Genomic DNA, 142,284 nt, shown 5'->3' with positions numbered 1-142,284 from the left:
TTGAACACAGGTTTTCTGTTAGTAAGCATAATTCCATAAATAAATCTATATTCTATAATTAATTATTTGACAATAAATAAAATAAAGAATCAGAATATATAAATGAAATGGTAAAATACGAAGATATTGAATTAAAAAAATAAAGTATTAATAATGGAAAAATTACTCAAAAAAAAATAAATAAATAATTTAGTGGAATAATAAGTGATTAAATTATAAAAGAAAAATGATTTTTCATAAAAATATTTAGAAATAACAAATACAATTAAATTAGAAAAGAAATTATATTTTGAAAAATTTATTTAAATGAATTTTTTTATATATATATAATCATAAAATAATTTTTATATTTTAGAATATATTTTTTTTTTTTTAATAAAAGATAAACATATAAATCGTTATTAACTATACAAAAATTTTTTTTTTTTAGAAACAATATAATTACTTTATATTTATTTATTTAAAAATAAATAATTAATAAAGTAATTTATTATTATGTGAATTTTTATAATTATTAAAATCAATTTTTTTTTAAAAAAAAAAGTAACATTAATCAATAAAGTAATAATAAAAAAATATCTTAACAATCAAAGTTTTCAAAACAAAAAAATAAACATAAATAAATATCATTTATTTAAATTTTACATAAAAATTCAATTAAAATATTTAATAATAAAGAAGACCTATTTTATTTATTTTTTCAATAAAGATAAACTCCATAAACAGTTGCTAAACAAAATAACTAATCATTTACATAATAATCACTTGCAAGATAATCAGTATCATAATCCCAAAAACATCTTGAACCAACCCTCAAACCTTAACCTTTTTGTTATCCAATAATTACAGAAACCAAAAATTTGTATCTTGGGTAATTTAAATCTTTTAATTTATATTTAATTGTATCAGCTATTTCTTTCGAGAGATTAGAAGTAGTAGTTACATCATATTATTAGGCATTTTTCAGCTTATCTTATAAAACTTCATTTATTATTTCTTTTGCTTTGCCAGGTTTGAACTTTTCTCTTTGTTTAGGCCTTATTTAATATTCTTAACTTGTAGCACCTGTTTATGCTTTTTTACTCATATTTATTTTATTAATTTTTAAAATTTTTTTTTTTTATAAAAATATATTTATTATATAAATTTAAAAATAGTTATACTTTTTTTATTTCTTTCATTATTTCAATTTTTTTATTTAAAAAAAAAATAAGAAATTAAAAGAATTATTGTTATTAAAAATATATTAATTAAAGAAAATTGAAAATTAATTATATAATTTTATAATAATATATATTTTGTTTATAACGAAATTATTTCTACACACTAAAAAAAAAATTAATTTTATCTAAATACAAAACTAAATTTAATAAAAGCAAATATAGATTAAATAAAAAATTATTTATTAAAAAAAAAAAAACTAAAAAAATGGGTAAAGATTTCACAAATAATAAAAGAACCTTTAGCAACACAACATTTTCTTAAAAATCATAATTTCCAGTAGAAAAAAAAACCAAGAATTTTAAACCCAAAGACCGTGAATGGATACCTGAAAGTGAAGATGAGTAGAATAAACCCAAGAACACCTAAAAAATAGAAGCTTAACACGATAAAGGAAACATGTAGAAATACATAAAAAATAAAAAAACAATAGACTTACTCAATAAAAGAAACATAACATATCTCTTTCCAATCTAAGAACATTGCTTTAAGGCTATATAAGCAGGAAAAGATGTAATAGGAAAAGACAGAACAGGATCAGGAAAGACCTTAGGCTATTCATTGCCTTTAATAGAAAAGCTAAGAGAAGATGGCTTTTTTGGAGTAATAAAGAGAAGATAAAGCCCTTATGTATTAATATTAGTACCAACAAGAGAATTATGCATATAAGTAGCTAATGAAATATCATCTTTAAAACATTCAGATAACGAATTCAGAGTTTTATAAATATATGGAGGGACTGATATTAGAGAATAAACAAACTAGTTAAGGGATGGATGTGAAATAGCTGTAGGAACCCCTGGTCGTATAATAGATTAATTCGATAGAGGAAATTTAATACTTTCAAATTTGAAAACTGTAATTCTTGATGAGGCTGATTAAATGTTAAATTTTGGATTTTAGGATGACATAGAAAAAATATTTAAAAATATTGTAGAAAGTAGAGAAAGTTTGGGACTACCAAGAACTTAAAACTTATTATTTTCTGCCACTGTACCAAGCTGGGTACATGAAATAAGTAGAAAATACTTATAGGAATAAAATATTGTAATGATAGATTTGGTAAGGAATAATGATAATAAAACAAGTTAAGGAGTAACTCATTTAGCCATAAATTGCCCATTTTATTAACGTACAGAAGCTATTGGAGACGTAATTTTGTGTTATGGAGGAGGAGCCCATTCTCGAGTAATTATATTTTGTGAAACAAAAAATGAGGCTAATGAAATTATGTTAAAAGCAAACATAAAGCAAGATTTATAAGTACTTCATGGTGATATACCATAAAAATAAAGAGAAATAACTTTTTAAGGTTTTAGAGAAGGTAAATTTAAATGCTTAGTAGCTACAAATGTAGCTTCAAGAGGTTTAGATATTCCCGAAGTAGATTTAATTGTCTAATTAGAACCCCCAAAAGAGCTCGATACATACATTCATAGAGCCGGAAGAACTGGAAGAGCAGGCAAAACAGGAGTTTGTATAACATTCTTTACAAAAAAACAAGTAGGTTTAATTGAAAGAATAGAAAAAAAATGTCATATAAAAATGAAAATAGTTGGTGCTCCGCAACCTGGAGATATAGTAAAAGCATCCTAAACTGATATAAAAAAAAATCTCAAAACTGTCAACTAGGAAGTTGTTTCCATGTTCTAATAAGTTAGTGAAGATCTAATTTAAGAATTTGGACCCTAAGAGGCTCTTTCAAGGGCACTAGCATATATTTCTGGATATATAGAGGGTGTCAAATAAAGAAGTTTATTATGTTGTTTAGAAGGATATTGTACTTATATTGTTAAAGCACCACATGAAATTAGAGGTTTAGGATATATTTGGAATTGGCTTAAAAGTAATTTCGATATTGAAGTTGTTGATAGAGTTAAAGGAATGAAAAAATGTGCGGATTCTTTGGGAGCTGTATTTGATGTTGCAGAATCAGATATAGTAAAATTTGAAGAATATATATAAAATATTGCTGATGGTGCAAAGAAAGGACTACTTTTAGAAAAAGCAACTGTCATGCCTAAATTAGAAGATGATATGGCTTAAGGCTTTGGAAATAACTCTAATTATAATAATGGTGGAAACAATACCGGATTTTAAGGATTCTCATAAAATGGAAATATAAGAATGGATTAACAAACAAAAAAAGAGTTGGAAATCTTTGTTGGAGGTTTACCTTTTGATATTTAAGAAAGAGAAGTAACATAATTCTTTAATAAAAATTTAGTTAGATTTACTTAATTAAGGCCACTTAATGGTAATTTTTTTAATATATTCCATTTAAATATATTTATTTTATTAGATAATGAAGGTAATTTTAAAGGTATAGTTTTTGCTATATGTGAAAATAAAAATTCAGTATAAAAAGCACTTGCATTAAACGGAGAAAAATTAAAAGGTAGATCTTTAAGAATTAATATGGCTGCTAAAAAATGAATTGTAATGAAACTTTAATTAGAATAATATATTTATAATTTAAAATTTATTTATAAATGTATAAACATATCTATATTAAAAAATGGACAAAAATAATTTTTTTTAAAAAATATATTATATTTTTTTTTTTAAATTAATTTAAAAATTATGCAAAAGTAGAATTTTTATTTTTAAGAAAAATTCATTAATGTTTTTCTATTAATTGCTTATATTATGAAAGTGTATTTTTTTATTATTTATATTTACTTATAATATGATTTTTATTATCTACATTTTCCACAAGAAAAGAAATTAATTTTCTTTTAAAGTCAGCTTTTTATATAAATTCATTGAAATTTAAATTTTAAATTTTCTTATGTTAAGCAAGTTAACCTAGTCTTCCGATATTAACGAGATTATTTACATCCTCTTCTAAATTATTTTATAATTAATGCATAGATCGTTTGATTGATTTACTATTTATTTCTTCTTAAGATTAAAGCAAATCACATTTTTTAATAAAGTTATTTAAAATATAATTTGTATAGGTAGAGTTTTAATGTTTACTAAAACTTTTTTATCTAGATTTAATAATAAAATTGTTTTATTTAAATTTACTATCTTTTTATTTCTCAGTAACCTTATCGAAAAAATTACTTTAATTAGATTTAAGCATGTTTTCATTTAAACTTTATATTTTATACGTTTCTTTTGTACTATTATTACGAATAATATTATAATCTTATAAATCATTACTATTTTAAAGTTCTTATTATTACGTTTAAATTTATAAAGAAAAAAAATCAAGATTCTTAGTCATTTTATAAGTAGAATTTTGAAATTTTTGAGGATTATAATGCAAATTGTTTTTTCTTTGGAAACGATTTTAATCTTTTTATTCTTTTAAAAAAATATTATAACTATAAATGAGATAATTTACCATTTTTTTTCAACTTATTTAGAAGTTAGTTTTTACAATTTTCCTAAAATTAATTTTAAAATTTTTAGTTTAATTCATTTTTAATTTTTATTTCGTGCATTTTTATTTTATTTTAATTATCAGTATTTTCTAATTTCGAATATTTAAAAAGCTTAATAGCGTTTCTTTATTATTCTTTTTCTTCATTTTCAATATATTAATTTAATATATCTAATGCTTTTGTTTCATTTGAATATTTAATTTCTTCCTTTTTATATTTGATTTCATCTATATTTATAAAAAAGTATATTTATTTAAATATTTATTCGAAAAAATAATAATATACCGTTATTAATTTATAAAATAACTGACATATCGTATTATTTGCTTTTACATAATTTTTATAAATAAGTTTTGCTTTTTAATTCATCTTTAAAAATGTTATCAATATTTTAATTTTTAATATTTTTTTAAATATTTGCCATATCAGAATTCTTATTTTTGAGTTCATTTATTCTATCTTTAAGCTATATATTTTTGAAATCCCTAAAAAGTTCATTTATTTTTTCTTATTAAATATTTTAGGAAAGTATAATATTCAAATTTTTTTAGGCACTAAATCTTTATTTTTTATTTTATTTCCACCTTAATTAGTTATCTATTGGAGACATTATTAAAAAATCATCTTAATATTTATTTTAATTCATTTTTTAGTGCATTTGTTTGAAAAATGGATCTTTTTCTTAATTTTTATATTCATTTTTTAATTTTTCTATACTTATAGTGTTTCTTTCTTATTTTGTATTATCTTTTTATTCGTTACTTTTTTATGTTTTTAGATTAATTCCATATTACAATTCTAAACTAGATTAAATATTACCGTCACTTTATTTTATATTTGATACTTTTTTACTAATATACTTTTCATTATTATTATTTAAAATAGTATTTTCTTTTTTTAATGAAAAAGGTTATATTGCCTTTCTTAATAAATATCCAATATAAAATTTATTAGATTTACTCATTAAAAATTATATTATTTTTCAAACTAATGAATTATATTTTTATTTTTTTTATTAAAAAGTATTATTATTTTATAACATTAAATATAAATTAAAAATTAATATTATAAATTAGTAAATTCTTTTCCTTTAATAATAATTAAATAAAATATTTTTTATTCCTTAATAAATATAAAATTAGATTTTAAAAATAATAATAATCATGCTTTCCATAATAATAATTATAGTTCGTTTATTTAGAAAAAACAATATTTTTTTGTCTAGTGGACTATATGTGATCCGAAATTTCTTCCAACAATACAATTCCATCCATATCCATCTTGTTTATCAAATACGGTTTTAATATAGTTTGCAATTTGCCTTTCTTATTTATAATCTTTTATTGCTTATAAAGATATCTCTTTAACTTTTTTAATCATATCTTCTTCCATATCAGCTGCTTTTATTTAAGGTTCTATATTCATATCCTTTTTGTACTATAAATTATAATTTATCTTATTATTATTTAATTTAAAAAAAATATATATAAATATTTATTTTTTGAAATAATAATAAAATGTTTTGAAAACTAAGTTTTTTTTTTTTTAAAAAAAATATAATCATAATATATAAATATATGAATTCATAATATTTATTTATTATTTGATTATTATTATTTGGAATTAACTAAACAAATATTTATAAGATTTTTATTTTTTATATTAAATAGTATTTATATTTAATTTTTAAATATTTAACAATATATATTAACTAAAATAAAATAAATAATCTGAAAAAAATAAAAAAATATGAAAATATTACATATTAAATCAAATTATTTTATTTTAAATATTATCAAATTTATCTTATTAATATATTATTTTATATTTTATATTTATAAAAATATATTTAATTATATATTTATTTTTATTATCAAATATAAGATTTTAAAATATTTATTTAAATGAAGTAAAGTATTTTTAAATTATTTATTATATTTATATAATTAAATTATATAAATATTTTTTATTTTTAAATATAAATTAAATACGTTTTGCTTTATTTCGTATTTTTTTTTTCAAAAGTTAATATTTGAAATAAAACAAATTAAGCTATAATATAAAATATAAATATTAATTTTTTTACAATAAATATTATTTTAATATATAATATTTATATTACCTTTTTAATTTCTTCATTTTTACTGTATTTTTTTTTTAAAAAAAAAAAACTTAATAAATAAAAAAAAGAGCGTAAAAAAATGATTTTTTTTTTTTTTTAAATATATAATAAAATATGAACAAGTAATATTTGTTTTGTTTTTTTTATATGCTAATTATTTTTCTTTAAATAAAATATTATTTTTCAAATTTAAACTTTATACATATGAAGAGATAATATAATTTTTTAGAATATTAATTATAATCTAAACTTATTTTTAAATATTGCTAATTCATAAAATTTAAGGCATATACATTAAAATAATATTTTTTATTAAAAATAAATAAGTGAGAGTTTAAGTATATTAATAATTTTTATTTTATTAAATAAATGTAAAAAAATAATATATATTCCGATATCGACATTTATTTATAAAAATATAATTTTATGCGCTCTTTAAAAATAATTTATTATAAATATAAATTTAATTTGACAACTTTTGGCAGCAAGATATACTTTGAAAAAATATTTAATATTTTTTTATTATTAAAAGAAAAAAATATATATAAAAATAAATATATAATAATTACATATAAAAATAAAAAATAATAATAATAAAAAATAATTATATAAATTTTAAAAAATTCCAATAAATGAATAACTCAATAGTAAAATATGATAAATAAAACATCGATATATCATAATAAAATAGTTTTATATTTAATAGGCCTTTTGTTTCTAAAGTTGATTCAGGAAATAGTAAATTTAATTTAACTGGTATATCAAAAAATGATATATTATTTATGAATTAGCCTTCTAATAGAAATGTATTTTAACAAGACTCAAACAATACATAACAGCAACAAATAAAATATACACCAGACTTTTATATGAGTCTAAGAAACGAATAAAATTTTATAAATAATAATAATTTTACACAAAATAGCTTATATAATAGTTGTACAGATTTAAAGAAAATACAATAACCTCCTAGTTAGCAATTAATTTAAATATTTTCTGATAATTTTACAAAGCCAAAAAATTTATATAATTGTGCAAATATAACTAATTTAAAAATTGAAAGTAGTAATAATTCAAATATTAATTTAATAAATAATCAAAAACTAAATAAAGATAATAATCTTAATATTTCAAATAAAATTTAGAATATCAATTTACTTTAAAAAAATAATAATTAAGATACATTTTTTTAAAATTAAACCAATATTTAATCTGAAGAGGAAGAATAACAATAATAACAAAAATTAGAATAAAAAAAAAGTTAAAACAAACAAAAAATAAAATTATAAAAAAAATAAAGAAGGTAAATAAAAAACCCAACATTTTATAACAATAAGAATAATAAGTATAAAACAATTAATAATTATAACAAATAATCTAAAACTAAATTAAAAAAGAATCTTACGACGAAGAAGAAGAACAAGAACAAGAAGAACAGGAGGAAGAGAATCAAACAAATCCAAATAAAAAAAGCAGATAATCATAACATAAAAACGTATATAAAAATTATGGTAAAGAACTTCTGAGATACATAAAAAGTTAATAGGAGTTTTGTTTAAAATATGTTTCTTAATATGATTATGATTATTTAATATTTAAATTGACAAATGGATTAAATGAGAAAGATACAAAATAGACATTACCTATATAGAAAAAATAATTCCTTTAATAATTATGGTCAGTAGAATAAAATAATAAAAGTAATCAAAGTAATCTTATTAAACAAGAAAATAATTAAAAAAATAATAATAGTTCCGATAAAGAAGAAATTTCCTCAGATGATGATCAATGCACTAGAATTACGAAAATTTTTAGAAAATTAAGTTGGTAGTTTTTTGATAAAAAGGCGTTCTTTTATGTAATTAGTTCTAGAAAATTAGATAAAAAGTTAATTCATTTAAAATGTATCCCTACTTTTTTAATTGGAATATTATTTCCTAAATCTCTTGATAATTTTAGGCCTTTAAGAGATTGAAAATATTTAAATAAAAATTAGAAATAAAAATACTATATAAACAAACAATTATGGAAAAAAAAAAATATTTAAAAAATTATTTAAAAATATATTTTAATTTTAATCATTTTATTAAAAATATAATAATTATATTTATGATATTTTAATTATTTTTTGAAAAAAAATAAAAAAACTTTATTTCTTTATTTCTATACTTATTATAGTAATATATAAATTAATTAATATTTTAAATTAATTTGTATATTAATTAAAATTTATAATATAAAAAATTTTTACTATATATTTTTTTAAAAATTATTTCTTTTTTTATTTTTTAACAAAATAAAAAATAAAACAAACAAAAAGCATAATATAATTTTTTATTTTGATATGTTATATAATATAATATTCATTTTCATAAGTTTCCGTCTTATTTTCTACAAAACTCTTCGAAATCTCTATATCTAACCCTAACGGATTTTACAGAGTTTTTGCTTTTATTAGACTTTTAACTAAAAAACTATAAAAATATAAATTAATTTATAAAAGTTAATAATAAAATGAAATAAATAAATAAAAATAATAGGAATTAATTATAATTCTAAAAATTTCATAATTTCTATGTTTATTAATTCCAGTTTAATTATTATATATTATAAATACTGAAAGTAAGCTTGAAGCTTTAGTATTATTTCCTTTTCTATCTTCTTAATTTTCAAATAAACTACAGAACATATTAAAATCAAGCTCATCGCTACTCTATTCTATTTTTTCCATAAATTAATCTAAGTCAAACGATAAATCGAATTCTTCCTTTATAATTTTTAAAATAGTTTTCTTTTAAATTCTTCCTGTTAAATCATTATTACCACCTAATGCAACAAAAGCATCAACTTTTTATATAAATTCTAGATATATTTTTAATTATAAATAAATACTAAATTCATTTGCATCACTTTCTTCAATTTCTTCTTATTATTTAGATTGCTTTTATCTTATAACACCTACAATTAAATAAACTGTATCTAAATTTATTTACTTTATTTATTTATCTTCCATTTCTTTAAATATTTACTTTTTAGTAACAATATCAACATTTAATTTAAGATCTTATATTTATTTTTTAATTTAAATAATAAGACATTTTATGAAAAAAAAAAAAAATGGTGCAAAAGCAAAAATTAATATAAAAATTTTATATTAAAAAATACTTTTTAAAATTTCAAGTAGTTAGTAAAATTATAAATATTCTTATTAATTTTACTAAATTTTTTTAAAGTTTGCATTTATCATATCTATATCTACTTTTGTTATACCATATTTTATTTATATTTTGACATTATAATCATCAAAATTAGGTTTAAATATTTAAGATTACCTTTTTACCATAACATTTCCTGTATTTCTCCTTTACTATTATTCTTAAATTGTCATAGATTTTCTTTAATTCATTTGCTTTAAAAAAAATTATAAATTAAATATATAAATAAATAATATTTTTTAATTGTTTAATATACTTACTTAAACTATATATTTTATTTATATATAAGATCCTATTTTTAATTGTAAATTAATAATAAATTATTATATGGAAATAAAATCAATAATATTTGATTATAAAATGAAATTATGATAAATAATATTTAATTTGATGCTATTATAAATTTTTCTTTATTTTTATTTAAAAAAAAAAAAAAACTAAATTAAATTAAATTAAATTAAGATATAAAAAAGGTCGTTATACATTTATTTTTGTTATTTTATATTTTTTAAAAAAAAAATATAGAAAAATTAAAAAAATAAATAGAATTAGGATTAATATATAATTATTTAGTAAATAAAAATTAATAAATCATTTAAATATTTTACTTTTATTCACAATTTTTGATTTTAATATTAATAAAAATCTTAAAATATAAGAATACAAATAATTTTATTGATAAATAAATTATATAAGTATTATTAATTTTTTTTAATATTTATTTAATTTAAAGTAAATATTATAAAAATCTATTTAAAATTGTTTGTTTATTTTATATGTTAATATTTAATAATTAATTTTAAAAAATAAAATTTATATTTATATAACAAATATGTTTTTACTTTTTAATTTTAATCTTCCTTTTTTTACTTAATTTTATTTTTTTAAATATTCATTTAATTTTCAAGATTATAAATTAATTTAATTTTAAATAATCTTGAAAAATTATTATTATTTATAACAATTAAACATTTAATTTACTTTGAAATTATTCAAATAATTATATGAATTATTTTTATAAAATTTAATATAATTTTATTTAATATGTTATTTATTTTTTTTATATATAATTTAAATTATATTATATATCCATTTATTTATTTTTAAAATTTTTTATGTTGTAAATCTTATATATTTTCTATTAAATATAAATATATAAAATTTCAATATTATATATAGTTTAAAAAAATAATATTTATATAAAAATATATTTCTTATCATTTATTAAATATATATATTTTTTTATTAATATTTATATTTTTTTCTATTAGTATTATTTAAATGAATAATCAATAAAAAAAAATATAAAATTAATAAAAAATAACTTTATATGTTTAATATATTCTTAAAGGGAATTAAAAAACTAATATTTTAAAAGGATTAAAACATATTTAAAATTTCAGAAAGAAAACCTTAATTAAAAGAAAATTTAAATACTTTATAAACAGATAATTCTATAATAATTTTGGGTTCATTTAAAAATTCAAAATAAATATAAAAACATATTATAATAAAGCAAAAGATGTAAAACAAACTTATAAATGTAGAATATGTCTAGATTAAGGGTATATTTTATAATAATATATTCAATTTAAAAAATAAAAAAGAGAAACACCAAATAGTTCTGTTTGTATGCCTTGTAAATGTAGTGGAAGTATGAAATATGTCCATGTGGATTGTTTAAAAGTATTTTAATAAATAAAAATAATTAAAAAATATATACATATTATAAAGACTTGGATTATATAAAAGAAATAAATAAAATGTGAAATATGTCATTAAAATTATTCAATTAAATGGATTAAATGGGCAACGTAAATGGATTTAGTAAAGTAATAATACAAATAAAAATTAAAAAAATAAATAAATAAAGCTTAAAAAAGTTAAGAAATTAAATAAATTAACAGCAAAATGTGATAAATAGAAATTAATAATTTAATTTTTAATAATCTCTTATAAACAATTTTATAAAAAAGAATTTGAGTATTTCAATAGCAATAAAAATAGCTTTTTTAATATATATATTAGGAATAATTCTAGTATTTTTTTTTCAAATAAAAATATAAAAATAAGTGATAAATCATTTCAAATACATCAAGGATTTTAAAATATTTGTTTAATAATAGTTACTTGTTTATCAATTAGTTACATAATATATTTTTGTTGGATGATGACACATTAAGGTTTCGAGTTTGTCTTTGATTCCAATTTATAGTATTTTAAATAAAATCTGCCATAAATATCAAATTAATAAATAAACAATTTATAAAATTAACTTCCTAATAATTTTATAAGAAACAATATAAATAATAATAATAGTAATATGGAATTTATTAATAATAATGAATAAATAGAAATATTATCCGAAACAAATAATTAAAATAATATTTCACATGTAAATAACCAACAAGCCGAACTTTAAGGCAACAATTAGTTAAATATATCACATTAAATTAATAATGAATAATTTGATTTCAATAATTTTCATGGCATGGAGAATACATATGAAAATAATAAATAAATCATAATTAAAAATTGTACAAAATAAATTTTAAAAACTCGAGTACTTGTTTAAAGTCATAATAATTTAGATAACAAAGTTAAAATAATAAGGTTTGATAATGATTTTAATATTAGTAAGAAATATAATTTAGATAATTTTGATTAAAATATATAAAATTAAAAATAATAATAATAATTATAATTATAATAAAATGAATAAATTATATAATAACAATAATAATAATTTATTACAAAAAACACTAAACATATTTAAAAATAAAATAGCTTAAAAATTAATAATTAATGGAATAAATATTTCAATAATGACGAAAATTGTGAAAGATAAAATTAAAATTAAAAATTTTAAAGCAAGATGATTTTTTTTCTTAATAAAATAATTTAGAAATGAATAAATATTAGAATTAAAAATAAACTTAGTTATAAAAAATGTAAAATATTCAATTTGAATTTAAAGGAAAGAATGAAATTTTATAAAAATTAGATTTTACTAAAAAATCGATATGTGAAGAGAATATTGAATATTCAAATAGTGAAAGAGATTAAAAATAAGTTATTAAAAATCTTGATAAAATTAAAATTAGTTAGATAGAAAAACAAAATGAAGATTGATAATAAAGAATTTATTTTTTTATTTAATTTAAAATAAATATAGGTAAAAATTAAAATAGATAAAATTAAAAAATATATATAATTTATTAAATTTGTTAAAATAATATTTTAGAAATAATATCTTTTATATATATTCTTTATTTTCAATTATTTTTATTTAAAAAAAAGTAATTAAATAATTAAAATAATTATTTATTTATCTTATAATACAATTTTTTTAGATAATTTTTATTATATATGAATTCGCTTTAAAAATATAATAAATTTAATGTATTTATATAATAAATAGTTTTTAATTAAAATTCTTTTATAATTTTTGCAATATTACGATAAATATATATAATAAACATTAAAATTATTTACAAACATTTTTTCTATAATATAAAAATATAATTATTAAACTATAAACACTATAATTTTTTCTAAATTTAAAGTATAAATATGGACTCAATTAAGGTCATTAGATTTCATTATTACAAAAATATATAAATATATAAATATTTATTATGAATATAAATATATATTATTTATCTCATAAAAAATACAAATAATAAATATATAATTATACAAATCTTTTATCAGAAATATAAATAAATATTTTAATCAAAAATTATATCTTTTTTATTTTGTAATTACTAATAGTTAATAAAAGTTATAAAAAATATGTAGGAGTATAATAATGCTGTGAAACTTTAACTTTAATAGAATATATTCATTGATCTGATTTTAATTTTTAAACCTATAATTACTCTTATTCTGTATAATAATGCTTATGCTTGACTAAGGATAAAACTATAACTAATTATGAAGATGGATTTTGCTGGAAAAAAAAAATTTTATAGAAAAATTGCATTAAATTGGAAAAATGCTCTAAAGATTGTCTTGATTTTGGGCTTACTTAAAATAATACCAATTAAAAATGCTCCGAACCTTTAGATTGTGAAACTAATTGTTAAAAAATAGCTTGTGTATGTTTTGATTATTATAAAATTAAAGGAAAATTGCTAAACCTCAATGCTATTTAGAAAAATTAAGATGCCACAATAACCATACTTTTTGTAAAAAATATGGATTTGATTAAGTCAAAAAGATGTCAGTTAATGTATTTGTCCTCCTGATATGTATTTAGATAACAGTTTTTGTAAATGGAATGATGAAAAAATACAATTATATTTTTTTATTTATATAATATTAATTATTCATATTGTTTTCTTTATTTTGTCTGATTTTTTTGTTTAAACAAAAAAAATCAAAAAAAAACGCATGAAGTTTATCGAGCTTTTTTTTTAAAAAAAAATACATACAAAAAAATTGAACAATTAATTTAAAAAAATTATTGAAATATTAGTCTAATAATTTTTATAATTTAATATTTAAAAAATAGGAATAATATTAAAACTCAACAATAAATTAGTTATTATTTTTAATAAAAATATTATTTATTTTTATTTAATTATAAATATTATAATTATTTATTATTTCTAATTAAAACAAAAAAATTTAAAAAGTTTTTTATATATATATTAACATTTAATTAAGTTTCACTTTTTTTCTTCATTTGTTTCTTATTCATTAATATTTTATTATTAATCTGTCTATCTAAAAGAAAAAAGATTTAGAATAATATTTTAATTTAAGGAATTTTATTTCTATTTAATTTATTATTAATTATTTTCTTGAGGCTAGTAAAATTAATTATTTTATAACTTCTTAAGCATTTCTTCATATTTTAATATTTATTCCTAGTTTTCATCTTAAAACTTATTAGTTTTTATTAATTATTATTTATTTTAATCAAAATAAAAATCATTAATTTTTTTATTTTAATTTTCCTTATTCTTTTAATTTTCATTTATATTTTAATTTTCTTCAGTTTTAAATATGTTATTATTGTTTGTTTTTAATTCAATAAAACTTTTAGATTTAAAAACTCCATCAAATTAGAAATTATTTTCAGTAAATTTACATTTTTGTTTTTAAATATAGTTGCTATCTTTATTATCTTTCACTTTGATAGTTTTTTTCATTAAAGTAGCAGAGTTATGCAAAAGTTCAATTTTTTTAGTATATTTTAATATTTCTTTGTGCTTTATCTCACTAATTTCAAACCATTAAGGTTCATTGATGAAATTATGCTAATCAAAAATATATTTCATGCTAAAAAATTCCTACAATTATTAAGTAAGTATAATGAGTTCTTAATATATTTGAAAATATTGCAAAGAGTCAATAGTAATAAGAAGAGGATAAGTATCCAATAAGCCTGTAATTTCTTTTCTAATAACATTATAGTAACAAATACAATCATGTAAAATTAAAACTGCAATATCTTAAACAAACAAATATTTTTTATAATTTTAAAAGGCTTTTTTAAAAATTTCATTAATTTTTATTATATAAGAAAAAATGTTTGAAAGTTTAAAAAGCCACATAAATTTTAATTTATAATCTAATTTAGTATCTTCTGATACAGGTAATATGCCTTCTTCTATACAAATTTTATAGATTGAATAATTATTTGATAACCTAAGTAAATAATTGTAATAATAAATAAGTATGCTTTGGCCTATAAAATCTTTATCATTTTTAATACTAATTAAATTTTATAAGCGATTTTCTAAAAACTCATACGTAAATAATTCTCCTAACTCTATTATGTATTTATGTATAGCTATTAAGAATTTTAAACGTATATATATTGGCATGTTATTGTTAGTTATAAAATTAAAAAATTATTATATTGCTTCAATTTATTAGTGTTCTTAATTTTCACTTTGTAAATATGTGCGTATGTTCAATAGATCTTAAGGATATAGTTTTTCAGTATTATTTATGTATATACTACTTTTTTTAATTAGATTTTCTAATATTTTATTTGATTTTATGTTTTAGGTCGCTTACGTGTTTGTAGTATTTGTATTATTGCTTCTTGTAAATAATTTTTTAAAAAACGTTGACATTATTTAATTAATCAACTTTATATTTTTTACAAAATATTTAATTTTAAATGTTAAAAACTATTATTTAAAAATAAAATGTAATGTTTATACTTAAAATAATATATTTAATATTTAAAAATTTAATTACATATTCAATTTAAATAAATAGGAAGAAAATAACTAATTATTTAAAAAAGTTTAAATTAAATTATAAATAAGATAAATATAAAACAACATATTTAAAAATAAAATACACAATTGAATTTTATTATACTATAAAATTAAAATAATTATAAATGAAATTTAAATGAATTATATAATGAATACATTTATATTTAAATAATATTATTTAAATATTATATTTATAACATTACTTTTGTAATATTAATATATATAAATTATTTTATCTATAATTTTATTAAATTATTCATATTATTATTATATTTTTTTAAATAATTTAGAAGTTTTTTAATTAACTATTGGTAATTTTGTACTTGTTAATCTCTTTGATTAATTTTATCAAAAATTCATTTATGTTTACAATCAATTTGTTTGACTTTTACTTTATTCTTTTGTTAAACATTTTTCCGAATTTAATATTAGCTTTATTAATAGAACTTTTTATAAAAAATATTAATTTTTGTAAACTACTGATTATTAAATTTAATTTTATTATTATCCTAATTATTCCTACTATATATTACTTATTTATAGATATGCTTTTTTAAAAAATACTCAATTAAAAATAAAAAAAATCAGTTATCTATTTTTATCTCCTTATTGTTGTTGTCTATTAAACAATTAATACGGTCATACTTATAATATGAAGAATGCTTTTAGAGTTAATTTTGAATTACAATTATTTGTTAATATCCAATAAATTTTATTTTTATTCTAAACTGATTTGCTAATAATTATTTATTATTTATAACTCTTATTTTATAATAATTTATTTTGCTGTATTAAAAATAAATATGACTTAAAATAATATTACTAATAAATTAAAAATAGAGGTGAAAAACTTCTAACTAATAGAATTGTTAATAGTTTCAAGTTTTAAAGTTTAATCATTTTTAAGTTCTAAATATTTTTATTAATAATTGCTTTAGTGAAAATTTTTAAAAAATATACACTATCCAATAAAAAATAACAAAAATATTTATATATAAATTGAAATTATTTATATCAAATTATGTTTCAAATAATATAACACCATAAATATTTATTTAATTTAATAAAATAATATATATTAAAAAAAACAGATAAATTTACTAATAATAATAATTTCAAAATAAGAAGTTAAAAATTATTATTTAATAGTTTTATAATTTTAATGGAACAACAATTTTTAACTATTATTCTTTTGAAATTTCTAATATTTTAATTTTTTTTTAGTAGTATATAAAATATTAGTTGAAATTAAAGAATAATAATATTTAATAGTCAAAATTTATTGAAATTTGACGTAAATTTATTATTTTTAAGAGCTTTTAAAAAAATAATATTTAAATTTCTGTTATTAAAAATTCTTAACTGTAATAATATAAAAAAAAATCGAGATTTTTAATGAATTCAAAGAAAAAAGATTTTTATTTTTTATTACAAATGTGCTTTAAAATATTATAATTTTTGATTATTTTAAAATAAATTGTTAAATATAAAAGGAATGAAATAAAATTGTTTTTTGAAATATATTAATATAATGAAAATTAAATTAAATATATAAAAAAGAAATATGAATTTAAATCTATAATTTTTTAAAAAAGTATGAATATTATATTTTTAATCAATATATTTTGTATTCATATTGATAATATTTAAATAATTTGGCAATTTATATATTTTTTTTATATTAAAAAAATAATTTTTTAATATTTTTTTTTAACTTTGTTAAATATGTATTTTTTTATTATTAAATAAATAAATTTTTAGATTTTTTTTTTTACTTAGTTAAAAAAATAAATATGTTTTTATAAATAAATAATAACATAAATTTTATTTTTATAAATATTAAACAAAAATTAAATAATATATAATTTATTTATATTAAAATAAAATAAATAATTTATTTAATTTTAATTTTATTATTAATAAATATATTATATATATAATTGTATAATTAATAATATAAAAAAATATTAATAATATATAATTTTCTTTTAATAAAATTTATATTTAATATATTATAATTCTTTAATATGTTTATGTTATTTTTAATTATTTCGTAATTTTTTTTATTTACTTTTTTTCTCTCATTTACTTTTTTTTTTAAAAAAAAAAAAAATCAAAATTAAATCTATAACTTTATTTTATATAAATTTGTGTAATTTTTTGGGTTATGATTATTTTTTATATTCAATTTTATTAATTTATTTAAAAACGCAACTAATAATTATGAAAAAATGCTATTTTCATATATATTTAATTTTCTATATATAATAAATCAATTAATATATCGTAAAATAATAAAAATAGAAATTAATAAAATCCACCTCATAAAAAATAAAAAAATAAAATGTAATCATAAAAGAAAATAGCCTAAATATGTAAAAAAATAGGTCCATATTAATTAATTCAAGAAATAGGATAAGGACAATTTGCTCGTGTTTATAGAGGTAAATCAGAATAATCGCAAGAAGATTATGCAATAAAGGTCATATCAAAATAATAAATATGTTCTGACAATTCCGAAATTATAGATAAAGAGATAAATATACTATTAAAATTAGACCATCCAAACATAATAAAATTAAAGGATTTTAAAAAAACAGCGAACAATTGGTATTTAATATTTGAATATTGTGAATTGGGGGATCTAGAGAATTATATGAAAAAATATCATAATGGTAAATTTACATTAGAAAATGTTTAGAAAATAATATTTTAATTATCGTCAGCTTTTAAAGAAATGCGAAAATTTAAAATTGTACACAGAGATTTAAAGTTAGCGAATATATTAGTTAATAAAATCATTAAATAAAACTAGGAGATTTTGGATTTGCAAAACATTTCGAAGATAATTGTTTACTTCAAAGTTATTGTGGAACTCCAATTACTATGGCTCCTGAAATTCTAAAAAGATTATAATATAATGAAAAGTGTGATATTTGGAGTATAGGAATCATAATATATTAAATGATTTATGGAAAAGTTCCTTTATATCCATAAAAAGGTTCACATATTTAAGATCTTATTAATATTATTGACAAAAACGAAATTAACTTTGACGAACAAATTAAAATATCAACAGAGGTAAAGTCTTTGATTATTTCTATGCTTTAAACTAATCCAAATAAAAGAATTGAATTCGAAGAATTCTTTAATCATCCATGGATTAAGAGCGCCGATATAAATTAAAGCTTTTAGTAACAAGAGGAATATAATTAAAATATATTTGCTTTATAAAAAGAAATATTAAATATTATTAAAGAGGATGCTTTAAATTTTATAAATTCAATATAAGAACTAATTAATTTTTTAAATGATTTATTTAATGATAAAATAAATATTCATGGTTAAAATTGTGCATGGTCTTGCATTTTGATTTTACTTGCGAAAACATATTAAACTTTATAAAATGAACTAGAAATCGTTTTTTTAAAAAAAAATAATTAAGAAAATGTTATTATTGTACCTTTTCCTTAGTATGTAAAAGCTTAATTAATAGAAATAAGTTAGATTTTATTAAAAAAACTATAATAGGAATATTTATTAGATAATTAAGAATTAGCAAAAAATAATGATGTTTATAATTTACTTTATTAAAGTATTTTATATTATGCAGATTTTATACTAGCAAATGAGTATTAATATTCTGTAGATATATAATAAAAACTATATTAAAGATGTGTTAAATTATGCGAATTTATTATGTAAATCAATTAAATGTATTTAGAAAAGTTTCAATAAATTACTTGATAACAATGTTTAATATTAATATATAGGATCTATAAAAATAACATAATGCGAAAATAAAAGTGACAATAATTTATTATAAATAAAAATATAAAAATTGAAAAATAAAATACAAAATACTATATTGAAGAATATAATAGAGATTAATTTAATGAGGATTTAAGAAGATAGTATGAAATTTACCTAGAAAGATATGAATAATGTATAAATAAATTAAATAAATGATAATTTTATTTACAAATAAATAAAATACAAAAAAAAATAGAATTATTTAAAATAATATATATATAAAAATATTTATATATAAAAATATACAATATATATATATATAAAATATATTAAATACATATATTTTGTATATTTTTAATAACTAAAAAAAATACGATTATATAAAAATTTTACTAATATATATTTTATATTAATATAAATTATGTAATTTTTACAAAATAAATTATAATATATATATATTTTTATTTTTTATTTAAATTTATTTAATTTATTATATTTATTTTTATAATTTGATTAATATAAATATATTTAATTCAAATAAAAAAAATAAAAAAAATATAAAAATGATTTAATAAATAAAATTCAATTATTTTTTTCTAAATGTTTTTAAATTAAAGGATTTAAGCTTTTAATTAAATTTGAATTTATTATCATCTTTTCATGATTTTAATATTTAGTTTAATTTTATTAATTTTTTTTGTTAGATGAATAACTAGATTAATACTATTTTTAATTATTTTTTTATTTTTATTTTTTTGGTAAATTTGATATAGTTTAATAATTTTATTAAACGTATAAAGGAAAATTTTATTAATAGTTTGACTACTAATTATTACTTTTATCAATTAAATTTATATAATTTGAATTGATTTAACTAATAATTTTATTATTAAAATTATTACTATTACTAATAAAATTTAAATTATAAGATTATTTTAAATAATTACTTGCCAATAAATATTTTTACGTTGAATTTATTAATTATACTTAATTTAAATTAATATAACTTTCATTTTATTAATAGTATTAATTAAAAATATTATTTTAATAATTTTAATTTGGTTCAAAATTATCATTTTTTATATATAATATAGTATTATTATAATTATTATTATAAATATTATTATTATTATTATTATTATTATTATTATTATTTTTATTAATATTATTATTATTATTATAATTATTATTTTTTATATTATTATAAATTATATATTTCATTATATATTTTATCTTATAAACTGTTGTATTTATTATTTTAATTATCAAAATTTTTAAAATTAATTTTTTATTATTTTTCAAGTTCTAATAAATTTGTTATGGTTTGCATTTTTTATTTCTATTAATTATTATTAATTTTTTAATTAGTCTACTTTTTGAAATTTCGATTTATTTATTATATATTTTTCGTTTTATTTATTAATATATTATTTATTTCTCCTTCATTTTTTTACATATTATAAATTATTTTTATATTCTTTTCTCTATTATTTTATTTATTATTTTCTCTATAATTTTAATCTTTCTTTTTTTGCCAAAATAAATTTATGTTTCTTTCTTATTCTACATATTATTATTCTAAATTTTTAAATTAAAAAGATTTCATTATTTTAATTAATTATATTGATTTTTTTATAAAATTTAAGATTAATAATTATTATCATCATTTTTTGTTCTATCTGCTATTTTTTATAAATCATCTATTGAACTTATATTTATTAAATATTGGCATTATATATTTAAAGGGCATTAAATCTTTTATAAATATATATTTATAAATATTAATATTATGTTTATACCTCGAAAAATGTTCTTATATTGATAAAGTTTTCTTAAAACTCAATAGCTTACAACAATTCTTATTAAATTTTTTTTCCTTTGAAGATAAATATTATTATGTAGAATTATTTAAAGATTTATCAATTATGTTTATTTCTTAATTATAAATATATTCTTTTTATAAAACATTTTAATTTTGAGCTTATAATTACGAGGTTTATATTTATTATTAATTATTTAAAGGTTATATTATATTTATTTAAAAAAATGAGGTATTAATTTTGGATGATTAAATAGAAACTTAATTTCTTTATTTTATATTTTATTTATTTCCCATTAAAAGATTTTTTTATAATCATAAAAATAAAAAATAATATAAATAAAATTATAATTTTTTATAAATAATATTTATAAAATTTTATTTATAATATATATAAGAAATATACATTGTTAATAAAAAACTTTACATTATAAACATATTTAATTTTAATAATATTAAATATTTTAATATAATCTTCACTATAATTTTTTTAAAAAAAAATCATTTTAGATATTAAATTAAAAAATACAAAATAATATCTATAATGATTATTCCATTTTTAAATATATAAATATTAAATATATTTTTTCGATTTTAATATTTTAAAAGAAAAATTAATATAAAATAATTAAGACTTGTTATTTATTTTTTATTTTAAATTTTTTATTTATATAATAAATAAACTTTTTTTAAAAAATAAATAAGAATCCTTCTCTTTACAAAAGTTCTATATATTTTTTTTTGTTAAGCTTGAATTTTATTAAATATAGTAATAGTTATTTAAATCTTTATAGTTATTTATTAAAAGTCTTTTTAAATAATAAATATTATTTAATAAATTATAAATATAAATTAATAAAAATTAACATTACATATTTTCAAATGAATATGTTTTTATAAAATAATTAAAATTCCAAAAATAAAAAATTTGAAAAAAACAATGAATAATACAAATAAAAAAACTTAATCATTTAATTGTACTTAACAATGTAATTATCGATGTTGCATAACAGAATTTTAATGCGGAACTAAAGAATTTTGTTAGGATAATATAGACTAATAATAAAAAAATGGATTAATTATATTATTATGTTTAATATTAATATCATTTTTCGTAATATTTATTTATAATTTTATATAAAGAATTAAAAATGATAAAAAAAAAAATTGTATAAATTAAAGACAAATACACAATTTTAATGATAATAGAGAAAGAAATAACTTAAATAACATAAATAATAACGCTAATATTATTACAAATAATAATAATATTAATAACACTAATAATGATAATATATAATAATTTATTTAAACAATACCTTATATATAAACAGTTTATATTGGGGAAAATAATTAATAAATAAATGATAATTATCCAACTTTCAGATGAAATGTAATATTAATTTTTGTTATATATAAAAATTAAATTAAAAATATTAGATTTTTTCTAATTTCTCATATTTTTGAATACACAAGCAAAAACAAATATCTCTCTGTCATTTATAATTATTTATTATATAAATTTATATATAAAAAATTAGTATATTAAATTTTTATAATTAATTAATAATTATTTATTTTACAATTTTTAAATCCTTAAATTTATAATATATTTTTTAATGTTTTTAAAAATATAATAAAATAAAAATTGTTTTAATAATAAATAAATAAATAAAACAAAATATGGGTATTTGTTCTTAATGTAGATATGGTGAATAACCTTAAAATAAATAAAAATTTCTAATTTGCTTTTAATAAAAGCTTTATAATTAAGTACTTTTTTAAGTTATAGAAGGAAAATTTTAACATTTTCTTTAATAGTAATAAATAGATGCTCTTATAAGTATAAAAAATCGTGAATCTACATTTTTAGTTTAATATAATATATTAATAAATGAAATCGAAGGAAGCAATAAAATATAAAATATAATAAATAACTTATTTGAGTAAACAACTAAAATTTAGATAAAATCAATTCTGATTATAATAGATGATTTTTAACATTTTACAAAAGAATAAAGATTACAATTAATATATGAAATAGTAAAATTTTATTAGGATTAAGATTAAAAATATTGCTTATAAAATATTTCTTTTATTTCTGAAAAACAAAATCTAGTTTTATAATGGAAAGATATTATTTAAAGAATATTAGAAATTGAAAAAAATTAAGAAGAAACATAAAGCCATTAATAAGAAATATAATTAAATTAAAATTATTCGAGTGATGTTTTATATGAATATTGAATTTTTTTCTTCATTTTCAATATTATTTAAAGCTTTAGCAATATTTAAATTTAATAAATATATTTATAATTATTTATAAAAGAATAGGTTCTTGTATATGTATTTTGAAAATAAATAAATAACATTTAATTAGAAAAATTATAACACAAAAATTATATAAAAAAAAATTAAAAACGGCAAACTAATTTTCATTTTTTAATGAAAAATTATAAATATATTTTAATTAATATTAATTATATTTTATATTAACTTGGTAAAAATGTTATTTATAATATTCAAATATATTTATTAATATATAATGTATTATTTTAAAATATATTTATATCTTTCTGATATTAATAAATATTGTTTCAGTAAAATTATAATTTTTTCAATATATATTAAATATTAAAAAATATTTATTAATTTTTAATAACTTTATTTTTTATGTAATTTTTTAAAAAATTCAATAATTAAAAAATAAAATAGAGAAATATAGATTGTTTCATTTATTTATTTTCTATTGAGTTTTTTTAAAGAAATACATAAAAAATTTCCAATACTAAAGAGAAATATTTTAAAAACGTGAAATATATTATAAATAAAAAATTAATAAATTAATAAAAATAATTAATATTTAATTAAAATAATTATTAAAACACTTAAAATTTTGATAAATATATATAAAAATATAATAACTAATTTTTTTTTGAGTTTAATTATAAATATATACTTTGCAAATTTCAAAATTTATTAAACAATATTTTTATTTATATTAATTTATATTTTATATTATAATTTACAATATATTAATTGTTTTAAAGTTGTTCTTTTTAAAAATATTCAATTTAAAAAAATAAAGTCTAGTAAAAACAGATAAATAATTTTGTTTTGTTGATTAAGTTTATTATAGAAAAAATTATAGAAGAAATAAAAAGCATCAAAACAATTAATAATATACATAGAATAAATAAAAAATAAAACAATGTTTACAATTAAAAATATAATAGAAGTTAATTCTTCAAAATTAAGTAAAATATAAATAAAATTAATTTGATATTGTAATTTTTTAAATTAATAGTCTAATAATATTTATATATTTAATTTTTTATTTATTAAATCATAGAAAAATATAATTATATGTTAATTAAAAATAATAGTAACCTAATTTGTAAAAATTTCTAAATAAAAATTTTTATTTAATATAATATTTTAAAATTAGTAAATAAAAATAAATTTAATAATTAGTAAAATATAATATTACTCATATATTTTTTATTGTAATTCTATAAATATCATATAATAAAATATTTAATTTTAAAATTAAAAAATTAGTATAAATATTTTTATTTATATTAATTTTTAAGGCAAATATATTATTATGCAATAATTAAATAACGAAAAAACAAATTAAATATGTAAGTATTTAAAAATTATAAGAAAATATATAAACTATATAAAATTTTTATTTTAAATAAAATAATTCTAAAAAAAAATTTAACATATTAAAATCCAATTCAAAATTAAAAAATAATATTTAATTAAAAATATATTCAAATTCAAATAATAAATATGATAGTATTAAATCTACAATGAATCTATAAATTAATTTAAATATAAAATATAACCAAATTTATAAAGTGTTTACATAAAATAAGATTCTCTTATAATAATCACATAGTAGATTTTCCTTTTTAAATATTTGTGAAAGATATATATTTAAATTTAATAAAAATTGACTGATTTAATAATTAGAATAAAAACTCAAATAGAATTAAATATATTTAAAAAAATCTAATAATAATAATAATAAATGCTATCTAACAAAAAAAAGTCAAGAAGCTATTTATCAAAAAAACATATTTTCAATCAAATTTTATATCATAAAATAAATAAAATAATAACTTAATAAATATTGATTATTATAATTAAATATGATTAAGAAAGAATATTATATAATAAATTAAAAATTCATATTTTTATTTTAATAATTTCAAATAATAGTATGCATTAAATAGTTAATCTAAATTTAATAATTTGATAAAATATCAATTAAAATTATTATATAAATAGATTTCATTTATCAATTATTAAAGAAAGTATAATTAGCAAAAATAAACAAAAACTATAATAAGTTAAATCGAACATTAAAAAATTAATTTTTTCCTTAAAGAGGAAATAAATTTTATTAGTTTAAAATTTAAATATAATTAAACATGCTACTTTAAAAAATATTAGACATATTAAAAAATATTTTTTTGTATTCATGTTTTTTAATTTATTATAATATTTTATCCATTTAAAATTATTTATAATATTAGTTTATAATATATTTTTAAATCATTATATATTAAAACTAATTATCTCTTCATATATCAAATAATTAATTTTCAAATAAAGTAATTAAAGTTTAATAATATTTTTGTTTTGTATATATATTAAAATTTCCATTATTTATATCAATATATATAATTGCTACATTTATTTAAATAATAATAAAATAAGTGTATAATTTTAACCCTTTATATTAAATAAAAAGATTTTTCTTATTTTCTTAAAAAATTAAATTTGTAAAAAATATTAATAATAAAATTAACAAATAATTGTAAAATACAAAAAAAGATAAAAATAAAATTTTTTATTTATAAAAATAAAAAAATGCGCCCTTAAAACGTTGGAATACATGGAATAGAAATATATTTCCCAAAAACATATATATCTCAATAAGAGTTAGGTAAAAAAAAATATATCAATTAAATATACAAAAAAAAAAAAAATTAAAAAGAATAATTCGATAAAGTTTCTGAAGGAAAATATACAATAGGCTTAGGATAATAAAATATGGCTTTTGTAGAGCCTTACGAAGATGTGAATTCTTTAGCATTAACAGGTATATATAATTATATTTTATTACTTTTAATAATAAAATATAAAAAAAGTTGTTTAAAATACTCTTGAAAAATACAACATAAGTCCAACTTAAATTGGTCGTTTAGAAGTAGGAACAGAAACTTTGTTAGACAAATCAAAATCCACAAAAACAGTTCTGATGTAATTATTTTCGTCTTATGGAAATCATGATATAGAAGGAGTAACTACAATAAATGCTTGTTATGGAGGAACAGCAGCTTTATTCAATACTTTAGCATGGGTTGAATCAAGTGCTTACGATGGAAAAAAGTATGGATTGGTAGTTTGTGTAGATATTGCTGTATATAAAAAAGGTCCGGCAAGACCAACAGGAGGAGCTGGAGCTATTTGTATATTAATAGGTCCTAATGCACCTATTTAAGTTGAAGAAATAAGAAGCACATTTATTGATCATGTTTATGATTTTTATAAGCCAGATGCTTGTAACTAAATTTACTATAGTTTTTTTTTTTAACAAAATAAAAAAATTTAATTTTTTTAGTTTCTGAATTTCCTACAGTTGATGGACATCTTTCTATAAAAACATATTTAAATGCAATAGACAATAATTATAAAAAAATGAATGAGAAATTAAAAGAAAGGCTCAATAAAAAATTCTCTTTAAATGATTTTTAATATGTATGTTTTCATGCTCCTTTTGCTAAAATGGTACAAAAAGCATTTAGTAGATTATATTTTAATGATGTATTAAGTTAAAATAATCCTTAAATTAATATAACCGAAGAAGAAAGAAATACACTTTTGAAAAAGAATATGACAGTAATGAAGTTTAAAAATTAATTAATAAGCTTGCTTTAAATGATTGGAATAAAAAAGTAAAACCAAGTCTTTTTTTTGGAGAACAATTAGGAAATATTTATACTGGATCACTTTATGCGGGACTTTGCTCACTTCTAGGTAATGAAAATATCCAAATTTAAAAAGGAGAAAGAGTTTTAATGTTTTCTTATGGATCAGGTTTAGCTTCTTCATTTTTCGTGCTTAATTTTAAATCTGACTACTCAAAAATGTAAAATAAATTGGATATGAAACAAAGATTAGCTTAAAGGATTAAAGTTCCAATAGAAGAGTTTGATAGAATTATGTAAGAAAGATAATAATAATACGGACTTTTGTAATAAAATATTAAGGTATATTTTATTTTAAAAATAGAAGAAAAAATATATATATATATACTTAAAGGTAAATTTAGATAAAATTGAAGTTGGTGCTTTTTATTTGAGTGATATTGATAAAAATTGGCGAAGAAAATATTTAAGAAAAATTGAAAATAAAGTAAAAATAAATTAAATTTCAAATAATAGTTAAGAAGATTATGATAATTAAAGATAGAAAGTTTCAGAACGGTTATCTGAATTAAAAAAACAAATTGTTAAAAATAGTTATTGATAAATTATTATTATATATATATATTTATATATATATATTATTTTCTTAGATGATTATTTATTTTTCTGTATTTTATTTTTAAAAAATTAATCAAAAAAATAAGGCTTTATCTATATTTTTGGGCCTTTTTTTGAGTTTTTAAAAGAAAATTAAAGTAAAAATAGAAAAACATCAAAAAGACAATTGTGTATTATTTATATTTTCATATTGTTTTTTTAATTTTTACTGGTATTTTTTATCAAAATCTCTATCAAAAATCAAAAGACAATTATCCATTTATTCTAGTCCTTTTTTTTTTTGGATAGAATTTTTAAAAATAAATTGTAGAAATAATATAAAAAAACAATATGCATATAAGTATATCTAAAAATCATTAAAAAATAAATTAATAAAAAACACAATTTTAATAACACTTAAATTCTAAAAATATATAAAATTTTCATAATAATACTTAAGCTTTTTATTTTAGTGTTCGAATACAATAACATAAAATAATTATATTTATTATAAAATTTAAAATTCGAATAATATATATATAATATTATCAGCAACAACTTAGCCTATCTGAATTTTTTACTCCCTTATTGACAACTCTTAAAATGGCTGGATTTTCAATAGCAGCCATAATTCTTTCTTTATCATTAATTTATTTATTTACTGCATATTCTTAGGAGTGAGCTCCTGGCGTAATATATACATCAATTTTAAAATATTTAGGGAGTGATCGAATTAATTTAACTTTTATCATTAAACCTATCATTTAAGCTAAACTGCAATGTGGTACAGTTGGTGTAAAAAATACATTTATATTATTTCCATTTATTTTTATATTATCAAGTTCTAATACATTTAATTATTCAAGGGTTAATGGATGTTCAGGGTCATCTATATGTCTTATTATATCAAATATTTCAAGTTCATCAATTTAATCATTAATATTATCATCCTCTTCTTATTTTTACCTTAATTTTTGTTAAAATTGTGAAAGATTCTATTTTGTTTAAAATATTGCTGGATTTGCATTGTCTAATTTGTTCATTTTTGTTTGTTTAAATTATATATTAAAAAATTTAATTTTAATTTTTTTCTTTCGAATAAATATATAAGTAAAAGAAATAATTATATATGTAAATATATTTTTTATAATTAATTATTAAATTAGATATATAGCATAGATACAATTTATTTTAATGATTTTAGATTATTTACAATGAACTATCTTTTAGAATAAAAATAAATATAAACTAGATTAATACATAATAATTTATAAATTAATTTTTAAAAAATAATATTAATTAATCTATAAAAAATATAAATAAAAATTTCTTTTATTAAATCAAATAAAAAAAATTATTTAATTAAAAAAAAAAAATTAAAAATAAAATTAAATAATAAAAAAAAATATAAAAAAAAAGATTATTAGTAAATATCATAATTATATTTATGAATACCATTTCTATTATAAGCTAAATTATAGGTTGGATTTACTGGTTTGCATGGTCATTTAGTTTTTACGGATAAATTTATGTCAATTATAAAAAGAAGAGGTTGATATTTATATATATTTATAATATTTTTATGTTAAAAAAGTGTATAAGGCTGTAAATTAGATTTCGTAATCTTAAATTTTACAGGATTTCTTTTTTATTCTATATATACAACAGTCGGTTATTTTACTGATAATCCTGAAAAAAGTGGAACAGGTGATGTTTCGATTCAAGATGTAGTATTTGCATATCACGCATGTATTTTGACGATAGTTACTTTATTATAAACATTTATTTATCCAGTAAAAAAAAAAAAACTTCAAATATCTTATTTTTTATTAATAAAGCGCGGAAATAATTAAGTAAATAACATAACAATATTTTCAATTGTATCAATATGGACATTTGCATTAACATATGGTTCATTAAATGGAGTATCAATAAAAAAATATATAATATTTATTTATATATTTTAATTAAAAAAATTAATTTAAAGACTGTGTTTTAAGCAAATGGAAAAGTTAGTTTAGTTAGCTTTTTAGGATATTTTAAAGTAGGTATTACTTTCTTTAAATATTGTCCTTAAGTTTATTGGAATTATGTAAGGAAATGTACAGAAGGTTGGAGTATTTTTAATATTCTAATGGATGCAACTGGAGCTATTTTTTCGTTTTTACAAAATGTGGTTGATGCAATAGGGTAAGGGAAAAATCCAATTAGTGGTGGAACATTAAATGTAGTTAAATATGCTCTTTCTTTAATTAGTTTTTTATTTGATATTATTTTTATAATATAGCATTATATATTATATCGTAAAAAAACAACATAAAATAATGAATAAATAAGTCTTTAACAATAGCTAAAGTAATAAGAAGTTGAAGATTGACTATAATATTATTAATTATGGTTTGTAATGCTATTTTCAAATTTATATTTGTAAATTAAAATATTTTTTTTTATTTTTATGTTTTTTGAAATGATAGACTTTTTTATATATATATTTTTTTTTAAAAATTATTAATTATAATTTAATAAAATAATGTATTTTTTTAATTTAATATATTTATTATTGAATAGACTTTAAGTTTAAAAGCATATTTAATAAAAGATTAAGAGCTTTATTTTGTAATTTAATTAAAATACTTTTAAACATATATATATATATTTTTTTTTAATTTTACTGTTAATTTTAAATTATTTAATAATTAATTACAAAACATAATAATTTATTTTTAATAAAAATTATTTTATTTATTTTATAATTATTATTTTAATTATTTAAATTATTTTTTTACAAAAATAAATCATGAAAGAAATGGTATAATTTTATTGGTAATAATTATAAATATTTTTTTTAAAAAAAATAATAAATTAAGTATTAAAACTCAAAAAAAGAACAATTTTAATAACTATAAAATGTAACACTTTTTTTTAAAAAAAATAGTAATTAATTCTTTTTAAAAATAAATAAAAATAGATTCCAATACCTCTAAATGAATATTTTAATTAAAGTTACGATTTAATAGAAGGTTAAATTTTTTATATTAATAAATAATATAAAAATAATTTAACTTTAGATGACTTAAGGAAAATAAAAATACAATAAGAACAGATTAATCAAAAAAAATATAAAAGTAAAACTAAATATCAGAAATCAAAGTTACTTTAAAAAAAAAATCAAAGAATATTTTATTTTTATTATAATTTAATAGAAATAAAATTAAATAATATAAGGAAAATTTAGCAATAAAAATATTACTTATGATTATAATGGTTAAATTATTATTCCTAAAAAAATTAATTCTGAAAATAATATTTAAAGTTTATACAATTAAGTTTAGTAATAATAATTAATTATAAAAATAATTTAAATGAAAAATATTATTATTAATTTTATATTTTTAATTATTATTAAATATAATAAAAAGATATTAAATTGGTTAAGGATAATAAATAATTAAATAAACAAATTAAGAATATATATATACCAAATAAACCTAAAATAATCAATAAATTATTTAAAAAGATTAAAAAGAACAACAAAAAATAAAGGATATATAAACACAATAAGAAACATAGTTTTAAAATAATTAATAAATATTTAATAATATTTAACCTTATTAAGGTTTTACCTCCAAAGGCTCTAATGGTAAAGTAAAAGAATTCAAATAAAAACTGAATGAAGATCTAAACATAAGAAATATATCTAAAAAATAATCTTAATAATATGAATAAAACTAATCTAAATTTACGTAAAAAAATAACGAAGATATAAAAGATAATATCAACATATCTATTTTGTAAAATAATAATTCCCTTGTTGACAAAATAAATCAAAGATTAATTAAAGATAATAAGAAAATAATTACTAATAATAATAATAATTATAGTTAATGTTAATTTAAAATTACTAAATATAATTTATTTAATTAAAAAAAGGATATATATCAATAAAAAATTTTTGGGTATAATATAGATTAGACTTATAAAAATAGTATTATTAAAAAAGATGATTTTACTTCAAAAAATAATAAATCTGATTAAAATAACAATAACTTTGATACATATAATAAAGCTGGAACAATTAAATTAAAATAAAAATTTGGTATTATTCAAATATAAGATTAATAAAAACTTCTTAGTATGTTGTAAGATTGATTTAAATATTTATTTAATATATATTGTTTTTAATTTAATATAAATTAAATTAATACATATATATATATATATATAATTATTTTTTTATATATATTTATTTTATAATTTTTCAATAATATATAAAAGAATATTTTTTAAAAAACATATTAAACTAAAATTATATTTATTACAATAATTCTTTTATTTGTAAATAATAAATATGGATAATTTTCAAAATCAATATAATTTAAGTTAAATACAATTGTAAAATCTTAACAATAATTTTGAAAAATAAAAAGAAAACTAATTAATTCCATTGTAAAACAATCAAATAAAAATTAATTATATATCTTCCTCAAATACAGCAAATTTTGAAACATAATAAGAACTACAAAACATAAGAAATTATTAAATATATGATAATAATTAGGAAAATTAATAATAATAAGAAAAAGAAACAAAAATTATATAAACATAAACTACTATTTAAGAAAAAGAATAAATTATGAAATATTATAAGATAATTATAATTGTAGAAAATGTTTATTTTATACATTCTTTATCCTGTATCTTTATTTGCATTGGATTTTTTTTTATTAATAAGGTTATTGTAATGAATTAAATTATTATAGATATTCGTTGCTGTAAAATTTAATATACATGTTTATTTTTATAAAAATAATAAAAGACGATTATTAGTTAAACGAAAAGATGCAAAAAATAGTTCGCTTATAAATTGAAAATAATAAAAATATTGATGAAAAATAATATAAAGACTTTTTTAAATTTGAACATGAAATTATAAAAAAAAAGCAAAATGCTAAAAATTCAGGAATTTAATTTTATAATGTATTGGAAAGTACAACTGAAAAAATAAACATTAAATATAAATTATTTATTATAATTTTAGCATTAACGACATAAATTTATAATGTTATATAATTAAAATCAGAATATGCTATTGAACAAGAGTTATATATTTTAATTTATCTAGGTTTTCCTGCTTATATATTAATGACGCCTTTTCATTTTTAAATTTTAACCTTTGCTGTTGGATTTTTCTTTTTATTGCTATATGTTGTTTTTATAGGTATTGATTTGTTTTGCACATATATTTAAAAAACTATAATCTTTATTTATTAATATGTTAAATTATATTTTTTTTATTAAGAGATTCAACTAAAATAGTTAATTAAAGTTGTTGTATTTGTCTTTGTTAATTTGAAAATTTAAAAGAGTAAATTTGCAAACTAGAATGTATTCATTTATTTCATCTTACTTGTATCAAATAATGGCTTTTTTATCGAAAAACTTATTGCCCTGTATGCAGGAAAATTATTTGAAAAAAATATAAAATATAATTATATTTTATTTATATAAAAAATATCATTTAGATATTTTTAATGAAAATAAATATTATATAAATATATATGTTAATTAAAAGTATTTATACAAGTATTTTTTTATAAATTAAAAATAATAAATTTAATTTTTTTGTTTATAAAAAAATTAAAAACATTATATATATAATACATTTTAAAAGAAAATAAATAATGAAAATTAAATTTATAAATTGCAATTATTTAATTATTTTTAATTTCCATATTTAATAAGAAGTTTACAACTTATATATATTCATATATATTTATTATTTTAATTTTTTAATCTTTAACAAAAAAAAATGTGAAAATAAACCTATGAGAAGAGCCTAATTAATTTTTTTAATAAATATAATCTGAAAATATATTTTTTTATAAATAAAAGATTTTTAACAAAATATATTTGTATTGAAATTATTTGATCATTTTAAAAAATCATATTTTGTAACAAATATTTTATTAAATTAATATATTTACATACAACTAATAATTTCTTATCAATATAAAAATAAATTTAATATTTCAAAGTTAAAATTATATAAATAAAAAATGATCAAAAATAAATAATTTAAAAAGAAAAATACTTAACTATAATAAGAACCAATTTAAAATAGTTTTTTTTAAAGTCTTTTAAAAAACTAGAAGTCTGTAATCCAAAAAAAGGATTTAAATGAACTAAACTTAGTTTAATGCACATAATTAGTAGAATAAATTTCTTAAGAAATAATAGCTAAACCAGAATAAAATGTTTATAACAAAAAATATTTTAAGATATATTTGTAAATTAAAATAATATATAAATATAGATTTAACATATGTAAACGTTATTCCATTTGCTTGAAAAAGATAATATATTGATTGTAAAAATAACAGCTTACTCACTGGTACAAATATTCAAAGACATAACACCATTGTAAATAACTTTTTTTTTTTTTTCTAGGTGAACATATATTACATTTTTTTAAAAAATAAAAATAGGTATAAAATTGATTATTAAGATTTATAAAAAAAATTGGCAACATAAATTACAAAAGAAGTAGCGAATTAATATTAAAATATTATTATATTTTTATAAATAAAAAAAGGAAAGGTCTGTTATATAAATGGAATGCAAACTTTATGAATTTTATGAAAAGTTTGTTAAAGTTATGGGATATTTTGCAAAATTAAAAAACAAATATGCTAAATAATAAGGTTAGGAAATAAGTGATAAACTTAAAGAATAATATAATGAATTAAGATTAATAGGATCGAAATCTCTTTTAAATTTACTTAAGCATTTATATCACTTTAATTTTTCTAAAGAAATAGCAGAGTTTGTAGTTCATAAGATATGTTCAATTGATTTGAAAGTAAAATTTAAAAAAAAATATTATTTAATTAATAAATAATTTTTTTAAAAGGTACAGGAGCCAGCCAAATCTACAATAAAAAAAATACTTTCAGATCCAACTCATTCTTTATGTATAATTATAAAAAATATTATAAATAATATAAAAAAATCACAAATAGATGAGATAAAAGTTGTTTTATTAAAAGAAATGGGGAAAATGCTTAATTAGACATCAGAAAAGGATCTTCCTGATGATTTTATTGAAATTATAAATAATGTTTCAATAGATTCTAAATACTTAAAAAAAGATTTAGACGAAGAAAAAAAGAAAAAAATATAAGATGTATAAAATAAAAAATTATTTATTTTATTTTATTTAAAAAAAAAAAAGTATAAAAAAGCAAAAAGTTAATTTTATAAAGATAAAGATACTGAAAAAGGAAATTTAAAAAACAATAAGAAAAGAAAATATCAAAATGCAATAGAAGAAAAAAAAATGAGGCTGATAAGGTTAAATAAATGAAAGGAGTAGACAAAAAAGAGTTAAAAAAAATGAAAAAAGAACTTAAAGAAGAATAATAAGAAGGAGAAGCTGATATAGATCCTAAACAAATAATAAAATATAATGCAGATATACTTGAGAAATTATATTATATATATTTTAAATTAATAAAAAGGCCTTCTCCAACAAAATTTTTTTCTTCTTTAATGGATGGAATAGTTAAGTAAAAAAAATTTATATATAAAATATAAATTATATAAACAAAAAAGATTTATACATATGATAAACGTTGATTTAATCTGGAATATAATGGGATGTTTGATATAATGCGCATAAAATTTAAGATAATACGCAATCAACAAACATGGTACTGATCCGAAAGCTCTACATAAAAGATTACATTGTATTTATACTATTGAAGTAATAATTAATGGACCTGGTTAAGTATTTGAAATAGATGACAAAGAAGCTTCTTTGAATTTCTTTCATGTTATTATTGATTTAAATAGAAGTTAATAGGTTTTTAATTTATTAAGTCCAGAAGAAGAGCTTTTGATTATTAAAATTGTAGAAATTATGTTTATTAAAAAAAGACAATTTTCTTACGAATGCATTGCTAGTTTTATTAAAGAATTTTCAATTCTTTTGCAAAAAATTCCAAATAGAAAATAATTTTAATATACTTTATTATTTATTATTAAGCTTTTAGTTTCTGTATTTTTTTATTTTTTTATTTATTCCATTATTTTTGTTAGAAACATTCGAAAATTAATAGAATGCTTGATGATGAAAATGATGGATTCGGATTAAATAGATATAATGAAAAAATTGAAGATCCTTAAACTACTAATGCTATCAATACTTCTATTAATGAAGATATATCTAAAATATCTAATGTATAATATATTAAATTATTTATTAATTTTTGTTAATTAACTTAAAGTAAACGAAATCAAATGAAATAAAGAATATAGTCAATAAAATATTAAAATAAGAGCCTTTACATCCTTCATTATCAAGTTTATCAGTAGTTTAATTTTACCAAAAATATTAAAATTTATGAATTTTGTTATTTTCATGAATATTTTTTATATATTTTTATACTAAAGTAAACCAAATGTAATAATATAAAGTTATATATATATATAAATCTATAAAAAGCAAAAAATTATAATTAAAATAATTCAAACAATATTAAAGAAAGGTTTAAGCTTATCTTTAATTAGAACCCATTCACTTTTACTAACATCATTTCTATAAAACTCTTTAAGAGCATCGATAGATTCCCTACTTAAAATTGAGACAAGTTTGCAATTAGTTGAAAAGTTATCACTTCCTTTAATTCTAATAGTAATATATCCGTTTTCTTTTCTAGCTTCTTTTACACTTTTCTTATTAACTTCTATATTTTCAACAATTCCTACTTTTATTTTTTCTTAATTATAAGTACACAATTGAGTTCCAACTTTAATAACTCCTTATTTAACTTCTCCATTTATCAAAAATGGGCTTGAATTACAAAGAATATTGTTTGGTTTAAAAATACATGGAAAAACGGCTAACTTTCCTTCTTCTTTTTTTCTAATAAGGATACATTCTTCTTAATATTTTTTAAAGGAATCAAATAATTAATAAATTATTTTTGCTGTGAAAACTTTTATATGATTTTCTTCTGCATATTTTGCTGCATCTGGTAAAACTTTAACATCAAAAGCTAAAATACAAGCAAATTCTTTTTATCCAACAATGCCTTACTTTAGGGCAATAGACACACATTCTTTGCATACAGAACCGACAGATGTATATGAAATAGGTATTTTTTGACTTTACAAAAATTCGCATAAAGCTTCTAAAGAACCTAAAGAGGAAGCCAAAACAACAACTCCTTATTCTTATAATTAAATTTTCTTTAATTCTAAATGATTATCTTTTAACATAGTCATTGCATAATCTTCATCTTCTTAGCAATTTATTATATGAAGTTCACTTCCTGCAATTGCTTTTTCAAGATCTGGAGCATATATTTTTATACCAATTGAACCTTCTATTTACTAATTTTTATAAAAATAATATTTATTTAAAAATTTATATTTGAAAAAATTAATTACTTAATGTTTTATATATTATCCTTTAATCCTCATTTCTTTCATAGGATGAGGTGTTAGAATAGCCTTAACTTTAGTTTTAATGATTCCATTGAACCCAACAAGCGCAATTTTATCATCTTTTTTAATTGACCCTTTTTTTAAAATTGCATCAACAGTGAATCCTAAACCTTCAACCTTCTTGACTTCCATTACTACACAAGAGAAAAACTCATCTTCATCCTAATAATTTTATAAAATCTAGTATTATTTCAATACAACGCTCAATAAATCAGGAATTCCTTCTCCACTAATTGCTGAAGTAGGGATAACTTATACAAATTCTTTTCTATTTAAAGATTCATCCCAGAAAAGAGTCACGTTAATTTCTTATTATTAAAACTAAGTAACGATTTCTTAAAATCTTTAATTGAAATCATTTATTGTATTTTTTTATTGATTTTTCAAAGCAAAAAAACTGGACCTGAACTCTTTTTTATTCCATCCGTAGCATTTATCTATTTTATTTAAAGCAATTATATATGGAATTTTTTATTTTTTGAACAAATTTATACACTCAATTGTTTAAGCTTCCAGTCCATGCATTAAATCCACTACTAAAATGGCCAAATCACACATTTTAGAGCCTCTTTTTCTTAAATTTTCAAAGCATTCATGTCCCGGAGTATCTATTATTAATAAGTTGTTGATTTCTTATTCTTTTAAGGGATAAAATTCTACACACTTTTCAATCTGTTGGATTATATTTTCTTTTGGAAAATATGTTGCGCCTATTTATTAAGTTATTCCTCCAGCTTCTCCTAGTTATACATTTGTATTTCTTAATTTATCAAGAAGCTTTGTTTTTCCTGTATCTACATGACCTAATATAGATACTATAGGACAACGACAATTATTTTTTTTACAAAAGTCAGAACTTTATGAAAATTTTAAAGGAGACATGGATTATAAATCTTCACTTTTTTCTTTTCTTTTTTATATATTTGGAATTTCTGTTGAATTTTTTAAAATATCTTCACTATCTTTTTTTAAAAAGGAAGCTAGAAATTATTATTTTTTAAATTCTTCAAGCTTTTATTTTGGATTTTTTAAAGTTTATTATAGAAGAAGTTTCTTTTATTTTTTTTCTTCTTATTTTTTTAATAGTTCTTCTTATTAAATTTTGCGTTCTTCTGCTTCTAGCCTTATTTTTTCTTCATGAATTCTTTGCTGTTCTTTTCTTTGTATTTCTATTTATTCTAATTTTTATTTTGCTAGTTTAGCTGCTAAAGGAATTTTTTTCTATTTTTATTATTTTAAGTTTTTTTCGTTACTATTTTATTCTTTTTCTTGTATTTTTTCTTCTTTTTTTTATAATTTTTTAGTTATTTCTTGAGAATTTTTTTAGTTGGTTATTGTTGGAATAGATTCATTGATAGTTTCTTTCCTTTTTTTTTATTTTTTTGAACTTTTTTGATGGATATTTTCTGAACTTTTCATGTTTTTTAGATTATCTACATCTTCCTTTTTTATGTTTTTTTATATTGTTTCTGGAGTTTGGATTTATTTAGGACTACTAGTTTCTTTATGATTTATTATTTTATCTTTGTTGTTAATAGATTTATTATTATCTTCTTCTTCCGAAGAAGATTCTGTTTAAGAATTATCTAAAAATTCAAAAAAATTTTTGTTTTATTTAACATGTAATATGATTTCCTCATATGATTTATTTTTATAAATTTTATTTGGATTTAAATTTGGATTTTCATCTTATGTTGATAATATCATTTTTGTATTATGTATTTTTTTATTATTTATTTAATATTTTTTTTATTTAATTATAATTTATTATTATATTTAAAATAAAAATATAATTATAATATTTATAATGTATTTTTTATTTATTCATTTTAGCGTAGTTTACTTTTATTACAAATAATATATAATAGAATTATAAATTTATAATTATTATAAAATTTCTAGAATTTTTTATTTAATGATACATAATTATTTATTTTTCAGTTTTTTTTTTTGTATTTTTTTTTTTTTTCGAATTTTAGTTTATTATTTAAATTTCTTTTATAACTATAATAGATGTATACTTAATTTTCATTTTTATTTAAATTTATTATAATTTTCATTTTTTTTTATATTTATTATGATTTTCATTTATTTATTTATTACTTTATTATACTAATTATTTTGACTTATTTTTACTATCATTATATTATAATTTCTTGTTAATTTATTAAAAAGCAATAAAATAAAATATATTTGTACATTAGATCGTTTTGAAAATTTTGAAATGTGAAATATATTTATTTTAGTAAATAATAGGCATTCAATACAAAAAATAATTATATTTAAATAATATTGTTTAAATAAAAAAAATAAAAATTAATACATATACAAAGCTTTTTTTTTAAAAAAAAAATATTCAAACAAAAAAAATGAAGTTTTCTGAATTTTTATTTTAATATAAAAAAAATATATTCCAAATCCAAATCATTAATAATATAAAAAATGTGTAAACAAAGATTATTATTATTTTTACTTTTACTATTTGATTTTTATATATATATAAAAGGAGAAAAAAAAAAAACTAAAATTAAATCATAACAGTTAAATAAAAATAAAATAAAATAATAATAAAAATATCAACTTTAGCTAACTTAATTAAGTTTAAGCTAAATTTTGTTCATCAACTGATCAGCTTCTAACTTATCATCTTCATCATAATACTATTTGAAATTGAATTATTCTTTATTATTATTATTTTCAAATTAAAATGTATTTTCAAGGTTTAAGCAATCAAGAATTCTATCAGCATGGATCATTAATTATTTAAAAGGTTCCAAATCTTTAACGTCTTTAGTTTTTTCAATAATATGACCAATTAACTCCTAAGAATATTCTTAAAGAATCTTTATAAGAACCTAATCAATATTTTAAGCTATATTATTAGAAATGGCAGATTTAATTTACGGATCATTACAATTAACAATATTAGGAGAGCCTTTTATTTTTTCCCACATTGAGTTAAAATATAATCGAAATACATCATGTTCTTTTTCAATATAGTCATAAATATCATTATAATCTTTAGAAGTGACAAATAAATCCCATAATTCAAGTTTGAAATAGTTTTCTTTTTTTTTCAATTTATTACATAATAAATCTACTTACTATAAGAGTTTCTTAACAAGCAAAAATCCAACCATTTCAAAACTTTTTAAATCAGTATTATTCATAGCATCTTCTGCAATAGAAGCCAAAAATACATAGATATTTCTTTCATGTAAAATACGATTTGCATTTTTTTTCTTTATTCTAATTTACATTTCACGAACTGACTCTTTTGTTTACATTTCATCTTCTTCATTGTTTTTATTTTCTTCTTATTAAGATTATTATGTCTATTGGCTATTTTAATAACTATTATCTTCATCATTATTTCTTTCTGTTTGTCTCTTTATCATTGCACCTTAATAATTCTATTATTAAACACTTCCTTTTGCAACATTAATAGCATAATTATTTAATTCTTGCTTTTTTTCAATTTCACTTGGATGATTTATAACTTTATTATTTTTTATATAAAACTTTGACATATTAACTGCTAATTATCCATCATCTTTTAATGTAGCTTCTAGATCATTCTTTATTTTGTCATCTAGCAAATGGTTTATTTAATGATTAAATACTTCATCCCATTCTATTCTTTTTTTAGGATCTACAACTAGCATTTTTTTTAATATATCTTCAGTTGCAGGAGATATTTTATTTATTTTTTTCGGAATATCTAATGGTTTTGTCTTTATGTTTTTAATTAAATCAATCATATTTGTAGCTGTAAAAGGAGATTTTCCAAATAATAGTTCATAAAAGACAGTTCCAATTGACCAAATATCAACTTTATTATTATACTCTTGCCCATCCAAAATTTCCGGAGCCATATTAAGAGGAGAGCCTAGCATAGTTTAAGCCATATTGTCGTTTCCTAAGAGTTTAGAAAATCCAAAATCCGCAACTTTTATGTTCCCATTATGTTTTAAGATATTTGCGAGCTTAAAATCTCTATGCATAATTTTACTTTTAACTAAAGTTTTAAATGCATTTAAAATTTAAATGAGAAATTCGATTGCTTCGTCTTCAGTTAAGTATTTTTTTTCTTTTTAGTATTATAATAAATCTCCTTCATTACAATATTCCAACATTAAATAAAAATTATTTGCAGTCTTCTTTATGTCATATAATTTTATTATGTTTTCATTATTACATGTTCTTAATACTTTAATTTCATTCTCAAGAAGTTCATTGAATTTACCTTTTAAAAGTTCGCGTTTTACTACTTTTATAGCAATGTCTTAATTATTTATTTTGTTATATCCTTTAAAAACGTCTCCGAATTAGCCTGAACCAATTTTTCGTTCTAATACGTAGTTGTCTACTATTTTTGGCATATTTTTTTTTTTTTTTTTGCTTTTATTTTTGTGGATTTTTTTGATTTATCAAAATTTTTTATTTATTTTATTTTATTTATAAAAAATTTATTTTGTTTTTTATATCAAAATTTTAAAAAGATTTATTTTATATATTTATCTGCATTTATAAAAAATATAATTTAAAATAAGTCTATTTTTATTGATTTTTTGTTAATTTGTAAGATAATCATTTATTAAAAAATATATTTTATTTTTTATAAATAAAACGAAAGAATTATTTAGATTCTGATAATGATACATTATCTAAATTATTTAAAGTTATATTTAATTAATATTAGGATAATTTATTATTAAAAAATAAAATGTAGATTTTTCTAAGGTTTTAAGGATTATTATAAATTTTAAAAAATAAATAATTTAAATAATTCTATTTTTGTAATTTATTTTTATAAATTAAAATTTAAAAAAAAAATTAATAAGTCTAATTTATATAATATATTTTTTATATATATTTACAAAATGTATAAAATAATTGTAAATTTAAAATTAACAAAATTTTTTAAATCTAATAAATAATAATAAAAATATAAAAAAAATTGAATTTTATAATATAAATAAAAAACTATATTAAATTATTTTTATATTTTATAATAATTTATATATTATAATTTTTAAAAACTTTTTTTATAAATAAAAATATAATTTAATAAAGATTTATAATATGCAAAAATATAAAAAACCTTATTTTTTAAATAAATATTCATTAGATTCTTATATTTTTAAATAATATATTAATTATATGCATATATATAATAAACTAATCATTTATCTATTATTTTTTATTTATACAATAATAATAACAAATAAATTGGTTGTTTGGTTAGTTATCTATATCACAAATATAAATTAATATAATATATTTTTTATATATTTAGCGTATCTACATACATAAATCTTTTAATATTATTTATTTATTATTTATCTTTATTTTCTATTTAAAACTCAATTAAAAAAAATGAAAACGCACAAAATTATTGACTTTAAAAAAACAATTGAAAAAAAAATATTTTCTTCTAAAAGTATTTTAATTGAATTTATGTATTATGTAAACTATTTTTTTTTTCAATTTCAATTTTTTTTTATCATAATAAATATTATTTTATTTTTTATCTAATAATGAGTTTTTCTTTTTATTTAAAAATTGCTTATTATTATTATTTTAAGACAGTTTTTACTTGGAATAAAATTTTCATAATTAGTTTGCTTATTTTCTTTTCTGTAAGATTTTTAATTTATTTTATACTTCTTTAACATATAATAATCTTTGAGCTGAACATTATTTTATTTTTTACTATAAATTCTGATATTTTCATATAAGTTAGATAATAATTACCATTTTAATATTTTTTGATTTTATAACAATTATTAGTCAAATTTATTAGCCTATTATTATATTTTTTAACAAAATTATATATTTTTAAAACTTTTAAAATTATATTAAATTTAAATGTTTATATAATTTAAAATTTTTATTTTAAAAACATAAATCAAAATAATTTTTATATTTATTTTAAATAAACTAAATATAAGTTTATAATCTTTGAACAAAATATAAATAATTATATAATCAAAATCAAAAAAGATTAAGATTTTATTATTGTAAAAACTTAAGTAAGATTTGTTTTTCCTATTCTTTTCCTTTAAAATTATTAATTTATTCAAACAACTTTTATCTGCTTTAATGAGCTCTGTTACAAAGGGTAGTTGATTATATTGAATCTTAATAAATTTTCATATTTTTTTCTTAAAAAAGCAAGTCGGAAGAATTACTATTTGTATTTTATTCATTATTATTTCCAAACTAATTAAAGTTTTTTTCTTTTATGTAAATACTTTTACTTAATGCATACATTCTTTCATCTAAAAGAATATTTTCTTAATTTAACTTATCAATGTTATTTCGAAAATTTTAAGAAAGTTTTTTTAATTTTTTGTTTTCATCTTTTAATTATTTATTAGTTTCATCATTTTATCCTATTTTATTTTATATTTCATTTATTTTTTATATATTTTCTTTTTCTATTTTTTATAATTCTTCTAATTAAGAGTTCAAAATTGCTATTTTTTCTTCTTTGATCATTACGTTATTAATTAAATTGAAGTTTTAATCTTATAAATCAATAAAATTTTTATTATTTTATTTTTTAATCAAACTTTAAATAAATTTTTTTAAATTTTCTACACTTTCTTCTTCATTTTTTTCATCATCGATTCCAAAAAAATTATAAACGAGTTTTAAATCTTTTTCTTTTTTATTTTTTTTTGATAATATATCTTTCAAAAAAATTTTTTATTGCTTTTCTTCCTAATATTTTTATTCAAATTCTTTTAAAATATTTTCTAAACCAAAATTTTTTTTTTCCAAATCTTCATTTTTCTATTTTGAAAAATTCTCTTCATTTCCTGTAAAAAAAATTTATTTAATTTTGTTGAAAAATTCTTAAACTATTAAATTAATATTTGTTTTATCTAAACTTTCAATTTCAAAAATGCTATTAATGATATTATTTTCGCTTTAATTATCATCCAAAAAACTAATCTTATTATAATCATCTAAACTTTATATTTTTAATTTTAAATCAACTAATAAGGTTTCAAACCCAATATCCTTTAAATACTATAAAATCCAAGATTTTATATCTTCATTGCTTTGATAATTACTAATATCAGTTTTATTATTATTATTATTATTATTATTATTATTATTATTATTATTATTATTATTATTATTAATACTACTATTGATATTATTGCTTTCTAATAATTATTTTTTCAATCTTCTAATTTCATTTTACAATCCTTCTAAACTTAAAGTAGAGTTGAATTCATTAGCCTGTACTATAAAATGAATTTTCCCAACTCTTTCAGCAAACTTAATAGTACTTAAAGTTTCTAAATAACATTCCAAAGCAGGACTAACAGCTGCAAACATAACTAGTTTAGAATTTCCTGAAAGTGAATCTTTAAGAATATGAGTTAATTTAGAGTTTCTATAACAAATATTCTATTGATTTTCGGATAATCCTCTCATTACAATACCTAATTATGTTAAACTTATATTTATTTTATTTGCTTCTTTTAATCTTTATCCTTCACAAAGCGTCTATTTTAATCTTTCTGATCCTGCTAGATCAACAAAATGAATCTTTGATTTTTTCTCTTTTGTAATATCGTGACTATTTTCAGAGTCTTGAACTTAAATTGTCCGTACTTAAATTGTAAATATAGAATGAGATCTTGAACTTTCTTTATTAATTCTGTTATTTTCTACATGTCTATTCTTTTATCCTTTAGTTATCAGCTCTATAGCTTATCCACAAGAAAAAATTTCTACTTATGTCAGATTTTCTACCCTAACACCATTCTAATCTTCTATAACTCGTATATTTTTTCCTTTAGGAGGTATAGGTTGATATAAATCTATTATTTCATCCATATAAATCTCCAAATATTAACTTTCTATGTGATATTCTTTACATTTTTAATTATTTAAACATTCAAATAAGTACTTCATCATTCTTTGTATTAATCCTTAATCCTTTTCCTCGCTTTTTCCTATCATTGTATATGTTTTTCCTGCTCCTGTTTAACCATAAGCAAATATACATATATTGTATCCTTATAAACATGATTTTATCATTTATTTGCCAATTAAATCAAATATATCATATTAGTTAGCTTAAGGGGATATTATTTTGTCAAATTAAAAAAATTAGTCTTAAATCTTTATAGTTGTTTCACTTTGTTTCCATACACATATTTCGTTGCCTTATTCTTTCTCTCGTTGATTTAGTTCCCTTATACGAATTAATACTTATACACTTTAATATTATTTTATTTCTTATTCTTGATTGCTCAATTTTTTATTTTTATAATCGTTTATGATTACTTTTTTTAATATATTTTTTAATTTTTTTGTTAATATTTTTATTTTTGCTTACTTGCTAAAATTTCAGTAAAAGTAATTATTTTATTATAAATGCAAAATATTTATAGATATTCATATTTAGAAGAGGAATATAATACAAATTTTAAATTTATTTTTATAATTAAATTATTTAATTGTTATGTTATATAAAATTTATTTAATATATGGAAAACAAAAACAATAAATATTAGTCATTTAATACTAAAATTATATAATAATTTATTTTAAATATTTACTTTTATTAAAAAAATTATATTAATTGACTATTTTGTTAAAAAATAAAAATATCGATATTTAAATAATAAATATGATATATAATAGTGATTACTAATTTCATGTAAAATATCCTTTTTATTTCTGAATTAATTATTATTCATATTAATACAGAATTATAAGCCATCAAACAATGATTTTAAAGATATAAAAAATAATTATGTACAAACAATAATTTTTTAATACTTTTAAATTAAATAAAAAAAGTAATTTGAATAATTTTGTGATTAAGATATTCCATATGAAGTATTAATTAAATTATTATAATAAATAATAAAATAATTTACTTTTTTATGAAAATTTAAATAGGAGTATAAATAAAATATGATGCATTTGAATGAGAAAAGCTAAAGTTAAGAAAATATATAACATAAATCTTTAGTAATAATTATTTTTTATTAATATTATCATTTAATCTAAAAATAAATTAAAAAAGTATATTAAAGAGTTAGAAGCAAAATGTGCTGAGCTATCAAGGTTAAGAAATAAAGCTGAAGAAAATCTACATAAATAGTTTTAATTTATTTTCTTTAAAATTATTATGTTAATATAAAATTTTATATTTAAATAGAAAATTATAATAATATCAAATGAAATTTGAATATGAATAATAATCTAATTAATCAAAGTAAAGTTTTATTTTATAAAATAACAAAATTTCTAAATAAAAAATGAAAGAATGTAAGTTGAGCCAAAATAATAAACAATACATTTATTTTAATAAGATTAAGATTAAAATAAGACTCAGATTTAAATATAATAATAGTGTTCTCCAAAAAAATAATCTCTTGATATTTCAGGAAAAAAGAAAACTAAAAAAAAAGGATTATAGTTATCAGATTGCATGCATATTTCATAGTTATTTTATTTTTATATCAGTTTTATTTTAAAATAATATAGATAACTTAAAAATTAAATAAAAGAAAACATAACTTAAAATAGCCAAACAAATTTTAATAAATAAAAATTGCAATTATAACTACAAGATAAGTAATTAGAAATAAGAGAACTAAAATAAAAAATAAGAGAATTAGAAAATAGGTTAAGTAATAAAAAAGAAGAATAAGTATAATTAGAAAAAAGAAATGATTTATTTGTCAAATAAGTTTAAAGTTTACCATTTGCATCAGAAATATATGAATTAAGAAAGGTTAATGCTTAATTTTTTTAAGAAAATAAAAACTTAAAATAATAATTATAAGAAAAACAAAAAATTTTAGATAAAACTTAAAGTGATAATAAAAGTTTGAAATATAAAATTAATGAATATATTGAAATTGAAAAGACTAGATTTTAATAAGAAAATAATCTTAGAAAATAATTTGAAGAATAAGTTAAAATTGTAAAAATTTCAGAAGATATTGGCTTAATAGAAGGAATAACTTAAATTATGGATTATTTAAGATAATCTTTATGTGAAATTTTTTTCGAATTATTTGTTAGAAGTGGAAATTTGGCTTATAATAAACAAAAGTTTATTAAAAATTTATAAATATTTTTTATAATAAAAAAAAAGTAACTCATTTAATATTTTTAAAGCTAATTTGTAAGAATTATTTGGGAAAGAATGTAAAGGATTATCTATTCCACTTTTCTTTTATTAAAAATTAAAATAAGTTACATAAATATATTAAATTGAATAAGAAAATGAAACTTAACCAATAATGTATTACTTTTAAAAATTATTTATTATATTATTTAAAAATATAATAAAAAAGGGATTAATTTAATATATTTTTTTAGCAATCACTTTAATAAATAAAAGCAAAAAGTTTATTATAAAAATAAAATCAGGATATCGTATTTATTAATTATTAATACTTATTTTTTATATTTTTTTTTATATAGAATGAGTTAGAGTTATTTAGATTATTGGCTTTGAAATATAGATAAGAGTATCCAACTTAAGTAAAAAAAATAGAATTGGATAAGAATTTAAATAGATAAATTGATGATTTTATTATTGAATCATGTATAAAGTAAATTTTTTATTGAAATCTAATTTTTAAATTTATTTGTTTTTTTTAAAGAATATATTTTTAATAAGAAATATAGAACAAATGAATATAAAAGAATACGATATATCATATTTATTTTATATAAATAAAATAATATTTATAATTAATAAATTATAAATTTTTGTAAATAAAATTATTAAAATATAAATTAATTTAATAAAAATAAATATTAATTTTTTTAAAAAATTATATAAATATTATATTGAAATTCTATACAAAATTTTTTAATTAAATAATAATTTTTTTTATATTTTATTAAAATTTTATTCTATGTATATTATTAATAATTATTATTTAAATTTTACTTTTATTAATTAATTTGTTATTTATAAAATGGAGGAGCAATTTTAAAATCCTAAACATCCGTTAGATTTGTCTATTCAAGACTTAAGCGAAATCAAATTATTATTTGATTAAGCAAAATTATAAGCATGTTCAAAAAATAATTATGACATAGGAGTTAGTCTTGATGTATGTAAAAATTTAAATTAATTAATTTAAAAATAATAATATTTATATATTTTATTGAATGGAAAGAAATTAAGTTAAGTATTATCTTAAAAACTAAAAATAAATCCAAAATTTATTAAAAAAACATTAGAACAAATATTATATTCAAATAAAGTATTGAAAATATCAAAATAGTTATATGTATATATTATTATTAATATTAAAAAAATTAGATAAACTGGAATCAATTTGAAGAAATATTAGTCAAAGAAAGTGATTTACGAGAAAATCTATATGATTGGTTTTATTCCAAAAATTAAATAAAAACTCTTTAAGAATAATAAAACATAAATTTAAAACCATAAAAAACTACTTAGATTAAAAACAAAAAAAATTATATAATTTAGTACTTTATTGAATTAAACTTAGAAGACTAACTATATTTTTTAGTTGTTTTTGATGATGGAATTCTTTCAATATTTGACTCTACAACATTTACTAATTGTTATGAATGCATATAATTTACCTAAACTAATATAGAAAGAAAAAAAAAATAACCAGAAAAGAAAAACAGTGAATAAAAACGAATAATTTAAAAATTAAATAAAACATCAACATTATCAACCCAAAACTCATCAAATTTTAATGTATAAATAAAATTTAAAATTAAAAAAAAAAAAATTAAAAGTAATTTAGTGATGAATTTAATTATAAAAATGTATTAAAATCATATTTATGTTCAACCTTCAATGAAAAAAAATCAATTTAAAGTCGATTTAATTCCTAAATAAAAACTTCATTTTAATCTAATTATATGCGTTAAGCTCCCAGACAGACTTTAAGTTTTGATTAATAATTTTCCTTTTACAAAACTTAGAATTAAAAATCTCCTAAAATAAGTACTTAAGAAATTAATCTGTTAGAATTTTCCCAAATCTAAAATGATAATAAAAATTATTATTCAGCAGAATTAGAAGCTTATTTATAAAATAATAAAGAATGTATGCATTAAATATGGAAGAAATTTGCTTAATTACCTGTTTAGTAAACTGGTGATTTTGTACAAGTAATGAATGAGTTAAAGAAAGATAAGGAACTAAACAAAATAAATATGAATCATTTAAAATAATTTGGTAATAAAAAAAATAATAAAAAAGTTCATTTATTTTCCTACATAAGAGAAAAGTAAAATAATATAGTAACTGATACTACTTTTTATGATAAAAAAAACTCTTTTAGATTTTCTGAGGCTTAAAAGTAGTTATTATATTTAAAAACATTGGATGAATAAATTAAAAAACCAAATATTTAATAATTAACAAATAGTATTTAATTAGAAAATAATTCCTCTCCTCCTTTTTCTCTATTAAAAAAATTCGAAAACTAAAAAATTTACATCTCAACTATCACCTACTGTGATAATTTAAACATATTAGCAAGAGCAACGTTAAATTGTATGTTAAAACTGGAAAAAATTATTAAAAAGAAAGGAAAAATATTTTTAAAATTCATTTATACACATTAATTTAATTAAATTTTATCAAAAGTGCATTTTTCATTAAATAAAATAACAAATAAATGGAATATTCTTTTACTTTTTGAAAGCTAACTTTTATTGAAAGTATTTGAATTCGATATTAATGAATAGAACAATTAAGAAATTTTCCAAAAATCATTTATTTAGATATATGAATATAATTTTCCAGAATATCAAAAAATAAACTCAAATAATCAAATATCTCTCTAACACATAAAATATTGTGAAAATGAAAGTTCAATTTTAATAACTAGCTATTCTTCTCAGTTTTTTATATTTTCAAATATATCTGAATTAGATAGAACTTATTTCCTTTAATAAAATAAAAAATTGGATCAAAATAATCATAAATATTCTATTTCGGCAGCACTATATTTCTCTTTTAAAGACCGAATTATAATTTTTGGAACTTCTTAAGGATAGATAATTTTTTATTGGCCTTTAAGTGAAAAAATGTAAATAATAAATAATAAAGAAAGGGATTTAATTTTTGATATTTTTTTTATAAAGAATAAGAATAAATAATTTCAATAAATACTAAAAGCTAAATTATTCTTTGGAATTTGAATAAATTAGAAAAAGTTCAAATCATAAGACCTAAAGATAATTTGAATGTTAGTATATGTCTTTTTTGTTCTATTTAAGAAAAGCTTTATATTTTTTCAGACAGAAAAAACTATATTTATGGAATGAAAGTTAATTCTTAGCTTCATATTAATAATTAAAAAATGTAAGAAATACATTTTTGGAGAAATAAAACTTTGTAAAAATAAATATAAAATACTTATTTATTAGAAAAATCAAATAATAATGAAAATTAATCAAATATTTATAAAAATTCAATTAATTTAAACTAATAAGAAAGTTTGAAATCTAAAGATTAGTTTTTTATAAAATAAATTATCTTTTTAAATGATATAATATGCTTATGGTTTAAAAATTATTATTTTAGAATATATTCATAATAAAAACAGTTTAAATTATTATATTCTTTTTTACTTTTTACAGAATAAAATGATAAAATACATCACGTTGGCATATATTAAAATAAAATTTTATCTTTGATTACAGATAAAGGAGATATTTATTTAAAGAACTTATTCGGAAACAACATAGTTTATTAAAAAATAAATAATTATGAAAATTATCCTTTGAAATTAAACAATTTAGTTTTCTTACCGGAAAAATGTTAAATGTTTTTCGCTGTTACATCTTTAGATGGTCATCTAATATTTTTTAATTCACATATAAAACAGTAAAATCTTTAAAAAAAAGTATTTCAATAAAAGCACATTCAAAAAAAATAATCTCCATTTAAAAAGATGGTCAAAATTTACTAGCATCCTTTTCAGAAGATTAATTAATAAATGTTTACTCATTAACTTCATTTAATAAATTATTTACTATTGAAAATTAAAACATAATACAAATATAATTTTTGAATTAAAAAAATTAGTATTTATACGCACTATAGGAAGAAGGAAATATAATTGAAATAGATTGTAAATAAGGAAAAATATCTGCAATATTAACAAATAACTTTAAAAATGTAAGCAATTTTTTATTTAATATAAAAGATAAAAACTTAATAACAATAAATTCTTTATTAAATATTTAAATTTATGAAAAATAAATTGATGCCACATAATAAAATATAAAAAGCTTTTAAATTAATAAAAAATATAATTCTTCATAGTAAGTAAAATTTATAGCAAAAGAATCTAATGAAAAATAAACTATAAATAATATTGAATTGACTTTTGGGAAACAAATGTGTTTTACACCTATTAAAAAAAGTAGAGATTAAAAAAGATTAAGAAAAATGTATAAATTCAATTTTCTTGATGATTAAAATTGGATAAAAATTGATGAATATTATCAAGAATTTTTTAAAGAAGAAAAGTAAAATAAAATGTTATTTAAAACACATTATATATATATACATAAAAAAATAAAATAAAATAAAATAAAATAAAAAAATTAAAATTAAAATAAAATAAAAAAATAATAATATAGATATAAATATAGATTATATATTTTTAGAAAAATAAATTAAAAAATATTAAAAGATATATATATAAATATATATTAATATATTTAATTCAATAAAAATATAAATATAGATATTTTTATATATATTTACTTATAAAATTTATTTAAAATGTTTATATAATAAATATATATATATATATATACATATATATTTTTTTTTTTATTTTTTATTTTTTATTTTTTATTTTTTATTTTTATTTTTATTTTTATTTATTTATTTTTATTTTTTATTATTTTTATTTATTTATTTTTATATCTAGATTTAAATTCTTGACCTTGAATGTGTAAATTTTTATTTTGATTGTGATAATTACTATGCATTTTTAAATTACAAAGGAATTATTATTATTAATTTTAATAATCATACCATATAATTTTTTAACTATTATACTTAGATTCTAAGTTAACCATAAAAAATTAATTAAAATAAAACTTCATTGTTTAATATAGAATCAATTAATTATGTATCAAGTTAGTATTTAAATTCATGATAAAAATATTATTTTTTATAATATAAATAAAAGTTAAATTTAATATATTTAATTTACATTATTAAAATATATACAATATAAATTTATATATTTTCTTAAAACCTTTTTTAATTTACTAATATATCCAGAATTTTTTAAATGATATTAATAATTTTTTTATTTATATATTATTTTAAATCATTTAAATGGTTTCCTATATTTATATATATTAACTTTAAATTAGTTTTTATCATTATCATAATTATTTAACATATAATCTATAAAAATTTTATCAATTTATATTATTTTGCAATTTTCTAAAATAAGGTCCCAATATTATTATTATTCAAATTTATAGTTATATTATGTCAGTATTTTTAATATTTCTCCTGCTTCCAAATCTAGTAATTAATCCTTATGATAAGTTAAAAACGCTAAAACTATTTTATAAAACATACACCATCCTTCTTTATAAATCTATTCATAAAAATAAATCTTTATTAATAAAATAAAATTGTATATATAAATAACGATAATTTTAAATATTACTAATCTTTAAGGGTTAAATATTATTGAAAATAAAGAAAATAACCAAGGCGAACAATAAAAATCTACTTTTATTTATTAAATACACTTTTATATATATATTTAAAATAATAATTAATAATCAATTAATTTTTTAATATTTATACATACTAAATGTTAATACAAATCAGGCAGATTTTTTAAAATCAATATATCAATTAATTATGTATGTTTAGATAATCCTGGTAAGTCTTTTTATTTCAAAAAAAAAAATTAAATTAAATAAAAATATATAAAAATTTTTTATACGTTATTTATAAATGTCTCTCATTTCTAATTTTTCAAAAATCATTTGGAAAATCCAAAAAGCAATATATTCTTCACAGTGAAAAAGAAGGCTTGCAGCAATCATATTCATTCCTTAAACATATCCTATTTTTATAACAAACAATAATTAAAATATATAACTATAAATATAAAAAAAATGATATATAAAATTTAAGCTATAATTAAATATTTACCGATATTAGGATCATACAAAGAAATATTTTCTAGTATTATTTTTAGTTTATTTATATATTATTATTATTGGAACATTTCGATTTAAGGTAATGTTCTTTAAATATCTTTTTCTATTTAAAAGAAATATTTTTCCATATTAGGAATATTACACAAACTTATTTTATTGTATGTTTCTTTTAAATAAGCTAACTCTTTTAATTAATATTTTAGAAGAAGAAAATTTATTGCTTTTGAACATGTTTCATTTTATTTTAAATTAATATCACAATTACAACCATATCTTTTGTTAGTTTAAAAAATCTATTAAGCTTTACAAAGAATGTTTTGTGAAAATTCTTTTAATTAACTTACAAAATTATTTTATTATTATTTTTCAATTATTTATTTTATGTTTTAGTCTTTCTTATTCACTATATTCTACTAAAGCTTACTAATCGATCTATCCTTTGTATTTTCAGAAAATTAAGATGATGATCTTTTTGATTTGAAAGAATTTCTATCGAAATAAGATGGTTATGGAAACTTAATTACTATTTAATTAGTTTTAGGTTATGGAATTTAGTTATGAGTTATTTTATTATAATTGTTTTTTTAATTATTATTTTATAATTTTATTTTTTAAGCGATTTCATTTATATTAACAAGCTAATTATTTTGTTTTAAAATACTTTTTTACTGATTATTCGTATTATTTTTTAATTATGAATTTCGAGGAGAGATAATTTTTATTTAATCAAGATTATAACAATAATTTGTTTTTAATTAATTACTTATTTATTTTGTTTAGTTTATTTATTATCTTTTTTCATTTAAATCATTAAATTGAATGTTTTCCTAACTTGTTTTTGATTCATTATTTTATTATATTTAATAATGATTATTTTATTTAGATTAATTCTGCAATTATTTATACATTTTTATATAATTAAGTTTATTTTAAAAATTAAAATAATATTTAAATCTTATATAACAAATAATAAAAAAACATATAAAAATATAAAAAAATTAAAAGAAAATAAATATTTAAAGACTTTATTAATTAATATATTATTTTCATTATTTTTTTCAAAATATTGATATATTTTGTAGCTAAATAAATTCAAACTTCAAAAAAACATTTTACATTGTAAAAATACAGTAGAATTTTATTATTTAATCATAAGTCATATATATAAAATCTAATTTTTTAAAAAAATATAAATTATTTTATCTATAAATAATAGGTATAAGTTACATAAGTAAAATAATAAGTCGTAATCGATTAAAAGCTTATTTATCGCCTTATAAATTTATGTTAGCTATAGGAATAAAGTAAGACGATTATATTACAAGACCATATTTTAAAGTAACATTAGAAAAAGAAAACATAACTTTATTAAAAAACGATATTGATATTTTTAATTTGTCATAAATAGAATTAGTTCCTTGCACTATACAACATTTTAATTAAATACCAGTTTTCAATTATGATTTGAATTAAAAATATAAATAATAAAATCTCTTAAGCTATTTATGTCTAGTCAGATTTAAATTTAAACTTTGATATTTTAAATTAAAATGATTAATCCTAATATATTTATTTCAATATAATAATTTATTAATGCTTAGTAATAAATTAGAAAATATCTGACAAAAATTTATTTTTATGATGAAGTTATACGATTTCCTTTAAAGAAAATTTATTTAACTATAATAATATTTTAAATACCGCAGATTTATATTTATTTTTAATAAGATAAAATAATAAATTAATATATATATTCTTAAGTGGTTATGTGTATAGAATTTTATGAAAGTTTACTTACTTTTAAAACATTAAAAATGAGAAATTTTACTTTCTATAAGCTTATAAGAAATCAATGACGCCTTTGTATATATTGTATATATTGCTATTTAAAAAAAAAAAAAAATGCATATATAATTTTAAACTTTATTTTTAAAGATAGATATAGTTATAGATATTTCTTTGATATTAACAAAAATATTATTATCAATAAAAGAAATATAGAATCATATAATTAAAATCAAAAATTTAATAAATATCCATATATAAATATTCAAAAAGAAGAATTCATAATTTAATAAAATTAATAAGTTTTCCATAAAAAAATTCTTTTTAATAAGAAACGAAAATAAGACCTTTTTAAAATGAAAATAAATATAAGGATAAAAATAGAATTAAAATATACAAATTTTAATTAATAAAACAATAATTTAAATTTAAATTAATAAAACAATAATTTTAATATGTTCTTATAGGTAAAAAATTTGTTGAGTTAATTAATATGAATTTGAGGGAAAGTTACAAACAATATTTAAAATAAAAATAAGAAAATAGCTAACCTATATAAACCAAATAAAATACTCACAATTTTACTAAACTTCTAAATATTTTATTAATCAATAGACTTTTGTCAAATTCTTTAATTCTAAAAAATATAAGTTAATTAAAAAAGCGCATAAAACAATAAAAACAATATTGACATTATATTTAGTAAAATAATTTTTAAAAAACTTCTTAAAATTTTTACTAAACTATCAATTAAAAAAAAATAGAAGAGTGAGTTGATTATTTATAAAAATAAAAATAAATTATAAATTAATTCATTATTTAGGAAAAAAAATTTAAAATAAAAATATTACAAATTTAAAAAAGATTATAAATTTATGAAGTAATTTTATTTTTAATTAAAAAATTAATAGTTAATAAACGTACTAATTAAAAAATTTTAAAAACCTGTTTAAATAAATTAAATTTAATAAATAAATAATTGGATATGTTTATGTATTTAATTATTTTGTATTAAATATTTATAGGATAATTAAATAATTTATATTTTTTAAATAAAATGCTTATATATTTATTCTAAATAAATATTATTTTATTTTTATAAAATTAAAATTTATTTATTAATATAGTCGTTTTCTAATTATTTTAGATTTTTTAAATATTTTATTTTAAATTAAATAAAAATATATTATAGATTTATGATATTTAAAATTTTATTTATTATATTTAGAAATTAAAATTAAAATATTTATAAAAAGATTAATTCCAATATTTGAAATTAACATTACTTTTAAATGTTAAGTATTTTTAACTTCGTTCTATTCAATTTAAAGAAAATTAATAAACTAATTTTATAATTACATATTTAATTTAATTTAAAGAATATTTCTTAATAAATTTATATTAAAATATCTTAAAATGAGTTAATTATAAAAATTAAATACATCAAAATATTTGATTAAAAATTAAAAATTTATTTTACTTTTAATTATACGTTCTATTTTTTTGAATTACCATTTTATTATTTTTATTTTTTTAAATTATTACTAAAATTCCTAATTTTTTTTAGTATATATAAAAATAAATTATATAATATTTTTTTTAATTATATAATATATAGTTGATAACTTATAATAATTTTTTATAACTTCAATATATCATCTTTATAATATATCCAAATTTTGTAAAAATATAGGAATTAAATATATTTAGTATTTGAAAGTTTAAAAATACCTAGATTTATTAAAAAAGGCGCCAACATAAATAACTTTAAAAAAAAACATTAATTAAATTAAAAAAATCATATATTTCTATACAAAGAAAAAAACAAAAATTATTAACAAAAAAAAACAAATATAAATAATTAAAGAAAATAAACATTTATATACATATAAATAAATTAAAAATAATTAATAAATAAATAAATAAATGTAGGATAATATAATAGAAAAAATGGATAGTACACTTTTTGAAGTAAATAAAATATTTATAAATTATTTTAGTATAAATTTATAAATAAAAATTTAAAAAGAAATATTGTTAAAAAAACTAAAAAACCTATTAAGATTTAGTCAAATCAATAAATTATTTAAAAAAAATAGATTTTTAAAATTTATTAAAATATTAATCGAAAGCCTCACCATGTAAAAATAAATAATTGGCTTTATAACAAAAAAAATATAAATAGTAAAACAGTTGACTCCTACAGTTTTATGGTTTATTTTTTGTTCTTAGTATTTTCCAAAAAACTTCACTTTTAATGATAAAGATCCAGAAAAAATATTTGATGAATTATTTGAAAAAGTACAAAAATAAAGCTTATAATAAATAATAAGAATATAGGATATGGTAACAAAATTAAATAAAAATATAAATAATATAAAAGTTATAATTTTTTATTAAAAAAAATAAAAAAAAATATTAAATAAAATATAAATATAAAATAAAAAAATAATAAAAATATAAAATTATTTTAAAAATAATACACTAATAAAATTTATATAAAAAAGTCTTGTAATAAACCTAAGTTAGAAATAGCAGATTAAAGTTTTTAAAAGCTAATAAACATAATTTAAGATATGGTTTTATAAAAATATCATAAAAATTAAAACGAATTCGTCAATAACCCAGTAAATTATAAATTAACAGCGTAATTAAAAGAAGATTATTCTTAAGAAGATGATATCTACATATTGCAAACTCGAAAAGAACTTTTTTCTTTATACGAAAAGTTTATAATGCCAAATATAGAAGTTTAAGAAGAGTAATATAAAAGTTAAGAATTAAAGTTATAGGCTATGAAAAAATAGAACATAGATACAATAATATCTTTATATCAATGCGATCTAGAATAAAATTAATAAGATTTGAATAATTTAAAAATGAAAATAAAAAAAATATGAGACAAGAAATAGCAAATGAAAAATAAATATATAAGAAATCAGATTTTAATTTTGATGATCCTTTAGTTGACATATATTGTTTTAATTAATTTGATAAGCAATATTTAAATTATTTACAAAAAAAGCAATAATATAATTTTACATTAAATATTAATAAAAGCAATAATAATATAAATAATACTAAAATAAATATTTCCATTAAACATGAAAATAGTTCGAAGACTAAACAAAATAATCCAGTCTTAAACGAAGATATTCCTTGTTAAATTTGCAATGATAAAGATTTTGCAGATGATGATCTTATTGTATTTTGTTCGAAATGTAATATTTCAGTACATTAAAGGTGTTATGGTATTTTGAAAATTCCAAACGATGATTGGATTTGTGAGTTATGTGTTAATTTTGGACCTTAAGGGTAATTAATGAGGTGTCCTTTGTGTCCTAAAAGAGGAGGAGCATTAAAACCGAGCAAAATTTAAATAAATTTAAATACATTTGAAAATATAAATCCATCATATCATTTATTTGCTTCTTAATGCACCTTTAATGAAGCTAATAAATATAAATATGAAAAAATCGAAACTGAAGACGATATAAATAAAGACGAAAATAATTTTTATCTTTATTAATAATAATAATAAAAGGATTATAAAGAAAAAGATGGACTTTATTATGACTTTACTATAACAAAAGATTAAGAAGTTAATTTAAACATTCTAAATAATGAACCAAAACCTAATTATGTTTGGTGTCATATTTCATGCACTTTATGGACTCCTGAATGCTATTTTGACGATAGAAACTATTATAATTTTGTTAAAGGAATTGAAAATATTGATAAGTCAAGATTTAAATTGTTATGTAAAGTTTGTAAGTTAAGAGGTAGTTTTTTTATATTTATTTTGTATTATAAAAATATAAAGATGCTGGATCTTGTATTAAATGTTCCAAAGGTAATTGTGAAGAAGCTTTTCATTCTGAATGTGCTAGAAGAGCTAATATTTGTTTAGAAGTTAAGAATAGTGAAAGGTTATAGTATTTACTTTATTGTGAATTACATACACCTTTGTAGATAATTAGATTTATAGAAAATAAAGAAAAAAAATATAAGGTTTATTTATTTATATATATCTATATTATATTTTAATAATATATTTATATTAGGAAGAAATTTTGAAATTTTGTAAAAGTGTTGAAAAGTTTAAAGAATTTAGATAGGATAATTAAAAGGAATTAAAAAAGAAAAAAAAATACTATTTACATAGAAAAAAATTAAGTAGATTTCTTTTAATAAAGAAGAGGAAAATGCCTTTATGAAATACATTTCAAATTTAATAATATAAAATTATGAGAACTAAAATATTCTTCATTTATAAAAAAACTTCAAGAAATAAAAAAAGTCAGTAAAAGAATAAGAAGACCATAAAAACAATTAAATAATTCCAGAAAATTATGAAAGCTCTGATTAAAATGAAATATATTATTCTGTTATGAAATAGCATAAAGTCGATATGCTTAATATGAGAAGGTAAATTAGAAAGGAGGATACTTTTTGGGATACAATGAACCATAAATATTATTCCAGATAATAAATTTATCAAAAATATAAAAATATTCTTAAAGATAAATAAAAAAAATAAGGCTTTTATTAAATATACTAATAATAATTAAATAAAATAAGAAATTAATATACTAAATAAGAAAAAGTAAACACAAGTATAAAAATAAAAAAATAAAATAAAATGATGACTTTGAAAATAAAGAATGCAGAAAAACCGAGATATAGAAAAAAATAAAAATTACTGTAATAATAATAACTTGAATTACAGTTACAAGAATAATAGGTATAACCTGATTTTATTTATGGTAAAAAATTTAAATAATTTTAAATATTTTTTTTTATTTTAAATATAGAACAACCAGATTAATTATATTGTATATGTCAAACTAAATATAATGAAGGTGATAAAATGATGGGTAAATAAAATTATTATCAGATTTTAAATTAATTAATATTTTTTTTTTTTTTTTTTCAATAAGCATGTGAAAGATGTGAAGAATGGTATCATTTTGACTGTGTAGGTTTTAAAGGAACTATAGATAAGGCCGAAACGTTAGAATATGTATGTAAAAAATGTAGTATCAAAGATCCTATAGAATTACAATAATAAAGATTTAAATAATATGAAAATTTATTTTTTAATTATGAAGGACAATATTATAGTAATTAGTTTGAAAGCTAAACAAAAAAAGAATATAATAATTAATTAAATGAATAATAAGAAGCAAAATAAGGTTCTAATTAAAAAAGTGAGAATTCTAATTCTTCAACAATATATATTTTATTGAAAAATTAAAATTTTATAGCTCCTTTACCAATCGTATAAAAGAAAATTTCAAAAAATAAAAAGAAAAAGAAATCTAAGTATTCAATCAAATAATATACAGAAAATAAATCATTAGATTAGAAAATTTTAAATTAAGAAAATTAAATAGAAAATAAACATGAAATAAAAAAAATAGATTAAATAATATATAGTAAAAATAATATTAGAAACACAGAAAATAATGAAAAAAATAATAATTAAGGAGATTTAAAAAATAATTTAATTTAAAACAAAATTTAGGAGAATAAATAAATATATGGAGAAAATATTAATTTTGAATAATAAAAAAATTAAAAATAAAATAAAACATTAATTGATTATTTCAAAAAAAATATCTGATTATGATCTAATTTTAAATTATTTACTTAAGTTTATCTAACTATAATTTTGTTTAAATATTAAAACTATAATTTATGAAATAAAAATTATTATAAAAATATAAAGTAAATTATGTTTCTTTTTTTCTATAAAAAAAAATAAAGCCATTATAATTTATATTTTTAGAAAATAAAAGCATTTAAACTTATTTATTATTTATTTAAAAAAATTATCAAATCTTGTTAAAATATAAAATAAATTAGTTCATCTTTCTTCCATAATTATTATATCTTATTTAAAAAAACAATATTTTTAATTTACATTAAATAGTTTATTTATTAATTTTTTTTATTTAGAAAATTAAATTATAATTAGAACTTATATTTTCTTTTAAAAATATTTATAATTTAAGAAAATTAATTTATATTTGGGGGAGTTTATAATATTCAAGCGATCTTCTTTTTATGAACTTTTATTTAAGATTGGTTTAAAAAATTTTAGGCTTAGCCGATACAATTAGTTTTACATTTATAATTTCAATTATAAAATAATAAATTTTTCTTTCAATTAGAAGATAGTGTCTATTTTTTTGGAATAAAAAATATAATTAAAATTTAGTATTTCTTAAATATTGTATCATATTCTAATATTAAAAATAAGGAGCATGTGTTTATTCTTCTTATTTTTATAAAAATTATAATGTCAATACAATTTTTTTTTTTAAAAAAAATGGATTCAATTGAATAAATTTTTTTTCTTCTTAATTAAACAAATGTATAGGCATTCAGCTGAATTAATTTTTCTTCTTCTTAATTCAATAGATGTATAGGAATTTCTTTTTACCTAGTCAGGTGGCGTTAATCTAATAAAATAATATTGGGCATAGGCTTGAATCGGAATGTCAAAAGAAATTATAAAATTTAATTAAATATTAATTAATGTTGAAAAATTAATTTTTAAAAATTAAAATCCTTTTAAATTCGATTTTAGAATTTCCTGCTAATTTATAAAAATGAAACTAGTTATATCAGTAAAATATTAGAAAGATTATAAAAAATTTGTAAATAAATAAATGCTTTTTAAAAATAGGGAAATTGCAATTTATAATTAAAAGATTTAGTGTAATTAAGCTTTTGCCAAAATTTTCTGCTATAGCATAAGTTAAAACTCTTTTTGGCTTCTGCATAAAAAATAATATTATAAATTTTTCATCTTCTGTTTCTATTTCAATAATTTTATTAAGCTGAATATCCATATTTAGCCCTTTGTATATTTTTTATTGTACTTCCATTAAAAATGAAATTCATTATTTTAGCCGCTTTATATAAATTTTTCAATTTAAGGATAGTATGTCTCATTAAATCACTAAACTCTTAAAAATAATTTTTGATATTTGGAAAAAAAATTGAATTAAATTAAAAATTTGATGGTTTAGTATATAAATGTATCCTTTTTTATATAAAATAAAAATTCTGTTTAATTTGTTTTTTTTTTTTATATAATTAAGATTTAAAATATTATATAATTAAATATATTTGATCACATAAATAAATATTTTAAATTATATAATTTATGCTTTAAAATTCAATTTTTTTTTTTTTTTTTTAAAGAAATTAAAAATATTTATTTTTAATTTTAAAAAAGAGAAAAATATAAATTAATAAAATATATGTTATAATAAAATCAGAATAAGTAAAATTATATATATATATATATATATATATATATATATATATATATATTTATATATATGCATTTATTAGATATAAAATAGGATATGCACTTATTATGATACTTTTTCAAATATTTTTTTTGTTTCGGTTCTCCAAAATGCAGGTATTATATCTATTTATTTTCTAAAAAAAAGAACTTTATTAATGAGCAAAAGATTTTTATCTTTTTCTATTATTTTATATTATTTCTATTTAAAAATAGAAATTATTAATTTTATTAAAAAAAATTATTTTTATGATATTATTGAAATGTTTTTGGATCATAAATAATTTTTTTTCAGATCGGCTTGAAAAATAATATAAACTTAATTTTTTTTTTAAAATAGAATTAAAAATTTTATATATATATATAAAAAAAAATTATCAAAAATTTAATTATTATAAATACTTATTTATAAACTTTATATATATTTTCAATAAATATTATCAATAATTTGAATTTATTCTTTTGTTTGTTCATCCAAATCTAAATCTTTTAATGTCTTAAAAACTTAATCAAATGTTTAAATTTGATAACTAGGTTTAAAGACACTAAAGTCAACATTACTCAAAGTTAGAAGAATATCTAAAGCTAATTTAAGTTCTTCAAGATCTTATTGTTTACTTTAGTTTTAAACTTAGAATTGAAATTGATCAGTATTCATATTTAAATTTTATATACACATAATTAACTAATCTTTATTTTAATTATTAAAATTATTGCTTTAATAAATTAAAATAATAATAAATTTAATAATGTTATCAATAAACTAAACCTAAAAAAATATATAAATAATTGTAATTACACAAATTTATTTTTTATTAAAAAAATACATCTTTATTGCAAACATTTTCTATATATTCGTTATTTTCATATTCAAACATACAATTTCTGAAAGCTTTTAAAATGGCAAGTCTTTTTTATCTATTTGGATGGAAAATCAACCTTAAGCACCTTTAACAAAATTCGTTTTCTTTTCTTATTAAATACTTTCTTCCTTCCACATCACTAGAAATGTTTGTGAGTACATTAGAAAAAAAAATAGTAAGATCTTATATACAATCCTTAAGATATATTTCATATAAAGTTCTAAAATTATATCCTTCCATATTTTCACTTCCTGCATTTAAAAAGTCTATTTTACCATCTTCATGCTGTGTAATATTGGAAAGTAATAAAAGACTGAGTTCACAAGTTAATTTATGCTTTCTTTCATATTAAAAATGTATTCCTTGCTCTTAATTTTTATCGGGATTTAGTTCTATAACCTCTTGTATTGTTTCTTTTATTAATTAAACAATTCTGTTTGTACTTTTGGAATCTATTAATTGTTTTTAATATATTTCATCTTATGTAAAGTTTATTAAATTGCTTAAAGATATAAGTGTTAAAACCCTTTTTTTTTATACATATTTTTATTGTTGTTGTATTTTACGGTTTCTGTCATGGTTTTAAGTAGAGATTTTATTAAATCTGTTTGTACAAAAAGTTATCTATTTTATTAAATAGCTGAACATTGTAAAATTAGAGATAGAGCTCCTTTTTTTACATCGTTTTTCTTGTCTTTTACTAATTCTGCTAAATCATTTGCTGTTTCTTGGTTTATTTCTTATTCTTTAGATTTTTAATCCTCCATTTTATAATTATTAATATTTATAGTTCTAGTTTTTATTTATTAGTTTTTTTTTTTTTATTAATCAAATGTATTAAATAAAATAGTATAAATTTATTATTTTTTATTTTTTATACTCTGTATTTTTTAATTTTTTTAATAATTATTAAATCTTCAATATTATTTATTGTTAGCATTAACAATAATAAATATTTATTAAAAATATTAAAAAAAATTATTTTCACATATCCTCTAATAATAAAAGTATTTCGATTTCTTAAAAAGACAGCGAAATTCGAATGTTTTGATTAACTTGATATAATTTTAGCCAATATAAATATTAGCTAGTTTATATTTACGTCAATACATAAAAAATTATTTTTCGAATAATTTTATTCTTATAATATTGTGATTTAATGATATATCGTATGAATTTAATTCTTTGAACATTTATTTATATTTGACTATTAAAATTAGCTAGCATATTTTTATATCAGAAAGTATTATATCAAGATCGTCATAGTAATATTCGAATTTCGATTTCTTCTAAGAAATCAAAATAATCTTAAAATGTATCTTAAATTTAATTATACTAAAAATATAAATTTTAAGTATATGCAACTAAGTTTAATTTTTTAATTTAATTAAATTAAGTTTTATTATTAAAATATATTAAATAAAATTTAAAATAAATAATTTATTTAAATTAGATTTAAAATAATTAATTAAAATTTTATATAAAATTAATTTATTTATAAATACTTTTATTTCATATATATATTAATTTATTTTCAATTATTATTATCATTTAACTTTTAATATGATATATTATGTTCATTTTCGGTTTTATTTTATATTTCACAATCATTTTATGGAAAAATTATTTAAGCCAATATTTAAATCGGTAAAATTATTAAAATTATATCTTTGCAAAAAAGAAATACAATCCTAAAATATATTTTTTTTTTATTAATTTAATATTTTTATATACATTTCGGATTCTTTATTTATGTAGTTTAAAAAAAAAGATTATTATTTAATTAAAAAATAAATTATTTCAATAAAAGCAAGAATTATCCTTTTCAATAATAATAAAACTAGTATATAATAAGATATAAAAAACTACATAATATATTTTTATATTTGTTTATTTTTTATTTACTTTTTGCTTATTAAAAGACATTCCAAGTTCAATTTCTACATTCCTTATTGTTTATTTTAATTTTTAGCAATAATAAAAAGAAATAAAAACATAAAACGAAAGTAATGTATAAACTATTAAATATAAAATCCTATCATATTTTAAATTATTTAAATAAATATTATTATAGTATGAGATATTTACATTTTTTCTTTATTTAAATCTTAAATTTATTCTATTATAGAATATATTATAATACTAATAAATAGATAAAATATAACTTGTATTTTAAATTTCTTAATCCACTTTTTAGAATTTTATAATGAATAAAAATATTACAGATATAGTTCATACCTTTTTATTTTTATAAAAATAATTATATTAAATAATATAAAATATAAATATCGTTAAAAAAGTTAACCATTTATAACTAACTAAAATTAAAACGCAAGTAATCAAAAAAATTTAAAAAGTGTCAATTAAGTTTAAAATTATGTTTTATTAATTTATTAAAGTAAAGCATTTAATAAACTAAACTATAAAAATATAAAATAGATATTATTATAAATATACAAATTTTAAAACTTATTGCCACTAATAATAGAATTTAATAAAAATAGGTAAAATATTTCTTTTTTTTTTCTTCTAAAACTGTACAAACTATTTTTTATTTATATATTTAAGCTAATATATTTTTTAAAAAACCCTTATACTAATAATATAGCAATACAAATATTAATGCAATGCTAAAAGGCAACTATATACTGTCGTTTATTGTTTTGCTTATTCATAGATTTTATTTTATATTAAAGTGTTTAAATTGCTCATTAATACAATAAATATTATTTTTCTTAATATTAGTTTTATTAAATAAAAACATATAAATAATTATTTAATATTTTCAATAAAATTCAATAAAATACTAATATCTGGATTTGATTTTTAATAATTATATAATATATATAAATTATAATCAAATTCATATAAAAATAAATTATAATAGTAAAAATATTTATTTAATTAATATAGAGGTTTAAGTAAATTTTTTTTAGAATTTCGATTGAATAATAGAAAAATGTTAAAATATAATATAATAATCTTATATTTTATATGAAATTATATTATATTCACATACATTTTTCTATTTTATTTTGAAATTGATTTTTTTTTATTTATTATACTTTTATTATTATAAATGATTAATATGTATTTTATTTTAACTATTATTTTTGTATTATTGCTGAAAAATTTTATTTTTTTAATACTTTTTGAATTAATATAAAGTTTTTTCAAAATAATTTTTTATTTGTTTAATATTTACATATTTAAAATAATCATTTATTTTGGGAAACATGCTTTCATTTTAATTATTACTTCTATCAAATATCTTTTTATATATTTGATTAAAAATAAAATAAAATTTAAAAAAGAAACAAAAATAAAAATAAAAAAAAAATTAATTTTTATTTAAAAATTAAAATGCTTTAAAATTAAAGAAAATAATAGTTAATATATTTTTTAATTAGATTTTTAAAATTAATTATTATTTTTATTTACATATTAAAAAAATATAATTATTAATAATGTATGTATTTATTATATAATAGTATTATATAATTTTGATTTTATATTATATTAAAAAAAAATTTTTACTATATGAATTTAAATTTATTTGTATTTTATTATTTTAAATTTGATTGTAAAAATTATTTATGCTTTCAGAAAAAAATAATAGTATAGATTGTCAAAAATTATGAAAATTAAAATTGAAAATTAATATATAATTTTTTTTAATATTTTGATAAAATTATTATTAAATAAAAAAATGTAAAATACTATAATTAATAATTTATTGTATATTTAATATATAAAATAAATAAAATAAAAATATTATATTCAATAAATTTTAATAAAATATACAATTTTAAATTTAATTAAAATAATATATGCTCAAAAAAGCGATAACTTAAAAAAAATTATCATTCATTTAGTACAATTTCATTTTTTATTTTATAATTTTTCATATAAGATTTATTAAAAAATTAGTTTTTCATTAGATTTTATATCGATTATATAATTTTCTCAATATTTGTTTTAAAATTTAATATATTTTATATAATTTAATTAAATATAAATATATTGTATAAAAATTCATATATAATATCTATATATTTTTTTTTAATATTTTATATATTTTATTCGATGTCAATATTTATTTAGGTTAAGTAGAAGTTTGGAAGAATAATTGTTTGAATTAATATAGTGGGATAATGTAAGTTTTATTATATATAAACTTAAAATAAAATATTTATTATTAAATGAAGTGTTATAATACTAATCTAGTTTATAATTCTTATATTTATTTGTTGAAAGGCAAGTTTTTGGTATAAGATATTATTATTTTTTTAAAAAGCAAAAATCAATAAATAAAACAATTACTATAGTTCAACTCTAAAGATTTAAGACAGTTTTAATTTTTACCAAAGTTTTAATAGAAAATCTTTTCTATATTCATATTATTTTAATTTAATATTAAAATATATATAATAAATATATTGTTTGTTTATATTATTTTTTTTAATTTATCTGCTTTTTTTTTTTTTAATAGACTTAATCAAAAAAAAAAAACTATTATCGAATTTTTCTTCACTTTTTTTTGTTATTAAAAATAAAAAACAATATGAACCGATAATAAATATATATTTCGTTAAATTATTCTGCTAATATTATTTAAAATGTATTTATTTTTTAATTTTAAGTGTTTAAAAATAATTAATTATATTTGTATTTTATATTTTAATTTTATATTGATTTTATTTTATTTTTTCATATTATAAAAAAAATATTATATAAAATAAAATCCCATATTTATTTAAAGAGTCCTAAAAATTTTAATATTATTTTAATTAGTTTACTTAAACAATCTATTCAATTGTATTCATACGATTATCTTAATTTTAAAAATTAGTTTTTATTAAAAAATATTAAATAAACTTTAATGTATCTAACATAAAAAGTATTTTACTTAAATCATCTCTAGATACTTAATATAAAAAGAATAAAAAAAATATAAAAATGTAATAATTGTATTAGTATAATATATTTTAAGTTTTATAATTTAAAAAAATATGTATTTTAAAATAATTGAAGAATTCAAATAATAAATTAATTTTATTTCTTATCTTAAATATAATAATAAATTATATTTTTCTTATTATATATTAAATATTTATTAATAATATAATAAATAATTAAAAGTTCCATATATAAATATACTTAATACAAAATATATTTTATTTTAAAAATAAATATATTATAATATAAAAATAATTTTAATAAATAAAATTTAAATATTTTTTTCTTAAATAATTGTTAACTATATATATTTATATCTTTAGAACTATTTAATATGTAATATATTATAAAATACAAAAGTTATAAAAATTTCTTATTAATATATATTTTTAATAATATTAATATAGACATTATCAATATATAATTAAAATATATATTATTTAATATTAAATTAATAATTTTAAGATATATTTTTAATAAAAAAATTACTAACAAAACATATATTTAAAATATTAATATAATATTTGTAAAAAAGAATTTAAAAAAGGAGACTTAATACAAAAATGAATTAAATTCAATAAGATTAGTAAATACAGGATTATAAAAAATATATAAATAAATAATATATAATACAAATAGTTAAAACAAAACTAATTTATAAATAAAAATTTATAAAATAGAATTTAATAATAAGATGATTAGAATAAAATACAATCAGATTTAAATTCTCAATAATTATAATATTAATAGTATTAAAAATATTTGTAGCAATTACAATAAGCTCAATAAAGTAATATATATATATAATAATATTTATATATATTTAATTAAAAAAGCTAATCCACTTGCATATTAAGCATATATGCAATAATATTAACAATAGTATTATTAATAGTAGCAATAATAGCCTTATTTATATAATTAATAGACAGCACAAGGAAACTATTTTAATTATTATTAAGCTTAACCAGGCGCTTATAACTAATAAGCATATATACCACAAGCATTAGCAACAATTCCTACTGCAATATAGCCAATACAATAATAAATATAAACTAAACAATAAATGACATAAGCAGCAGTATCATAAATATAGACAGGCACATTATAAAATACTGCAACATAAAATAATTAAAATTTTAATCTTACATATTAATAGTAGACAAGTATATTATTATTATTTTAAAAATATATATATATTTTTATAAATTAATTATAATAAATTAATTATAATAAAAAGGCGGTAATTTAATGCAAAATGATAACCATTATGATCCACTTTTAGAAGAAATTAAAAGAACTGTATTGTAAATCAAAAAAAATCAAAAAAAAAAAAAATTGTTTAATATTCTTTAGGAATGAATAAAAAATTAACAAAAGAACTAGATGGGATTAAGATATACTAATTCCTTCTGATATTTTTTAAAATTTTGAAAAAAATAGATTTGATACAAGAAAATTGAATTTAATTTTATGTATTTATTATGTGAAAAGCAAAGAGTTTAATTACAATAGTATATCTAAAAATCTTTTGAAAAATGTCAAAATGCTAAAGAATAATAATTAATGACTGGTATGCTTTAGACTAATTTGACAACATACATATTTACTAAAACATTTGAATCGAAAAATTGGGATCAATTATCTTTACCTATATTACCAAGAGAAAAATAAGGTGGATAAGGAACTAATGGAATGTATTAGTATTATTATATTTGAAAAACATTATTAATTTAATTTTTTTTTTTTAAAAAAAAAATTATTTTACAATAAATAATAAAATTATTTTTATAAATAATTATAGAAATAATTTTATTTTTTAAATTATTATTATTTTTTAGCCTATTTTTGTATATTTTTATTTTAACTTTTAAACTATTTTTTATTCAATTTAGGTAAAATAACTATTTTATATGAAAACACTGAATTAATATTTTCAAATAAAGTTTTAGTATTAAATTAATAAGAAAGTAAAATATATATGTTTATTAAATGAGATTTTCGTTCATTATTTTATTTTATTATTTATTATTTTTAAATATACCTATTTTTTTTTTTTTAAAAAAAAAAAAAAAAAAAAAAAAAACTATAAAAAAAAAAAAAAAATACGAGATAGATATTCTTTATGAAATATTATTTTAAATAATTTTTTTTATTTATTTAAATTAATTAATAGAATTTAAGTTTGCATCTTTTTATTTAGTTTTTACATTTCAAAACTAATTATATTTATAAATTCTTATATTATTACAGTAAATTTTAAGATTTCAATTTCAATTAAGGTTTTTTTAACTTTTTTTTTAAAATTTTTTAATTAAGACCATTTTAGTCATATATAAAATGATTTAAGGTTGGTTTTAATCAATGAAGATAAATAATCTTAAATTAAAAAAAAATACTAAAACTCAATTATTAAAAATTAAATAAATAAAGAAAAGATTTAGATTAAATAATAATATATTACGAAAATATACATATAAAAAAAATAGATAAAAGGAAAATTCAAAAGTAAAAAAAATTAAACTGAAAAAAATATATTAAACTAAAGGAAAATTCTTTAAAATTAAGTTTTATTCAATTTATATTTAATTCTGATTAAATATAATATTTTTTATTTACTTTTTATATATTTTTGTTGTTGTTGTTGTGATTAAGACCATTTTTTAAATTTATTTTTAAAAATATAATTAAGGATATTTAAGATTATTTCAAAATGTAAAAATAGGTCTTAATCAATTAGGATTTTTTGTATTGAAAATAATTTTTATATTTTGATAATTAAGTAAAAACAAATATAAAGAAAAATAACAAACTTATTTAAATTAAATTTTTTAATAAATATTATTAAAATATTTTTAATCCATATAATAATTAAAATTGTTTAAAATATCATGTAAAATTAATTGAAGGACAGAAATATTCTCTTTAAGAAATTCTTAACTCCAAATTTTCGTCTTATAAAAATTATTTAGGAAACTCTACAGCAAATCCTACAATTTAATTTTTTAATTAATCATATTTATCTAAATTTCTAGTCTTTTAAAAATCTTGGAAATCATTAGAAGTTTTAATATTATCATCAGGATAACATCTAAAGACTTCTCTATATATTTCTGTATTTCTCTAAAAAAATTAAAAAATAAAATAATAATAATAAAAATAAAATTAAAATAAATGCGAACTTTACAATTCTAACATATATTATTAAACATATCTTCACTTAAAGGATCAATTAATTATTAAAAGCTAAGTCCAAAATGCTCTTAGAAGAGTTTAATTCTTAAATTAAACGCAACTTTACTTGCCATATATTATTTTCCATTCATTTTACTTTCAATTAAATCTTAATCTTGAACAAACATCTAAGAAAAGAAAATGTAAAATAAATACAAAAAAATAAAAATAAACTGCAATTTCAGAATCTCTTGATCCTTTCATACTTCTATCATTAATATTAGCAGAACCAATGATTAAATTTTTATCATCCACAATCATTAACTTACTATGGACATATACAATCTCAGTTACAGGAATACATCCTTCTTTTTTCGCATGTGTCCTTAATCCATAAAAAGAAATATATTTTTCAGGATCAGAAATTCCTTCTCTTTATAAAGTTTCATAAATAGAATTTCCTCCTCTACAAATTGTTAAATATTCCCAATGTAGTTAAATTTTTAAAACTCCGGAGTTACTACCATCTATTTCTCCTTAAAATCCAGGAAGTAAAGGAAGAACAACAAAAACTCTAAACTTCTCATTTCTTAAAAATGCTTATTTTATTCTAGCAACCAAAGCCAAAGCAATGTTATTTGTGACAGGTTCTCCTGCTAAATTACTTATAAAAAATTAATTTTCAATATAAATAAAATGTTGAGCCTGTCCAATTAAATGAATATAAGCCATATGGATACTACATTCTGTATCTTTTATTCCACAAGACCAAATACTGCTAGATCTTAACATTTAACAATTATTTGTCCCCTTAGAAACTTTTCTACTATGTAAATTATTTAATAATATTTCATTTTGGTCTTCTTCACTAGACGATGATGAAGATTATGAAGATACATTTTTCTTTAATTTTAATGTTTACGTGTTCAAAATGTTTTGTTCCTATTAGGAACTTTTTTATTAATAAAAACCATTTTTTATGTCATCATCTTTATTTTCAACGGCTTCTTCTAATATTTTTATATATTGTTCATCCAATTAAGAATTTTAATATGATATGCATTCCGAATGAGATCCTATTTTTTTATTTTTTATATTTTTATTATTATTTATATTTTACTTTGCTTTCTAAGCTCTTCAATTTAATAATGTTATTAAGATTTTTATTAAAAGGAAATCTTAATTGGTGAAGGATATTAAGACTAAGCTCTAACTTTATTTTTTATTATATCACTTTTAGGTTTTCTTTCAGTATCAAAAAACATTTCTTCCTGGATTTCTGTTTTTATTTCTTAAGAATTAATTTCATCATTCAAGTATTATTTATTTAGATTATTATGGTAGTTTTTTTTAGGTTTTCTATATATAAAGTACTTACCTTTTACAATTAAAAAGCGTTTTGCTATTAATATCTACTATTTATTTAGTATTAAACAAGATTTTCGCTTAAATAATCTTTCTTTTAATTTTTTATTAAAACTATTTTTATTAAAACTATATTTATTTTTTTACTTCTTTATCATTTCTATTTAGTATGTTGTGCTTGAATTTTTCCCATTTATTTTTTACTTTATCAAAAAACTTATTTGTATTTTTCTATTCAGTCATATTCATACTTTGTTATCTTATTCTAAGTATTTAATATTATTCTTTTCCTTTTTAAGACTCTAAATCTTATTAAGCAAAATTCCAATATTAAATAAAATGTCTAGTCATATCAGTAACTACTTTTCCTTTTACTTTTATGGCGACGTCATGCCTTTATATTATTTAAAAATAAAATATATATAAAAATAAAAACCATGGCATTCTGTGGTCTTTTGATTTATCAATTTCAGGTTTATTATAAATTTTCACATCTTGAAAGTCTTTCATTCTAGAATTGCAATAATCAATTCCTTGAAAAATATTTAGTTTTGATAATGTTTTTTATATATATTATTTAATTTTTTTTTATTCTAATTAATTATATTTAACACGAAAAATTAAAAAATTGAGAAATACCTGGCCAAAAGGAATTTTTACCATTAATTTCATGATAATCATATAAAAAATGATTAGAATTATCCATTCTTCCATAACAGATATCTAAACCTCCCATAAATCCTATTTTTTAATCAATAATAACCATTTTTTCATGGTGAGACCACATGAAAGGGTATAAAGTACTAGGATGTCTTAATATTTTAATATTATTTTTTTATGCTGATGATGAATTAATTAAATTATATTTTGTAAATTAAGAATTTATTGTTAAAGCGATTTTAGGCTCTCTATAAACTATGATATATATTTTTATACCTTATCGAGATTTTTGACTTAAAATTAAATCAATTCTGGTTTAGTTATTTTCATTTTCTCCTACAGGTCTTACCAAATAAAATTAAGGAGAAAGCCACCAATCGGTAATAAATATCTCTCTCTCAGCTTTTTTTAAGCATTTATATAATTCCTTGAAATAATCTTCGCCATCAACATATGTTACGCAGTCATTTTTTTCCCTTTCCGGGGAATATGAAGCGAATCTATGAATACCTAAATAAGGACTTTGTTACATAGCCTATTTTAATGCAAAAAGAAAATCAAAAAACGAAAATAAGTCACAAGCTTCTAATAATAATCTCCTATTGCTAGAATTAATACTAATCCCTCTATTATATCCAGTGGAAAATTTACCATATTCAACCGAAAAATCATAATCGAACATAATAACTTCACGTATTTAACATTTTTCTTATATAACATCTTTATATTTATTCTTATATTTATGTTTTTAATATAAATTTAACCTTTAGATATAGATATTCCATCTGAAGTGATGCAAAAATATCTTTTATTCCATTTTCCCCAAAAAACTCCGCATCTAACACATCTATTTTCATTACTTCTTCCTCCGGCTTTCTTTTTCATGAATTATTCTTTATATTTTTAATGACCATAATGATTAATGCGAGATATTTCTAAAAAAAGCCTTACTGGATAACTTTCTGTTAATTTTTTATTTTTAAATATATATTAATTAAAATATTAATTGAAAAATATCAATAAGTTCTCAGCAGGAGCTTCATTTTCTTATTTAGGAAAGGTTGGTAGCTACAAATCATATATTTCTAATTCATTTATTTATTTTTAAACCTTTTTTTTAATAATTATAACTATTTTTTTTTTTACAAAAAATATAAGCTTACTTATTTGTCTAATTATAAAAAGTCTTAGTATCTTCTTCTAAGCCTTTTTTATATTTTAAATAATAAAATTATAATTCTTTTTATATTTTTATTTTTTATATATAAATTACTAATATATTTAGCCTTAATCATCTATAACTTCTATAAAAAATATATTTTATTTTAATTATGATAATTCTTATTTTTTAAAATAATCTTCGGGTTATCCAATCAATTATATTTATGTAATAAATTATTCATAAGAACAGTAATCCAACATTCTAATTTATATTGACTCAGAAAAACTATTTTTAGATGTATATTGGTTTGATGTGAAATTAATTGAGCATTACTGTAAATATTAGTTGAAGCTTTAATCAAAGCTTTTTTACTCTTCTATTATTTAATTCATATTTTTTATCTTGATTTTACAAAAAAAAAAAAAAATTATTATTATATAAAAATAAATATTATTTAATAATTTTTTAAAAAATATATATATTACACTCAAATTATTAAGACCAATTAATTTTTTTTAAGATAAAAAAATTCTAATAGATTTTGCAAAAGTTTATTAATATTTTTAATAAAAATTTATTAAATTTAATATAATAAAAAAAAAAAGAATAAGAAAGAATGATAAAAAATATTATATTTCGAATTAAATAAATTATCAAGAAATTTCAAAAATATGAAAATAGATATCTAAATAAAATTTAATATATAACAGAAATAATTAAAAAAAATATTTATTTTTTGATTTATATATTTAAAAAAATATATTATGTTTTTAATTAAATATATTACTATTTATCAAAAATAAATAAATAAAGATGTAACCAAAAATAATATATTTATTAAAATAATTTAAATGATTTTTTTTTTTTAACAAAAATAAATTTCTATATTTCTATGTAAAAATAATATATTATATAAAATTGAGATTTTTAAAATACTATAAAAAATATATAGATTATATTAATAAGAATATAATAAAAACTAATTTTAATAATATTTCTTAATATATAAATAAATAATAAATAAATAAAAAAATAATATTTAATTATTATTCTGTTTAAAAATATATAAATATATAATAAAATAATAATAATTATACGCATTATATTTATATAAAAAATAAAAATATTATTATAAAATTAATAAAAAATATAGTTAAAAAACTCATATTTATTTACACAAAAAAATAAAAAAAAATATAAAATTAAAAAAACTTTTATTTAAAATAAAACATATAATATATATTTTTAAAATAATAAATATTTAATATTATTAATAATAAAAATAATAATAATAATAATAATAATAATAATAATAATAATAATAATAATATTATTATAATAATTTTTAATATAATTTATACTTTAAATTTATAAATATTTCACTTAATATCATTTTTATAAATAGTTTTCATTCAATTAAACCATTTATCATATAGTATCTTTTTTTTAAAAATAAATAAATATTATTTTAATATTATTAAATTTTATTAAAATTAATAAAATATTTTTTAAATAATAATAAATATATAACCTCTTTCGCAGTTGGTCTTTCTAAAGGATTTTGTCTGAGTAATCTATTAATTAGAGATATAGCAGAGCTACTTACAAAATTAGGGAAGCTATATTCACCTTATTGAATTTTTTTGAATAATTAATTATCATCCTTACCTTTAAATGGGAACCTTCCACATACAAGTATGTATTAGAGTATACCTAAACTCCATATATCAGCCGGTTTTCCATAATATTCTTTTTTTCTAGTAATTTCAGGAGACATATAACTAGGAGTACCACAAAATATATTCAGTTTTTTATCTGGTTATACTCGAATAGCAAATCCAAAATCAATAAGTTTAATTTAATAATTTGAAGAATCAAGCATAACGTTTTCAAGTTTAATGTCTCTATGTATAACTTCAAAGTCATGACAATATTAGACAGCAAAAACTATTTATTTGAATACCATTTTTGCAATTTTTTCATCAAGAATTTTACCTTATTAATTTTTCATAAACTATCTTAGAGATAATTAAGATATATATTCCATTACAAGATTTACAGTTAATCTAGTATCTATAATTTGGTTTAACTTAATAATATTTACATGATCTAATTTTTTTAGTATTGTTATTTCTCTTTTTACATTGTTTAGTTTTTATGGATCTAAAAGTTTGTATTTATCATATATTTTTATAGCGACTTTTTTATCTGTTAATGTATCCCTTGCTAATTTTACAATTGCATAACTACCTTTTCCTATATTTTCTTTGATTTCATATCTATCCATATCTATTTTTTCTCCTACTATTTTCACATTAGATGTAATAGCTGTTATTGGCCTTTTTGAAATTCCTAAATGTGATTTTTTTAAAAAAATTGGATTGTTTTGTTCTATATTTGGTGTTATTAAATTATTTGGCATAAGAATAGGAATTGTTTTTTTGCTTTATTCAGTTATTACTTTATTTTAATATTATACATATGGAGATGGTTTTATAATACTTTTTTAACTTATTTATTTTTTTTGATAATGAATTTCTTATTATTACTATTAATAAAAATACGGAGTATTTATTTCCTAAGTTAATTTCTTTTAAAGCAAATTATTTGCAATTAAATGCAAATTGTAGTTTCCATCATTTTCTTCTTCATCTTCTTCTTCGTTTTAATCATTTTTCTATTTTTTTCTTTAAATACTTGAAGAGTTTTATGAAGATGATTCTATTTTTTTTACACTTTTAGGCCTTTAATATTTAAATTTTGTAATATTTAGTTTTTATTAAGTAGCTTAAGAAAATCTTTTAATACTGTTTTTTTCCTTTTGAATTTTATTAACAATATGTTCACAATCCTTAATTAAGTTTTCACAATAATCTTTATAGTTTTAATTATTACTATCTTCATTTATTATAATATTTTGGTTAATATTTTTCTTAATTGTACTTGAAATTTATATATTGTTTTTTGTTAAAGCAGTTTATGGTCTTATAGATTGATATAATTTCCTTTGTTTTTAAATATGAAGTTTATTCTGAGTTGTATTTTAGCTTTCAATATTTGTAGAAGTATTATTAATATTGTTTTCTTTTGAAATACTATTATTGTTCTCACATGATAGATTACTTAAAATATTATTATATCCACTTACATAATTTGTTTCTTTAGCACTTTATATGTTTTATATGTTAGTTTATTATTTTAGTATTTTATCAGTTGTTGCATTTCTTTATAATACATTTATTGGATTTTTTTACATTATTGTTAACAAATTTGATTAAGGAAATTATTAATTCTTATTTTAATTTATGTAATTTATTATCATTTCATCTAATTCATAATAATTATTTATTTACATTGGATTTTATTTTATTTAATATGCTTACATAATCTCAATTTTACTTTTTTTTTTATTATGGTAATCCTTTATATTTTTTTTTATTATCATTAAAATAATTATTTAACATTTTTTTAAATGTAATTTTTATTTTTATACAAAAATAAATTTTTTAATTATATTATTTTTTCAAATTATTTAAAAAAAATACATTTAAAAATAAATATACAAATTAAATATTATTTAAAATATTTTGTCTTTATTTTATTTAAGCAACAACCTCAATACATCTATTATCAATAATAAAATTAAAGTTTATATTCGAGTTACATCTATTTTCAAATTTCTCACTGAAAATTTTTTTCGAATTGTTTGTACAAATATAAAATTCATTTATTTATAAGTAGTAATATTAATTTTAAAAGTATTATAAATTACGTAATAATGATAGGAAATGGTTATATCTGGACACACTCAGTTTGCATTCTCAGAAATAGCAAGAACTGTTCCATTTTTTAAAAGATTATTATTATTAACCTTTTTAAAAATATATGAATTCACGGTCCAGAATTTTTAAATGTTTGTTAACGGTTTACAAAATATTAAATATTTAATACTAATTAAGAATATAATAATTTTTTTGGTTTATATTTTCTCAGTTAATTAATATTATTTTTATATTAATAAATTTTAAACTTAATTAATAATATGAGGAAAATATCATAATATTAATTTTCACACGAACATTTTTAATTTTCTATACTGATTTTTTATAATGCAAAATATATATTATATGATTAAAAATTTAATTTAATTGCCTATATAATACTATAAAAAATTAAATATATTATATATTTTCTAAATTTTTATAAAAAAATTGATTACTAAAATATGCTTATATTGTAATTAAAAGCTATCATATTCATACAAATTTATAGAAAAAGTATAAAGTCAATATTAAGGTAATAATTAAATATAATAAATATGAAAATTTAGAAATAAAGAAATCAGATATATAGAACAAAATAAATTTATTAAATGCGTACTATCGGACCTTAATTATTACTTATTACCTTTTTTGTTTTACTGATATTTTTTTATGAAAATAACTTAATATAAGAGTATCTTTATTTAAAAGTGTAGATATTTTACTAAGCAAATAATTTCAATAACACAAGTATCATAATAATATGAAAATTATAGTATTTACCTCTATAAGCATTCAATTCATAAGTTAATTTAACTACTAAATAGTTATAATTCCAAACAACTATTTGCAATTAGTTTTGTATTCTCTCTCTTATTATTATTTTATTAATTGACTATGATATTTTTGTATAAAAAATAAAATTCTAATTTTAATAATATCATGTTATTTCAGGTTTTATTTCACGTTAATTAAATAATAAACTTAAATACTAAATTTATTTCTTTATTAATTGAAATTAAATAGTATGTTAAATATACAATATCGTTAAATATTGTTATAAAATTATATTCAGAATAAAAATGCTCATAATAGTGATATTAATATATTAATTGGTAAAACGGCATAATATTTTTGTATTTTAAATATTGTTAGACTAATATATAATATATTATAAAAAATAAAAATATATAAAAAATCTCTAATTTATGAAATAATTAGATTATAAATAATACTAAAATAAGTATATTTATATTTCTAAAAAAATATATACATTTATTTATTAAATAAAATTTTTAAGTTATTTTAAATAAAACATGTAAACATAAAATTTTATATTATTACTTGTTCGGATGTTTTTTTGATTTTTCAGTATTTTTTTTTAAAAAAAATTTCAATTAATTAATGAATTAATAATATAAATGAGGTTATATTTATTATAGAATAATAAAAAAAAATGTTAGAAAAAATAATATTTATATTTTTTAAAAAACATATATATTATAGACTGATTATTTTATATATTTTTTATAAAATTTAAAAAATTAATATATAAAGTTTTTTAAAAAAAATTATAGAATTTTTTTTAATTTAAAGCCTTTTAATAAATATAATATTTCTACACTTTTAAAATAATTAATAAATGTAAATATTTTAATAATGATATTATTAATAAGTTCTTTTTAAAATTAAAAATTTTAAATTATTAAAGAAATTTAAAATCTTCAATCAATTTTTTTATATTTGTAAAAAATATATTAAAAAAGAATAAAATTAAATATAAAAATATAAAACTAGAATTAGATTAAATAAATAAAGATTTATTAAATGTCAAATTTTGTGATATAAGAATGACTATATAAACTGAAAACATAAATTGTAATTATCAAATATAATTTTTTTTTTTTCTTAAAAACTTCTGTAAATAACTGATTCAGAATCTGTTATTTTTATAATGCTGTGGTCAGTCAGATTCTAATTTCTAATCACTCATTAATAAAAACTAAATATTTATTTATATATATATATATATGGTAATTTTTAATTTTTTAATATTATTTAGTATTTGAAGCTGACAAGTTTATTATTTTAAAACTTGCTTCATTTATTATATTTTATTTAATTTTATTATTTACAAATGAATTAAAACACAAAAAAATTAATAATATTTTAAATCAATAATTATTATAACAAATTTATAAAAAGAAAAAATATTAATAAAAAGCGGCAACATAAAAAGCTTTTTAATTAAAATATTTGCTAAAAATTAATCAAATTATCTTAAAAATTATAATAGAATTTCGTGATATCAAATATATAATTCAGGTCGTTCAAATACATCTTTGAAGGCATTTTATCCACTTTTTGCTTAGCTTCCGTCCATAAATCTATGATCAATTGTAAAATTACAAGTTATAATTGGAGCTATTTCTATTTTCCCATTCTTTACAATAGGTTTTTCTTTAACTCTTCCTAAAGCTATTAACATAGGTACATTTGTGCTATTAACATAAGGTACGAAAGCATCATCAATACCGATTGATCCTACTGAAGTTACATGAGCGCCTCCAAAATGATTTTTTTAAAAACTAAATAAAGGAAAATCGATATTAAGATAATAGAGGATAAATTTAAGTATATCAGCTGCTAAAGAAATTAATAAAGGAGGTAAGAAACTGACTATTCTTGTTTATTTTTAATGTATTTTCCCCCCTTTATTATTTTTTATATCTTTAGATTTTTCATTTACTTCATTTTATATTGCAAGAACTCCTTTCTTATCTACGTTTCTTAATGAGAGTGCAGAAAGATCCTTTTATTTTATAATTTAATTTAATTTATTTAAAAAAATGCATTTTTCTTTTTACTTAAGCATTAATATCAACTAAGCAAGTAATATCAATTGTTGGAAAAGGAAAGAATTTGCCAAAAATAAATTTTCCGTTAATAATATGCCTAGAAGAATCTAAAAGCTATGCAGCAGCTTTAATACCGAAATGAGTTATTGTAATTTTAATTTAATTATTTTCTTATTATTTTTTTTAAATTAACTCTAAAACCTTTGTACAATCAATTTCTAATTTTGCGTATATTAAGCCTTCTTATGGTTCATTCCATGTGGCTTGATTTATTTTTCTTCGATTTGAATTACATTACTTATTTGTTGGAAGTAAAAAATGAATAGATACATGCAATATTATAAGAGTAAAATATATCTATAAAAAACGAAAGTCAGAATATAATAATGAATATATTATGTGGGAAAAGAGAATTGATTTATAAAAAACAGACATTTTTTCTTAATTTATAATTTCTTAGTTATTAATTTATTAATTTTGCTATTTATTTAATATATTTTTTAATTAATTAATAAAAAATATTTGATATGTTTTTTTTTTTTTTTATCAATATTAATTTAAATTTAAATTTAAATTTGAATTTAAATTATTTTTTCAAAAATTCATAGCATTTAAATGAAATGTACTAAAGCATTAATCTAATTTTTATACTTCTTAAATTCTAATATTTGTCAATTCTTATTTTATCTATATTTATATATATTATATTTACTTTTTTTTAAAAAAATATCTTACTTATTCTATGTGTAATCTTAAATCATTCTTTCTATTATCAACTTTACTTTATTTATTTAATGATTATTAAATTAAATCTGATTCTTATTATTGTTAAAATATTATTTGTTTTAATTCATTTATTTTTAATTCTAAAGTTTAATTTTCATTTTACTTTATTTTGACATTTTAAATACAATCATTCAAGTCCTATTATAAAATTTTATTTAATTCATTTATTTTAGTATTTTTTTGCTCATATTCTGTATTTCTTATTTTATAAATTTAATTTTCTTCTTCCAAAACTTAAATTTAATTTTCTAAAGAATGTATTTTTTTATCAATATCTCTTCTATTTTATTAATTTTAATCAAGTTTTTTCAATAAGCTGTCATTATAATCCTTCAAATCTTGATTTTCATTTAAATAATATTAATTTTTATCAATTTATAATTTTAAATTTATCTCAAAATTTATTTTATTTTCTTATATTTAATATTATAAATCAGATATATTTTTCTAAAATTTAAAGTTCTAATAAAAAATAAATAATAAATAAAAAGGAAAATATGATAAAAAAGTTTACATTTTCCTTTTCTTTTTCTAGATTATCTGTTAATTATTAATTAATATTTTTTAATTCATTTAATTAGTTTTGTAAGTCATTTATTTAAAAAGAATTTCTTTTATTTAACTCTAATTCACATTTAAGCTAATTGTTTTATTATTAAAGTTTTTCCAAATTATGTGATAATACTTTTATTTGTTCATTATGAGTTTACTTATTATCTTACATTTAAAGTTGACATTTCTTTAGTGTTTCTTCCATTTCTATTTACAAAGGCTATATTAAATTATTTTCTTTTTTTAGTTCTTAAATAAATTTATCTTTTTAAATATTTAATCTGCTTTTTTCATTTATTTCTTCTTTTAAATTATATATTTCTTATTCATCCCTTCTTATAATCTCTTATTACTAGTTTAATATTTTTTCCATACTTAATATGGATTGTTTTTGTTTTTCGTTTTCTAATTGTATTTCTAAATTATTATTAATTCAAAATTTTAATTATAAATTATTTTTTAAACCTTTTTGTTTTGATATCTCTGTTTCATAAAAAAACAATTATTAATCTTTTTTAAAATATTCCTACTTTAAAGAATCTAACTTTTTTTTTTTTTTAATTAATAATAATATTATGTATTTTTATACTTTTTGAGTCAAATCTTTTAATTTGTTTAAGAAGTATTCTTATATTTAAATTTAGTCAATATCATATTATAAATAGGTATCATTTTTATCTAATTTTATTTTAAATAATTAAAATAAAAAATATTTCTTATATATAAATTTATTTTTACCAATATCATTCTATATTTTATTAATTTAGTCGTAGAAAATAGATTTGTCCATTTGTTTTTATAAATTATAGGTATCTTAAGACTATATTAATTTTGAATTCAAATGACTATTATCTTATGTTTATATTTCTATTTCTAGGTTTTTATTTTAAATAAAATTTTTCATTTTTATATCTTAATAAATATAATAAAAATTAAATTTATTAAGTTGAAACGATTTTTTTTTAATTAGAAAATAATTATTTATTTTATCAAAAATTTTTAAAAGTAAATAAAATATTTTTTTGTTGGATATAAAATAAAATTAAAACTTAATAAATAAAATTTGTAAAAAATTAAAATATATAATTAATATATTTAAATATTAACATTTCTTTAATTATTTTTTGTTTTGTTTTCATAGTTCACCACATTCTTCAATTACAACAGGAACTTTAGGTTTATTGCTTTTTCCAATTGTAGGAGTATTTTCTATCTTACGTACAACTTATAAACTTGCTTAATCAATAACTTTTCCAAACACAACATGTTTATCATCAAGCCATTCGCATTTTGAACATGTAATAAAAAATTGACTTCCATTTGTATTTTTTCCTGAGTTAGCCTTTTTATTGTTGTTAAAAAAATAAAAAAAAAAGTGTGAAATAAAAAAAGGTGTAAATTTATACCATTGATAACAATCCAATATCATCATGCTTTAAGATGAAATTTTCATCGTCAAATTTTTCACCATATATGCTTATACTTCCTGTACCGTCATTCTAGAAATTATTTATATATTTTATATTATCTTATAACTAAATATAAAAATGTATTATACTTTTAAAAAATCTCCTCCTTAAATCATAAAATCTTTTATTATCCTATGAAAAGTACAATTTTTATACCCTGCTGGTTAATCAAATCTTTTAAATTCCCCAGTACACATTTATCTAAAGTTCTCTGCTGTTTTAGGGCATACATCTTTAAATAATTCCATTTTTATTCTTCCTGCTTTATGACCACCTTTTTTTTTTTTTTTAATTTTTGTTATAAGCTCTAATATTTTATAAAACCTATTGTTATATCAAAAAATACTACAGGATTATCTTTTGCTCTTAATACACCTGCCATTTGGTTTATAATATATTTTTCTTTATATTTATTTTTATAAAATGTTTATTTTTATATTAATTTGTGTCTAATTTATGATATTATAAATAATTATTTCTTGTATATATATAATATTTATTTTTTTAAATAATAAATTAATATTAAGTATATATGAATTGCATACTTATATGTTCATCTTTTTTTTATATAATATGATGTATTCAAATTTATATTACGTTTTTTAAAATATACATATATTTAAACTTTAAAATACTACTAAAAATACCATTAAAAAATATATTTGATTTATAATTACATACTATTTAATATATGCTGATTAAATATAACAACCATTTTTATTGATCTTTTAATAAATTTAAAAAAATTAATTATTTTGATTTTTTAATAATATTAAATGCAAATATATACAATTATAAATGTTTCGATTAGATTAAATAGATAACAAGCATAAATCTTTATAAGAATTTAAATTTTTTTAAAAAAACTAAATATTAAATAATCATATACAATATTTTATATATATTTTATGAATAATATATATAATTATATATATATATATATATATATATATATATTAAAGCGTGTATAAGTACATTTAACTTTTAGATAAATAATACTTTAATTTTAATAATTTTTACTAAAGAACATTTTAAAAAACTATTAAAAAAACTTAACTTATCAAATATATAAAATAATTTATTATTGAACTTATTATATAAATAAATCTAAATTAGGTTATTTATTTTTAATTTAAATTAAATATATATTTATTTTAATAATGTCAGCTTTTTAATTACTAAATATAAATATAGTTACATAAACTTGAAGATAAATAACAGTTTTAAATTTTCAATTTATTGTAAATATCAAAAACATTTAAGAAAAAAGTTATTTATTATCAATAATTTATTTTTTACTATAATAATTATTTTTAAAAAATACTTTGCTATTCTACAATATATTTTTTAAAAGAAAATTTTCAAGAACATAAAAATTAAAATAAATTATTTAAAATAATAAAATAAAAAAAAACTTTCTAAAATTTTATTGTATTGCTTTTCACAATAACTTCAGAGTTGTAATACCATTAATTTTCTAATTTTTTTTCATAACTAATAAAAAATTTATAATCAAATAATAATAAATATAGCTAAAAAACATTAATTTTAAATTATTAAATTTACTATTTATTTTTTATATTTTTTGATTTAATTTCTTGTTTTTTATTAAATTATTTACAAAAAGATAAATAATCAAGTTTAAATCAGCAATAAATAATAATAAATAGAATGAAGTAAAAGATTAAATTGTTATAAATTTATGCCTTGACGATGCTAAAATCTTTTTTATACGAATATAAAATAACATTATAACTCAGATAAACATTTTGTAAACTAAAAACTGTAAAATAATATAATACAAATATTAATTAAATTATTAATCAGTAAATTATCAATTTATGTAAAATATTTATTCAAAAACAAATTCAGAAAAGTTTAAGTTTAACAGGAAGTTAAATTTAAAGAAAAATTCAATAATTCTCAAAATTGAATAGATATTTAGTTTAAAAATAATGGATCAATAAAATATAAATGTGGAAATTAGATTTCTATAATAATAAGATTTTTATTATATGAATTTATAATAACAATTTTAATGAGAGAATATAATATAGTAAATAATAGGTTTTTTAATTTTAAAATAATTAATATTTTGGTTTTATTTATTAAAATATAACTTTTTAAAATAAAATATATAACAAATTTAAAAAAATTATTATTATATAATAATTATAATGAATTTAATATTTTTGAAAAATGTTAATTTTAATAAGTTATACTATAAAATATCAATTTAATAATAAATTAAAATAATTATATTATATTATATTGCTATTATATAAATTATATATCATTGATTTTTTTAAAAATATATTAAAGAAAGGTTTATAATTACTAGTTAAATAATACAAAATTAGGTATCATATTAGAAATAATAATAGAATAAGCAAATACTTAGTATTAATAAATATAAAATTAATGAATAAAATATTAAATAAAAATACAACAAAGAAGCATTTAAATTAAATTATTAAAAATTAAATTTATTAATATATATAAACTTATTTAAAATAGTTTAATTATTATAAATGTTTTAAAATATTAAAATTTAACATTTATTGAAACATTAAATTTAAAGAATTTAAATAAAAATATAATAATTTTAGTTTTTTTTCAATAATTGTTTTTAGTTAATGCATTATATAGATCTTCCCTTAAAATGTGTTTACCATCTAACGAGATTCTTTCGATTAAATCACTTAATTCAGCATCATTTAAATCTTCCCCAATTTCAGTTGCTATTTTTTAAAGGCTTTCTTTATTTAATCTATTTTCCTTACAAACATCAAATAAATTAAATATTTTATCAACTCCGTTTTTAGTTTATTTTTCTTTTATTTTTTATGATATAGCGTTCAAAAATTATTCTTTAGTTATTCCATCTGAATTATCCTTTTATTGTAAATCACATAAATCAATAAATATTTCATTCATTATTTAATTTTTAAAATGAAAATTACTGTCTTGGAGTATTTCTGTCTAAGTTATATACTAAATATTTTATTATTTTTTTTGTTTTTAACCTATTAATATTTAAGGTTAAATTCTATTTTTTCTATCTAAATCTAAAATTTCAAAAATTTCCAAAAAATCTTCAACATCTTAATCTTGTAGACCATAATAGGAATTATTTTTATATTATGATTTTCTATTCATTATTTTTTATATTATAAAAAAAAATGATTTTTAAAAATAGATGTAAAAATAATATTTATATATAATTAGATATTATATAAAAACAATAAGTTATATTAAAATATATTATATAATTAAAAATAAAGGATATTTTATTTAATAAAAGAAGATTTTGTTAGTATATTAAAAAAATTATATAATATTCTATAAATGAATTATGAATAAAACATAAATAATAATAATACTAATTCGTATAAAGTAATAATTAAAAAGTATCATTCAATATTAAAAAATTTTGTATAATCTTTTTGTAATTTTGAAAATTATAAAATAAAAAAGAGAATAAGTAAATATTTTTATTTATGATGCCATAATTATATTAAATTAATCAAAAGTATGATTAAAAGCTCATAATAATTATAGGAAAATCATAGTTAAATAATAAATTATTAAAGTAATAGTTAAAAAAAAAAAATTATATAGTATTTTTAACTTTTTAAATAATTTATAATTTAAATATTTTTTTTTAACATATATTAATAAAATTATATAATAAATATATTAAAATTTAATTATAATAATATAATAAATTTATATTTATATATATATATATTTATATGTAATATAATATTATATTTATTTTTATAAATTTATTTTTATAAAATTTTATTTAAAATTTTTTTATAATATATAATTGAAATCATTATAATAATATTTTTTATTATTACTATTTTTTTAATTAGAATTATAATATATGTAATATTTTAATTTTAATTTTAAAGAAAATAAAACAAAATTCAAATATATACAATTGTTATGTATACATTATATAATTAATATTAAATTATATTTTATATATTTATTTTTCAAAATCATTTATTCTTTTAAGATTTTTAATATTTATTTGTAATTACTTATAATTATATTTTTTTTCAATTCATTTATTAATAATTTTTATCTATTCTTAAAAATGAATTTTCTCAATTTATCTTTAATATTATAAAATTATTAAATTGTAATAATATACTATTAAATATTAATTTTACTTTTAAAATATTAAATTTTTAATTATATTATTAATAATATAATATTATTTTTTAAAATTTATTATTTAATAAAACTTTATTTCTTTTAATCATGTATACATTAAAATTAAATTTTATAACTTTGTTTTATATTTATAAAATAATTTAAAGATATCATTTATTCAAAAAATAATTATATTAAAGTTAAAAATTTAATCTCATATAATTTAATTTTTATAATAATATAGAATCATATGAAAATAAATTTTATATAATTCCAGCTTAAATTATTTTATAAATATTATAAATTCAAAAAAATTATTTTTAAATTTAAAATAATTTAATATAAATAATATCTTAAAATATAAACAAATAAATATTAAAAGTGAAAAAAAAATTTTTTTATTAATAGTTATATTTTAGAATAATAATTTAATAATATGTAAATTTATAATAAAAATTTGTATTTAAATATATATATATAAATCCAAGTTATAATAGTTTTAAAAATATTTTAATATTTATAAAAAATAGTAATTTTTGTTTAAGAACATAAACAAATTACTAAAATATTTTAATTAAAAATATGTATAATATTTTAAAATTTATATATAGTATATTTAAAAAAATTATATTTATATTATTTTACAATTAAATAAAATATATTAAAATGTAGAAAATTTGAAAATAATTTTTTAAAGTATGTATTTTAATTTTGTATAAAATCTTTTTTTAAAAAATTATATTTATTATAATTATTATCATTTATATTATTTTTATAATATATAATAATAAATTTATTTATTATTATTTTTATAAAATATAAATATTAATTTTATTATTATTATTATTATTATTATTATTATTATTATATTATTATTACTAATATTTATATTATTATTTTATTTTTTTGTATATATCTTTATTATTTATTATATCATTTTTACTTTTATTTTATTTTTTTTAAATAAATTTATATATTTTTATTTTATAAATTAATATTATTTATTTTTTAAAATATCATATATTTTTTTTATAACATTATTTTTTTATTTATTTGTTTTTTATATTATATTTTTAAGTTTACTTATTTTTTATATATATATTTATTTTATTTTTATTTATAATACTTATTCTTTAAAACTTTTTAATTAGTTATTAATCATTTTTTTTTTTATTAAATTTGTGAATTAATTTTGAATTTCTATTTTTCAACGAAAAATTCTTTTGTATATTTGTTATACAATTATTATATTTTATTATAAAATAAAAATATATAATTTATTATATTTTACATATCTATTTAAAGTAAAAGAAAATATTTTAATTTTTTTTAATTAAAATAACTATTTACATATTTAATATTATTTATATATTTTTTAATTTTTTTTATTTATAGAATATATTTATATTTTATTTTTTTAGTTTTAATCATTTATATCATTTATTTAAATAATGTATTTATTTATTAATTTTATGTATGAATAATTTTTTTAAAGTTTTATTTTTATAAAATATCTACAAATTAATCTCAATTTTAATTTAATTATAATAAATAAATAAACTTTAAATGTTTGTCTTTTTTAGTAATTTTTTTTTTTTTAATTGATAAAAAATTCTTTATTTTTATACCACCAAATGAGTGTTTTATTTATTAATAAGTTAAATAGAAAAATATATATTAAACTAATTAGAATATAAATCTTATAAACTTTTTTTAAATAGAAAAATAGAAATAGATAAATAAGAATATATTTATTCAAGAATATCCAACTTCCATTTCTAATTCAAAAATATCGACATCACATTTTGATTAATGATTAACAACAGCAAATCTAATTTGAATTTTTCCCGTAAATGAATTCTCAAAAGCAGATAAAATTTGAACTTTTTAATTTACATCCGCCCATTTAATGTTAGCAACTTCCACACTTTCACATAAAAGTTTAGCTTTAATCACATGTTTTCCAACATTATTAATAAAATCATCGACATTTTTTTCCCATAATTTTAAAGTTTCTCCAAACTGGCTTTTTAACTCAAAAAGCTTTATTCTATGTTAATATCCAAAAACAAGTAAAAGAGCCATCCTTTACTTAACTCTAGGCTCAATAATAACTATATCTTTAATAGCATTATTTTAGCCTCCATTCAGTACTGAAACAACTTACTCTTCGCACATTCTTATTGATTTTTATCCACCTCTAAGAATCCTTATGCAACCTTCTTTGTACTATTCCATATCTTCAAATTTAAAATCACCACAAATAATATGTTAAAAATTCAAATAACTTCCTTCTTAATTAAAAGCATTAGTTGGTAAAATACAGTTCATAGAGTTTGATCCTAAATATATAAATACAAAAATATCATAAATAAATATAAAAAACCTATATAGAATGTTGAAATATCTTATTCAATTCTTTCATGAGTAAGTAAATTAATAGTATGAAATCTAATTTTATCTAAAGTAGCTGTAATAAAGAATTTACCTTCTTCAACAACATATATATTATGAATTGGCTAATCAAATAAATTATTTACATTATTCAAAGCTATTGAGTTTTCTACACTATAGATGCTAATGCAACCAGAAGAAAAACCCGCAATAAAAAATTAATTTAAATAAAGTTGAGCTAAATATGAAACAGCAGCTTTTCTCAACTTCTCGAATTTCTTGTAAGTTTTTACACTTATATTAATGCTCTCTTTGCCTTCATATTTCTTCAAAATATCTATTTTATAGCTTATTATATTATCTTCTTCACTGTAAGTTCCTATTACTAAAATTGGCTACCATTATCCAATTTCATCTTGCTCCTTTCTCATTAAAATCATACATTTTATACCTTAATGCTATAATGTATCTATTTTAGTTATTATTTATTTATCAGAAAGCCTATAAAATTCTATAAAAGGTGAAAATTTTCCAGCTACAGCAACTAAATCCTAAGATATAACACAAATACAGGAAATGTTAACTTAAGATGTTTTTATTGTATTGACTTTTAATATTTGTGCATTTTATATAGTTTTAAAAGTTCGTCCTAAAATACATTTTTTTCTTGCATAATCAACATATGAAGGATATAAATCTTCTTATTTGACTATTTGATTAAGAGACTTTTTAAAAGAAGGCATTTGATTTTACATTAAAGAATCTACAGAATCTATGAACTTTTTATTTTTTATCTTTACTTAAGAATTATTATTATTCATAATAAATAAATTTGGTTTTAAATCTTCTGCTTGGTCTAAAAGTGATTTAATACCACCACTACCTTAGTATTTATTTTGAATATTTTCTTTCAAAATATTTTATTCATTTCCATTTATATTTTCAAAATTTTAAAAAATTCCTTCCAATTTATTTTAATATTAGTTTTTAAATTTCCTTTGTAAAGCTAAAGTTCCCATGTCAAAATCAATATAATTTATTCCTGTCCCTAAAGTTTTCAAATCCATTTTTTTTGTTAAAGAACTCAAATTTTCTTTAAGAAAATCTTTTGTTTATTTTGTAGCATGTATTATATTTTCTTAAAAATCTTTTATTTTTTCAAATGCTTTTTCATAATCTTTTAAAAGAAATTCACTTTTCTCTTTATTTCCTATATTCTCGATTATATTTTTTATGTATTTTCCGAATAAATCTCTTCTTATATGCTGTCTATGTAATATTTTATCGATTATTACATCTGAACGGATAATAAGATCTTCATATTCATTTAAAAAAACATTAAAATATTTATAGATTTAACTAATAAATAATGAAAAATGCTCTATTATATCTTCTACGAATTCTTTGCTTATATTCATTAATAAATCCTTATAGTTCTTACTTTTATCAAATTCTTTATTCAATATAGATTTCTTCTCAGATTAAGAATATATCAAATCGCTTATAAATGTATTCAAATTTATAATTTTTGAAATATGGTTTCCATGTTTTATATTTACACAGCGAGGACATGTTAATCCTTTATGCTAACAAATATCATCAATACAAACTTGGTCAAGAATCAATTCTTCATGACCAATTTCATCACATTTATAATATGGAAGAAACGAATCTAATTCATTTATTGTTATTTTCTTTGATACAAAATGAAAATGATCTCTTATATTATGTTCTTAATGCAATTTTGTTAAAGGATTTAATTATATTTCCATTTTTTTTATTATAATTATAGACAGTATTTAATTAACTTTTTTTAAAAAAAATTAGAGATGATTTAAAAAAAAAAATTATGTATATTTTAATAAAATATACAAATATTTTATAAATTAATAATACAAAATATAATGATTAATATATTATTTTTTAACAAATAAATCATAAAACTTAAATATTTAGCTGACTATAATTAAGTAAATCAGATTAATTTATTTTTATTTTTCCTAATTTTTTTAAGATTAATAAATCATAAAAAAGTTCAGCTTAATTCATATAAGATTTAAAGTTACCATAAATATCCTTAAAACTTCGAACTTCTTTTTAACAAAAATTCAACAGAGAAACAAAAAATTTTTCATATTTAAGAAATTGTTTATTTTCTTCTTCATTAAGAGTTTTATCCTTAATGGGTACAACTTCTTCTTCATTTTTTTAAAAAGGAAGAAAGTCTTCTTCTTAATCTTTTTTTTTGCGTTCTGATTAAATTTAAAGGTAAAAATCATCTTCTCCAAATTCAGGAAAAATACCATCTTCTTCAGCTTCAATTTTTTCTTTTCCGATTTTTTTAAGGGTTCCTTCTATTCCCAAAAGAAACTCTTAATTATCAAAATCTTGATTCATTTTTTCAAAATCACATATTACGACATCATTTAAAGAAAATAATTCTTTTAAAAATTCACTTGAATCTTATACAACTGGGGTAACATTAAAAGCATTAAAAGTAGCAGTAGTTTCTTAATTTTGTAAATAGAAAAAACTTTCGATTTTATTATCCATTACTTTAGTAAGATTTTCTTTGTTTAAATTAAAGTCTTCCATTATAAATGAAACTGCCTTTTTTTCAGCTTTATCCATTTTCTTTTCTTTTCTTACTTTTGTTGCTTTTAATATTGGCTATAGATTTCTTTCACTAATACTAATTTCATTTAACTCTTCTGTTACATTTAAACTTTTAATATCTTCTTAATATTCCATAATTTATTCGAATTTTTATTTCATTTCTTCTATTTTTTATAGCCCTAATTAATCACTAAACCCAGTATCTTAATCCACTTAAATATCTATATGATTTCCTACTAATCCAACTTCAGGAGATATAAGACCTTTTTCTTCTATATTAAGTCTTTCTTCACTCTACAAATGTCTTGGTTATTAAATTGAACTATTTGAGCGCTCTTCTACTGAACCTATGGATAAAGCTGCATCTCTAGCAAATTCTCTTACACGCTATTATATTTATTTTCTTGAAGATGCTTCTCTTGGTTTTCGCTCTTTTTCTTGTTGTTGCATTATTTAGTTTTTGAAACGCATATGGTAATCTCTTAGGTCTTAAAAAAGATTTTCGTAACTTATTTTGAGTAAATTGCTTACTGCGCGCACGAAATTTCCATATTACTTTAAGCTTAATATTTACATATTACTTTATATTTTTACTAATGCATCAGGAATATCTATTTATTTTATATGACTTTTTAATATCTTTTCCTCTAAACCTAATTAAATTATCTTCTAAATATTTTAGTCTTGCTTTTATATTCTATCTTCTTGATCTTTTGAATGTGTTGATATAGTTACTAATTCACTTGAACTTTATGATGGTAGCATTTCCTTTTAATAATTTTTTTATTATTTAATTTTTTAATATATTTTTCAAAATTTAAAAGTACCTTTTAAAAATAATTTTTTTTGCTTTATTTTCTTTATTTTGAATTTATTTATTTATTTTAAAAATATTTTTTTATAACTTTTTATCATTTATAAAAACTTAAAAGTCAAAAAATAGTTTTTTATCAAAAATAAATGAAAATTTAGCTAAAAAATTTGTTTTGTAAATAACTTGCTTATTATTTTTTGTCTTACTTATATATATTTAAAAATAATAATTGATTTAACAATAATAGTTACAAATTTTAAGTTAGAACAAAACGTCAATATCTTAAACTTTTTACATTGTTTTATTTAAAATTTTATTTTATACTTTAAATAAAATTAATAAACTATTTTTTTTTTAATTTTATTTTTAAAAATGTTTTCCAAATAAGTTTAGATAAAATATAGATTAAATAGTTTTATTAATTAATTAATATATTTTTTAGTAATATTTATATATATTTAATTAAATATAAAAAGCTTAAATTAACTTTTAGAACATATAAAATATATAGATTTAGGTATTTGATATAATTCTTACTTTTAAACAAAATTAAATTATTTTTAATATTCAAATTTTTTTATCAAAAAATTTAAAATTTCTATTTAAATATTTTCTAAAAATAAATTATTTTTATTTTATAAATAATTTTTAATGATTGAAAAATTTAAAACCAATTAATAAATTAAATAATTTTTATACAAAAAAATTAAAAATATAAATTCTAATATTAGTATCTTTATTATAAAAGTAATTTTAAATGTATAATATTGAAATTTATAAAAAAGATTTTATAATTTTAATTTATTATATTTACTTAGTTTCAATTTAAATGATATTATATAATTAGAACAAAATCTATAAAAATTGAAGATAATTTAAAAATAAACAAAAAATATATATTTATATACTATTTAATTTATAGTAAAATAATATAAAAAATAAAATTAATATAAAATTGAAAGTATTTTTATTATAAATTATATAATTAATTATAAAATTAATGATATTTTTAAAATTTCATAAAATACATATATATTTAATATATTTATAAATTAAAAACTTTAATTTTAGTAATTTATTATTTAAAATTAACATTAAATATTTTAATAAATTTGATAAAATCTTTTAATCATATTATTTTTATAACAAAAAATTAGAATATTTATACTTCTATAATAATTATTTTGATATTTAATATAAAAAAACTGATTCTAATTATTATTATTTTATATATATATATAAATTTTTGTAAGTTTTTTATTCAGAAATTAAAATTAGCTTAATAAAACAATCCTAAAAATTTAATATTTATAAAGAATTGATTTCAATAAATTATATTATTAATTTTAATTTATTTAAAGTAAAAATTAAATATAAATTTTGTTGTATACTTATAGAGAAATAATTTTATATATAAAAATCATAATTAATTTATATTTTATAAAATAAAAAATATAAAAATATTTATATATAAAAATAGTTGAAATATTTGTAACAAATATCAACTTATTATTAATAAATATTATAAAAGCTTAGAAAATTTAATATTATGATAATAAACAAATATTAAATATAAATTAAAAATATGATTATATATAAAATAATAAACAGTCTTAATAATATTTTAAAATATCAATATTAATTTATATATATTAATTAGAATAAAATAATATATTATTTTTTTAAATTAATGAATTTTTTAATTTTATTAAATATATGTATTTTTTTATATTAAATATTTATAAATTTTATTTTTCAAACGCTAAAAGAATTGTAATCTTTAAACATTCCAGTTAAGATTAAAATTTAAATGCCTGTAATAATTATCATAAATAACATTTTTACAATATTACACCACTTAACTTTGTTTTCAGTTGATACAATATCTATTGATATTATTTAATAAAAAGAAAAGAATTTATAATATGTAATAAATAATTAAAGTACAATTTTATTAAACTTCATGTCTTTTTAAAGAATGTCTAAGTCTACTATAAATATTATGCATATTTTCATAACATTTAATAGTCATATCATATGTTTATCTGAATGATTCTAAATATATATATATATAAATATATAAAAAAATATAAAAATAATATTAATATATATATATAAATATATATATATATATATATATATATATATATATTATATAATAAATAAATTAAGAAAATAATAATAATAATCAAAATAAATAATAATAATAATAATAATAATAATAATAATAATAATAATTATATTAATAATAATATTAAATATATTTTTTAATAAGTTTATTTATTTTTATTTTTATTTTTTAGTATTTGTATATTTTATTTTATCTATTTAATTCTTATTTTTATTACTATCATTTATATAATTATTATGCTTATTATTAATTAAATCCATTTCAAATTATAATACTTTTCCTTAATTATCCAAAGATTAGAAACAAAGTATATATTCTTATGATTTTTGACATTTTAAAAGATATTAACCGTTTCTCATTCTAGCTTATTAATGAAATGGTGAATATTTGTTTTCTTCATCGTATAACTTATTATAAATTCAATAAAAAAATTTATATATCTCAAATTAATTATTAATTTTACCTTAAATGAAACTTAATCAGGATTTCTACCACTTACTTCATATGTAATTAATAGTTCTTCTTCTGCATTTAGTTTTCTATAAAAACAATATGGTTCACCGTGATTCATGTTCATATCTAAAGTATATGAGACTTATAATACAACTAATATTAATAATGTTAATTTTATCATATTTTTTATTTTTGTTATATTTTTTGTTTATAAATAAAAAGATAAAATATATTTGTATTTTTAGATAAAATAAGTTTTTATTATAATTAAAATCGTGTATACATAAATTAGAATCTTTTTTTATATATAACTTATTAAAATTATAATTTAAATTATATTAATTTTTTAATTTTTTTTTTAGTAATATTTTAATTATAAACTCAATAAACGAAAAAAAAGAGTCTTTAATCCATTTATTTTTGCCTTTTTTTATAATTATTGAACTTTAAGAAAAAATTATTAATACTTAAGTTTTATAATAAATATTGATAATTTTTAATTAAAATTTAATAATATGCATTTTTTACTTTTATATTTTTATATATTTTAATATGAAAATGAAATAATCTAATATTTAAAATTAAATATTCATACTGATACTGATTTTTTAAGAAAAAAAGTTTTTATTTTTTTCGGAAGAGTCGTTTTTTTAATAATAATTCGACTTTTAGGCCTTTATATAATAAAAAATTTTAAATATAAAAATTATTAAAAAAATAAAGTATTAGTTAAAAAAATCATATTCAGAATAAAAATATTGAATATTTTTAAGCTTTTTTTTATTTTAAAAAATATATATATAAATATCCATATTTTTTTTTTTATGAAAAGAAAAATCCTATTAATTATTTTATGAAACATTATTGTTATCATTAATTAATATATATCTACACCCTATATTTTTTTAAAAAAATGTCATATTCAAATCTAAATATATAGAGATATTAGTATATGTGAATTTAAGTTATATTTTAAAACCAGTTAAGACATTATTCCAATTTTTTTAAAAAAGATAATATATTTAAATATTAGAATTTCAAAGGAATTTATTTAATGATAAATGATTTTAAATTTTTAAATTTACGTATTAAATTTTTTATTTTGTTTTTAAAAAACAATTAAAATATGAAATTTAATCCCAATTTTCAAAATTGGATGTAGAAAAGAAAAAAATATATATAAATTGTATTTTTATTTCTATATCAAAATGGAAAAAATCATAAATTTTATATTTTAGTATAAAATTAATTTAAAGCAACAATATTTATAATTATTTATATTAAAATAAATGTTAGAATATATATATTTCAAAGCAATATGATAAAAAATTAATCGATTAAAACATATAATTCAATTAAAAATGCATTATAATTATTTTATTTTTTTAGAATTAAAAAATAATTAATAAAAAGTCAATAAAATTTTCAATACAATTTATTTTTTTAGTTTATATTAACCTTTAAGTATATAAAAATATAGTTTTAATTTAATTAAAGTATAATTAATTAAATAATAAAACTGTAATTTAAAAATAGAATTTAAACAAGAAATAAACACATTAATTAATATGAATATCATTTTAAATTTTTTTTACAAATAAAAACTTAATAAATTTATATGAAATTATAAAATTAAATTTCTTTGTTAAACTTTTCAACCACCAAATCCGTAAAGAGTTCTTCCTTGTCTCTTGAGAGCATATACTACATCCATAGCAGTAACAGTTTTTCTTCTTGCATGTTCAGTATATGTAACAGCATCTCTAACTACATTTTCTAAGAAGGATTTTAATACTTATCTTGAATCATCATAAATGAAAGAAGAAATTCTTTTTACTCCTCCTCTTCTTGCTAATCTTCTGATAGCGGGTTTAGTAATTCCTTCAATTGATGCTTTATTAGATTTTCTGGAGTGTCTTTTAGCACCAACTTTACCCATACCTTTTCCTCCTTTTCCACCTTTTCCTACGGCCATTTTTTATTTGATTTTTTTTTTTTAGTTTTTTTTAATTTTAATTTTTTATTTATTTATTAGATTTTTTATTTTTTTTATGTTTAAAATTTTGAATTATCTGTTTAATGATAGATTTCGAATATGATTGGATAATTTAATTATTATGGAATTTTTGTACAAAATAATTATTTTTATTAATCCAATCTAAAAAAAAATAAAGAAATAAAATATTACTATCTTTGTTATTTTAAAATAATTACATTATTAATATTTAAAATTTATATTTTTTTTAAATAATATTACTTTAAATCTTTCTTTTAATTTATCTTTTGTTTCTTAATTTAAACAGTATTTATCACATAAATAAAAAAATAATTAATATATAATAATAAATAAATAAAAAATAAATAAAAAAAGAAAACAATTATAAAAAAAAAAATGGCTAGAACTAAATAAACTGCTAGAAAATCTACTGGTGCTAAAGCTCCTAGAAAATAACTTGCTTCCAAAGCTGCTAGAAAATCAGCACCTGCTACAGGAGGAATCAAGAAACCCCATAGATTCAGACCCGGAACAGTTGCTCTTAGAGAAATCAGAAAATATTAAAAATCAACTGATTTATTAATTAGAAAGCTTCCTTTCTAAAGATTAGTCAGAGATATTGCCCATGAATTCAAGGCTGAACTTAGATTCTAATCTTCAGCTATTCTTGCTTTATAAGAAGCTTCTGAAGCCTACTTAGTTGGATTATTTGAAGATACCAATTTATGTGCTATTCATGCAAGAAGAGTTACAATTATGACTAAGGATTTATAATTGGCTAGAAGAATCAGAGGTGAAAGATTTTGAATTAAAAATATACAATTTAAAAAATGTATTTCTTTTTAAAATAATTCATTATTGTGTTTTTAAATTTTAAATTTAATTAAATTTTATTTCAATTTTTTTCTTTTTATACACTTATTTTATATTTTAATTAAATGTGTTTAATGGATTTTAAAATTTAATAATTTAAACACAAATTTTATTTTAAATAATATAAATTTATAATATTTTACTGACTTATTAAATTTAATATTTATAAAAAAATAAAAAATGCATTAGAATTTAAACATAAATTTTATTTTCTAATAATTTAATAAAATTAGATTAATATTTTTATAATTTATAAGAAGTTAAATTTAATTTTTACATAAACTTGAAAATTTGGTTTTTTTTTTTTTTTAAAAAAAAGAGCTTATATTATATGATAAATGTTTATAATTAATTTCTAATGAATATTGTATAATTAAGTTAAATATAAAAACATTAATTTTATATTTAAATAAATATTTTATTTTTTATATCTTTTTCATATCCATATTATCATTTTAACGAAAAAAATTCTTCCAATTCTTAAAAATTAAAAAATATAGTAAAAACTTTTTAATTTAATTTATATATATTAATTACTTTTTAATTATTATGAAGTATATGATTTTTCTAATCTTACTTTATATTATATATACAAATCTCCATAAGTTTAAGATTATTAATGTAATGGCATACCCTCGCCTACTATTTTTTATATTTCTCCAGGTTAAGTAACTCCAACTTTATTAATTTTCACAAAATGATTATCTAAATGTTTAATTTTTTTTTTGAATCCAAAAATAGCTTCTCTTAATGTTAATTCTACTGAAACATGTAAATTATTTTTTTTTCTTTCAAAAACAGGGTGAGCCAATTCTTTTATTTCAAAAATTATATCAGAAGAACTCATATCAACATAATCATCACCTCCTCCTTCGAATTTCTAATATAAAAATAAATAATTATTTTATTATTTATAAAAAATAAAATACTATCGTTTATCCATCTTCAATCCCTCTTTCAATAAAAACTGACATTTCGTCATATCCTTGCATAGTCTTTTTATTATTATTTAATATAGAATTCATATAAAAATAAATATACTTTTTATCCTTAACAAACTTAGCATTTAGACCTTAAAATCTTTCCTTTTCCACTACATCTATCACATTAAGCTTAAAATTGCTAATAATAACCAGGTGCTATTTATTATTTTCTAATAATATATCCGCCTCCATTACAAGCAGGGCAAGTTTTAACATCATCTGGGTCATTTGCACCTGTACCTCTACAATGTGGGCATAAAACTTATTTTGTAATAAAAAAAGGAACTTCGTTTCCACTATAAATATCTTCTAAACTTGTATAGAGTTTTATTTTTAATTCAGGGCCTCTTTTTTCGACATTTCTTTTATTTCCTCCACTTTTATATATATATATATATATATATATATATATATATATATATATATATATATATATATTTAATTTACCCAAAAAAGTTTCCAAATATCCCTCCGAAAAAGTCCATGTCAGGACTATTACCTTACTATTTTTGAGCTTAATATCTTTTCACTCCTTCTTCTCCTTCTTAATCATATGCTCTTCTTAAATCTTTGTCTTTCAAAACTTCATATGCTTTAAATTATTTTAATATTTTTTAAAATAATATTTTGTGATATAATTAAATAATTTTATACCTGTATTTATTTATTAATATTTTTCAGTGGCTCCTGCGTCTTTATTTTTATCAGGATGATATTATACCGATAATCTTCTATAGGCTTTTTTTATTTCTTAATCACTAGCATTTGGATTTACTCCTAAAATTTAATAATATTTTCTGTATGCTGCGAATGTTAATTATATAAATATTAAAAGTATTATGATAAATGTTTTTTGCATATTCTGGATAATTTTTATATTATGATTATATATTTTTTTGTCTTTTAAACAATATCTATATTTTTATTTGTTATATTAATTTTTTTTTTTTTTCTTTATTTTTATTTTTTTTAATTTATATGTCTAAAAATCTAAACGTGTAATTTTAATATTAAACCAAATCTCTTAACATTTATAATTAATTAATTAAATTATGCAAATCAAAAAATATTTTTTTTATTTATTTATTACAAATGTTTATACTTATAAATAAGTTTAATAAGTTAAATATATGTAAGAAAATACTTTAAAATAATATTTATAATTAAAGAATTCTTAAAATTTATTTAACAATATTAAAAATATTTATTAATTATCTATTACATAATTATTTATAATATAAATATTTAATTAAAAAATTTGTTAAATTTTTATAAAATTAATAATAAAAAAATTTACTAAAACATTTTAAATTAAAATATTAAAATAATATCAACTCTAATTTTTAATATAAAATAGTAGTATATTTATACTATTTTTGATTAAAATTATTATCATTTTAATTCAATTTAAAATATTTTAAAAAAACAATAAAAATTTGTTACATAAAAAATATTAAAACTCTAAATTACTTATTAAATAAAAATATATATTAGAAAATAATAAATAAATAATAAAGAAAATAAAAAAAAAATATTCAATAAATATTTAATGAATAAATATTTATTTAAATAATTATAGAAAACAAATTATAATTTTAAAATTATATAAAAGTAGAAAATATTAAATAAGTATAAATTTAATAATGTAATAAATTTAAAAAATCAATTAAAAATTTGGAAATAATAATAAAAAAAAATATAATATTTATATATATATATATATATATATATAAATATATTAATATTTTTTTTTTTAATTATGAATTTTTAAATAACTTTGATCATAATTATTTTTTTAACATATTTTTTCTAAAAAATTTTAATTTCTTAAGTTTATATTAAAAAATTATTATATAATTTAAAATAATTATTAATATTTTTTTTTTTATTATATTTTTTTATTTTTTATTAAATAAAAAATGTTTAATTATTTTAAAATCTTATTTACAAAAGATTTTTAAATATTATAAAAATTAAATATAAATATAATAAAGTTTTTATTAACAAGAAAAATAATTACAAGTAAATTTATCTATATGTGTTTTGTTAATAATAAAAATTTTTATTTGAAATTAATATAAAAGCAAAATAATAGTATTATTTTACTATTATATTTTTTAAAATTAATAAAATAAAAATGAAATTGTAATTTAAAGATTATACAAAATTAAATATATTATAAAAAATAATTTGGTTTATAAATATAAAATTAAAAAATTAAATATGAAAAGATTAAGATTTAAAAATTTAAGAAATTAATAAATAATAGTAAAATCTTTTTTGCCTTATTAGAAATTAGCTAAATAATAAAAATTCAAAATGAATATATTTATTGTTTATATTTTAATATTTTATAAATTATATATTTTTGATAATATAATAAATAAAAAAAACAATTAATTTTTTTATTTTTATAAAAGAATACTTTATAAAAATAAAAAATTACTGCAAGTTTAAAAAAAAATTTAATAAATTAATATATAAATAAACTAAAGAATCCGATATAATTTATATAAAAAAGACTTTTGGTTATATAATATAGTAATTTATAATTAAAATCTATATAATTTTTGATAAATTTATTTATTCTATTGTTTTTTTAATAATTTTAAGATTTTAATTAAATTTACTAGATTGTATTAAATTAAATAAATACTATTATTTAAAATTATATAAAAAGATAAAAAAAAAAACTTTTGAAATATAATAAATATATTTATTTTTATAAATCAGTTTAATTAAAAAAACATGTACATCTAATTTTTAAAATTATAATCAAAATTTATAAATAAATTATTATTTATTATATTATAATTTTTTTTAATATTTTAAATTTCAATTATTTTTTTTTAAAAAATGATAATATAATTTTTAAAATGATAATGTATTTTTTAAAATGATAATGTTATTTTTATATGTTAAAAGAAATTAAATAATATTTATTATAGAAAAAAAAATTATTCACTAATTATATAATTATTATAACTACAAATATATATTTATAAAAATTCTAATATATATGTTAAAACTTTTTGTTTTATTTAATTTAGTAATAATTTTATATTGATTTTATAAACATAAATAATCTATATTATTATTATAGATTGTAATTATTTTAAATAAATTTATTAAATAAAATAATTATATCAACATCTAAAATTTTCTAAAATTTATTGACAGCTAGAAATTCCTATAGCAGTATAAGTAATACAATTTTCTTGAGATTTACAGCATGCTAAATATAAATTTCCTCCACAATTCATTCCACCTTATTATAAGCATCTTTCAATACAAGTGTTTTCGTTTGTACTATATCTTCCTTTTATAAACCATTTTTTATAATTTAAAAACTACTTTTTATGCAAGAATTTTTTATTTTAACTAGAAATTTTCTTATTAAGTATTATATTAATAATTAAGAAAATAAAAATAATTATTTTAAACATTTATATTTTTTATTTTTTTATTATTATATAAAATTATATATTATAATATTTTTATTAATAGAAGTAAATTATTAATTAATAAAATATATTATAAGTTATTTAATTATATAATTTATTTTAAATTTATTTCATTTTTTTCCCTTTTTATTAAATTTTTTTTCTGTGGTAAATTTTTTTATTTAAATACTTCTTATACTTCAAGTTATTTTGGAATAAAAAATTAAGAATTAGGAAATTCAAATATAAAATTATCAATTTATCCAAAATCTTTATATTTTTATGATATTAAAAACATAAAAATATCACAAATAAGTTAAAATTTTTATTCTAAAGAATCTTCTTGTGTAAAATCGTAATTAATCCTTTTTTATAAATCTTAATTTTCCATAATTTTATTTGAAATTTAGTTTAGGTTTTATTTAATAAAATTAAATTAAAACTCTTATAATGGAAAAACTAGTATTTTAGGTTAAGTTTTAGTTTTTAAATGATGAACATATAAATAAAATAATTTAAAATTTTTATCATTAACAATATTTTTAGTAAAAACAATTAAAATTTTACAGATATTATTAAAGTTTTAATAAAAAGGATTAAATAATAGAATGAAAAAGAAATAAGGAAGTGTTAATTAAATATTTTCTTATTAGAATATCTTTTTTAGAAAAATTTTAGAAAATAAAATCATATTTTCATCTACATCAACTTTTTCATATAAATAAAAATAGAAAATACAAGTAAATATTCTACTAATCTTTCTACATTATTTAATCATAAAATAAAAAAAAATCTTCTTATTTCTAAATCATTTAAATGGGCTATATATGAAAAATAAACTAATGTTAAGGGCAAGAATTATTCACAGTTAACTTTTGTGGAAATATTATTTAATAATTCTAAAGATTTAAAGCATAGAAATATTTCATCCGCTCTTTTAGAAGTAGGAGAATATTCTTTTGGAGAAATTATTAAAGTTATTAGTAATTTTATATAATTATAAATGCTATTTTCCTTTTAAGTATCTATTAATTTAAATAATGTTTTAAACAATATTATATTATAAACATTTTATTCACTTATTAAAATATAATTTCCCCATAAGATAGGCTGAGAAATATGGGCTTTTAAAACTGCAAAAACAGAATTAAATATTAAACTAGAATTATTATTTAATAATTATTATTGATTATTTTTCAATAATATAAATAATATAATACTGTTTTTTTTTCATATAAGTTTTTAATTGCATTTTCTTAGTAATTTTTTATGAATTTTTAGTTATTTAAATAATATATTATATAAAGAATATTTTTTGTATTTTGTAGTGAATTTTAAGAATTCATTAAATATTTATTTTCTAAAATTTCCAAAAGAGACTCTTTATTTTCATTAGAGAACATTAAAACAAATTTCTTGCATAATTTTTTGATTATTAAAAGAATAAACTTTTAAGGAATTTAACCATTTTATGTAAAAAAATAATCTGTATTAACAAGAAAAAAAGTAAAAAGTTTTTAATAAAAATGGGGAATAAATAGTTATTGAATATATTATGATTAAAAATCCAAAAGCAAATTAAAAAAATGAAGAACTGATTCTAAATAATAATTTCTTTCATTATTTTAAATTAAACTATTTTTGTTTATGGAAATATCAAATAATTCACATAAAATTTCTTAAGAAAAAAAACTTTTCATTATTATATTCAAAAAAGAATTTCCAGAAGCAATATGAGGACTTAATTTTGAAATAAATTGAAAAATTTTAACTTTTTGCATTTATTAAGAAGTGCTTTTTTTTTCTAAAAATAATTTTTAAATTTCAATTTAATTTTTTTATAATTCCTCAAAAAATTATTTAACTTAAAAAGGATTGTTCTTTGCATATTTTTCAATTTTTTTAATATATTTTTCCTCTATTTCTCCATTATTTAATATTCTTTCGAATATATATACACATTTTAGTATTATTTTTAACATTTTCTTTACTCCAATATGCATTAAATATGATTTACTTTAATCTTTGTACACTTTTGCGTAATTTTCATTCAGTAAATTAAATAGAAATTCATCTATATGTAACCCTTTTTATCCAAAATAGTTTTCATATGTAAATTAATAATACAAATTTAATATAAAGCCTAACAAAAAGTATAAATTATATTTATTCTCTTCATTTTTAATCATTATTTATAATAAAAAATCTGAAAAATCAAAAATTTCGGCTTTTTGTAAATTATTTATTTGATAAAAAAGAAGTAAATGTATTTATTCATTATAAAATGAGGCTATTTCTCTTTTTTATTATGTATAAAAAGTAAAATTTTAATTATTTTCCCATAAATTTAAGTTATTTTATTCATTGTAAATATCATTAAAAATAATATTATAAATTTATGATATTATTCCTTTACAGAATATAATTATAGGGTACATTTTTATGGTTTTAAGTTCATTTGAAAATAAAAATTTTAATAATTATTAATGAAATATTAAAGAAAAAAAGGCTTAATTTTCTTATATTTTTCCTTTTTATAAAAAAAAGAAAATTATTATATATTATTAAATATTTTACTAAAATCTATTCTAATGTAATTTTTTTAATTCATAATCTATGTTTTAATTTACAAAAACTAATTAAATTAATTCTGATTCTAATTAAATTATTGGATCTTTTTATTGATTTTATATATTTTAAATATTTTTCTTAGTTAAATTTTAATTATTTTAATTTATTCGAATATATTTTAATGAATAAAATAAAATTTTTTTAAAATGCTTTAATTTTTTCGATTATTTAAAATAAACCAAAAAGTAATTTAATAGTGTTTATTTAATTTCTTCATTTTTTAATTATAACTTTTTAGACGATAACAATTTTGCTAAAAAAACAAACTTATTTTAATTAAAAATATATTTTTATATTAAAATAATTTACTCTTTTTTCTTTTTATTTTTTATTAATAACATTCATAACTTATTATATAAAAAATGTAGAGTTTTTTAATAATTAAAGTAAAAAATATAAAATGTTATCTTCTTTAATTAAATAATGGTATTATTCTAGTAATTATAAAGATATATTAACTATTTTTTCATAAAATTATTTATTTTAAGTTATTTTTTCAGCAATAAGTTTAATTAATAAACACTTTTCTGTAAATAATTACCTTATTAAACTTTATATTTCATTTTAATTTTTAAAAAGCAAATCACAAATAATATTGGATATAATTTTAGCAATTTATAAATTTTATTTGCATTAAAGCAAACATTAAATAAATATTAATTTACAATCATTTTCCAATTATTCAAAAAAAGATGTTTTAGAACATATATCTTGTAATAATTCATAAAAATACAAATCACCATCTTTAATTAGATTTATTTATATTAAAGAAAAAAAATCATTCTTTTATTAAGATTTTATTTATATATTATGGTGCAAAATTATATAGATTTTTAATATTAATATGCAAATATTTAATTATTAATATTTCTTTTATTATACATTACTTATCAAATATTCAAATAACTCAAGAAGTTCATTTGTGTTTATACTTTTTGAATCTTCTTATTCACAAACTTTAATAATAATTTTATTTACATTATAGTTAAATTCTTTTTCGTTGATAATATTTTAATTGTTAAGATAGCTTATCATATATTTGTAGTTAATTTTATTGTTTTCGAATTAAATATATATTAGATTAAAAATTAAAATTTTGAAAATATTTTAAAATAAAAAAAAGGCGGTTCTATATATTATTTATATATAACAAAAAATATATTTATATTTAAAAAAATAAATAAAACACAAATTTATTTTAAAAAAAGATAAAAAAAATATCAACTTAGGCATTTATTGCATTATTAGATCTTCCAAAAAACATAAATATCAGAGATTTGAGTAAAAAAGCTAGTATTATCCTCTGAAATCATTAAATAAATAACATAATATTGTATCTATTTTAAGGTTTTTTAAATTAATGTTCTAAAGGTTAAAATTAATAGTAGAAATGTACTTGAAATTTTCCAAATTTAATAGGTTTTTCATTTATTTCTAAGTTGGAGTAGTAGTACCATTTTAACCTTGTATAATGTACATAAACTCTACATTCAATTTTAGGGATAAGCAAGTATAACCATTTTTTGTTAATAAATTTAGGAAAATTAGAATTAAATTTATCTATAAAAGTGTTATGTTTGCACTTCCTTCGAAAATACGAGAATACGAATTGTACATATTTTCCTTTTTTTTAAGCTAATATGTAAAAAATGATATTCTTTTTTCATAAAGCTAATTAATATTCTAAATAAGAGTATCACAATATATATATTCTTTTGTAAATATACTTTAATTTCTATAGTAGGATGGCTACGTGAGGATTAGGCGCATCCTCGTCATTAAATAAACCTAATGATATTTATAATGCCCGGAGGATTCTCAGTTAAAAGAAAGGAAATTCTAGAATTTTTCGTGATTAGCTATTTTGGGGGAAAACAAAAAATTATTATATTTTTTTATTTTTTGTTCCTCATTTGTTTTTGTATAATTGTTTTCTTTTTTATTTAATATATAGTATAAGCCTAATTATCGTATTTAGATTAAAATAGGTACAGTAGTTTGCTCTGATCCTTCAGAATCTTTTATACTTACATATGTTAATCTTTTTATATAATTATGAGTAAATAAATATTGATTTTTAATATAAATGTATGTTTTTAAATTTTTAAAAACTTTAATTGTAAAAAAAAAATGTTTCTTCAAACAAATAGCATTTAATTTAAGCAAATTTCCTTAATACTACTAAATTTAAAAGTCAAATAAATATTTATGTTCTTTTTTCAATAACTTATAAATATAAATTTATTAAAAAAGTATTATAAAAATTCGAAATAACCCCTCCCTATTGTATACACATCTCCTTATTAAATATTATATTTATTCTTTAATATTAATTTCAATTATATAATAATTTTAAATTATTATGTTTTTTTTTTTTAAAAAAAAAAATCTTAATCAACCTAAAAAAAAAGAGTGAAAAAGTTTTTGACACATGAATAAATCAGAAAGTTGTTGAAATAATAAACTTATATATAGTTTTTATAATTTTAATATAATAGCATCGCAACTCTTCCTATATATAAAAATATTTAAAGTAACGACTAAATATTTTAATCTTTGGGTATTAAACATATTTTTCTATCATTATAATTGAAATATAAATGAATTATATTTTATAACAATTAGATAAATATATTTTGTGTTTGATTCTATTTTTCGTGAGTAATTTTATAAAAAAGATTCAAAAATGAATTCTTAATTTATTAATATATCATATTATTAAGAGAAATCTAAAATATCAAAAATTAAAAAGAGAATTAAATTCTTTTATATAATAATTAAATAAAAATTTACTAAAAGATAAAGAAAATAACAAATTCAAAAAAAAAATTGAACATTGAAATCAAAGTGAACCCTAAATGTACCAAGAAATATTTATCGGTACAAAGATTTAAGTATATTATAAAAATCTGGATTTTAAAAACCTCAAACTATTATGAATATTTTACCAACATTATAAAAATATTAATTATTATATTAAAAAAAATTAAATATTTAAAATGATTTTGAGTTTAAAAATAAATCAAATAAATGGTCTTCATAAGTAATATTCTGAAATTACTTAAGAACTTAAGTAATAAATTTATATTACTTGAATCTTGAATGACATTCAGAATAATCTATGTATTTAATTTACTAGATTCACTATTAAAAAAGTTGGATAATAATGGGAAAGTTTATAAAAAGTTTGATTTCTAAAATTTTACTTTCTATTGTTTAAAACAAAATATTTTTTATAAAAAAATATTTGAAAAATACATCATTTATAAAAAATATATTTTTTAATAATGATTTTTTTTTTAACATACTAAATATAAAATATGTATTTTATATTCGCATTATTTTCATCTACAGGAAATAATGTAAATTTTATCTTTCATTTCAATAAATTTTTGTTTATTTTTATTTTTTTCATTATATTATAATATCAGTATTTTTAATATTTGTTATAATTTATTAATTTCATCATTAGAGATTTTTTTTAAAAAAAACCAATATTTCCTTTTTATTGTATTTATTATTTTTATAATTTCTACTTCTTTGTCTTTAAAATTTTCTATTATATGTTTTAGAATAAGACCTTTTACAGTATATATTTTTAAAATTATTTGGTTTAAATTGTTTGTTATTTATTTTATATTTAAAATAAAAGGATATAGTCTTTTAGGTCCATATATTTAATCGTATTTTTAAATTTTTTTGTTTACTTATATAAATTTTTGTTACTTGTAAATAGATTATATTTTTGTTCCCATTTTTTTATAATTAGATTAATCTTAAGTTGCTATTTTAAAGTTTGTAATTCTTCATCTATATTATGTTAATTGATTATATGTTTTGAATATTTAACTGTAAATTTATTCTAATTATTTAATTTCTAGGTCTTTCATTATTAATTCGCAATTTATATGTTTCTAATTCCAAAATTTTTTTGAATCAGGTTTATTTAATATAGATTTTCTAATTCTTATTTGAAAAATATTCTTTTATCTAAATCAATCAGCAAAGTAATTGCATAGTAAATTAGGATTAAATGAAGGTTTTGAAAATTCATATGTTAAGGTATTTGAATTAGTTAATTTATTAAAATTAAAATATTTGAAGTTCTTATTCCAATAATATTTTTTTTTATATATAGGTAACATCCTTCGCATTTTTTATAATTTAAAGATAATCGATATTTAGTAAAATATGTTATTAACGTTTTACAATATTTATTTATTTAATGTGTTAGGGATTGTATTATCAAATAAAGCTACAAGATATTCATTAAAGAAGAGATCTAAATACTCAATATTAATGTTTACTATAATAGATATATAAATAAAATTGGGGATAATATTGAGCATTATAAACATCCTTTTTTTATTTCAAAATTATTAACAGTTATTATTTTGTATAGCCATTAATTTATATTTATTAGATATTCGAGATATTCTTATTTTTTAAGTAATATATTAAACATTAGATATCAGTTAGGGGAGTAAAATGAAGATTTAATGAAAAATTGAAATCAAAGAAAATTAAAACTGGGTGGTTTTATTTTTCATTAAGTTGATTTTTTGCCTATATCATTAGTCTAAGCATTTAATTTTTTTTTTTTGCATATATCATGTTTAATTAGTTTTAATTTTGTATATACTTTATTGTTAAACTAATTATTTTATGTGAGTAAGTATAGATTTTTATATTATTTTTACAAAAAATAGGAGAATAGTTATAGGTCTGTATTCTTATAATTAAAGATAATTATATTTTTTACAATATATATTTGCCTATCTTTAAAATTTTTTTATGTGTTTATTGGCATTATTTAATATGTTTAATATTATTTCTATTACATTTTAAGTTATACTTTTTTATTTGTTATTAATTTCTGTATTATTTTTGAAATAATTTCGAAGGTTTAACTATTTTTTGTTTTAATAGATCATCTGTGTATGCTTTATTTTGTAAAAAATTTTAAATATTAACATTATCTACAATAATTTATATTTGAACATTCTTTAATTATTATATTTTAATTTAATTTATAGGACTATTAAAATAATTAGAAGTATAATTTTATTATTTCTTATTATTCAGTTAATTATATATTGGTTCGTTATTTTATATATATATTTCAGTCTGTTTAATGTATTATATTTTGTTAATACCTTAAATTTTAAATTCTATTTAGAGATTAATAATAATGCTTTGGATTTTCAGTGCTATAATTGATTAAATTTAAATATTCTACAGAATTACAGTATTTAATTTATTGTTTAAATTTTATTTTAGTGATTAAATTTAAATTTTAAACTTTTATTACAACAAATGTGTTTTAAAAATATTGTGTTTTTAATATTATGAATATTATTATTATTATTATTATTATTATTATTATTATTATTATTATTATTTTTATTAAAGTAACTTTAATTTTTAATATAGTTATAAATAAAGAAAAAAAAAAAATTATATAAAATTAGTATTAAATAAAATAAAAATAAGAAATTAAATATTATTATAAATATTAAAAAAGTAAACAAACAAAAAATATTTTTGTTTTTTACTCGTAATATTATAAAATAATAAGAATTATATAATATTTTATAAGTAAACTTTTATATAAATAATATGTAAAAATTAAATGAAAAAAAAAATATTTGTAATATATAAATAAATAATTAACATATTTATATATGGTAAGGGAAATAAATAAAATTTACTAAAAAAATACTAATAATAAAAAATAAAATTAAAAATAAATAAAATATGAAAAAATAAAAGAATATATTTATTTATATATAAAAATAATATAAAATAATATTAAAATAATATATATTAAATAATTTAAAATATATATAATAATAATATATTTTATAAATATATGTATATATATATATATATATTTATAAGTATTTATATTTTTGATTTTTTCATTATATGAATTTATGAATCATATATGTATTAATTTATGTATTTAAGAATTTATTATTTAATGTTTCTATAAAAATATCTCAATTATTTATAAATATATAATTTTTTTTTCTTTCATATTCCTAACAACAGAATATAAAAATTATATAAAATAAATATTTTATAATTTTTTTTTTTCCAAATTTGTAAATATGAATAATTCTAGAATATCCTTTGTTCTAGCTCAGAAACCTTCGGTTATTATCCATAACCACTACTTTTATTTATAGACGAGGAAAATCTTAATCCTAATATTTCCGGCTTACTATAGTATCACTATACTATAAGGAAAGAACTTTAGTAAAAGTCAACCAACACTTCTCTTATTCTTTACCCATGAAGCATCTCTCATTAATCCTTTATTTCTAACCATATACTTTGGTCTTGCTAGATTAAATTAAGTTATGCCAAATACAATTTTATTATTAACAAAAAAACACTAACATTTTTTTTTATTAACTTTCTTTTTTTAAATATAAAAAAATAATCAAATTTTTTAGTTTAAAAAATAAAAATATATTCAAATTAAAAAATGTATATATAATATATTAATAATATATTTAAGATATTAGATATAGAATTTTAATCATAATTTCTAAATATGTTATATAATATATATATATAAATTATTGTATTTTAATCCTCAAATTTAAAGTTATTAATATTATATTATAAATTTGATTTATATAACAATCGTATATATTTGATTATAATTATTGTATTTTTATTAGCTTTTAAGATTTCATCTACTACAGATTCATAAAAATTAAAAAACCTAAACTTGCTTTTATCTATTAGAATACCAATTATTACAGTTGAAGATAATTATATTTATAAGTAGCTTGAATTTAATCAGTCTAACAACAGTTATATTATTCGAATTATCCTTCCAAAATCAAAAATTCTATGAATTATGCAACAGCAAAAAGATTATTTATATTATATATTATTGATTTTTATTTTTAAATTGTCTTCTGTTTATGTATTTTTTATTATATATAATTTAGAATTCCCAAATGATATATAATTTAAGCTTTATTTGTAATTATTTTTTTATTTACTTAAATCTCTCATTAAGAATGCATAATATTAAAGAAAAGATTTAAAATCTATTGAAATTCCATTTTTTTCTTTAAATGAAAAATAAAAAGAAAATCTATTTTTTGAAAATTCAAACGAAAATTTTTGCCGTTTTATGCGTTGAATTATTTACATCCTCCTTTTAAATATTTTATATTTTATATATAATGACTCTATTTTGTTTAATATATATTAGTTTATATAAATTTTAAATGGCGAAAATTAACATCATATAAATAACTTTTGAGACCAGATTCTAAAAGAAAATGCAAATTTCATTAGTGTGGTCTTATTTGAGTTTATATAATTTATTTGAAAATCTCATAAATTCACATTTTATTAATTTATGTTATTTTTATGTAGATTGATAATAATATTTGATATTTTTTTTTAAAAATAGGTTTTATATTTAAAATTTTGATATTTGTTAATCATATTTTATTTATTTTTATTTTTTAATATAATTTTTAAAATTGGCTAGCAAAATATATTAGAAAATTTAAAATTTATTTTATTCATATTTTATTTTCTTTTGCATATTCTTGATATAAAGAATAAAAAGCCGATTTTTTATCATTTAATAAATTTTACGGTGTATCAAATTCCTAAACTTATCCTTTATTTAAAAACAAAATCCTATTACAATTAATAATAGTATTAACCCTATGAGCAATGGTAAGTACTGTGCAATCTTTGAAAACTTTCTGAATAACTTTTTATATCAGAAAGTCTGTTTAAATATCAATATTGGCAGTGGCTTCATCAATAAGTACAATTTTACTTCTCTTTTAAATAATTATAAATAATTATTATTATATGTAAATAAAATACTTTTAATAAAGCTCTAGCAATACAAATAAGTTATTTTTCTCCCATACTTAAATTATCTCCACCTTCATTAATAGGAGCATCTAAGCTATCATTTTTAATCAAATGATTAAGTTGACACTAATTTAAAGTTCTAATAATATCTGAATCGCTATACAAACTTTAAGGATCAATATTATGCCTAAGAGATCCATCAAAGAGCGAAGAATCTTGCATAATAATTGTAATTTTAGATCTTAATTCATCTAATCTAATCTTAGAAATATCTATTTTATCAATAATAATTTTTCCTTTAAAAGCTTCCAGAATTCTTAATAAAGCTAATGTAATAGTAGATTTTCCAGCTCCTGTTCTTCCCACAATGCCTATTTTTTCTCCTGGATTTATTATTACATTAATTCCTTTCAATACATAAGTAAGATTTTTTCTATATTTTAAGTAAAAGTCTTAAAATTCAATACTTCCTTATTAAGGCCATAGCAATAAAGGATCATCTTTGTAATTTTTTAATAAATTTCTCTAAACTCTTAAATTTTCACGATCTTTTAAATATTACAATTGTCCTTCTTCTGGAGTTATTCTTGTATATGAATAGCATCTTTCAAATGAAACGATTTTTTTTTCAAAACTACTGTAAGTCATGATTAAATTTTAAATCTACTAATCAATTGAAAATGCAAAAGTCAAAAGTAAACCAGTCATCGAAGGATCTGGATTAGGTGAAAATAACTATTTTTATATTTATAATATAAATATTTATATAAATATTTTTGTGAAATAAAAATATATACACAGAATGAAATAGCTGTAGTATTAACAAATAGGGACATAAAAGTAAGATTTTATTTAAACCAAGCTTCCATGGCAATAAAAGCAAGCTGATTTTTTTTATTATCATCAATATTGTTACAATGTTATTTCTAAAATCTTTCTTTTTATACAAAAGCTCTAATAATAGATAAACCTTAAAGTGTTTCTGCAAAAAAAGAAACGATTGGAGATCTTGAAATAGTTTCCATCCTAACTATTTCTCTTTAAGCTCTCATGTAATATCCCTATAATAATTTACAAGAAACAATAAATAAAACTGTAGGAATAATAACCCAATAACTACTTGCAAATATACATAAAATTGCATCACCTATAAATGAAAAAAAAGCTACCAAAAAACTTCCTAAAACAAAAGCCAGATCCTAATCGACTACTTACATATCTTTCGAAAGTCTATTTAATATTCTTCCAAAAGGAACTCTTTCGAAAAATTCATTTAAAGGTGCGAATATAAGCGATGTTATCATTCTTTTATGTATTATTCGACTAGCATTTATGGAACAATAAAAAGTTATAATTACTCTAAAAATAGCAAAAATACCATAAGATAATGATATTAATGAAAATATTGTCAAATAATATATATTTTTGTCTTCTTGATTATTTTTTGTCCATATAGCAATCCATATGTTTGAAAAGTTTTTCAATATTTGCCATATTAACATAGAAAAGAAAATTAAAATTATGAAGAGAAATCCTCCATAAAATTTGATAAATTTTCTTATTAAAGAAAATTAAATGGAACCTTTTTTACGATCTTCTAAAATTATTATTCCATTTTATTTATTTTTTTATTTTTAAAATGATGAAAAATTTATTTATTAAAATTCATCTTCTTGGCTATGTTATGATAATTATTATGAATTTTTTTTTTATAAAAAAGGAGTATTTAATTCTGAATTTGAACTTTGTTGAGAAATTACATCTTCATTTAAATTATTTTAAAATCGTTTATTTTAGTCTTCATACATTTATCAAAAATTTATTAAAAACATTAACTTTTGCACATTTCTTCATAAATACCTTATTATTTTATTTAACCATTTTCCATAAAATAAATATAATCCATATATTTCATATAATAAAGAGCATGAGTAGATAGCAATATAGTCTTATTTTAAGAATCTTTAATTTTTAAGCAATTATTTATAATACTTTTAGCCACATGAGCATCAACAGCACTAATTAATAATATATATAAATATATATAAATATATATAAATATATATAATTATATATTAATATATATATATATTTTATATTTTTTATAATAATAAATTTATAAACCTTAGAATATCGTCTAAAAGTAAAATTTCAGTATCATTATAAAGAGCTCTTGCTAAAGTAATACGTGCTTTTTATCCTCCGGATAAATTAGCACCTTTTTCTCCTATTAAAGTTTTATCTCCTTATTAAAAATTAGCAAAATCTTTAATTAGACAAGTTTAAAATATAACATTTTTGTATTTTTGTTCTGAAAACTGATTACCAAAAATTATATTATCTCTCACTGTTGCGTTTGTTATCCATGATTTCTGACTTACAAATGATATTTTTCCATCTACGTATATTTATGGTGAAAATCCACAACATTTATCATATCTCATTTCTCCTAATATACTATATAAGACGGATGATTTTCCACTTCCCACACTATTTGTAATTATTTAATTGTTTAATATTTTTTTATAAAAAATATTTACTCACCAATAATAGCAACTAATTTACCTTTAGGTATTTACATATTTATATTAATTAGTGTATAATAATTCTTATTGTTTTTATTTTTAGATGCTTGTGTATTTTATAAATCATCTTCATCGTCTTCACTCTAATTAGAATTACTATACTTTTTCTAAATATTGTTTTCAATAGTATTTTCATTATTTTAGTCCTCTTCTGAATCTTCCATTTCATCTGGGATTTGAGTATTTATTAATTTAGATTTATTAGAAACAAAAATAGATTCTTCTCCAGCTAGGTATTATTTTTAATTATCATAGCAACTATTAAATTTACATTTTTATTTTTTATAATTTTATTTATTATCATTACATAAATTGTGTCCTTGTTTTTGCCAAAAAAAGTATCCATTAATAATTCTAATAGCAAAATCTTTATTTTTTTGTTTAAAAATAATATCATCTTTTTTAACTTCCTCAAATTAGAAATATTTTTCAATTCTCTTTATACTAATATAAGCTTCAATTAAATAATTTATAACCATTGGAATAGAACGAATAGGTTCTTGTAAAATATAAAATAAAGAGATAATAGTGAAAGCCTTTTAAGGTGTAATAACATTATCAAGTAAAATATATCCAGCAAAAGTAGAATTAATAATAAGCATAGGAGTAATCCATAATGTGAAGATTGCAAGAGTACCCAAAATGAATTTTTTAGAAATTAATTCTAGTTCTTTCTCCCTCTTAACTTCCAGTTTATCATAAAAATGTTCCTCCCAAGCATTCGCTTTAATAACTTTTATTGAATTAAAAATTTCGCTTGAAATATTCATTCTTTTATCTTTTGCTATCATTAATTGCCTTTAATTAACGTATGAAAATCTCCCAATTATATAGTTAACAAATCCCATAAAAAACATGATACCAACTCCAAATAAAAAAGATATTCCGATTGCATCATACATTAAATATAGTGCAAAAATTATTTATAAAGGTAAGAAAGTCATAGTGGAAACATAATAGCATAATACTTACAATTTTTAGGTATCTACTTACAACATATTTATTAATATACCTGAATTATATTATTATTAATTTAATAGAGATATATTTAAAGATTTTTTAAATAAGGCTATTGATATTGCGTTTGTAAAATTATACCCTAATATATTAAAATTAAATGCTGAATGACATTCTGTTAAACAGTTTAATATTCTAGATAACATTATTAGTAATAATAATATTATTCCATAATCTAGATCGTGCTTTTAATCGCTTACATAATCTATTACTACTCTTATTAATATAGGGGTACACATTTCTAAACAACTATAGAAGAAAGAAAATGTATAACTTACAATTATTTACTCTTAATGTTTTTTTATTAAAAACGATATATTTTTATTTATATAAAATTACTTTTAAATTAATGAATTAATGTCCTTATTAGTGGCTATTTTGATCGTGTTTTATAATAATTAAAAGCTTATGCAAACACTTAATATTAATTTTCAGATTTATCTTATTCTCTCAAATCATCTAAACAGTATTACTCTAAGTAATATTTGTTTCCGAGCCTTATTAAAGGATGTATCCAATGAAAAAATATTCTACTGAAAATATTTGCATTCTATAAACTGTTTTGAGTTGTTTATGGATAAGGAGGAATTGTTGAAGGGTCTTAAATAAAATGCTCAGATAAGACTGAAGATGTTTATGACATATTTGTTATTTTATAAATATTTTTAATTAATATATAAATATTTTATGTAAAAAATATTATTATAAATTTAATCTATTAATTTAATTTAAATATAAATTATTTTAATATTTTTATATTTTTTTAAAAAAATAGAATAATCATAAATCACCTTTTTTCTTTATTGTAAAAATAAAATATATATAGTATTCCATTTTCTCCAGGTGAGAAATTTTTAGACAAAAAGTTAAAAAAAAAAAACTAAATATAAATATGCTTTATGTCAAGGATTGTGTGTTAATATTCGTTACAATAAATTTTAATTATCTCTAAATCTTAAATAAAATTGTTATTAAATATTTTTTTTAATTTTGACATTCGAATTTATATAAATTTTAAATAGGAAAATATATTTTTATAAAAATAAAATAAATATAATTAATTATAAAAATATCTTTATATTAATTTATTTATATTAAATAATTAATAATTACAAAATTTTAAATAAGAATTTTTAAATATAGGAAAATTAAAGACTAATAGGTAATAGAAAATATATCCATGAATTTAGATAACAAATTCTAAAAACAAAAATAGACATATCAAAAGATATAAATAAAAAAATTATTTAATTATAATATTTTAAGGAAACCCTCTGGATTCTACTAAGTCATGTGCGCGAAAGTGAAAAATTAATACAGAGCTAAGTCGGATAGATTAAAAGGAGGAGGACGACTAGGATTGAGCTCGTAGGGTCTGGTTTATGCAATTTCCATACCCAAGAGAAAGCGAGCCAAATGGTCTACGATGTCAATCCATGCTGCCTATATACGACGGACATCCTCTCACGTATAGACAACGACTTCAGCTGTATAAGAAAAAAAAAAAAAAAAATTAAAAATAAATAATAAATAATGCTTAATTAAAAAAAAAGAAATCATAAATTTATTAATTAAAAATTAAACTAATATCCATCAAAAATAATAATTCTTTTAAAAATTTTTTATTAATTTTATTTCTAAGCATCAAAAACATTTTGAAGCCAGAATAACTTTCCTCCATCAATAACAATATTATTATAAAAAACATCTTTAAAGGGCAGTTTCAAATATTCAATATTTTTAATTTAATAGAAGAACTAATCTTTACAGCTTTTGTAGAAATTAAAAACAAATATTTAATCACTTATAAAATTCTTATATTGTCCTCCAATAATTACAATTTCTTCTTTATTTATTTAAATAATTCCACAATTATACCAATTTTAAAATTTTCCAATTTATTTTTAATTTCGATTAGCTAAAAACCATTTATCATATTAAATATCATAAATTTCTACATTATTGTCTCCAATTTTTACCAAATATTCATCTTAAAATGCACAGACACTAGGTAATAAATCCGGAATTTTAAAAGTCGCAATTTCTTTCCATATATCTTTTTTTATATCATAAACCTCACAGTTTTGGATAGCTTACTAGCCTTCTTTATAACCTCCAACAACATAAATTTTCTCTTTTAAATAAATAGCAGAAAAAGAACTTCTTGCCTGGATCATATTTGATTTAGGAATAAATTATTATTTATTAAAACTCCATTAATAAACATTATTTACTTAAACTCCTTTAATAACACCTCCTAATAGGAATATTTATCCGCCTGGACAGACAACGATTTTATGGAATTCAGGTATATCTTGCCATATTTATATGTTTTAGTAAAGTTTTGGTTTTTCAATATCAAAAAGATACAGTTATTTACTAATAGAACTTAAAAAGGGTAAAAATTTATTGCTTTGAATGAAATAATTAGATTGAATAATAAATAAACCTTTTTCATTATTATTTATATTATTTTATGTTTTTTTGCTTTCTTCAGTATTGTTAATATTATTATTCCCCATATTATTATTATTAGTTGTACTTTTATTTACATCAATAGAGTTATTATTATTATTATTATTTTCGTCCAAAGACCTGTAAGAAAATTAAGTTTAAGTGAGTAAATTTCTAGAACATTCTAATAAATTATTTCCTATAACTTCTGAATATAAATTAAAATTGTTTTCTACATTTTCTTATAAATAATCGATTTCTTGATTTTAAGTTTATCCTAATTATATATATTTATTTAATTCCATTTTCACAAATTCCAATCTTTTTTTATCTATTATGATATCTATTTGGTTTATATTATGGTTTTTGTCAATTTCCTATATTTGATTTTCAAAAATCTTCATTTTAGTCTATAAATCAAAGTTCATTGTTTCTTAAATTCCTTTTATAAAATAAGGACTTTAAATATTTTAATAAATCTATTCTATTTCTCCACTAAAGCTTTTTATTTATTCTAAAATATTATTTATATCTGTATCACGTTTTGAAAAAGATCTTATTCTGCTCGAATATTCTTCTTCTATTTAATTAAAATATTTCTATATCATATTTATTAAATTCTCTCGAGCATTTTTTATTTGAATTAGACCCTCATCAAAAAAGTCATTTGCTAAAAGAGTGTTTTTACCATCTAAAAAATCTTAATATTATAATAATTTATCTTTACATAATTTCAAACGTTCCACACATTAACTCTTTAAGACTTTTAATGAAATTAAAATTGCATATGTATTTTGTTTTGAATGGTTTTTATTGTGATGGTCTATACATTCAGGACATAAAGGTTTTAAGCATTCCTATTTTGTACAAAAATTAGTATATATTTCATCTTGATGAATCTAACAATATAAAAAATTTATATTATTTGGATAAGTTATTAATCCGTCTTATAACATTTTTTTTTAATAAAAATGTTATATTTATGATTTTTTTTAAAAAAAAAAAGGGTTAAATAAATTGTTTTATTATATTTATGTTAAAATACATTATTATTTTATATATGTATATTTTTTTTTTCTTTATTTTCCTTTTGTTTCAATTTAATTAATTTTTAAAAATTTTGTATTATTTTTGAAAACTATATTCAATTAAATTGCTTTTTCAATTATTAGCAAGTCCATTTTTTATTTTAATTTTAATGTATATATTATATTAATTATCTGAAAATTATTATAATTTGAATATTAATTTTATTTAGGGATATTTGCAATATTTTTTTTTTTTTCTAATCCAATTTTATAAATAAAAAAACTCAAAAAGTATGATAATCAGTTACGAAAAATATTTTTTTTTCAAAAAAGTTCTATTTTATATGTTCCGAAATTTAGATGTAGAATAAAAATTAATTTTTTTAAAAAATAAAAGCTATATTATCTATTATTATTAATTTATTTTATATTTATTTAGTTAATTAATATATAAATTTATCGTTATATTATTAGTAATAATACTATTTTTTTTCAGATTGATAACAAATATATTTTATTCAAATCTAAATTTTAATCGCAACGAGAATCATATAATTTTTGTGTACACCTTTGGCTAGAAATGTTTGCTTTTTGAGCTTTCTGTGTATTTATTTAACTCGCTATATATAGTCGTTTCTTTTAGCTGAAAATATATACTCTAAAAAGTCATAATTTGAAATATTTTAAATTTGATTCCGAAAATGTTAACTAAAGAGCTAAATGAATGTATCGTATTTTTCTTTTGTAAAAATATATTTTAGTGAAAATTACTTTTATATTTATTGATAATAAAAATTTGCTATTATAAAAATGATTATTTACATAAATTAATAAATATTATTTATATAATTTTTGATTTTTTTTTATCAATATAATTTTTAATTATTATTATTTTTATCAAAGTAAAAAAAAACCAAACTTTATTATCCTTTCAAATTATTTATTATTTAATAAAATCATCAAAATTTTAATTAATTTATTCTAGGCTTTTTTAAAAATAATAATCATTTACTGAATAATCTTAATATAGATCATAATATAAACTGGAATACTTGATACTTAGAATTATTAAAAGTAATGCTAAAAAAATACTTATAGAGTTTTGGAGTTAATAAATAAATTTGTAAATCTTTTTTTGCAATTTGTTTTTTTATTATTTTTTATTCATTATTTTAGGAGTAATACTATGTAAAACATTTTCACTATTTAATTATGTCTAATTATTTTATTAATTAAAATAATAATATTATAAAGTATCATCAGAATTATCAGTTTATAATTAAATATTATCATTTAAAAAAATATTGTTTATTTAATGAAAATCAGATATAAAATTAGTTATTTAATTATCTGGTTAGTACATTATGTTGCTTCCTTCAAATATATTAATTTCTCTTTCAATTTAATTATATAATAATTAGGTAGGTGAAGTTGAATTAGTGCTACTTAAATTCATAAAGTAATAAAATTAATTTAATATTATGTATTTTTTGTAAATTATAAACTTTTTATTCTTTTAACAAAAATATTAATTTAAATTAAATTTTTACTTTCTTATTTTATAAAAATTTTTAATTTTTTTAGTATAATTTATATATTTTAATTAATGTTAAAGCACATAAAATTTATTTTTATATTATTTTAGTTAAAATTAAAAACAATTGAATAATTTATTAATAATATTCTATTGATTTTTTAAATTAATTTATTAAATTAAATAAACTAATAATTTTAAATATATTATTAAAAGATAAGAATTATAATTCATTTATCTTATTACTTATTTAATTTGTAGAATTTTTCAATAGGAAACCAATTAATATCTTATTTAATAATTTTTGAAAAAACATAAGATTCTGAACCATCAAAATCTTTGAAATTTTTTATCTTTAGATGAGTAATAAAATTTAAATATGACCAAATATTATGCTATTTGGTTTAATGTTTTTAAAAATTAATTCCTTCATTTTCAAATTTTTTTCTCTCAATATTACATATAAAACATCTATTTTTCCTATCTTAATCTTTAAATTTTCTTGCGTTTCTTAGTTCAGCAAAGGAATCAATAATAATACCAAAAATAATATTTAGCAAAATAATATTAATAAAAATAAAAAAGCTTAAATCGAAAAAAAACCTTGCAATATATTCACTTCCTCCATCATTATCTCTATTTGGTTAAAATAAAACATCACCAATTCCTCCCCCACTTCTAAGACCTAAATTAAGGAAAAAAACAAGACATTCTTTAGGATTATCGCAAACTGGAAAATTATAATCATCCCAAAAAATAAATGTTTTTTTCAATATTGGAAGAAAATATCCCATTGTAGAATATACATAAACAACTATAACACCTAGAAAGGCAGTCATTATCAATTAGAGTTGATTTTATGTTATAGATTTTATTACGTTTTGTAATACAACTGAACTTTCAATTATATTTAGTAAAAGAAAACTATAAAAAAGCTAGTTAACTATAAACCCTGTAATAGAAAATATTAAATTCGATAGTAAAAATAAAAATTATGTGTTAAAAGATATTTCTTATATTAAAAATAAAAATGTGCATATCTTTTTTTATAAAAAAAATGTTGTTTTCTTCAATATATCACAACCTTCAATTTTTTTCCTTCTAAAGCTTTATTAAAAATCTATATAACGCATTTTTGAAAATTTAAATTCCAAAGGCATCTGAAAAATCAACCACAAAATAAATACGCCTATACTCAAAATAAGATTTATTATTTATAAAAATTTCTTAAAATTTTATAAATTATTATTTTCTCCTTCATTATCATTAATCAAAATAATTAGATTTATAACAAATATAATAATTAAGTTGGATATTCGAATATTTTTTAGGTAAGTCAAATTAAAGTACAATCCTAAAGCATTTAATCTCATGAAATGATCCATTTCAGCCAAAAAATGCTTTTCTTATTAAATAAATCCTAAAAGTTTTTCAGTAGAACCATTTCGATTTACATTCTAAAGAAATTTGTCTTTTGTTATTTTAGATAAATATTTAGTAATAGGTGGCTTTCTAAAGTATATTTTTTAAAAATTATCTTTTTCATTAATAATTTCTATAGAGCAAGTGTTTTCTTCAAAGTAAGATAAAGCTTTTCTGATTTCAATTTTTTCAATTTATTTTTACAGCGTTTCATGATAATATTTTCTAAATTGTATATGTATATATTTTAAATTTTTCAAAAACTAATAAGTTTCAAATGCTTTTTATAATATAATAATAAAAAAAATATTAAATATACCTTCGTTAATAATTATATCAGCATTTTATAAACTAGACTAATTATTTTAAGAATATTCGTTTTAAATGATATCTTATAAGCTTCCAAAAAAATTATTATTATTATTATTATTATTATTATTATTATTATTATTATTATTATTATTATAATTATTATTATTATATATATTATTATCATTATTATCATTATTTAAATTAATTATATTTGAATCAAAAATATTATCATTATAAATACTATCTTACAAATCATTTTTTTTTTACTTTTAAGAATGCTCAAAAAGATATTTGTTATTACTATCATTATTAGACAGTTAAAATGTAATTTTTTTTATTTAATTTTTCAATTTCATATTCATATTTGAATCAGACTTATTATAATCTATATATTTTTCATAATTAAAGGCAATCCTATTTATCATTATATTTATATCTATATGCATTGCAACTTTATTTATAATAAAAATATCATTATTTCCATCAAAAAGACTTTTAAAAGTTAAAATAATTCTTTGATTTAAAACTGTTTTTAAATAAGATTAATCATAGATAATAAAATTATTTTTATTTATTTCATAATATAGGTCTTCAAGATATTCTAAGAAGTTATTTTAGCATAATGCTACCTAATTTTCTTAACAAGGACCTTAAATCCATTCTATTAAAGTATCTAAAATTTTAATTCCTAACTGTAAGTTGTTTTCATTAATTATTTTTGAATATTTTTCAAAGATGTCGCTTATTTTATTGATCATATTTATAGAGTTATTTTTTTATTCTTTCGTTTCGTTTATTTAAACCCTTAAGAAATTTTACATAAGCAAATAATGATTTTCAGTTGTTAATCTAAGCATTTCTAATATTTTAATACATACGTTCATTTTTTTTTCTACAATTTGTTATAGATGTTATTAATTATTTTGTTAAAATTAAAATGATTAACTTCTTATTTTTTTGACTTTTTTTTAAAAGCTTTTATATTAATTTAATAAAATGTTTGCTTAATAAATTTCGTCTTGCTATTATTATTCTCCATCATTATTATAAATGTTTTCTTAAATTCTTTTAATATTGTCACCTTTAGATTTTTCATATTCACGAAACTAAGTAAAGTTATCATTCAAAAAGTCATAAATTTTAATTAGAAATTTATTTTCTTTATCACCTACCAAATATTCATATATTGAATTTTATATATTTTAATTTGCCTCTTCCATCAAACCAGTTAATCCTTTTATATATTCAATTTTCATTTCAGGGTCTTTTTCTAAAACAATAGCTTCACATAAAAAAGATAAAAATCCCATTGAAATCAAATCTTATTAGATTTCTTAATAAAGTTATAGATTTTATTTATAATTTTATATTTTTCTTAATATTTGCATTGAATTCATCCTTGTCTCTATACCTACTTCTGTGCTTCTTAAAACAAAAATAAAGCTTTATAAAATATATTTAAATTCAATTCCTTCTTGTCTTTTTATTTCTATCAAAATTTCTATTAAGCGATCTAACTCGTTATTATGATATTAATTAATTAGTTTCGGTTGAAAAATAATTTAACATTTGGTAGCATTTTGGAAAGAAAATGTATTAAAATTATATTAGAATTCGTTATTTATTTATTTTTTATTATCAATTTCATTATTAATTCGTATTTTTTTTAATATGCTTTCAAAATCTTTTATAATTTAAAATTTTTGTACATGAGAAGAGAGTAAAGAGTTTTATTTAGAATACATTTTTTTGCGGATATTTTCTTATTGTTTTCTAATTAAGGATTCGTTAGGTTTAAATACAATATTAAAATCGCTTCAATTTTACTCTCCTCCGAAGTCATTAAAAAGCTTATTTGAGAAATATATATATAATTCATTAAAGATATTAATTAATTATTTAAAAAAATGCATTTGTGATTAAGTCAAATTTACAACTTCTAATTTTTATATATACTTTTCAATGAATAAAACAATACCATTTTATATATAATATTCATAAGCTTTAAAATATTCTACATTTATTAAATGAGTTTATGTACCAAAAAAATTTTCATGTTAAAACTCTTTGCTTTATTCATAAATATTTAATTAATAACTTTTACAAACATATTCAAAATATTCATTTATTTTTGTATCTTCATTATTTTTATTTTCTATTTTTTAATCAATATTTTTTTATTAAAGTTTTATTTAGCCTTATTAATTTTCCTCATATATATTTTAATTTGTCTATAATAAATTCTCATTAAGCTATTAATTGGCTTTGTTTCTTTTTATTTTTACGCAATTAAAGAATAAAAATATTTAAGATCCTAGTATACAATTTTCTCAATGATTTCAAACATCTAAGTGAATTCATTTACTTCAATAATCTTTACATCCAAATAAACAACAATAAGAAATTAGAAAAGTTAGTATTTTAAAGAAACTGCCCATTAATTATTTGTTAATAAATTAATAATATCCTAAATAGAAAAAAAAGTTCTGACATAAGTATTTATATGAATTGTTGATTTTCTAGCCAATTCTTTTAAAGTATTTAATAGTTATTAGAGAAAAACGGTTTCTAAATTTAAATAATAAACTTTATCTTTGGCTTTTTTGCGTGGATCTTCCATTTATAAGCAATTATTTATAGCACAACTGACAATATTTTATAGCTTTTAATTACAAACTAAACTTTGATTATTGAAAAGTTAAAAAACAAGGATTTAGTTTTAATGTATTAAATTTTAATTAATAAATAACAAGAACATGACAAATTGCAAAAAATACACACAAAATTCGCTTATAATACTTTCTTAAAATATATCAAAAAGTAACTCAAAAATCAGCTTTCCTTCGTTTTATAAATGGGTATGTAAATTAAGTAAAATTTAATGATTATCTTTATATAAATGAGATAATAAAATAAAACCCAGTTCACATTTAGTTTAAAAAATTTAGCTTTAAAAAAATGCTACTTTTATTATTTTACAAAATTTTTTATGTTTAAGGAATAAAATCTAATTTTCTTCATTCTTTAGAGTTAAGTAAATCAATATAAGCAAACAATTTTTAAGGACTAATTTTTCACATATCATGTTTTCTTATAATTTTAATAATATTTGAATAACTAAATCAATAAAGTTCATATTTGTAAGCAAAATTTGCATATTTTCTAAAAACTCCATATTTATGCTATACTAGTCTAATAAGAAATAATTTACTTCATATTTTTAATCAAAATTAATATTTAAACTATTTTTATTTAATGAACTTTTTGCTTGATTATAACTGATTTTTTCTTATATATTATTTTCACTTAAAGAATCATTAATTAAATTTATATCTGTTAAAGCTATTTTATAATCAGAAGGCTTTATATGAGGTTTTGAACCTTTATAAACTTTATTTACTTAATCATTTTCTGTAAGTTGTACTTGAGAATCATCTACATTATATAATTTGGATATTATTTCATTCAATGCTTCTTATATTTTATATATTTGGTCGTTACTTTTATAAAAAAATGAAATATCTGTGAGTGAGATGTTTAAAATGTAATAAGATTTTAATAGATCATAATATTTTTGGTAATTTTCTTCTTCAACAAAATATGTACGGTTTAAGCATTCACAAAATCTTTTTTTAATAGAATTTTATTTATGAATTAATTATACTACCCAACCTTTTAATTACAAATCTTATAAAAGTAACATTTTATAAAGTATAAATGCTTTCTCTATTGTTTAAAGTTATTACTCTTATTATGAATTATTGTTGTTAATTAAATTTTATAGAGCTTCATTACGGTTACTTATTAATTGTTAGTATTTATCTATGTCTGAATAATAAGAATTCTTTATTAATTATTCGTATTTTAATCCAAGCAAATTAGCATATTTTTAATCTTTAATTATGTTTTTGATTTCTTTATCAAGAGATTTATCTTCTATAAAAGAAAGTATTTATAGTACTAATTTTATCCAATATAACATATCCTATTTTTTATTTAATGTAAATAAATATTTTATTTATTTATTTTATAAAAAATACTTATGGAACGTTTAAAAGAGTTTTATTTTTACAAAATGCAAAGGCTTTTAAAAGTAGATCGTACATTTATTTTTGTAGTGAATTTATTTCAGATTAAGAATAACAGTTCCTTTATAAAATATATAATGAAAGTGAAAGCATAGAAACGGCTAATTAATTAGAGATTTTTTAAGTACTCTGAGTATCTTAAACAATAATGAAATCAGCAAAATTTTAAATAAATTAAAATACAATATTTTTTAAATTAAATGCATTACTGAAATAATTTTCATTAATTTTATTATAAAATTGTAAATAAATTTTATTAATTTCATCTTTTCCTTTAATTTTAATAAACTAAGGAAAATTTTATACAAATAAATATTTAAAATCCTATTTTAAATAAACTTCAATAAATAAATCCAAAAAATAAGCTCTATAAACTCCTTAAAAATTATCATTAGAAATAATTTTGGAACAAACATCGAACCTATAAAGATTAATAGCTTAATTAGCAAACAAATATTTTCCTTTTTCGCATAAAAGTCTAACAAAATTGATTATTTTTAAACTATAAAAATAAATATTTTCTTATTCTTAATTATCTTTTTAAGGAAACTCAATACTTATTTTCTACTTTTTATTTTCATTAATTAATAACCAAACTTAACCTTCCATATCCAATTCATATTTTCGAAAAATCTTTTCTTAATTATTTATTATTATATTTATCAAATCTATCAGATCTTTTTTTTTATGTGTAAATTGAAATAATGTATGCAAAAAATTTAAAGCATAAATATTCATATTTTCAAATTACAAAACTTCACATAATTAAAAAGTATCTGTTTAACAATAAAAAGGAGTCCAATTACTTAAACGAAGAATTTATTATATTAATTCGTCAATTTTTAATAATTCTTTTGTTAAGTTTTTCTCCAGTACTATTTCTTTGAATAATAAATACCATTACATTACATATGAAGCATTTTCGACATTATTTTGAGTTATTTCTAAAAGAAATTCAATAATGGTTTAAATAAGTAAATCATGAAAAATATACTAAGAAAACAAATATTTGTTTCTGAAAAATAAAATAAAAATTCTAATACTCATATCAATAACAGAAATTTCTCTCAAAAAATTCTATCTGTCTTTTGATGATGAGATTTCTTCGTTTTTTTCTTGTTAGCAATTTTCACGGATCCAATTGCTTATTTTTAATAAATTTTTTTATGTTTCCATTATTAATTGAATATCTAATAAATTTGATTGCTAACTTAAAATTATTAAAGGAGATATCAGAAAGTTCAGAAAATGGTATTCACATATAATTTTTTTTGGAATTATTTCGAAAAAGAAAAAATTGCCTTCCTCTTCTTTAAATTAAACAAAATACTTTTATTTTTAATCTTTTTGCTCTGTAAATATGTTTTTTTCGCAAAGAATAGTTTTTTTGAATTATTTTAATTGAATTTCTTTTTAATTATAATTTTAATTTTGTACTTAGATAATTGTTTTATTGTTTTAGTTTTGATTTTGTTATTAATCTTATTTTAATTTTATTTCTATACTAGTTTGTTTTTATATAAATTTTTATTATTTTTAGAAGTATTTACTATTTTTCTCAATTTAATTTTGACAATGGATTTACTTTTTGAAATTATTTTCATCATTAAACGATTTTTTAAAAAAATCATCTGTATTGTTTTATTTTCCAAAAAATTTTAACTATCAATATTATTTTACCTTTCAAAATTATTAATTTTTAATTAATTAATTTATTTTTATTAAATATTATAATTTTAATTATATTCCTTCTTTAAAACCATATTATTTCTTAGTTGATCATTTTTATTTTATTTAAAATCTTAATCGTTAAAATTAAAATTTTTAACCGATTATTCTTCTTATTCATTATAAATACATGCATACTCAAACTAATCTGAATTTCCTCTTATTAAAAATGTTACTTGGCTATATAAAAATTCTTCATCTTTACTACTTCGTTCAATTAAAACAAAAGGTTTTTTTAAATTAAATTTTGAATCTAAATTATATAACATTAAACATTTTTACCTATTTCCATCATCTTTATTTTATTATTCTTAAATTCCTAAAAACTTACCCGAAATAACATGCCTTAGAAACATTTGCACACAATCTTTTAACCCTTCCTAATCGGCGGAAAAAGAAATTTTTTTCCCCAATAAATCTTCGTTTTCAGGAACAATTTAAAAGAGACTTTCTAAACAATCTAAAGACTCAGAAAAAAAGCTAAAAATATTTCCTTATTAATCCATAATTTTAGAATTATTAATTTAACTTGTCAAAGATAAAACCTTATTTCCTAAAGAAATATTCAATTTTATGTAATCACCCCAAAATAGTGGAATTTTTTATGTATTTTTCATACATTTAATAATTTTTTTGCCCTAAACATTTTTTTATTATTAATTAAAACCAGAATATTTTATCAAAACAGCCTCAAACATATCTATATTAATATTTTTTTGTGATTATTATTACATTTTTTAATGCCCAAATTTATATTAAAAAAATTGTTTTTACATTTCTTATACTTACGGGTAAATTTGGTGGTCTTCTTTTATATCCCCATTTATAATGATGTTTTATTATTAAAATTACTTCCCTATCACTAAAACGCTTTAATATTTTACACTTTCGAAATATATTTATTCTACATAGGCTATTTTTTCTCCTTCTTTCTTGAAATTTAAATAAGGGTTTACTCTAATTATAAAATGAGTGGACCTTGATGGCTCTTAGTCAAGTTTTATATGAAAAATATTTGAGTTTTCATCGTTTTTTTCTTTAGAGGCTTTTAAAAAGCTCTTAGAATAAATATGATAAAGTAATATTTCGGAACCTATAGTGATTACTTAACCTTCTTTTTCTAAAATAATATTATTATTTATGTTTATTTCTGCTTCTTTTCTCTTTTTTAATATTTCTTACTTTCCCTCATCTTTTTCTTATTTTTTTAATGCCTTTTAAGCTTCATAATAATGTTTGGGATAAATCATAAATAATAATTCGCTTAAATTCGGGTAGTCTATGATTGCTTCATCTGTAGGATTAGCTTTTGATACTAAATTAATATTTTCTTATAAAATGCTTCTGACATTTAAATATTTTTTTGGCTTTTAGGATGTACGAATGTATATTTAATCTCCATAACGAAGATATTAATAATTTTCTTGCATTTTTCTTAATTTTTTATGTTTTATTTTTTTAAAAAAAAATAAATAAATAATAAAAAACATGTATTTTAATAAAATTATTATTTTAATTGTAATAAATAGATATTATATTAATATATTAATGTAAATATTATTTTTATAGTTATTATTATATAAATATAAATATTATTTTATTTTATTTTTTAAATATATTTTATTATGTTATATATTCTTTTATTATCAATATTAATAATAAACTCTAATGATTATAAATAAATAATATATATCATAATCAGTATTATATTTATAATTTTTGTATAAAAAATATAGATATTTCTTTATTATAAAAATTATTACATTATTAACATTATTATTCATATTTATTTTATTTTATTTATATATAAAATATAGTGAATATATGTATTTTATATAAACAGACTAGAATAATAAAATATAGAAATTGCTATATATAAAAAAATATAATCCTCTAGCTATATTCATATTATATCAATAGTTTAATTAACATTAATTTAAGTAAATAAATAATTAAATATTACTTTAATTTTAACTCTAGGATATCAAAATAAAATAAATTTAATTTTTTATAAAAAATTAGTATATATATATATATATATATATATATATATATATATATATATATATATATATATATATATAGTTATTTATTAAAAAAAATAAAGAAAAAATAATAAAAAACAATATTAACATATAAAATCTATAAAAAATAATTACCTTTGTATTAATTAATTAATATTTATTATATAATATATATAAATTTATAAAATTTTGCTTAACAATCTCATTTTGGTGATGCTTTTTTAAAATTAATATTTTTTTTTTTTTTTTTAGAAAATTTAATGGGAAAACAAATATTTTAATAGTAAGTATTTTTTTCTTCATTTTAAAATCTTGGGGATAAGGTAGAATAATTTTTTTCAAAATAAGATAATAAATAAGGATTTTTCCTTTCACTTTCTTCTTTTTTTTTCAAGACTTTTGATAAAATTTAACATGGATTTCCTTAGGTTGGAAAAAAGTTATTATTTTTATAAATTTATATTTAATTATTGTGAACAACCTTAATTTATGTATTATTTTAATCTAAAGAAAGTTTTTTATTATTAGGAAAATCACAAGACTTCTTCTTTTTCAAAATATATTTTTTATACCTCTACTATAATAATTATTATGATAAACTTTATTTATTCCTATTTTAGGAATATTCAAAAAAATTTCGATTTTTACTTTTAAACTGTTTTTATTGGAAAAAAAAAGACTATCCATTTTCTTCATGTAAAGATTTTTGTTCTGTTTCATATAAATCAGTCTTAAAATAAATATTCTTTTGATTTTCTTAAATTTATGTTTAAAGAGAATCATAATAATATACTATTTTTATTTTTAAAGTTTTTTTAATTACATTATATTAATTTTTTTGTTTGTTTACTATTTTTTATTTGTTCTTTTTTAATACTGAATTATTTTATTTCTTGTTCATTCAACATATATTCATTTTCATTATTTTTAACATCATTATTTTTTACGAAATTAAATAGACTCTTGGTTTTTTAATATTTGCAAACTTAATTTAAGTTTTATAATTTTTTTTTCTATTCTTAATTTTTTTCGTTTTAACTAAAAAAATATATTAATTTTATATTTCTTTTGAAAAAAAAAAAGTACAATAAATTTTAAAATTTTAATATAGGACTATCATTAGATTTAAAATTCGAATTAACTAAATATTATCCATATGAATTAAGAGATTTCTAAATATTTTTAAATCTTCTTGCGAAAAACTCCTATTTTTTTTACATCCTTTATTCAATAATTTATTTAGACAATTTATTACCATAAATATACTTGAAATAATTATCGCTTTCAATTGCAATAGCTTCTCCTTATAAAGAATTACAAATTACAGTAAATTATCTATTCTAATTCAAGAGGACATCTTCTTCACCAAAAAAATCTCCCACATTTAAATAACCAATCTTTTTTAAAAATAAAATAAAAAAATATAAGTTTTAAATTAATTAATAATTATAAAAATATTAAAAAAATTATAACAATAAATTATTTTGATGAAATTTTCTAATTTTTATTTATGTTAAGGTGTAAGTTTTATGTTTACTCTTCGTTTATTTAGCTTGAAAAGTTTTTATATATTTCAAAGCTTCCACTTTTTATAGCAAATACACACGTACTAGATTAATTTTCCGAAAAAACTATCTAATTTTTTCCAAAAGTAACACTAGTAAAATATTAAAGAATGTTTTTTAGCTCCTCATAATTCCAATCATATAAAATAGAAGTGGATTAAAGAAAATCATAATTTTTCCATTCTTTTTATTATTACAAAGGATATATTGTTTCTTAAATTACTTTATTAGAAATAATAGCTATTTAAGTAAAATCGATTGCTTTTAATTCAAAAAACTCATCTCCAAATTAAAGAGTTAAATCTTTTTCTATAAAATAATCTAAACTTCTATATGAACGCAATATATTTTTTCTTTTATCAAAAACTGCTAAATTTCCTTTTATTATAAGTACAATTTCACTTCTTTTAGATTCTTTTTATTTTTATTGTAAATTTTGTTTAAATAATATTTATAATTTTTTATTAATTTTATTATTTTATAATTAATTTTTATTATAATTTTTTTTGTTTATTTACTAGATGTAAATAAAGTTTTGTTTTGTTATAATTCCTAATATTCGAAATATCTAGCATATAATTATGCAAATTCATTAATTTGTTCCATTAATATGTCAACTGGTAGTTACATTAAATATTATAATTCATCAAAGGTTCGGTCTCTATAATATTTTTGTAATATGGAAATTATTTTCTTTTTTAAGTTAATAAATTTGATTTTAAGTCATTTAAATATATATAATTTTATATGTTTGTATATTTATTTTTTAATGTTTTTTATATAAATCATTAATTTTTTTACTCATTTATATATAAAAAGTTATGAAAGATATTTTTTTATCTATTTATATTATTATATTAATTTATTTGTAATTACATTATATGAAATATCAACTTTTTCTGGCTTTTATTATTAAAGCATTTTTGTAATTGGATTTATTTATTTACTAAAAATTATAATTTATTATATTTTTATTTTTTATATAAAAAATAAAATTAATTTTTTTTATAATTAAATTAATTATTTAAAATTATAATTATCTCATAAAAAAAACACATTATTTAAGAAGATGTAATCAACTAAAAAAAAAAGCATAATATATGAAAGTGATAATAACTTGGATATGGAAAAAACATATGTAGGAAATCCTATGCTTAAGCTTTCTACTGATTCAAATGGAATTAAATTAATAAAAACAGAATACCCATTATCATAAAAATCAGTTTAGGATTAGAATCCTTAAAATAATATGAATAATTAAGATTTATTGACATAAATTAATGTGAATAATCCACTTTTAGATATTCCAAATTTAGTATAATAACCAAATTAAATATATTATAATAGTTATAATTAATAATAGATGAATTAAAATGTATAATAATAGCCTTTCAGTTAACTAAATTAAAATTATGATTATTAAAATAACAATTTATATTATAATAATTAAAACTATTAATAATAATTTTAGTAATAACCATACTATAATAATTAGTTTTAATATGTTCCTCCAGTGAATAATTAGAATTGGTAAGGAACAAACCTTCAATATCCTATGAATCCTTTGGAAGCTGAAAATATTTAACCTACATAAGATAATTCTTAAGGATTTGTTTTATCTGAAGATTTTAAAAAGTTTCTTATTGGTTGTGCTTTTATTTTCTTTATTTTTTTCTTATATATGATTTTTAAATTTTGATAAACCTTATTTTTTTATATAAGTTATATTATTTATTATTAAAGTAAAAAATATTATTGTAATTGCTTATATAAATATTTTTACATATAAATCATTATTTTAATTTATAGCTTTAAAAATAAAATTTATCATTATATTATTCTATTTTTAAATTTATATTACCTCAAACATATCTAAAATTTTTTAAAGATAAGATTTTAATAAAAACATATCTTAATAAATATTAATTACAAATTTATTTTTATTATTTAAGAAAATAGAAAAAAAAAAAATATGTTTATTGTATTAATATTGCTGAATTTTAAAAAAATATTGTTTTTAAAAATTTAGAAATAATAATATAAATTTTTAATGCTAACAAATATAAAAAAGGATAAATTAATATACATATAAAATAAAAAAAAAAATATAAATCTAATAAAATTTTTAAAAAAGCAAGATGATAGGCAATTTTTAACTTAATAATATATGTGGTACTCTATACAAAGATGGAAACATATTATTTTCTCCTAAGAAGAATGTTCTTTTTACTGCAGTTTCAAATAGAATAAAAGTAATAGATTTAGATAAAAATTAAACCCAAACATTTGATATAGAAGCCCGTTCTGACATTAAAAAGCTTGCAATATCTCCAGATTCTAAAGTGTTGATAGCTGTAGATAAAGAAGGATTTGCAATAATAATAAATGTGATAACAGGACGAATAATAGCCCATTATAATTTTAAATAACAAGTAAATGACATAAAATTCTCTTCAAATAGTTTATTTTTGGCAGTATCAATAGGTATTACTTTCAGAATATTTGAATCACCTTCTTTATGGCGTTAATTTGAAAATTTATCTCTCGTAAAAAAGTTCAAAGGTTAACATAGTGATTTAATAACAAATATTGGTAAAAATAAAAACCATAAAATATATATAAGCATTTATAAAAAAAAAAAAAGAATGGTCACCTGATTCCAGATTCATAATAACTTCAAGTAAAGATAATACAGTAAAAATGCATAATTTACATAAGCTCAAACATTATTAGACAATAACATTTTCATCAAATAAACATGAAGTTATAAAGTCTTTTTTTCTTAAAATATGGATTATTTCTATACTATTGATAAAAGTGGTTTAATTGTGATTTGGAAATGGGTTGATGATTATCTTTCTGAATAATATAAACATTAAAAGAATTTCAACTAATTTAAAAAAGGTTAAAAAATAAATTTACAATTATAAGAAAATGAAGAAGAAGAATAAGAATGTGAATAAAATAGTAAATAATTTATAAATAAATATTGTCTTTTTTTATAAAAAAAATAATAAAAATTAATTAAGATATTAATGAATCATAATATTTAACTGAATTTGAAAATAAAGTTGAAAAGGGTCGTTTTATATAATAAAAGAAGGAAATATTTAAAGGAGGTCGTTTAAAATCATGTGAATATCATATATAAACTCAAACAATAATATTAGGTTTTAAAACAGGAAGTTATAGTTTATATCGTTTAGAAACACCAGAAAGCTTAACTGAAATATAAACTTTTGGAATTACGAATAGCCGAATAAATACATTAGCAGTGAACCCTTCAGGAAGTTGGATAGCAATGGGAATAAATAAAATAGGATAACTATTGGTTTGGGAATGGAGAAGTTAGACATATATATTAGACTAATAATGTCTATCTAATGATTGCAATGTAGTAACCTATTCCGAAGATTGCTTAACTATTGCTTCAGGAGGAATGGATGGAAAAGTAAGACTTTGGGATGCCAAAACGCACTTCTGTTTTTCAACTTTTAATGAACATGATTCCAAGGTTACTGGTATTACTTTCACAAGTAGAGCGAATACAGTAATTACAAGTAGTTTAGATGGAACATGTAGAGCTTTTGATACATTAAGATACAAGTAAAATATATATATATATATATATATAGCAATAAATAATTACTTAATCTTTTTTTTTATTTATTTTAGATGCTTCAGAGTTCTGAAACCAAATATTAATACATAATTAAACTGCGTAGCAGTAGATCAATCAGGAGAGTTAGTTTGCGCAGGAGCTATAGATCCATATAATATTTATTTATGGAATTTATAAACAGGAAATTTATTGGAAACTATTTCTGGACATGAAGCCCCTATTTCTTGTTTAAAGTTTTACGGTGAACGTTTATTTTCAGGTTCTTGGGATAAAAATTTACGTATGCATGAAATATATACAAGAAAGTTAAACTCAGAAGTACTTTCCCATAATGCTGAAATAACAGCTTTGGATATAAGAAGAGATGGAAAAGAATACTGTGTGGCGACTATAAAAGGAGAAATTTATTTATGGAATAGTGAAAATAACTCTGTTGTTGGTATTTTGGATTGCAAAAGAGATTTGGAATATGGAAGAAATGATAATGACAGAACTAAAAATACATATAAATATTTCAAAAGTATTTCCTATAGTATTGATGGAGATTATATTTTGGCTGGCGGAAATTCTAAATTTGTTTGCTTGTATGAATTAAGGCATAGAATTATGATTAGAAAGTTTTCTATTTCCAATAATAGGTCTTTAGATGGAGTTTTGAACAAACTTAATAGCAAATTTATTAAAGAGGGAGTAGATATATAAAATGAAATTGATGATTTTGATGATTCAGATTATGAATAAAGGAAAGATCATGTATTGCCTGGGGCTAAAAATTTCGATGTTTCAAAAAGAACAATGAAATAATAAGTAGAAAGTATTCATTTTTTATGTTAATATATTTTATATAATTTTTATTCTTTTTAGGTAGATGTATCTCTTTTTCACCTTCAGAAGATAATTGGGTATGTGCAACAAGTGAAGGAGTGCTAGTTTTTGGATAAGCTATTAATAAATATTTTAATCCTTATGAATTAGATGAAAATATTACGGTTGGAAATGTTATGAAAGCTTTTGAAGAAAAATAATATTCTAAAGGTATAATAATAGCACTTTAATTGAATAATAAAGAATTATTAGAATAGGCTTATCTTAATATCCCTTATAATAAATATTCTCTATCTGTAAAATTATTCCTCAAGTATATTTGGAAGATTTAATTTTACTTATAAGTAATTTATTAGAAAAAAATTAAGAAATTTAATATAATTTTATGTGGGCTGAATCTATTTTATTTATCCATGAATATTTTTTGAAGGAAAACCAAAAAGCCATGATTAAATATTTGCTTAAAAATATATAAATTAGATTTAAATAACTTAATGATGTTGTTTCATAAAACTCATATTCAATTGACTATATTTTAGCAAACATTAAACAAATAAAAAATAAAAATGTAATTTAATGATGTGAAAGTAGGAGATAAATATATATTTAATATTATGTATTTATAAAAACATTTTTTATAAAAAAAAAAATAGTAAATTTTAATTAAAAATTATTATAAGTTTTCATTATAAAAATTAATTTTAAACAGTTTTCTTATAAAGATTATAAATAGTATACTTATCTAACAATTATTTGAAAAAAAAAAAAAAAATCATATATTTAAATTAAAGTTAAAATAGATATTTTAAATTTAAAATAAATTTAATAGATAAGTAATAATTAATGCATTTTAAATTAGTATAAATAATATAAAGTAAATACTAATCTAAATAATCATAATCAAACGCATTCAATCAATATATTATAAACAGTAGTTAATTATGTCGTTTCGTCTTTAATACTATATAAATAATAACATTAATTACTACAGTTACAACTAGTCAGAATGTTTTCACCTAAAGTATTTTTATAACATTCTGCAGGTTATTGATCACAAATTTAAAGTTTTCTTTCTTAATATTTATTTAAATAATCATTAAAGTTAAAACTAATAGTAAATACTTTTAAATTTAATAATATTATTAATAATAAAAATAATATTAATAATTTCATTTTATTTTATTATTTTCTTATTTAATTATTTATAAATTTATAAATATTTTATCTTAAAAATTTTGAATATTTTACTTGTAAATTTAAGCTTATATTATTACTTAAAATAGATATATTTTTTTTTCCTTATTTAATGAATTTCAATTTTATTAAAATTAAAATTATTATAATTTTTTTTTTCTTTTTTTAAATTAAGAGGTATTCTATAAATAGCTAATTTTTATTCAATAAAAATATAATTTTATATTTTTTAAAAAAACTATTATTATTAATTTTTAAAATTTAATAAAATATTATCTCATATTTTTCTTTGTTTAATTTTATCAATATTATATATATATTTTATTTTTTATAAAAGATTTTGAATTTAATTAAAAATTCAATTTATTATTTTCTAAACTTATTTTAATTTGTAAAATATAAAAAATAATACTAATTTTTTATCTTTAAATTTATTTATTTAATATAGTCTTATCTTAATTTATTTATAATGTTTATTTTTGTTTTAATCTTTTTTTTTTTAAGATATTATGTTAATAATTATATTTATTTGTATATCGTGAAAATAAAGGCAGATATTTAGAAAAAAATAATAATAGTTTTTATAAATAAAAATATAAATTGGAAGTCAAAAAATTTAGTTAAAAAATACAAAAATATTAAATGATTATTCTATATTTAAATTAAAAACTAATCATTAAATTTATTCCAAAACTTCATTTATATCAGGATTTTCAATTAAGTTATTTTATTCTTTTTTACTTTAAAATTTGCTTGTTTCTATTTTTAAATCCGAATTAGTTGCAAATTTTGATGGATCTCTTAAATGTAATATTTAATAACATTAAAAGGCTAATTAAGGGACTCCTCGATCAGTTTCAAATAAAGCCAAGTCAGATAATGTTATATTATCAACTTTTTCTAGTTTATCATATTCTTCTAATATTCTGTCAACAGATAATTTCACATTTAGTTCTTTATTTAGACTATATAAAAGAAAAATTGTTACATTATCAAGCAACATAGGGCTTGCTAATCTATATGCTATTCTTTCTGGATAATTCGTCAAAGAAATAGCTAAAGCAACAAAAAAAGAACTAGCTATTATAATATTTATATATTAAAAATTTAAAAAATCATATATAGCCTAATTTTTTTATTTATACTAACAGTATAGAATATATTATATCTATATCTATAAGCTCGGTTAACATGTTAAAAATATTATATGTATCTAATTCTTTTTTTATTATTGTAATATATATGTTCATTTATTTATGTTGTAAAAAATTTATATACGTATTGATTATATCATCACAAAAAACATCATATTTTCTAATAAATATTGAATTGTTAATTTAACTTTTTAATTTTTAATAAATATTTGCAATTTTTCCCATTTTAAAGTAAAAAATGTAAAGTCTTTTTAATTTAAAATCTTTTTTTAATTAAAATAAAAAAATATAAACAAAAATAATGAAAAAAAATTCGAATTAAATATATTTATACTTTAGAAACTAAATATATTTTACAAGATATCTTTTAATTATAAAATAATTTTAAAATTTATGATTTTATAACTTATATTCAAATAATTTGAACAAATAAACATAACTAAATATGTGTTTTGTACATAATAGTCATTAAATTAAAAAAAAGAACTTTTAAATATAATAAAACTAATTTAAAATTAATCAATTGCAACAAAAAACATATTTTATAACTCAATTTTCGAAACATAATCTAATAAAACATTCTAAATACAAGATTTAAACCCTAAACTATAAAAAATAATAAATTAAA

General features: G+C 16.4%; 24 protein-coding genes across 24 annotated transcripts, besides 173 other annotated features; 8 read left to right on the top strand and 16 right to left on the bottom strand. All coding sequences in view use genetic code 6, as the record gives it.

Moving 5' to 3' along the window:
* Positions 1-605: 605 nt before the first annotated feature.
* Positions 606-1,087, bottom strand: IMG5_169510 (tctex1 domain protein 2; the record flags this gene model as incomplete). Its single annotated transcript, XM_004029942.1, has 1 exon — positions 606-1,087. One exon carries the CDS (start codon positions 1,085-1,087, stop codon positions 701-703), a length of 387 nt encoding a protein of 128 aa, XP_004029990.1. The 3' UTR covers positions 606-700.
* Positions 1,088-1,428: 341 nt separating this feature from the next.
* Positions 1,429-3,657, top strand: IMG5_169500 (hypothetical protein; the record flags this gene model as incomplete). The annotated part of the gene is made up of 2 exons (XM_004029941.1): positions 1,429-3,478; positions 3,524-3,657. The coding sequence occupies 2 exons, from the start codon at positions 1,429-1,431 to the stop codon at positions 3,655-3,657; spliced, it is 2,184 nt and encodes a 727-aa protein (XP_004029989.1).
* Positions 3,658-7,275: 3,618 nt separating this feature from the next.
* Positions 7,276-7,350: a microsatellite.
* Positions 7,279-7,320: a microsatellite.
* Positions 7,310-7,343: a microsatellite.
* Positions 7,351-8,771: 1,421 nt separating the features above from the next.
* Positions 8,772-8,807: a microsatellite.
* Positions 8,808-9,062: 255 nt separating this feature from the next.
* Positions 9,063-10,085, bottom strand: IMG5_169490 (hypothetical protein). Its single transcript, XM_004029940.1, has 3 exons — positions 9,904-10,085; positions 9,356-9,801; positions 9,063-9,204 (listed from the first exon to the last, which is right to left on the bottom strand). Exons 1-3 carry the CDS (start codon positions 9,976-9,978, stop codon positions 9,108-9,110), a joined length of 618 nt encoding a protein of 205 aa, XP_004029988.1. The 5' UTR covers positions 9,979-10,085; the 3' UTR covers positions 9,063-9,107.
* A 1,088-nt stretch (positions 10,086-11,173) lies between these two features.
* Positions 11,174-11,217: a microsatellite.
* Positions 11,174-11,228: a microsatellite.
* A 567-nt stretch (positions 11,229-11,795) lies between these two features.
* Positions 11,796-11,845: a microsatellite.
* Positions 11,846-12,637: 792 nt separating this feature from the next.
* Positions 12,638-12,700: a microsatellite.
* A 415-nt stretch (positions 12,701-13,115) lies between these two features.
* Positions 13,116-13,156: a microsatellite.
* A 1,338-nt stretch (positions 13,157-14,494) lies between these two features.
* Positions 14,495-14,576: a microsatellite.
* A 327-nt stretch (positions 14,577-14,903) lies between these two features.
* Positions 14,904-14,953: a microsatellite.
* A 1,338-nt stretch (positions 14,954-16,291) lies between these two features.
* Positions 16,292-16,341: a microsatellite.
* Positions 16,303-16,348: a microsatellite.
* Positions 16,304-16,349: a microsatellite.
* Positions 16,350-16,353: 4 nt separating this feature from the next.
* Positions 16,354-16,429: a microsatellite.
* Positions 16,377-16,429: a microsatellite.
* Positions 16,430-17,866: 1,437 nt separating this feature from the next.
* Positions 17,867-17,979: a microsatellite.
* A 2,232-nt stretch (positions 17,980-20,211) lies between these two features.
* Positions 20,212-20,291: a microsatellite.
* Positions 20,222-20,252: a microsatellite.
* Positions 20,292-20,417: 126 nt separating the features above from the next.
* Positions 20,418-20,482: a microsatellite.
* A 560-nt stretch (positions 20,483-21,042) lies between these two features.
* Positions 21,043-21,153: a microsatellite.
* Positions 21,154-21,330: 177 nt separating this feature from the next.
* Positions 21,331-21,377: a microsatellite.
* Positions 21,378-21,411: 34 nt separating this feature from the next.
* Positions 21,412-21,466: a microsatellite.
* Positions 21,412-21,467: a microsatellite.
* A 634-nt stretch (positions 21,468-22,101) lies between these two features.
* Positions 22,102-22,164: a microsatellite.
* Positions 22,165-22,428: 264 nt separating this feature from the next.
* Positions 22,429-22,471: a microsatellite.
* A 110-nt stretch (positions 22,472-22,581) lies between these two features.
* Positions 22,582-22,627: a microsatellite.
* Positions 22,628-24,271: 1,644 nt separating this feature from the next.
* Positions 24,272-24,309: a microsatellite.
* A 276-nt stretch (positions 24,310-24,585) lies between these two features.
* Positions 24,586-24,646: a microsatellite.
* A 548-nt stretch (positions 24,647-25,194) lies between these two features.
* Positions 25,195-25,255: a microsatellite.
* A 1,396-nt stretch (positions 25,256-26,651) lies between these two features.
* IMG5_169480 (hypothetical protein) lies at positions 26,652-27,953 on the top strand (the record flags this gene model as incomplete). The annotated part of the gene is made up of 4 exons (XM_004029939.1): positions 26,652-26,727; positions 26,779-26,883; positions 26,933-27,346; positions 27,406-27,953. 4 exons carry the CDS (start codon positions 26,652-26,654, stop codon positions 27,951-27,953), a joined length of 1,143 nt encoding a protein of 380 aa, XP_004029987.1.
* A 370-nt stretch (positions 27,954-28,323) lies between these two features.
* Positions 28,324-28,352: a microsatellite.
* A 1,289-nt stretch (positions 28,353-29,641) lies between these two features.
* Positions 29,642-29,688: a microsatellite.
* Positions 29,652-29,725: a microsatellite.
* Positions 29,654-29,727: a microsatellite.
* Positions 29,670-29,732: a microsatellite.
* Positions 29,677-29,710: a microsatellite.
* Positions 29,677-29,727: a microsatellite.
* A 24-nt stretch (positions 29,733-29,756) lies between the features above and the next one.
* Positions 29,757-30,716, top strand: IMG5_169470 (pq loop repeat family protein; the record flags this gene model as incomplete). The annotated part of the gene is made up of 3 exons (XM_004029938.1): positions 29,757-29,860; positions 29,904-30,234; positions 30,297-30,716. 3 exons carry the CDS (start codon positions 29,757-29,759, stop codon positions 30,684-30,686), a joined length of 825 nt encoding a protein of 274 aa, XP_004029986.1. The 3' UTR covers positions 30,687-30,716.
* Positions 30,717-31,024: 308 nt separating this feature from the next.
* Positions 31,025-31,080: a microsatellite.
* Positions 31,042-31,079: a microsatellite.
* Positions 31,042-31,094: a microsatellite.
* A 1,057-nt stretch (positions 31,095-32,151) lies between these two features.
* Positions 32,152-32,187: a microsatellite.
* A 330-nt stretch (positions 32,188-32,517) lies between these two features.
* Positions 32,518-32,568: a microsatellite.
* A 1,918-nt stretch (positions 32,569-34,486) lies between these two features.
* Positions 34,487-36,714, top strand: IMG5_169460 (hypothetical protein; the record flags this gene model as incomplete). The annotated part of the gene is made up of 8 exons (XM_004029937.1): positions 34,487-34,518; positions 34,690-34,729; positions 34,902-35,168; positions 35,220-35,280; positions 35,329-35,492; positions 35,827-35,874; positions 36,407-36,547; positions 36,595-36,714. 8 exons carry the CDS (start codon positions 34,487-34,489, stop codon positions 36,712-36,714), a joined length of 873 nt encoding a protein of 290 aa, XP_004029985.1.
* Positions 35,277-35,317: a microsatellite.
* A 121-nt stretch (positions 36,715-36,835) lies between the features above and the next one.
* IMG5_169450 (hypothetical protein) lies at positions 36,836-38,698 on the bottom strand (the record flags this gene model as incomplete). The annotated part of the gene is made up of 3 exons (XM_004029936.1): positions 36,836-37,702; positions 37,760-38,253; positions 38,311-38,698. The coding sequence occupies 3 exons, from the start codon at positions 38,696-38,698 to the stop codon at positions 36,836-36,838; spliced, it is 1,749 nt and encodes a 582-aa protein (XP_004029984.1).
* Positions 38,699-38,866: 168 nt separating this feature from the next.
* Positions 38,867-38,897: a microsatellite.
* A 624-nt stretch (positions 38,898-39,521) lies between these two features.
* Positions 39,522-39,555: a microsatellite.
* Positions 39,531-39,590: a microsatellite.
* Positions 39,591-39,838: 248 nt separating this feature from the next.
* Positions 39,839-39,928: a microsatellite.
* Positions 39,859-39,928: a microsatellite.
* Positions 39,929-40,369: 441 nt separating this feature from the next.
* IMG5_169440 (protein kinase domain protein) lies at positions 40,370-42,260 on the bottom strand. Its single transcript, XM_004029935.1, has one exon. The coding sequence runs from the start codon at positions 42,196-42,198 to the stop codon at positions 40,393-40,395; it is 1,806 nt and encodes a 601-aa protein (XP_004029983.1). The 5' UTR covers positions 42,199-42,260; the 3' UTR covers positions 40,370-40,392.
* Positions 42,259-42,313: a microsatellite.
* Positions 42,273-42,354: a microsatellite.
* Positions 42,355-42,920: 566 nt separating this feature from the next.
* Positions 42,921-42,981: a microsatellite.
* Positions 42,982-43,001: 20 nt separating this feature from the next.
* IMG5_169430 (kinesin motor domain protein) lies at positions 43,002-45,880 on the bottom strand (the record flags this gene model as incomplete). The annotated part of the gene is made up of 4 exons (XM_004029934.1): positions 43,002-43,009; positions 43,533-43,623; positions 44,423-44,487; positions 44,980-45,880. The coding sequence occupies 4 exons, from the start codon at positions 45,878-45,880 to the stop codon at positions 43,002-43,004; spliced, it is 1,065 nt and encodes a 354-aa protein (XP_004029982.1).
* Positions 44,913-44,972: a microsatellite.
* A 249-nt stretch (positions 45,881-46,129) lies between the features above and the next one.
* Positions 46,130-46,169: a microsatellite.
* Positions 46,170-46,444: 275 nt separating this feature from the next.
* Positions 46,445-46,482: a microsatellite.
* A 490-nt stretch (positions 46,483-46,972) lies between these two features.
* Positions 46,973-47,021: a microsatellite.
* A 134-nt stretch (positions 47,022-47,155) lies between these two features.
* Positions 47,156-47,198: a microsatellite.
* A 1,334-nt stretch (positions 47,199-48,532) lies between these two features.
* Positions 48,533-48,593: a microsatellite.
* Positions 48,537-48,654: a microsatellite.
* Positions 48,584-48,628: a microsatellite.
* Positions 48,596-48,643: a microsatellite.
* A 138-nt stretch (positions 48,655-48,792) lies between the features above and the next one.
* Positions 48,793-49,162, top strand: IMG5_169420 (hypothetical protein; the record flags this gene model as incomplete). Its single annotated transcript, XM_004029933.1, has 3 exons — positions 48,793-48,934; positions 48,997-49,083; positions 49,143-49,162. 3 exons carry the CDS (start codon positions 48,793-48,795, stop codon positions 49,160-49,162), a joined length of 249 nt encoding a protein of 82 aa, XP_004029981.1.
* Positions 49,163-51,244: 2,082 nt separating this feature from the next.
* Positions 51,245-51,286: a microsatellite.
* Positions 51,287-52,389: 1,103 nt separating this feature from the next.
* Positions 52,390-52,448: a microsatellite.
* Positions 52,390-52,459: a microsatellite.
* Positions 52,395-52,448: a microsatellite.
* Positions 52,395-52,459: a microsatellite.
* Positions 52,460-52,612: 153 nt separating this feature from the next.
* Positions 52,613-52,650: a microsatellite.
* Positions 52,648-52,748: a microsatellite.
* Positions 52,648-52,750: a microsatellite.
* Positions 52,648-52,752: a microsatellite.
* Positions 52,650-52,750: a microsatellite.
* A 697-nt stretch (positions 52,753-53,449) lies between the features above and the next one.
* Positions 53,450-54,150, bottom strand: IMG5_169410 (TBC domain protein; the record flags this gene model as incomplete). Its single annotated transcript, XM_004029932.1, has 5 exons — positions 53,450-53,463; positions 53,518-53,579; positions 53,678-53,744; positions 53,803-53,925; positions 54,015-54,150. The coding sequence occupies 5 exons, from the start codon at positions 54,148-54,150 to the stop codon at positions 53,450-53,452; spliced, it is 402 nt and encodes a 133-aa protein (XP_004029980.1).
* Positions 54,151-54,368: 218 nt separating this feature from the next.
* Positions 54,369-54,410: a microsatellite.
* A 174-nt stretch (positions 54,411-54,584) lies between these two features.
* Positions 54,585-54,637: a microsatellite.
* A 342-nt stretch (positions 54,638-54,979) lies between these two features.
* Positions 54,980-55,020: a microsatellite.
* A 1,184-nt stretch (positions 55,021-56,204) lies between these two features.
* Positions 56,205-56,258: a microsatellite.
* A 389-nt stretch (positions 56,259-56,647) lies between these two features.
* Positions 56,648-56,683: a microsatellite.
* Positions 56,684-56,838: 155 nt separating this feature from the next.
* Positions 56,839-56,910: a microsatellite.
* An 89-nt stretch (positions 56,911-56,999) lies between these two features.
* Positions 57,000-57,040: a microsatellite.
* Positions 57,041-57,675: 635 nt separating this feature from the next.
* Positions 57,676-57,734: a microsatellite.
* Positions 57,735-58,202: 468 nt separating this feature from the next.
* Positions 58,203-58,275: a microsatellite.
* Positions 58,206-58,265: a microsatellite.
* Positions 58,213-58,271: a microsatellite.
* A 428-nt stretch (positions 58,276-58,703) lies between the features above and the next one.
* On the top strand, positions 58,704-59,884 carry IMG5_169400 (PHD-finger family protein, putative; the record flags this gene model as incomplete). The annotated part of the gene is made up of 2 exons (XM_004029931.1): positions 58,704-59,589; positions 59,631-59,884. The coding sequence occupies 2 exons, from the start codon at positions 58,704-58,706 to the stop codon at positions 59,882-59,884; spliced, it is 1,140 nt and encodes a 379-aa protein (XP_004029979.1).
* Positions 59,885-60,358: 474 nt separating this feature from the next.
* Positions 60,359-60,411: a microsatellite.
* An 888-nt stretch (positions 60,412-61,299) lies between these two features.
* Positions 61,300-61,333: a microsatellite.
* Positions 61,334-62,145: 812 nt separating this feature from the next.
* Positions 62,146-62,242: a microsatellite.
* A 103-nt stretch (positions 62,243-62,345) lies between these two features.
* Positions 62,346-62,379: a microsatellite.
* Positions 62,380-62,928: 549 nt separating this feature from the next.
* Positions 62,929-62,983: a microsatellite.
* Positions 62,984-63,111: 128 nt separating this feature from the next.
* Positions 63,112-63,164: a microsatellite.
* Positions 63,165-63,300: 136 nt separating this feature from the next.
* Positions 63,301-63,338: a microsatellite.
* Positions 63,303-63,338: a microsatellite.
* A 2,406-nt stretch (positions 63,339-65,744) lies between these two features.
* Positions 65,745-65,794: a microsatellite.
* A 1,486-nt stretch (positions 65,795-67,280) lies between these two features.
* Positions 67,281-67,338: a microsatellite.
* A 1,316-nt stretch (positions 67,339-68,654) lies between these two features.
* Positions 68,655-68,695: a microsatellite.
* Positions 68,655-68,703: a microsatellite.
* Positions 68,704-69,068: 365 nt separating this feature from the next.
* Positions 69,069-69,128: a microsatellite.
* Positions 69,129-69,162: 34 nt separating this feature from the next.
* Positions 69,163-69,208: a microsatellite.
* A 345-nt stretch (positions 69,209-69,553) lies between these two features.
* Positions 69,554-69,583: a microsatellite.
* Positions 69,584-69,744: 161 nt separating this feature from the next.
* Positions 69,745-69,775: a microsatellite.
* A 382-nt stretch (positions 69,776-70,157) lies between these two features.
* Positions 70,158-70,190: a microsatellite.
* A 505-nt stretch (positions 70,191-70,695) lies between these two features.
* Positions 70,696-70,752: a microsatellite.
* Positions 70,753-71,013: 261 nt separating this feature from the next.
* Positions 71,014-71,059: a microsatellite.
* Positions 71,060-71,842: 783 nt separating this feature from the next.
* On the bottom strand, positions 71,843-75,574 carry IMG5_169390 (phospholipase d1, putative; the record flags this gene model as incomplete). The annotated part of the gene is made up of 7 exons (XM_004029930.1): positions 71,843-72,076; positions 72,136-72,315; positions 72,362-73,262; positions 73,608-73,886; positions 73,929-74,025; positions 74,132-74,872; positions 74,917-75,574. The coding sequence occupies 7 exons, from the start codon at positions 75,572-75,574 to the stop codon at positions 71,843-71,845; spliced, it is 3,090 nt and encodes a 1,029-aa protein (XP_004029978.1).
* Positions 73,205-73,245: a microsatellite.
* Positions 73,595-73,632: a microsatellite.
* A 739-nt stretch (positions 75,575-76,313) lies between the features above and the next one.
* Positions 76,314-76,343: a microsatellite.
* Positions 76,315-76,352: a microsatellite.
* A 179-nt stretch (positions 76,353-76,531) lies between these two features.
* Positions 76,532-76,608: a microsatellite.
* Positions 76,586-76,657: a microsatellite.
* A 69-nt stretch (positions 76,658-76,726) lies between these two features.
* IMG5_169380 (protein kinase domain protein) lies at positions 76,727-77,601 on the bottom strand (the record flags this gene model as incomplete). Its single annotated transcript, XM_004029929.1, has 2 exons — positions 76,727-76,753; positions 76,846-77,601. The coding sequence occupies 2 exons, from the start codon at positions 77,599-77,601 to the stop codon at positions 76,727-76,729; spliced, it is 783 nt and encodes a 260-aa protein (XP_004029977.1).
* Positions 76,757-76,840: a microsatellite.
* Positions 77,602-78,844: 1,243 nt separating the features above from the next.
* Positions 78,845-78,874: a microsatellite.
* Positions 78,875-81,038: 2,164 nt separating this feature from the next.
* On the bottom strand, positions 81,039-84,061 carry IMG5_169370 (hypothetical protein; the record flags this gene model as incomplete). Its single annotated transcript, XM_004029928.1, has 6 exons — positions 81,039-81,077; positions 81,414-81,887; positions 82,669-82,714; positions 83,430-83,491; positions 83,861-83,949; positions 84,010-84,061. 6 exons carry the CDS (start codon positions 84,059-84,061, stop codon positions 81,039-81,041), a joined length of 762 nt encoding a protein of 253 aa, XP_004029976.1.
* Positions 81,944-81,977: a microsatellite.
* Positions 82,488-82,521: a microsatellite.
* Positions 84,062-84,393: 332 nt separating the features above from the next.
* On the bottom strand, positions 84,394-85,140 carry IMG5_169360 (peptidyl-prolyl cis-trans isomerase, putative). Its single transcript, XM_004029927.1, has 4 exons — positions 85,065-85,140; positions 84,830-85,014; positions 84,678-84,770; positions 84,394-84,613 (listed from the first exon to the last, which is right to left on the bottom strand). Exons 1-4 carry the CDS (start codon positions 85,120-85,122, stop codon positions 84,407-84,409), a joined length of 543 nt encoding a protein of 180 aa, XP_004029975.1. The 5' UTR covers positions 85,123-85,140; the 3' UTR covers positions 84,394-84,406.
* Positions 85,127-85,185: a microsatellite.
* Positions 85,186-85,655: 470 nt separating this feature from the next.
* Positions 85,656-85,697: a microsatellite.
* Positions 85,698-85,707: 10 nt separating this feature from the next.
* Positions 85,708-85,753: a microsatellite.
* A 1,449-nt stretch (positions 85,754-87,202) lies between these two features.
* Positions 87,203-87,233: a microsatellite.
* Positions 87,234-88,418: 1,185 nt separating this feature from the next.
* Positions 88,419-88,475: a microsatellite.
* A 37-nt stretch (positions 88,476-88,512) lies between these two features.
* Positions 88,513-88,550: a microsatellite.
* Positions 88,513-88,565: a microsatellite.
* Positions 88,566-88,966: 401 nt separating this feature from the next.
* Positions 88,967-89,005: a microsatellite.
* Positions 89,006-89,642: 637 nt separating this feature from the next.
* Positions 89,643-89,804: a microsatellite.
* Positions 89,667-89,785: a microsatellite.
* Positions 89,739-89,810: a microsatellite.
* A 41-nt stretch (positions 89,811-89,851) lies between these two features.
* Positions 89,852-89,917: a microsatellite.
* Positions 89,859-89,942: a microsatellite.
* Positions 89,872-89,935: a microsatellite.
* Positions 89,929-90,026: a microsatellite.
* Positions 89,948-89,980: a microsatellite.
* Positions 90,027-90,662: 636 nt separating the features above from the next.
* IMG5_169350 (hypothetical protein) lies at positions 90,663-93,073 on the bottom strand (the record flags this gene model as incomplete). Its single annotated transcript, XM_004029926.1, has 3 exons — positions 90,663-91,249; positions 91,294-92,010; positions 92,185-93,073. 3 exons carry the CDS (start codon positions 93,071-93,073, stop codon positions 90,663-90,665), a joined length of 2,193 nt encoding a protein of 730 aa, XP_004029974.1.
* A 1,684-nt stretch (positions 93,074-94,757) lies between these two features.
* Positions 94,758-94,803: a microsatellite.
* Positions 94,804-95,144: 341 nt separating this feature from the next.
* Positions 95,145-95,191: a microsatellite.
* Positions 95,192-96,393: 1,202 nt separating this feature from the next.
* Positions 96,394-96,471: a microsatellite.
* Positions 96,408-96,458: a microsatellite.
* Positions 96,472-96,486: 15 nt separating the features above from the next.
* IMG5_169340 (hypothetical protein) lies at positions 96,487-99,290 on the bottom strand (the record flags this gene model as incomplete). The annotated part of the gene is made up of 7 exons (XM_004029925.1): positions 96,487-96,617; positions 96,679-96,786; positions 97,080-97,269; positions 97,326-97,468; positions 97,911-97,989; positions 98,748-98,773; positions 98,975-99,290. The coding sequence occupies 7 exons, from the start codon at positions 99,288-99,290 to the stop codon at positions 96,487-96,489; spliced, it is 993 nt and encodes a 330-aa protein (XP_004029973.1).
* Positions 96,791-96,889: a microsatellite.
* Positions 96,906-96,985: a microsatellite.
* Positions 99,291-99,628: 338 nt separating the features above from the next.
* Positions 99,629-99,681: a microsatellite.
* Positions 99,629-99,684: a microsatellite.
* Positions 99,656-99,708: a microsatellite.
* IMG5_169330 (hypothetical protein) lies at positions 99,664-100,210 on the top strand (the record flags this gene model as incomplete). Its single annotated transcript, XM_004029924.1, has 1 exon — positions 99,664-100,210. A coding segment is annotated over one exon (453 nt), but the record flags the coding sequence as incomplete, so codon positions are not given.
* A 173-nt stretch (positions 100,211-100,383) lies between these two features.
* Positions 100,384-100,465: a microsatellite.
* Positions 100,466-100,534: 69 nt separating this feature from the next.
* On the bottom strand, positions 100,535-102,054 carry IMG5_169320 (hypothetical protein). The gene is made up of 6 exons (XM_004029923.1): positions 101,822-102,054; positions 101,615-101,759; positions 101,226-101,544; positions 101,114-101,179; positions 100,722-101,064; positions 100,535-100,663 (listed from the first exon to the last, which is right to left on the bottom strand). The coding sequence occupies exons 1-6, from the start codon at positions 102,024-102,026 to the stop codon at positions 100,635-100,637; spliced, it is 1,107 nt and encodes a 368-aa protein (XP_004029971.1). The 5' UTR covers positions 102,027-102,054; the 3' UTR covers positions 100,535-100,634.
* Positions 101,549-101,605: a microsatellite.
* A 30-nt stretch (positions 102,055-102,084) lies between the features above and the next one.
* Positions 102,085-102,138: a microsatellite.
* A 505-nt stretch (positions 102,139-102,643) lies between these two features.
* Positions 102,644-102,702: a microsatellite.
* Positions 102,662-102,701: a microsatellite.
* An 81-nt stretch (positions 102,703-102,783) lies between the features above and the next one.
* Positions 102,784-102,826: a microsatellite.
* A 37-nt stretch (positions 102,827-102,863) lies between these two features.
* Positions 102,864-102,906: a microsatellite.
* Positions 102,907-103,001: 95 nt separating this feature from the next.
* Positions 103,002-103,046: a microsatellite.
* Positions 103,035-103,076: a microsatellite.
* Positions 103,077-104,020: 944 nt separating this feature from the next.
* Positions 104,021-104,081: a microsatellite.
* A 407-nt stretch (positions 104,082-104,488) lies between these two features.
* Positions 104,489-104,528: a microsatellite.
* A 5,665-nt stretch (positions 104,529-110,193) lies between these two features.
* Positions 110,194-110,236: a microsatellite.
* A 215-nt stretch (positions 110,237-110,451) lies between these two features.
* Positions 110,452-110,490: a microsatellite.
* A 2,002-nt stretch (positions 110,491-112,492) lies between these two features.
* Positions 112,493-112,532: a microsatellite.
* Positions 112,533-112,594: 62 nt separating this feature from the next.
* Positions 112,595-112,650: a microsatellite.
* A 289-nt stretch (positions 112,651-112,939) lies between these two features.
* Positions 112,940-113,012: a microsatellite.
* A 13-nt stretch (positions 113,013-113,025) lies between these two features.
* Positions 113,026-113,112: a microsatellite.
* Positions 113,027-113,100: a microsatellite.
* Positions 113,029-113,101: a microsatellite.
* Positions 113,082-113,140: a microsatellite.
* Positions 113,097-113,151: a microsatellite.
* A 44-nt stretch (positions 113,152-113,195) lies between these two features.
* Positions 113,196-113,225: a microsatellite.
* A 1,572-nt stretch (positions 113,226-114,797) lies between these two features.
* IMG5_169310 (hypothetical protein) lies at positions 114,798-119,349 on the bottom strand (the record flags this gene model as incomplete). Its single annotated transcript, XM_004029922.1, has 8 exons — positions 114,798-115,067; positions 115,114-115,839; positions 115,902-116,781; positions 116,865-117,122; positions 117,229-117,594; positions 117,645-117,858; positions 117,997-118,995; positions 119,046-119,349. The coding sequence occupies 8 exons, from the start codon at positions 119,347-119,349 to the stop codon at positions 114,798-114,800; spliced, it is 4,017 nt and encodes a 1,338-aa protein (XP_004029970.1).
* Positions 117,132-117,196: a microsatellite.
* Positions 117,133-117,196: a microsatellite.
* Positions 117,163-117,216: a microsatellite.
* Positions 117,324-117,358: a microsatellite.
* Positions 119,350-119,360: 11 nt separating the features above from the next.
* Positions 119,361-119,455: a microsatellite.
* An 807-nt stretch (positions 119,456-120,262) lies between these two features.
* Positions 120,263-122,116, bottom strand: IMG5_169300 (kelch motif family protein, putative; the record flags this gene model as incomplete). The annotated part of the gene is made up of 2 exons (XM_004029921.1): positions 120,263-121,155; positions 121,342-122,116. 2 exons carry the CDS (start codon positions 122,114-122,116, stop codon positions 120,263-120,265), a joined length of 1,668 nt encoding a protein of 555 aa, XP_004029969.1.
* Positions 120,904-120,957: a microsatellite.
* A 1,236-nt stretch (positions 122,117-123,352) lies between the features above and the next one.
* Positions 123,353-124,516, bottom strand: IMG5_169290 (hypothetical protein; the record flags this gene model as incomplete). The annotated part of the gene is made up of 2 exons (XM_004029920.1): positions 123,353-123,404; positions 124,326-124,516. The coding sequence occupies 2 exons, from the start codon at positions 124,514-124,516 to the stop codon at positions 123,353-123,355; spliced, it is 243 nt and encodes an 80-aa protein (XP_004029968.1).
* A 1,038-nt stretch (positions 124,517-125,554) lies between these two features.
* Positions 125,555-125,653: a microsatellite.
* Positions 125,654-128,384: 2,731 nt separating this feature from the next.
* Positions 128,385-128,414: a microsatellite.
* A 2,785-nt stretch (positions 128,415-131,199) lies between these two features.
* Positions 131,200-131,238: a microsatellite.
* Positions 131,232-131,287: a microsatellite.
* Positions 131,233-131,287: a microsatellite.
* Positions 131,288-132,807: 1,520 nt separating this feature from the next.
* Positions 132,808-132,890: a microsatellite.
* Positions 132,891-133,294: 404 nt separating this feature from the next.
* Positions 133,295-133,356: a microsatellite.
* Positions 133,357-135,306: 1,950 nt separating this feature from the next.
* Positions 135,307-135,359: a microsatellite.
* A 2,291-nt stretch (positions 135,360-137,650) lies between these two features.
* Positions 137,651-139,736, top strand: IMG5_169280 (periodic tryptophan protein 2, putative; the record flags this gene model as incomplete). The annotated part of the gene is made up of 4 exons (XM_004029919.1): positions 137,651-137,816; positions 137,891-138,467; positions 138,537-139,297; positions 139,348-139,736. The coding sequence occupies 4 exons, from the start codon at positions 137,651-137,653 to the stop codon at positions 139,734-139,736; spliced, it is 1,893 nt and encodes a 630-aa protein (XP_004029967.1).
* A 240-nt stretch (positions 139,737-139,976) lies between these two features.
* Positions 139,977-140,034: a microsatellite.
* Positions 140,035-140,506: 472 nt separating this feature from the next.
* Positions 140,507-140,567: a microsatellite.
* Between the last annotated feature and the right edge of the window lie 1,717 nt (positions 140,568-142,284).

This window comes from Ichthyophthirius multifiliis, assembly GCF_000220395.1.
Source record: "Ichthyophthirius multifiliis unplaced genomic scaffold scaff_1120509251251, whole genome shotgun sequence".
Taxonomy (NCBI): Eukaryota; Ciliophora; class Oligohymenophorea; order Hymenostomatida; genus Ichthyophthirius; species Ichthyophthirius multifiliis.
This window is presented reverse-complemented; position numbering and strand designations above follow the sequence as displayed.